This window comes from Falco peregrinus, chromosome 3 (assembly GCF_023634155.1).
Source record: "Falco peregrinus isolate bFalPer1 chromosome 3, bFalPer1.pri, whole genome shotgun sequence".
Taxonomy (NCBI): domain Eukaryota; kingdom Metazoa; phylum Chordata; class Aves; order Falconiformes; family Falconidae; genus Falco; species Falco peregrinus.
In genome coordinates, this window is record NC_073723.1 from 33,887,276 (window position 1) to 34,031,454 (window position 144,179).

The following is a 144,179-nucleotide window of genomic DNA, read 5'->3' on the forward strand; positions in this document are numbered from 1 at the left end:
AGGTTTGACTGAAGCAGGACTCATGCTAGTTCCCAGCAAAGTCTTCACGCTATTTAGCAAAGTAGCAGAATATAGGAAATAGTCTCCTGTACAGATCTTCCTGTATAACAGCAAAAGGAGAAGAATTTTTTATTGATCGTGTAAAGAATTTACTGCTGTTAAATCCAGGCAGTGATGAAAACAATTTGAGGATATGCCCAGTGTCTGTTGCCATGGTCTAACCGTTTCCCTCATTTATAGCTTCTGCTATTTTGTTGCCCCACTGTCACCAGTGTCACTTCATCCTTATACTACCATCTCCCCTTTCTGGGACCACCACTGCTGCTTTGGCCCTGAACTGGTGGCCCAAAAAGCTTAAGCTGAGAAGCCTAGCTGTTTAAGCATGACTGCTCTGTCACTTAGGCATTTGTATAGGTCACATTTTGAGGGTGCACATAATCCGACCAAAAGCCAGTATGAGCTAAGGTCTGGGAGGGCTTCCATGCTGGCTGAGGGCATCAGAGCTGTAACAAACTGACTTCTTACAGAGGGGTGGCCATTTTCAGTTGGAAAATCCTGTATTATAATATGTAACAAATCCTTATGGTGAATCCTCTAGCCGAGAGGAATTCAGAATGACTTCCTAAGAACGGAAAGATTTAATTTATGCAATAATTAAAAAAGGGAGGTTCTTCGCATTCTGGCATTCTGCTTTAGCATGGTTAAGTATTTAAAGGCTAATCCTACTGCAATAATAAAACTTCATGGCATCAAAAATATAAGAATGGGTATTTTAGTAGCTCATGTCTATAAAGTCTGAAAAGCAAGACATAAAAGCTTCCTGACATGAAGGAAGGTCCCTGCTGTCTTGGTCTCCGTGGACTGTGACAAGCAGAAAGAGCTACTGCTCTCTGGAAATCAGAGATCCAGACAGGCATCAACATGCCATTGTGCTCCAGAGGCTGCAGCAGGCTAAACGAAACAGCTGCAAACACTTGTCTGTGCCTTGTGTCAGCAAGTGATCTCTACTACAGAACTTCAGAACCCTGTTTTCATGCAGGCCCTGCTCTCCCTTAGGGACTCCTTCAATAAATGGAGGAAAATTTTCCTCTCAGAGAAAAAGCATAATGCCTTGAGAGCACAGACAGGCATAACAGCTCTAAATCCTCTGCAGTTTTGTTTATGTCCCAGCTGCATGCCCAAAGAACAGAAAAGAACTTGCAGACTGACACCTGAGAAATTAAAACAATAAATACCATATACACGTAATTCCCAATAGCTCATTTTTTAGTCAAGCCACTGCCAGAAGTCATACAGAAAAGTGAAGGAAGAAGGAACAGCTTGATAGTAGTTGAAAACCAGAGTTGAAATCAAAAACAATTCTTGCATAAATTAGTGCAGGACTGGTTTGGCAGGGCAGGATTTTCTCAGACGCTGCCCATCCTTCAGGGATCTACAGCCTCATGAGTGATTGCCTCCTCCTTGAGGAGGTAATTAACTTTTGCCAAATGATTAAGCAAGGCTTGGTCGGGGTTTATGGAAGTGTGACATCTTATGAACTGCTCCGTAGACTTATTGAGGGACCAAGCTGCCTCTATTTGTTAGGACATTTTGAAATTCTCAGTTTTTCATTCAAGAAGAACCAGTAAATAAATCAGAGAATCTCTCTCAGAGACCAAATATTGTTCCCTTCAGCAGATTCCCTTGGAAACTGAGGGCATTTAGAAAGTCATCTCCTATCAAAGATGTTGGAACATGCTGGACATTGAATTTACTCCTTAATATTATTTCAGATAATTTCATGGACTTTTCTTTAGGTGATTGTGGCAGTGAGTTTCTACTGCCACATATAGCAAAGTAAAACCAGACAATAAAAATGATAAACCCCTAATGTTTTCTAGTTTCAGTTAGAAAATTAATGACATTAAAGATTATATTTAAAACCAAAATCTAGCATATTTTAATTATGTATTAGAAATCAATATAAGTGTAGAAACTAATTTTAAAAGTCACAAGCAATCTCTTATTTTCTCCAAGTACACTCCCTGGGGAATTTTCTCCTGCAGGTAGCAAATTGACCGAAATACCCCCCAAAACCCAACCATATACAACCATATAATAGTTACTGGAACATGAAATCATATGAGCCAGCAGTTTTCAACATGATCAAAAATGTGTATATCAAACCTCAAAACACCATTGCTGAGCATGAGTGTTGTCAGGTCTTAAAGGGAGTATTCATGGCAGATTATACTGTTGAACATTTTCCAGTGAGAGAGATCAAGCAAACAAAACAAAATCATGCATTATGAAGGATCAGCATAAAACACTCTTATCAATAATAATAAAATAACCAAACAACAACAACAAATCCACTTTGATCTCCTCTGAAGAAAACATATCCTCCTTAGTAGGAAATGAGCATTTTTTCTTTTAGAAAGATCAAGCAAACAAAGCAAGATTATGCATTATGAAGGAACAGCATAAAACAAAACACTCTTAGCAATAATAATAAAATAACGAAACAACAACAACAACTCCACTTTGATCTCCTCTGAAGAAAACATATCCCACTCAGTAGGAAACAAGCATATTTCCTTTTGGTGTTTAAACTTTATGTTTTTAAAGGTGTTCATTCAATTAATGCTTTGCATGCTCCAATTGCAGTACCGTGGTCAGAGGCTCGTTTTCCCATAGGAGGGACTTGCTCCACACCCAGCACTCCATTCCCACCCTAAGGGAAATCATAAAGGATATTTGAAAGAGAAGCCACTGTAGTCCAAATCTAAGAAAGGTATTAAAAAGAGAAGGTAGCAGCTTACCAGAGGGTAGGTGGATCTTTGCTTCATTTAGCAGAAAGGCTGCTGTAATTGAATAGTGACTCTCTAGCTGCTGCTCTAAATAAGCATACACCTGTTTCACCAGGACGGGTAGGTTAACACTAAAATGAATATCCTCTACTCTTATTCTTGGTTTAGCCTTGCCTTTAGCTGCTACTTTTATTGCAGTAGCATGAATATTAAAATCAATGAAAGCTTTCAGGAAAGAAGATCCCAGAGTCTCCTGGAATGTGGTTTGTTCAATCAACCTCAGCTGAGGTCATTAGCAGGCAGAAGCAGGCAGCTTACATAGCAGCTGCTCTCTGTTCCTTAGAAAGTTGTGATAGCATAAGACAAAAGGAAGGTTGGGAAATCAAAACCAAATCCTTCATCCATGTGTCACTGAAATCAACAACACCACTTTCCCAGATGTTAATGTGAAAAAAATGCAGTCTAACTCCTTCTTGTTAATTTAGAAAGCCACAATGAGACTTTACTAACACTGTACACAAGGAAGACCTTTATACTTCTGGCATAACCTGCCAAACCAGAAAGATTTTTAGAGTGGCTAAATTTGAAAAGAGTGGTAGTTAACTGAAAATCCTAGGTATTATTTCATTTCAAACAATCTAATATTTTTTCAGTTTCCTTTTTTTTTTTTGATATATTTTCTTTTAAATACTCACTATTAAATATTTATCAACTCAGTTATTTTTATTAACCAGAGAATTATATATCTGTGGCTTTTCTAATAATTTGTGACATGACACATACACAAAACAGGCTGATCTGATCTGTGTATAAATATAAATTTGGTATATTTGTATAAATTGTATATAAATATAAAATATGTGTAAAAATAAGGTCTTATTTTAACTAAATAAGCTTTAAAAAATACTTCTAAGACAAAAAAGAAGCAAAGAAAGAAATTACTTACCCAATGTATTCTGCTTTGTCTTCTGAAACAATATGTTGCCCCGTCTATAAAGTACTTTTAGAAAGGCAGTGTGGTATACAGCAAAATAGCTACCAAAACAGGTAAATATCCAGAAAATAAAGTCCTCTGGGCAGAGCAAAAAGTTAACAAATGCAAGAAAATTAACGTGGGATTTCTGTTTTTCATGAACAAGGCCAATAGTAAGGCAAAAATTTGTATTGGTATGTCAAAGGGCATGTGGAAGGAGCTGATAACAGCAGATCAAGAGTCCTAAGACACTGGACTGAGTTGAAGGCGTCAGGTAACAGGACTTCGTCAGAATGGGCTACTAATCCAGGAAAGTGGATTGACAGGAAAGAGAAATCATTGAATTCAAACACAGATACCCTTCCAATCAGCCTCAGCATTCCAACTGGAAAACAAGCAGGAGGGTTGCATCATGTTGTACGTTCCATGCTGTAACCCACAGTGACCCAAAGCAATAATAAAAACAATTCAAACCTTTCTGTTGTCAGTGCTCCTCCTATTTCTTCCTTTTAAAGTAACATCTTGTAAAAACATGCTTTTTGTGATAAAGGCAGGTCTACAATTAATGTTTACACAGAAATGGCTGTGCTTTTTAAAAACACTATTCAAAGCAAGTATATGACAAGTATTTGGAATAAATAGCCTCCGAGTTGCTTTACTTTTATCTATGAAGGATGATTATTTATCCCTGAGAGCTCTCAAAGTCCTCCTGAAAAGATTGCACAATTCCAGCGGCCTGCTAGTCTGTGGTTACATACATTATAATACATAAAGAAACATTTTGGCAACAGAATTGCTTTGCAGGAATGTGTTCTCTGCTGGAAGAGCAGAGACTGAGCACCATGTTGCTTAATCAGGGCTGTGGGAAAATTACTTTGACAGGGCAATTAGAGAAACCTGGGACCTAATAGAGGCATAGTATTACAGAAGGCTTTTTTTTAGGGTAAAATACAGCTATCACTTTCAGGATGGTTGGCATACATGGAATCTACTTTACCGCGGCTCCCTAAGCAGCACACCCTGCCAGCCCAGCACATGCTGATAGGGGTAACGGAGGGTGGAGTGGAGCAGAGACACTGTGGCCAGGGTCTTTGTACTCCCTGCTGGAATGGGAACTTAATGGAACTATGCAGCCGATGAGATGTCCACTGCTAAGTCAACGTTTGTGGTGAAATTGTGTTCCTCTGATGCGATAATCTCACTGTAATACCAATGCACGCCTCCATCCCAAAATTACCTGCCTCCAAGGTACTACCACACGTCACTGGGCACGTGTACCAATCAGTACCAAAAATATGTATGACCAGTGTCACTCAAGCTCCACCTAAACCTAAAGAAAATGAACTGGTCCTGGACTGAAATAAATCCAAAAGGGGGGAATTGCTGTCTAAACTCCCAAATTACCAAACTCTGATTTAGTGTTTATATGTTAAACGTTTCTGTGCACAAAGATAAGGTCAAGCTGACACCCTCTAAAGTCATCAAAAACAATGAATGAAAGGACTTCTAATCAAGGGAGTCAACCTTAGGAAACAAGTAATAGATTGGGGAAAAGAACACTGTTATCTAAATTATGGAGAAAGAAGCCTCCAAGTGAGAAAGTTCTGGCCAAGCTGATAAGGTGTTGCAATCCACAGAAAATTAGTTGAAAACAGGACAAAGGTTATTGTGGCACTGGGAAATCATGACATCCAACTCAAATAGCCCCCTCAAAAAGAGCGCAAAATCCTGCTTGAGCAGCATGCATAGTTAGTAAGAACTTTAGTGGTGCTGTCTGTGGATGTGTACTAATTTGTGTTAGAAGCGAGAAACTTTTAACCAATCCTGCATATGATGATGAATATGCAATGTACTGTGAAGTATAAAAAGTAAGCAAAGGAGGGGAGAAGTTAGGGAAAGCTCCATCGTAACTTCTGGGATCAGTTGATGGGCTGAACCTGTCTTCTCCCCCATAGGGACACCTGACAGGTAAGAACTTTATTCTATGACTGACTCATGCCAGCTGTTATTAGTGTGTTGTTTTAAGCTTGCTGCTTGCTTTGCAGTCAGGGTATTATCACCGGCAAACTTGGAACCTTATTCTGTCACAAACTTGCATTTTGTATAACAAAAATCTTCAGCTGAAGTTCATTTTTTATGAATCTCCAGGGATTTGAGTAGTTGTTATAAGGGATTTTACTCAGTGATGCTGTCAGCAGGGGTCCCTGAAAAGGTTACTCAAATCACTCTCCAATACAGTGGGCTGTCAAGACACAGGTGGTGGACAGGCTGGTCGGACACAAGGGTCTCATCTTCCTTGGGAAACTGACAGGCTGATCAAATAGAAGGGATTGGAGGAAAACCCCCTTCTTAACATGACAATAGGTATAAAGAGAAAATGTGTAAAACGGGAAACATTTATTTGTCATGTATAAACAAAATACTTCTATGAATTGAGGCAACAAGTGTCAGGTGTTTGGCTTTATGACTGCACTCCAACTGAATAATTGGTAACTCACCAAATGCAGTCTAGACGAACTCAGTGTCATTTCTGAGACTCAGCAAAGGCACAATAAAGACAAAGCAGTACAGATATAAAACTACTATACAGAAACACGAATTGTGTTGTAAGAAAAATATTCACATGGTTTCATATAGAAAGAATAAATTTAAAGATGCAGTCTTAGAGAATTAGATACATCTGGATAAGGTTGAAGTCCTAGCTGTTTGTTATCTTTCAACTTTTGTATTATAATTCTGGCAAATTCCTCTCCTTGGCTATCTGAGGTATCAAGCAGTTGTCGTACTTTTGATGTCCTTGTAGGTTTGGTGCTTATAAGTTCATAGTCTTCTTTCATGAGTAAAAATCTTGAAAGAAGAGCATCCAGTGACTGATTCAAACATGCTTCAGTCATCTGATCGATAATTTCCTCTCTTTTACTTTGGATCCATTGATGAGCTACATTCTGTTGTATGGTTTCCAAAACAAAATCTGAGATTGAAGAGGATTGAAAAAAAAAAAAAGTATTGTAAATTTCTGTCAACAGATAGTGCCATAGAACAAAGAACAAGCTGAGAAAGAGCTGTTTAAAACTTGTTCGGAAAAAAAGTTGGTCAGAAATACACTAGACTACTAAACATGCTTTTAAGATTTCACTATTATATTCCACATTTTAAATGTTCCAGTTTCTCAGATTTGGTGGTTAGTGTTTGTTTTATCATAGAATCACAGAATAATTTAGGTTGGAAGGAAGCCTCAAGGAGGTCATCTGGTATAATGGCCTCAGATAAATGACAAAGGTGGGGCAACTTCAATGATAACTCTGGTTGCTCAGGGCCCTGACCAGCTGAACCTTGAGTGTCTCCAAATGATGGGACTTCTACAGCCTCTGTGGGCAACCTGTTCCAGGGTTCAGCCCAACCTGGTACTAAAAAGACAGAGGTGGTAACTTCACTTTCCAAGTGCACTTTTATTCAATTTTACTGAAAATAACACTAGTTTCCTGTGTGTTTTCCTCAAGTTGAGGATTCACACAGTGAAAAGGTGCCCCACTTTATGTTGGTTTTACTTTGTAATATAAGGCTACAAGGACAGAATTACCTGCATTCTTAATTTGTAAAATGCTTTGTTTCCATTTTACAGATGAACAACAGTACCAGTTTGCATTTCATACAAACATTTATTTGACATTAGGACACTTATTGTGGGTCTTGGAATTAAATCAGTGTTTGCTGTACCTGAAGAAACTGGTGATGTCCGCAGCATATGTGATGCAGAATTTGAGGCATCTGAAATACTCTTTTCTGGCAAGGGAAAATAATCGTATGGATGCACAAGAAGTTTGGCACTCTGAGTTACAGAGATATTTTCATCTGTGCTCTGACGGCTGAGAGACTGTAGACCTTCAGAATTTCCATCTTAAAACAAAAAAAAAAGGGGGGGGGGAAGGGGAGAGTGAGCTGTATTAATTCTATGTTGAAATAAAATACAGCCATCGGAGACTATTTAGAGGAACTCTATAAAACAAGTAATAAACAACTTAAATTCACATCAGATACAACACATTATTCCTTACACTCAGGTTCTGAGTACATTCATGTCCCTTATCTTTTAACCAGGCCCTGACCATGGGTTTGGGCATATTTTTTTTTTGTTTTAAAAGAACATTGAGAGGATAAATCTGGTAGATGTGACCTTTAAAAAAATAGCTCTGACAGAAAATTTTTGCAGGGACTGGAAGAACAAAACTCCTTCAAGTTTTTGGAGAGGCAGCTAGGAGTCAGCATGAAAGCAGACTGATGAAGTTTGGCAGTGTAATCAAGGTGGAAATATTTCTTTTATTTTCAGGTGGAGGGAAAGAACATGAAAAGCAACTGTAACATTCAGTGGGAGGCCAGTGGAAGCTTTTGGTAGTCTGTCAAAACTGCAGATGACTTCAAGAAAGCTTCACGTAAACTTGTGCAAAGGAAGGGAGAAAAACTTAATAGTTTCTATTTTTAGGATTTTTTTTATATAGCAGAAAAAGATGATGGATATGAAAACAGCAGTAGGAATTACTTAAGGAGGAGATGACAAATAGCTGATAAGCAACAAACTGCAGGACATATGCCTAATTCTGCATACAGTTTTCGTTACAGACTTTCACAGTGTCATTTGATAAAGAGCTTCAGAGTTAACTAAAAACCAGAGATGCAAATGTATGAATCCAGATGAACATCTAAAGACACAATAAGAAGAGGTAACTCTATGGACAACTTGGGATTTACAGGTACCTGTCCAATGGGGGAACCTGAAGGTGTATTCCTAGATCAGTGTTGACCTGTAGAAGAATATGGCTATAAGTACATGGATCAGGAATAGGATAACGTGAATGAAATGACACTCTCATTATTTAAAAAACAGTGCACTAGAACTCATAGTAACTAGTACTTTATTTCACGAAAGGGAGAGAAAGCTGGGCAGAACTTTCTCTGTAGTGTGAAGCAGCGTATGTTATCTACTGCATGAATGAGAAAGGATTAGGAGACAACCACTGAGTGAAAGATCATTTCAGAAAAGGATTTTAAACAGCTCTGCTGGGATAGATCGTTGTAGATCTCTAGGCACACGCAGATTTTTAATAACATTACAGACAAAACTACTGGGATTATACTAGTATGGTAGAATGACCTTGATCAGAGACCATAGCATAAAAAGTACTATCATAGAATCACAGAATCTTTTACGTTTGAAAAGACCTTTAAGATCATCAAGTCCAACCGTAAACCTAAGACTGCCAATTCCACCACTAAACAACATCCCTAAGTGCCACATCTACACATCTTTTAAATACCTCCAGGGATGGCGACTCAAACACTTCCCTGGCAGCCTGTTCCAATGCTTGACAACCCTTTTGTTGAAGGAATTTTTCCTAATATCCAATCTAAAACTTCCCTGGCACAACTTGAGCTGTTTCCTCTCATCCTACCGCTTGTTACATGGGAGAAGACTCCAACACACACTTTGCTACAGCCCCCTTTCAGGTAGTTGTAGAGAACGATAAGGTCTCCCCTGAGCCTCCTTTTCTCCAGATTAAACAACTCCAGCTCCCTCAAACAGAAACATGCTAATTAGATTTGCAGATGTTATTCAGAAAGAACAGGTTGATCCGATCCAAGTTACTCAGAAAGAACCTAGTTGAAGTGGAAATTCAGTAGCAAAAATATGAGATCCAGACTTTCTGCTTCAAGCTGGGGCTAATCGTTTGGAATTGAGATAAGGAAAAAAACCCTAGGTAGTTTATTATGTAATGAAGGATCTTGTGAGAAAGGAGAAATAAAATTCTAAGGTATATAAAGTACAGGGGTTTCTGAGACAGAAAACTTTTGTCACCATTCTTTCAGGATACTAAGTACAGAGGTCTGGTAACGGTTCAATGACTTCAGTTAGAACATGCACAAGGAGTAGTAGGATACCAGGAGAATGAAGAAGCTTATTTAAGAAATGGACTTCAAAAGAGTGTGTCCTGTTTGTCTAGCAAGACAAAGTGTATTAAAGAATTACTCTCTATATCAGAAAAAAAATAATGGGAGAAGAGGGGAAAGATCTATTTAAACCTTAAAAAAATGCCCAAGCAAAGTGCATGTATAAGCTTGCTAGGGAAGAGGAAAGGAAAAAAAAAAAAGAGGAAAAGGGAGGCTGGAAGTTAGAAGAAAAGTCTTAACTCTGGAGGAGCAAGTTTCTGAAAAAAATTTCTAATTGGATTGGTGGAAAAAACAACTAAACTAAAATCTATAGTATTAACTCCTGCCTTGGTGCCATGCCAAATGCATCTCTTACCAACAGCTACCTGGGAACAGATTTTCACCTGAAACAATTGCATCTGATTTTGAAAAGTAAGAGGAATGTCGGTTTTGCTTTCTGTTATATAACTACCCGACATAGATATTGGCAAAGAAATAACAAACACTTCTTCTGTAGTAGTATATACTACATATAGTGTATATATATAGATAGACAGACATAAAATAGTGTAGGCACTTTTTTCACAAGCTTTACATTATCTATACACACATACAACAAAGTCTAAGCAGTGACTCCACACAAAGATCACTAACTGATCAGTCAGATAGTTGTACCACCACAATGTCATCAATGACTTCCACAGGTAAACACGACAATTTTTAATAGGAACCAGCAGCAAGAAGGGCTAATATTTATCATTATCTTATCTCATTACACTTAGAGACCATGCTCATTTTCAAGCCAATATTACATTTTCTAAAATTCATCACAACATTCCTATTAAGCTTGGTAGCCAAAAGTTATTCTTCATCTTTAAGATTTTTATGCTATAAATGCTTGGGTTGAGGTACAGCTGAAGTACACTGCACTTGCTTTCTGCCATTTTCCCCAGTAACTCAAATTCCTTAAGCTTCGTAAATACAGCAGGAATTCCAAGGAAGAAAAATTACATATCTCTCTAGTACATTGAGTACAAGTCCAGAATTGTGGACATGTTCAAACAGGGGCTAGAAAAAAACCTGCCTGCAGCACCTCAGCACACTTTTTGATGCCCTACTTACAGCAGAAGTCAAGTGCCTTGTCTGCTTTCACACCACTGCTCCCTGCAAAGTCAAAGGATATCCATTCTTTTGAAATATACGTTTGTGTTCTTTCAAGAGAAGAAACTTAAGTGCAGTTTTAGTTTCACAATGTATTGCTATTCCAGCTGGGTCTCATTGCATTTTTCTGTCTTCTGATGTCAGCAACACCTTAAAATGGCGTTTTGTCTCAGAATTTTCCCAACTTTTGTTCAGAAAAGGTGACAGCTATGAAAGGTCTGTGCAGGTATTTTTGCAAGGAATCTAATTATTAAAGCATTTTTTAAAATGGAATTAAAAATGATTGAGAGGCTGGGCTGCATTAAAAACTTTCAGTTTATGTATCTTTAAGAGTGCCTCAAAATGTTTTAGCCTTTTTATCTTTATAATTAATTCACAAATGGTTAACTAAACTGCCTGAAGTCTGAAGGGACAAGTAAATGCTATCTCTGCACTCATGACCATGAATGGGAAAACTGAAGCTGTGAGCTGTGGGGATTGCTCAAGTGACAGAAACAGAAAATCAGAGCTCAAATACTCTAGTTTTTTACCCAGAGCACTATGTTTACAAAACACATCTCTCTTCTGACATACGGAGATCCAACTTTCTACTATGCAAATGCCATGACACAGCGGGAGGGTAAAGTTGCAATTGCAACTTAAACTCATGAGTATCTCTACCTGATGACAGGATATTGCACTTGGGAACCGACTTGAATCTTGATATATCTGGAGAGATGCTTCGAAGGGGAAGTGCATCACACTGTATGGAGCCAGAATGTGTTTCCTGGAATGATTCCAGTTGTATATTGAAAAGGCACATTAAATAAATACAAAGTTGCAGGTTTTTTACAGAGTACTTTCCCATCACTGTTTTCCCTGCTCAATAGACAGCACAATTAAAATGCAGTAAAGCAGAAGAAATCGTGTAATCCTAATACTTGTGTTATTCCATAGCTGACAGCAATTTCATATACGAGTTTAACCATTAGTAAGAACCAAAATCAGAAGCACTAAGAATTGAAATATAAAAGCAAATCTATATGACCCTATGTAATCAAGCTCCGCAGAGGTGTAAGGGAGCAGAAGACAATCTCTTACAAGTTGCAGACATTGTGTGCTGCATTCCTTCTCAAAGCGCTGGCTTTCCCACATCTAGAGAATATACCAAACACGCCCTTCTTATTTCTGCTTACCCACCCCTTACTATTTTAACCTATATAGCTATGCATTTGTTACATCCCAGCTCAACTAATGCACTTTATGCCTTTCCTGACTGCACAGGAAAGTAAACTGCAGAACGATTCCTCCTTACTAAGTTAACCCTCCCTTAAGCTCTCAGGATCTTTAATGATGCTGACATACTGAATGCAATACGTAAAATATTTACCTCTTGGGGATTCAGAGGTATATTTAGAGATACCTGCTCCACATCTGCTTGCTTTCCACTCTTGTAAATACATCGTGATTCATACAGTGACTGGAAGAGATATATTTACTTGTATTAAATTTCTGCTATAAGACAAGATGATAGCTTTATACAAACACATGCTTCAGCCAGATACAAGACTGAATAAATGACAAAGGAGAGTACATTTCTTTTAGCAAACAAATATTACCAATTTATTTGACCAACTCATGACTGTAACAAAAGCCACTTACCTTTGATCTTTTTAACAGAATTACTGCTTCCAACATAGCTATTTCATCAAATGTTCGCAGGACTGGCTCAAGGTCTATTAAACATTCTATTAAAAAAAAATAGTATTTTGCTGAATGATTTAAAGTGGAAATTAAGTTTTCATTTTGCTAAAGGTACTTTCTTACATTTACAAAAGTAATTTATCTGTTGATACACATCAAACCACTTATGCTGCTAAACAGAAGTTTCTTGCTTTCACCTGTTAGAGCAGTTTCACATCACCAAAATAAACCCTGTGCTGATCTGGCCACCTCGGCACTCTGTATCACAAGAGATCTGGGACTGTGCCAGACAGCAAGTCTTACATTGCTGTAATGGATAGATTGGTGGGTTTGCCATGTTTCAAGGTAGACCCAACAAGCTTGATTAGCTAAATGGGACCAAGCAGCACAATACCTCAGTGTGGGTCACGGTCTTCCCACTCCACCAGAGGTATTAAAGATCTACATGAGAAAAATAAACAAACAAACCCTTACCACAGCAATATCCAGAACAGATGCTGTGAGGCAGGGCCAGAGAAGATGGGACAGTCAAGGCACTGACCTATCACATCCAATGAATCCAAATGATACTGTCCTTGTTTTCACCAAAGGCAGCAATTCAGAGAAGCTAAAATCATCTGCTCACATAGGGAAGCACATGACAGTCCAAGAAGTAAGTTACAACCTGTGCTATGCTCCCTTGCTTTCCAATGTTTAAAGGTTTATAAAGATAAATATTTCAAATGTTGAGATGACTGTGTTATAAAAATGTTTTCTTTGAAACTGTGCTCAGATACAACAAAACCTCAAGAAAGGGTAATGGCATAGCTCAATTCTATTGCATTTCTATGGATTCTGCTGATTCATCAAAACCTGTTAACCATGCTAGCATTCTGTCACACTGCATCCTTATTAACATATTTTTATTTTTTACTACAATTTTACCTCTCTTCTCCTGTATTAACTTTTTTCCACTAGCATCTTCAAGATATACATTCAATACTGGAATTCTTATTTTCTTGACTAAAACAGAGTTTTACAGGTTTGGCAATCCATTTTCCACACTGAAATACTAGCACTGCTAATTCTTGTTGATTATAATTAAACTGTAGGTACATATTCCAAGTACATGCAGAAACATGGTGATAAGTAGTTGTTATCTCTTCTTTATAAGGAGAACAGACAGGTTAACCGAGGTTTTCCATTTAAAGTTTATTTAACAAAAGGGGAGGTCTGGTGTTTTGGTTTTCTCTGCCCTGTACTACGGTAATTGCAAAATTTCCCAGTGAGCTTTACTTCCCTTAATTTGCAACAGTTCTGCAACTTCCTCTTTCTTTTTGTGATAGTAAAGTAGAGGAGAAAGCAATGCATGTTTTCTTCAAAGACATCTTACTACAGACACAGCACTAGTAACAGAACCCAAGTTAGCTCACATCCCGGGTAATTAGCCCTTCAACATGACCACAGACTTTGATTGCTATTTTGCTTTGCTTAACTGTCAAAAGAAAATGAGAATACATAAATAAATATTATGATGTGTCTATCCTTTGTCATTTTAGAAAAATATTATAAATGGTTATATTTCCTTGTTTGGGAAAAAAATAATCCACAACTTAAAATCACACAAACCGGACTCACACAAACATAACCTGACATTTCAAAATGTTCTTAATGCAGAAATAAGAACGCCTCAAAAAAGGTCATGTAAATCATTTTGGACTGTAAACGCAACATGAAGATGCTGTATGTGTTTAGATGTGCCTCCATTTTGTCTTTTGCCAAACTGATCCCAAAAAATGGAGTCAAAAACATTTCTAAGCTATCTGAACAGCAGTTTTCTAACACTTTCCCACTCAAAGGAGTATGCCTATAAAGGCTTTCAAAATAGTAAACAAATTTCTGTTCACCAAAGCTACAGATGTAACTTTAAGATTGTGGACCTCTCTACTCATAACATCAAAAAATCCAAAATCAAAATAAACCATAAACCCACAAGAACCAACAAACCCTGATATTTCAGGTTTGGGTCATTGCATCTTCAACCTAACCAGTGAGAAATTTAAAAGACAGAATTGTTTAAGCCAGAGCAATTTGTACTGTTCTAAATTTGAATACTTTCCGTCTACATTTTTGCCTCTCCAGGGTGATCCAGTTTTCCCTACAGAATTAGGTTCACGTTTTCTAAAGGAGAAGGAAGGAAGATTTTAAAGCACATGCAAATTAAACAAGCACAGCAATGCAGGTGGAGGAACCACTGTTGGCTTCACTACACTGATATATGTGATGATAGCAACACTTGCAAGAGCAAATTTCACAGTTTAATCGTTTTCTGCCAATATTGATGGAATTACCTTTATGCAATGGCCAAAGAAGAACCAAAAGTAACCACAGAATTAAGCATTTTGAGGAGAAATTGTTACACAGGATAAATTTGGACTCAACACACACCAAATATGTCAGTTAAGTGCAAGAAACACAGGTTTGCAAAAAGCAAAACAGAACTTTTCTAGTTCACACTACACTAATGTCTACAAGCTCACACTTCAGTCTTATTCTCTAAATTCTGCAATCCACTGTAAAAATGGTTGGAAGTATCTATATTTGGTCTCATGGACAAAAAGCTGAACAAAGGAAAGATGGAAAGAGAAAGTTAAGTGGGTTCATCCAGTACCTGTTCAATCTGGACAGTGGAGCAATCAAATATAAACTCTCAGTGAAAAAGATCTATACCAAGATGCAAACACAGGATGAAGTCAGTATAGTTTATCTGATATGCAATGTTTTGTTGGTGTGTTTGCCAGCTTGCTTACAAATCTCACAGTACTCATTCTACACTTCCCTTCTTAAAAAAAAAAAAAAAAGTTCCCTTCAACAATAAACAAAAAACCCCCAAGTCCAAGTAATTAAAAAAAGCATGCTGCTTTTGTACAGGTAAATTAGCTGGAGTCTTTTGCATTTGTCATCTCTAACAACTTGGTTTTACGGCACACACATAGTTCCATTCATAAAAGTTTGTTTCTAGATGTGGTGGAAGCAGACAAGCACCTTATCATATGCAAAACTGAGCACATACTATCTCTTGACACTTTTAACATTCCCTTTTGTGACTGTAATCTTGCTCTGTAAGTACCATGTTCAACAGAAATCTGGCAATTTACAAATATTTTCTTATTATGAAATGTAAACTCACTTAAGAACGATGGTCTTTCATCTGGGTTTTGTGCCCATCCACTTTCTATCAATCTGATGATGAGCACTCGATGAGGAATGTCCATTGACAAACTTTCTTCACTTAAGTCTAGTCGCTGTCCTTGTGACACACTATACATTATCTGCAAGGGGTTTATAACTTCTGTCAAAATAGACATCATACAGTCATTAGAAATATATGCAATATAAATAGCTTACTATAGGAGGAATAATTTAGTTTGCAGACATAGTATTTATACATCGCCAAAATAAGACTATACTTTTTTATTTAAAAAAATTATTTTAATTTATTGAACAACACTAATTTAAAAAAAAATACAGAAAAACTCTCATTTGAAAAGTAACTCAAAGTGTTCTTCAACAAGCTTACAAGTTGAATCATTAGAATTAACCCCTAAAATGAAGTTCCCAGGTACCAGGTCTCAGGTTTAGCCTGTAAGTAAAGCTGGAAAAATAAATTAAAGGAAGACATGACCTTACCTTCAAATGGCTGTTTCCTTGACATCACTTCCCACATAATAATTGCATAACTGTTTAAAGTATAAAAAGTGTAGAAGTTGTTATTTCAGATTAAACTGAAAGAGGGTAGATTTAGATTCGATATTAGGAAGAAATTCTGAACTGTGAGGGCGGTGAGCCCCTGGCAGGGGTTGTCCAGAGCAGCTGTGGATGCCCCATCCCTGGAAGTGCTCCAGGCCAGGCTGGATGGGGCTTTGGGCAGCCTGGTCTGGTGGAAGGTGTCCCTGCCCATGGCAAGGGGTTGGAACTAGATGATCTTTAAAAGTCCCTTCCAACCCAAACTACTCTACGATTTTGATTACTCACACTTAACACAGTTTGCCCAGCTTTACATTTTACTAAAAACATTTTGCTAAAATGATCCTGCATACATGCATAGAACTGACTATAGCTAACTACAATGACGACCTGAATATATGGAAACTAGCAGGAATTTTAACCAGTGGCTTCAACTATAAGTAATTAATAATATTAAGTACAGAAAAAGTACATGGCATGTAAATTCCTATTCCAAATCTGTATTAGCTCTGCTCTATTAATACATTGTGAATTACGTATATGCAGTTTAAATGTCAGTATGCAAATTAAAGTGTGCTCCAGAGTCCCGGCTGCTCTGTCCTAACTGCAATACTGTGGCATCTCCCCAGTCCAGATGGACACTCTGACATTCCCACGGGAAGCAGGGTACCAGCAGGGAGGATGGCTTTCACCCACACTTCTACCCCAACACAAAGTCAGTCAGGTAAGATAAAGACTTGCACTCGGGAAGCACCCTCCACCTTCCCCCACAGATATACATGCTTTCAACATATGCAATCTTCTCTATAAGGAGAGATGTCACTTACACACAGCATTCACTTCACAAAAAAGACTTTCAAGAACACCACCCTGAACTACAGCTAGGAGACTGAACGCACATCTCCTTACTCAAACCAGTGACATTTTTTTCCATTCACCTCAACATGAATGGGAACTGGTTCAGTGAAAACAAACCTGCTCCACCTTTAGTAGACTAGTCACTCTCTTCAGTCATCAGGATATGTAAAAAAAACCTGTAAGTTTAAGCAACTTTGTAATTTAAATAAGATCAGATTATTTCATTTAAATAGAATCATAGAATCATTTAGGTTGGAAAAGACCTTTGAGATCATCAAGTCCAACCATTAACCCAGGACTGCCGAGCATTGAATTTGTTTATAAAAAAAAAATCAATGTAGTTAAGATAAATAAAAAGAAATACAGTGATGTAAAACCTTCAAATCTGGCTTTCCTATTTAAGAATAGGAATTTGGTGTCAGGAATAACACCAGTAGTTCTAAAACTAAAATGAGAGCGCAAAAATATTTCACTGTATAAGAACCTAATTTCCAATGTCAAACATACCCTTGTAAACTTACCTCTACTCCCTTATTGTTTCCAGTAAATCAATTTTAAAATGGATTTAAAAGTTTTAAACATTTTACTTGAAAAAAATTGAAATCCAATTTGCACAGAAGCAATACAAATGAAATTATGCAAAGAATTATTTTTTTGCTAAAGAATTAGCACTTATCAGAATAAATGTTTGCTGAACTACTCAAATAACTGCACAAAGATAGTGTTTTCCTGCACCACTAAGAAGTACAAAATTTTGCATATAGGTTACATGTAACTGCCTCTAAGCATGATATCATCCAACAGCTACCAATTAGGAAGAATCAAAACAATTAAGGAAGAATAAAGTAAGTGATGCTTAAACTTAATCATATAAATTGAGCTTTCCTAACTACTTATTCCATTCATATTTTAACATCCACCCCTGATAAAATTTATTCAGGTAACTTCTAATAAAAGCAGTCCTCCTTGTTAGAAAGCCTGCTTTTGATGCATTCCTGAGAATTCATGCAGACTGATTTTTTTGGCAGTAAAAGTTGATGCTGCTTGACTGTTGTGTGAACAATTTTTTTCTTTAAGAAAGATCCTTCCTCACAGATTAACTTTGATATCTCAACAACATTCAGCTGCATCTGCTGTGGACAATTAATCAGACACCCAACCTTTAATTCAGTTTAGAATCTCTCTACAACTAAAGACTGTCTTCTTAATTCTACAACACTGCAGCATACCAACTCCTGCTGATTTTCTATTTGTGTTTTCCCTTCTTATTTCTGCTTCATAGCATCTCCTTATGATCCGGAGCACAGATCTTCCTGCGTGACCTTTCTGGTGGTCGTTTCCTTCACGTCTTCCTGCCTTGAACTGCCTTCCCTCTTTATGATGTCTCAGTTTCTTTCTTCTCAGATAATCTCTTTTCTTCCTAATTCATCAGTTTTCTAAGCCCTTCTACTGATCTTTTCTCTCTTGTTTTCTTTCATTTGGTTGCTATTCTTCTGCACACATTTTTTTTTTCTTTAAACATTTGTCTTCCTCATCTCCACTCAGTCATTAAGCCACCAGCCATACTTTCTGTATGTTACACAATATACGCTACTCCTTTTCAATGTCTTCCTAGTCCAGATTTTCTCATCAAAGGGTGAGGAAAGCAGGTATGCTACCATCTCTATTCTTTAGACAGGAAAGTCCAGGAACTTTGTGTGACCCTTAAGAGTAAGGGATAATTAAAGAGAAATAGTGGTCTCCCTGGAAGTCAGGAAGACACTCTGAAACTGATACATCTCTCACCAAAATACAACCCTGTCAAAGCTGAAGGTAAAGGTGGTAGAGTGCAATAGAGAGATGGACTTTGTCACAGAGATATGCCTCTTCATGCCTCCTTAATCTCCTTTTACACAGGTGTCCTGGTTTCAGCTGGGATAGTTAATTTTCTTCTTAGTAGCTGGTGCAGTGCTGTGTTTTTGCTGTGGTGTGGGAACAATGTTGATGGTACACTGATGTTTTTAGTTGTTGCTGGGTGATGTTCAAATTGAATCCAGGACTTTTTCAGTTCCTTGGGCCCTGCCAGCATGAGGGCTGGAGGGACACAGGAAATTTGGGGGGTACACAGCCAGGACAGGTGACCCAAGCTAGCCCAAAAGGTATTCCATACCATATGGCGTCATGCTGAGTATATAAACTGGGGGAAGAAAAAGGAAGGGGGGGACATTTGGCATGATGGTGTTTGTCTTCCTGAGTAACCGTTACGTGTGATGGAGCCCGGCTTTCCTGAGGATGGCTGAACACCTGCCTGCCCATGGGAAGCAGTGAATGAATTCCTTGGTTTACTTTGCTTGTGTGCGCAGCTTTTTGTTTACCTGTTAAATTGTTCTTATCTCAACCCTGGAAGTTTTACATTCCTTTCCGATCCTTCTTCCAATCCTTCTTCCCATCCCTCTGGGTGGGGGGAAGTGAGCAAGCGGCTGTGTGGTGCTTGGTTGCCGGACGGGGTTAAACCACAACAACAGGACAGTTACCTCCATGATTGTTCAAATAATCCTTGAGCTCTCGAAGCCTTTTCAGATTAACTAATTGTAACTAATATCCTAAGAGCAATTGACGTTTTGTTGGATGGGTCTCCACCACTCTACTCCTTCCTGTTCTGTTACTTCTACTACTCAGAACTGACACAGATCTACCTCAACTTTCATAAAGTAAATTATTCCTTAAGGAGATCTCTGTAAATACTTCCTCCAACCCCATTACCCTGTTTTTTTCCTAACTTCTTCCCAAAACTATGTTTTTTTCTTTCCCCCAAGTATATTCTGCAATTTATATTAACTGATCTGCACAAATTACAAGGGTATGTGCATCAAGCTGTGTGAAGAGCTTTTTTCCTTCCCTACACTGTCTGTATGTGTACACTCATTTATAGAAACCAGCCTCCTCTGTTTCTGTAGTTCTAACTTAATTTCTGGAGCATTACACTTGTCATGGTGTTTCCTAAAGAAATGAGTCATTAAATCCAGCTACCAATTAATTCTTTTTTTTCCCCAATTCATTTTGTTTATGCACCTATGATAGTGCTACTACCAAAAATAATAAAATTGCTGAGAATATGTTAAAATCTAAGTTCAGTAAATCAAATATGAATTCAAATTGCAAAGATCACTTGAGAACACCACGAGTTACCTGTAGATATCGTGTTTCACACTTGCACGGGTTTTCTGACTGGGATTGTAATTTTCAGGTGGCATGTAGATAATTGTCCCTCCTTCTGGCAAAGAAGTTTCACTTCGTGATTGCGACATGGAAATGACACGCCATTTTGACATGCCAAAATCTGCAATCTGGAAAGGACAAATCAGTTGTTCTGAGAAGAAAAACTGGAATTATTGGCTGACCATTGTTAGAAATTCCAGAAATATGCCCAAAAGAACGGGTCACTTAAAGTCCTTAACCTAACACACAAAAAGTATGTGGGTCGTCCTAGCAACAGTAAATACTGGCTTCAGTCCAGAAAGCATTCCAGGTCATGACTCATGCTATCCCTATAGCCCTGCCCTATCCTGTTGTTCTTTTGAGGAAGGACTCATATATCATATGGCTGGGGAATCTGCTATGAAAGTCTGTTCTGTATAAAGAAAATAACTTTCCTTTGTTAAAAAAAGCAAACAAAAAAAATCATTGAGTACTTCTAGCTCCCTTGTTGTGAAGAAAGCACAAATTCAGTATAAATCATAATAGCTCTATGTAACTTAGGTTGCAGGTATTCCAAGACAGTTGCTTTCACAAGAAGACTTTGGGGTACTCCACCTCACCCCCAAATCAATGAAATATTAATCTTCCATTAATTCATTTGATATTCTGAAATTCTGTGCTGAATATTTTCTTTATCGTGCACTCTGGGGCCTTGTCCTTTCCTATAGAGTTTACAGTTCCTCCACATAAAGAATTAATTGACTGCAGTTTACATTCTCAGACATCTACAAGCCAGGGTGCAAGATGTCAAACTAGGTTACTAGTAGGGAGACACACAGCCATAACTCACCTTCTGGCTGAGTTGCAGTGTCTGGCATACAAGGGAGACAGATAAGCAGCTAACTACGAGCTCTGCACTTGTTCAACATTTGTGTGACAGTGAAAACATTTTCAACAAAGATGGCTCTGCAAGCATTGTGGCAACTAAGATAACAGAAATAAGCTTTCAGGAAAACATACAGTCGACATCCACAGTGAAAAATAACCTTTTTTACTCTACAACTCATTCTCATCAAGCCTTCCTCACTGTAGGAAGTCACATTATCTTGCTCGTTCAGTAGCTGGGACAGCCAGAAGCACCCTATGAATGGTATCACTTTTATACCAATGCAATAATTGTTCTATTTGGCATGCATGATGACCTTCTTGTGTTTCCTGACAGTTGTCCTAATTTAGACAATCTTGCTTCACCCCCAAAAAACCCACTTGAACCCTCTAAAGACAGTCTTCCAGAGACTCTTTACAGGAGGCAGGGCAGATACGCAAGAGTTAACCTCTTCCCTTCAGTTGCTCCATCAAAGCAGCTGTTTAGATGTGGTCAGGCAGAGCACGGGACCACACTAATGCTCTTTGGGATTAAAAAGAGAATGGATAAAAAAATTACTTGGACCAGTTCGCCAGTCAGGTTTATCAGGAAGCTTGAGAGATGGCAATACCAGCACAAGCGAGTGGGAGGAGGTATGACCTGCTAAGGGTGTGAGTGGAGACAAAGCTACGTAAGGCACCGTGCTGCCAAGAAAAATGTGCTTGCAATGGAGAAAAAGGAAATCAGCTCTGGATCTCTGATCTTTGCTCAAAGGACTCACAAATAGATTCATATCTCAGTAAGAACCGAAGCATTTGCCATTCAAATATAAACTAAGTGTAAAATATCTCTTATTTCTTATTTACTTGAACAGTATATTCTAGCCTATCAATTTTAAAAATAGAGGATCTTTTACAAAAAGTCCCTGTGACTCTTGCAATTACGGAAGCACCTAACCATTCTGTTAGATGCACTTTTAGTGCCTTTTTCATATCATGGAAGTGCTATTTTAAAAGGCAGAATTAAAGTTTTAAACTAATGTTACTTCTCCATGTATGTTTGCTCTTTGGTGCTTCACAAAAGCCATCTGCCAACATGTTACAGATTTCAGTTAAGTTTTACATGTTCTCATACTATGCTAACAGAACATATATGTACATATTGCATGATAAATATAAAATGGGGTATTAACATTTGAATTTGACCTACTGTCCCCCAGAACTAACTTGTCTGAGTACCTCAGACAGGAACACTTTCTATTTTCTTCTCACGAAAGGGCCAGATGGAGCTACCCTTGGAAGGTTGTCATATGAGAGTGTCACTGCTACTGAGTATCACCTACTGCTATAGCAGAAACAGCCTGAATTCTGGCTTTCCCATCGTTTCAGATGGATAGAATCCACATTTGAGCAAAGGAGAATTTTCAAAAGAAAAACTCAAAAGTTCTGTCTGCAAGGATAGAAGAAAACATCTGGCATACAATTACAACCCCTCTGTATGGCTGCATCCTCACTCTTCTTCCTCTACAATAATTCAAACACTTTTGCTCATTCTGGATGCTGAAGAATATAAGAATTAAATAACTCTACCTTGACATGAAACTCATCATCCAGCAAAATATTCTGGGTTTTCAAGTCATGGTGCAGCAGTGGAGGATTCATGTTGTGTAAATAGTTTACTCCCAATGCAATTTCATAAAGAATGCGGAATCTCAGGCACCAGGGAATGTTAGGATATAGATCTTTCTGCCAAGATAAAACCACAAAACCAGAATATAATCCTCCATCCTTATCTAACAACACAACACAAAGACTTTTATAATACTAAGAAAGTAACTTGGACAAGCAGTAAACTTTTAAAACATACATTATATGAACTCCTTAAAAAATTGTAACTAAGCATTAAGACCGGTTAGCTGTTAAAACAAATACATAAATGTTAATCATGCAGTGTTATGTTTCCATTCCCTAGCATTCATGTAATAGTTCATAACTGCTATAGATGATGTATTACACTTACTACATTACTCATTCATATGAAAGTATGATTTGCAGATGAACTCCTGTATGAAACTTGCAACCCACAGATTATGAATACTACACAAAGGACGGTAAGAATCATATCTTCGACTGACACTGGGGGAAAAAAAGAGGCTGTGGTGAAACTAAGTGCAAAATACTACCTTTATAAATATTAATACAGCAAGGAAAAAAACCCACAACTACCTTTGTAAATATTAATACACCAAGAAAAAGGCAGTAAAACTCAACTGGCATCTTAAAAGTTACATTGACACCAATGCCTTTATGAAAAACACAGCTGAGCTCTCTAAGGCATAAAACATGTACTGATTAAAGGTACAAAAGAGACTGCAGTGCTGTTGAGACACAAATGCAGTAGCTTTACAGTAGCAACACTGGATGCTCAGACCAAGTTAATTGGAGCAGCTGAGAGTTCAGCACAGGAGAACTTACTCCTGAGAGTATCATCTGGTAGAAATAGCCATATCTGTCTTCATTTTATTTTAATAAAGATTCATATTCAGGGAAAAAATACTTATCTTTGTGTGATGTTTACATTGGCAATAATTCTGAAACCCAGGTTGAAGTAAGCATAAGTATTTAAGCTTCTAATTTGAGAACAGCAGAGGTTTGAAAAGTGATTGTATATAATAATTCAACATGAAGCCAGTTATAGGTTATGACATTAAAAGGAAAAGTGTAATAGAACTAAAGTCTGCTGAGTTTTGTTGTCTTTTTGGGGTACAGAAAATCCATCTGAGCACCAAAAACTACTAGCGATAATGACTGTCCTTTGATTTGAAATATTATTAATAATACACTTTACTATATTACTTCAAGTATGGAAATCACAATCTATTCAAAACAACCAGGCATTGTATTTAAGACTGTAAGTACACTTACCCCATGTAAAAGCTGGTTTAATGACCCATTTGTCATATATTCTGTTACTATCCCCAGAAATTCAGGCTCGTTGCAAATTCCCAAAATTGGCAGAATGTAACTAAACCTGGCTTTGTGTAATATCTCTGCTTCTTTCAGAAGGTGGCTTCTATCACTTAAAAGCAAGCAAACAAACAAAAAACATTACCATACCTGTACTAGGAAACTCAGAACAAATTTTGGTTTCACTATGTTATCTTTAAAAAATTATGTACCTATACGCAGTACCACCACCTTTCACCATTTTATTCTTACTATGCTGTTTTGATTACAGGATACTGTAAGGCAAATTAGAATCTGCAAATGCAAATACAAGATAGCTTCCCCAGTTTTTTTTTACCACACAAATATCTCTACTTCCATCACACATTTAATCCATGTTTCCACTAAATAAGGAAAAAGTCAGAACTCCAACTTCCACCACCCTGTGTAACCGTAACAGTAATAACCAGCCATACTTGTCCTATTTTACTGGCCATCTTCAAATCCCAAGTTTTCGCTGAGGCTCAATATTAATCTTCTACTGAGCGGAGATTTTAATACTCCCAACTCTACAACCATTTAAATTGTGCACTAAAATAATATGGGCTAAAGAAATGTACCTTCAGTTTCTGAAGGAAAAGGAACTACCAATTATGTTTTGTTTTCACATAAATTTTTCCTTCAAATTGGGCCCCTGCTTTGAATCATCATCTGGAAAAAAACATCCCCTGGTTGCACAGGAAGCAGGAAGGGACCAGCCTCTTGTTTGGATGTCTGAATGTGGCTGTGTGAACGCTTTCTGTTACATCAAACCTCCTCATAAAAGTGAGTTAGATGCATCTTTACAAATTCAGACCTTGTAGCATGTGGATTTGAGAAGCCCAAGTTTTAGTGAAGATTGATTATGGTTCTATCCCTAAAAATGATAAACTATTTGGAATGCCTTATATCTCAAATGTTCTTGAAAAAAAATAGGATTGCTGACAGTGAGGATACTTGGACCATGAATATGTTAATTCTAAGAAAAAAAGATTTAATTTTATACCAATGGAGATCGGTATAGGTGCAAGTACAGGACTTTTACAACACATCTAAGATTGATCCTTTGAATATGAGCCCGTCTGATTTAAAAGCAATACAGCTGTGCTTAGGGCATGGTTGCATACAAACCAGAGCTGTGCCAATCGTGATTTGCTAAGTACAGTGCCATGTTAATGTGCTTATACACCTCCTGGGTGAGAGCTGGCATGCATCCATCAAGCCAGGGCAGACACCAAAGAGTTCACGTCAGTCTGGACCCATCAACGTAGATCTAGCCCTCACAAAGAAAAGGCCATCAGGGCACATGGGGAAACGAGGAAGCCTGGAGAACTAAAGCCTGCTGCTTTTAGGACAGGAAAACGTTGAACTTAGAAGGATGTGAAATCAAGGGCAATTGTTAGTCCTTATCTATGTGATGGAAAAAGGCTTCTGTTACAGGAAACTCTAGGAAATGGTCAAAGTGAAAAGGCAGCCTTCAAGAAAAGCATGGGGCAAAGACATAACTCCTTCCCTTCTTCCTGTCCAGAAAAGACTAGGTTTGAGACAGCTAGGGGTTTTCCCAGACTGTGAGGCATATCTGCATGGGATTCAGCTGTAGCCAGGAAAAGAGTTGCAACATGGTGAGGTCTATTCCCGTGTCTGTAAGTCACTTCACCTTTGTCTGCTCTATACCAGGAGGGCATTGAGTAATGCCTAAATCAGTACAAGCCTACAACAGCTTCCCAACCAGCTTTGCTTTTTTGGCTGGTCACACACCAGGTTCTGGGATAACACAATGCAGGCTTCCTGTTTAAGGAATTAACTGCACCACAGACTCTTCCCGGTTCTTGACAGCATTTACAGGGTGGCATTTTATATTGCCTACTATGTAACCGACAAATCACTTGCTGCAGACACACCAGTATAACGGATTTCTTACAGGTTTTGGTCTTCTTAGAGCACTTCCAAGCTTTGCATGGTGTACGGTAGGTGTCTAAATTATTTTGATTACCTCAGTTGCCCTTTTCATCATAATTTCATGGGTTAGATGTTGCTAACCTAAATTCTTGCAAGGCTAAAAATAATATTTGTTGTTTTCTCCCATCTGAGTTGGGAGGATAAACATTGTTCTGATTAGCAGGGATTTAAGCTGGCATTTAAATTAAAGAAAAAACCCATCAATAAACTTATCAGAGAACATTGTATTCCTGCTTAAAAACATAACTGAGATTCCATTTCATTTTGGCAAGATTTCAAAGATAAAGCTTGTGTATACAGACCTGGGGAATAAGAGGTGAAATAGCTTAAAACAAGTTATCTTATATTCTAGCACGCTAGGTCACAAGACTAGAAGCCTTGTTATTTTGAGTGAAGCTATTCTGCCTAAATAGCTAATACTAGATCAAAGAAACCTGAGGCAGTAAAGATTAAAGACAGCTAGATAAGATGTAAGAGGCAGGCTTCAGATAGCCTTAAGAAGAGGCAAGTTTGCATTGGTAAGATAAAAAAATTGGCACTATAGGAAGTGAATGAGACAGAGATGGATGAAAAATTATTACCTGCTTCCCCCTTACATGGAGTGACAGCACCTGTAATAAACTTGTCACTTGAGCCCCAGGAAAATTGGGAACACAAGGATTAATAGTTGAAGAACTAATGGAAAGTATCAGTTGTATGTGGGAGCCTACAAGCCTATTATTTTAAATTAACTTCTCTCAGTACTGTGAGAACCGGGACAAAAAAGACCAACCAAAGAAACAAAAAAAGGAAACTATCATGTATTGTCTCAGAGAAGCTTGTTCTAGGAGCTAGATGCAATCTCTAGTGGGTACAGTAATACATTCCTTGTCTTCTCTCTGTAAAGAACGAATCTACAGTAACCACTGTATTTTAGTATCCTGGTGATAATTCAGCAAAACGTTTAGCCACCAACAGACCCAGAACGAAGCCGAACTGTGCAAATCCCACCCTGAGGGGGAAGCAAGGCGCACGTTGCAGAAGAAAAAAACCTTCAAAAGCGGCAACTTGCTTAGTGTCTGCCACGCTGGGCCTGAAGCCACCCATTTTCAATAACCGAAAGTGAGGAAGCTCCGGGGCTGGTACGTGCTTTCTCGTGGCTCAAGCTAAATCACCCACCGCGGGACGTCCTTTACCCCTGGATTTAAAGCAACGCTGCCTGCCAAGACACCCCGTCCGTGAGCCACCAACGGGAGAAACCCACGGCGGCACCTCCGCCGCGGCAGCTCGGCCCATGCCCGCACAGCCCGGGCTCCACCACCCGTGGCTGCGTTACCCACCGACGGGACGCCCTCACCGAGTGACCTGGGCAGTGTAGGAGCGGGGGACCCCCTGCTTGGTTTAGGGGAGAGGTGTACTCTGCTCGGTCCCTGGCCACCACCCCGGCGGTGTCCGCCCCGCCCGTTACCTGTCTAGCAGCGGCCCCTGCAGGCATTTGAGGGCCACCGGGACCCTCCAGTCGGCATGGCGGGCGGCGGACACGGTGCCGTAAGCGCCGCGGCTGATAAAACGCAGATCCGGGAGTTTGTTGGAGGGGATGGAGGGCAGGGCGTAGCTGATGGCGCCCGCCCGGCCTCCGCCATCCCCGCCGCTCATCCTCGCACTCCGCCGCCGGGGCGGTCGCGCCGTCTCTCCGCCGGGCGCAGCGGAGCCCGCAGCGCCTCTACTGCCGCCCCGCTTCCCCGCCCCGGCGCGCCTCCTCCCCAGCCCGACGGCAGCCCCCTCCTCCCTCGGCACCGCCGGGGAGCCGCGGCCCTTCCCCACGGAGAGCGGCGTCCCGCGGGTGCCCGCCTCGGGGAGGGCGGAGCGCCGCGATGAGTCGGGCGGGGGGGGAGGGGGGGAGCCGCAGGTCCCTCGGGAGCGCAGGGCCGGGGCAGCAGCCTGCTCCTTCGGGGGAGCGGGGGCGTCGTGCCGGCAGGTATCCCCCGGGGGAGAGGAGGGGGAGAGGGGGGAACCTCCCCCTCCGTCCGGGCGGCGGGCGGGGATGTGCCATTTCTCTTCCCGAAAAACGATGCGGGACGCCAGGGCCGGGCCCGGCAGGGAGCGCCGCCCTCCGGAGCTGTGGCTTGTGCCGCTCCGGGTGGGGTGTTCATCGCTCAGGTGAAGGGAGAGGAGACTTCGCACTTGCACTCGCTTGTCTTCTCTGTGGCTGTCCTAGGAAGATTTTTCATGATAGCGGCATTTCAAAAAGGTAATTTCGAAATTTCCAGAAAGCGCAAGTTCACCCTTGCCCTGGCTCAGAGCCAGCTGCCTGATCAGCTGATGAGTTTGCAATAGCTTTACGTGAGGGTTACAAAGGAAGGTTTTGCAAGGCCTGTTCACCAAGTCAAGTTCTCGTAGACTAAAAAAATGCCTTAATTTAATAGCCTGTAGCTTTTGACAAGGAGTGACAGTTAAGCAGGATGAAATAGAGGTAAATGGAACAAATCCCTCACCTTCCCATGTGTATGGATCTTGGGCTAAAAGTCCGGGACTTCTCACCTCTCCTCTTTTCTCCCTGTAGTGGATATAGACCAGAGAATGAGGGAAAGGGGCTAAGTTCTCAGGCTAGGATACCGTGCAGTATTTCGCAGCACGCGCTTCAAGGCATGGCAATTATTTTTCAGTTCTCTCTAGGTCCTAGTATTTTAGACAGCTTTGCTATGTTTTTCCAATTTTTTACATCTTGAACAGTTTATATCTTCCAAATGATGCAGCACTACTAACATACTCTGCGTGAAGCAAGTACTGACTTACTCTGTTTTCAGTTTTCATTTTGCCTGCGTCCTTTGGACACACTAGGTGGTTTCCCAGACGTGTAATTGTGATGCAGTGTTTGCAATACACAGGTTTTGGGTATCTGTTTATGCATATCCTTCTCTCTATTTACCATGTCAGTAGTACTATTTATCATACTATTTCAACTTTGATACATAAGAAAGATTTTGTTTCCTAAAGAAAATAATATGTAATGGACACACACTGTAGGCATGTACTACAAAGCCACTGTGCAAATACATACTTACGGTATTTCCCTCCCATGAGATTCTGAATGTCACTATACTAAAAAGTTCAAGATAAAAAAAAAAAAAAAATTGCTCATCTGCTTGCCTTGTACTGGTTGATTTCACTTTTATTTGTAGTTCTAAGTGTATTCACTTAGGAAAATATTGTGATTATAAAGGGTAACAGTGCCAAGAGTATTGCCACGTATTGTTACAATGTATATATTCTAAAGTATACTGTTTTGTATTGGCTAAAGGGCCGGTCAGTTTCGGCTTATGTCAGTGGGTTTTGCACCATGCTAAGACAGCACGGGGTCAGTTTCTGTGAGTTGAGTGGAAGCGGTATTGACATTTTCACCACAGTAAAGGAATACAGGGTGAATAACAGGAATAAGTGGTTAGTTACTTCTTTCTGCAGATCTTTAGGAATTTTGTAAGGGCAGTAAGGGCAGAAGAATGCTCCATTTGAGATGAGTTCTGTGGCTGTAGTACTGTGATGTTTTGACACATCAAACCAGAAGTTCCAAAAATACAAAGTTGTGACTTGGAGCTCCCAAGACAAAGAGGGGCTTCTGAGGGTAAAACTAGAGTAAATAATTACTGCTTCTGGAAACCCCTCTTTATTTTCATTAGTATATTAAAAGGCATTCTCTCAAATTCCATAAGTGACATCACAGCAGGCTTAAAGGTTTCATTGTTGAAGTTATGTGGCATAAACTGCAGCAGAAATACAAAGTAATTTCAGTGCAAATTAAAGCTTTAAAATATTGTTGAGATTGTGTTGACACTGTTAACTTGTAAAACTAAAATACGATGTGATGTCAATTGAAGTATTATATGTGGTGTTCTGATTTTTAGATTAACTATATAATTGACTTTAAAACAATATTGTAATGGTGTTTGGCAAAGCGATGTAACAATACCTGTTGACTTTCTATTTCCAACTAGAAATTGGGTCGTAGCCTCATATCTGGGAGACCACCTGCATTACACTCACTACTCATTACATGCAATTGATTTTAATCACTTTATATTTCTCAATCAGTGTAAGACTTGTTTCAGCAGATCATCACATATAAAACGTTATACATTATAGGATAAACATTATTGTTTTCATTGTTACTGATTTTTATTTTAAATCCCTTTGGTATCTCTAACTGTAAGCAGGATCCGTTCTTGTAATGTGTGCAAAGTGACCTGCAGGAAGAATCAATGGCAGATTTAAGGATAGTCAGTGGCTAAATGGTACACTCTGCTTAGTTTTTTATGCTTTCAGTATGCTGAAGATTGAGAAAATAAGCATTTTCTTGTAAAACTACATCTGTCTGCTTATCCAACCGTAGTGGCAGCTCAAACTTCAGTCACAGAGGAAGTGCAGCTCCCTCGCCAGTGAAGAGTATGTGATGGACTCCTCAAAGGTGCAGTCATTACAAGAAAAGAAGGGTGATGGAGACAATGCGTAGTGAAGCTGCTTGTGCTAGTGCTAATTTGCGTGTTCCTGTCTGGTGGTGGTGCTTAGAATGCTTAGAAGAAACATGAGCTTATCTGTATCTCAAAGCACTGGCATTTTCCACCCCAGTTTTCTGGAATTGCATTGCAGAGTTAAATCTGTGATAAATTCTAAAGCAGTGAGCAAGTAGATTTTCTGGATAAATTAACTTGATTATTTCTGTCTGAATAATCCTGGGATAAAGAAAGAATGCGGATCAGAAAGTCAGAATCTAGGTCCCAGAGCCTGAGCATGGGACAGGGGAAGAAGTAGGTTTGTGTTTTTGTCCTGTTCCTGGGGCTGGCTTGTCAGACCATGTCAGAAAGCTTTGCTTGTTGTTGCAGAGGGCTTTAGCAAAGCACAGCTCCTAACGGACTGTAATTTGAAATGTGCAGTTGACAGTAGAGAAGATGCATAGTATACTAATAAAAGGAAGTGGTAGATTATCTGATAATCACCTTTTAATATGTTATTTATGCAATAAACTGTATTTGGGCCTAATTAAGGCTACACTGTTTCTAGCAATGCTGCTGCTACATTTGAAGGAGCAGGTGATGTAATCTTTAATTTGTCCTCTGTCTCGTTATGTCAGGTGATAAATGACCTGGTACAGCAAGCTGTGACTTTCACATTACTTGTTATCTAATGGACATAAAAATAAAAAAGTACTTTTCATATTCAAAGTTCTTCCTTATGATTGTAGACAGCTGCCTCTTGGTTCCTTCTTTGAATTTTTGACTTGTGGAAGATTATCAAAACCAGTGGGCTGTATCAAACACTTAGGGTATGACTGGGTGTTGGGCTTAAGGATGGATCTCAGTCTGGATATGTCAGCTAGCTGTGACCTATCTGAAAAAGAGCTGGGAAGAGATCTAACTGTGCATCATATTCTTCCACCTCAGCTGTGCTGTGCTTCCCATATGAAGTGATGCACTATTCAGAGAGGACAGCTACTAATAGCTCCCACCAAACAGTGGTACCAGGACTGTGATGGTCACCATCTGTCCTGCCTCATAACTACAACTATACTTTGGCGTGTTTTGGCATGTCAGGGCCCTTCCTTGTTTTTTTTAGATTTTTTTTTCTCCCCTTCTTTTGGGTGATATTTACAGGTATTCTGCAAGTAGGATTGTTTTTATGGCAGGTTTTTAAATGACAGGCTCAGCAAAATGGAATTATTATCTTGCCCACAAAATTTGGGGAGGGTTGTAAAGCAAGCTGCCGTATTTTTAGCAAGGTAGTAAAAAAGTAAATGCTAAGTGAGTAAAATCAAATATTGAAAGTGGTTATGTATTGTAAAGATAACTGAACATTTGTCCAGGTCACAAATATAATTTCTTGTGAACATGTAACATTTAATATCCATCATCAAGATTTACTGGATATGACCCACCTGAGGACAGGAAAATGCTAATCTTAAATACACTAATCTGTATCACCTAGATAAAATTATTTACATGATCATATGAAGTAATATAAAAACATTGCAATAGTCAGAACATGGACTCACACATTTAGCCGTTATATCTCTCATACAACTTTAGTATATTTTTACTCTTGGACTTAAACACGACACACCCTGTTACTTATTAAATATTCTGAAACATTTGGGGAAAAGACATTATTTTTCTTTTAACTCTTGATAGTCCCTGAATTTTATTTGTATATTTAGGATTGTATAAAGGACCTTGGTTTAGAAAATAAGTGATCAGATTCAGTAATCACAGTGCCTTTGTCCTTGTTTTTTTGGTGGATTTTCCAAGCTTTATATGAAAAGAGAATGGGTATTTGGTTTGCAATAGCTTTTTTAAACAGAACATTTTGTCTGCATTTTTTGTGCTATCTACATTACAGGACTGAAGGAGTGTGGTAGTAACTTTTTCAATTGTTCTTACCAGTGAGAAATCATTTCTGGTCCTGATATTTTCTGAAACAAAATATTAGGTGTTTAGATTCTGGCTGAGATCCTGTTTTGCCTGCTGCCACCCTGGTAATACAATGGTACACTTGCTCAGATCTATTAATAATGAGGGCTACAACAGTTGAGCACCATGGGAGCCAACACCCTTTGCAATCATCTGTGTAGTCTCCTACCAGCCTTGGCCAACCCCTCCTTGTTAACATGTGCCACACACTAGCTGGGCTGTTCCTGGACATCTGAATTCTTTTGAAAATTATTACCTCTTGTTTTAGATGACTGCTGACACAATTTTGCATTAAGAGATCTGCATGAGGGTACTTGTATCCAGCTATTGCAATATGGGGACACTACCCAGCTTGACTGAATCAAGGGGCAGAAAATGCTAGGAGCTTTTCTAGACATTTGGAGGGAGGGAGGGAGCGCTTGGGAGTACGATACTTGTGAGTCACCAGGGATTTTAGTTCCGTGTTGTGCTACTGCTGGTGATGGCATGTCATAAGTATAATGTCAGGATAAACTGGCGCTTTTGTGAAGATAAATGATACTTCATTTCAGCACTAGCAGTTTAACAAAGCCACCTCACGCTAGAGTCATTTTGCTGTTTATTGGCTGTTTTCACCGAGCTTCCTCTTTTCTCCTCTTGCTTGTGGGACATAGGCAATTTTATGATGCCAGTCCTCTTCCTAGCGACTTGCTTTGCATGAAGCCAGTGAAGCTATCTGTGTGGAAGTAATGCAGAGACAAATGCTCAGTAAAGAAGGAGGAAGGGAAAGAGTGGGAGATTTTGATGGATTCTGCTTGCCCACAGTAACATTGTGGTGCTTTTCTGTACCTTTCTCAACACATGCTGCCTTGGATTTTCTGGGGCCACATGCAGCCCGGGTGCGTCCTAGGTGCTGAATCCATGCTAATAAATTAAACATGTACTGGACCATTTCTTAGCAATGAGGCCAGTTAGCAGGGGATGACTGTTAATCATCCAAAACAGAGAATCTGCATCAGAAATGCCTGTTCATAATAGTTACTGGGTCCAATTCCTGAAGCTTACAGACTGTTTAGAAAAGTGATATTTCTCATAAACCCAAAGGGATTATTCTCCCAAGGGATTAGACTTCTAACAAAACTATCTTCTGGCAGCAGATTTGAGTGCCAGGGCCTGGGAGGATTCCCTGACACCTTTTAATTTATTAGCACAGGTAGTATCAGGTATTCAGTTGTCTGCTATGTTCAGGATCAGGCTATGTTAAGTTTTTTAGGCTGGGGTATTTCCTCAAATGCTTCAGCTTCTCCCTTCCCCCTACTTCTAAGTTTTAACTTTTATTTTCATTTTCAGTCTAAAATGCTGATGTTCTTGGTGTTTCCTCCAGAATTATTTCAGCTGAGAGCAAGCTGAAAAATTTACTTTCAGCAGTGCATTAGAGCAAAATTTATTTTTCTCCCTTTATCTTTTTAAATTTAAACTGTTATACAACCGTGGCAGATTTGATGCAAAGCACCACCTAGAGTGTCAAAAATCTCTCAGGTCTGTAATTACAGTTCCCAGAAGTACATAATCTGCTGGAAATCTGCCCTGTTGCTTGAATCACTACAATTCTCTCCAAATAGCTGCTAAACTTTCAGTCATGCCAGTCATGCAAGATAACATTCATTGCTTTACTACAAGACTACAAGGAGAGGTCTAGATAATCAAATGGATGCATAGAACCAGGTGGTCAGGTGGGGGCTGAAGATGTCAAACATTAGTGTTTTGTTTTGTTTTGGTTTTTTTTGCTGGCACTTCAATAAGGGTAAAAAGTTGGCGTGTTTATTTGATAACACCTAAGTGTCTTGGAATCAAATTAAGATGCAGCCTAAATGAGAAGCTACAACTTGTAGGAACTGAGCATACTTAGTACGCTACAAGACTGAATTCTCCATAGAAGCAATAGCCCTAGTTTCCAGCTCTGGGTTTGAAATCCTTCAGGCTTGAACAAAGTCAAGTCTTGCCCAAATTCTGTGACTCTGAACCATCTCCAACAGATACGCTTTCATTTAATGAAAGGTAATTTTTCTTGTATAAAACTAATGGTTATGGTAATACTTTTTTTTTATTCCAAAGAGAGAAATAAATCCTCCCTAGTGCTTGTGGACTACAACATTCAACCCCATTCACTGATGTTCCGAACCTTAGTCATTTTGTTAGTAAGTGCAACTCATTTGGGAGCAGGTAATTCCTGATGAGTGTTCTGTTGAAGGTCTATGGCTTTTAGCAACAGTACTTATGTCTTGAGGAATTTATAGTAAGCCAAAATCAAACAACCCTCTTAACCATTTCCTCAGTTTTAGAGCATAAACACATTGCCTTCTCTTCCTGTTTATATACGTAATTAGCATGTGTCATCTGGGAATAACGTAAGGCATATTTTTAGCACAAATGTAACAGTTTAGGAGAGGGTAAATTCTGGAAAAAATCTTTAAAAAATAACCCAGCAATGAAGGTGGAATATTTTAATGAAAAATATATATATAAAGCAGGTATTAAATGAGGACCCTGTATACCAGCCTGCATGCACAAGGTACCAAACACCAGTCGTACAGGTTCAGATTGTCTGAATGCCTGTAGGACCATTTCCCAAGTCTCCAGGCAGGAACACATGGGCCTCTTCTGTGGGGTCTTCCATCATTGACACTTGGTCAATATATGAAATGCCTCTAAAGATTTACAGGCCTGGAGTTACCACAGCTAACCATCAAACAGGGGAAAATAGCACAGACAGGCTGAGATGGTAGTTTGGATGGGGCAGAAAGACATTTTTTGGGTTTGGGAATGCATTTGAAGTGACCTGCAGAATGAAGTGTCTGTATTGGAATGCCCTAATGTACTTTTAAACTAGAAAGAACAGTCCCTCCTTGTTAATAAAAGGCTTGTGCACCTTATTCCTTTTCCAGTGCAAAGAGCTTGGACTGAAAAAGACAAAATCCCACAAAAAATTTAGATTGCTTCTTAAAACTGTTTGACTTTTCAGGTAATAGCCATCCAGTAGAACTGCATACTAGTTTTCTACTGTATTCTTTAAATAATGTTTACTGTATGTTTCACATGCCACCTTGTGGTCTTCAATTAAAAAGAGAAATTTTGTTTGATTTGGTAAACAGCAAATATGTTTCTGTGTAAATATTTCCAATAAGTAAATCTCTAGTATAGATTCATATCTCAGAAAATTTATCAAAACCAAATTTTCAAAACTTTTGTAAAGAATAGGTTTAAAGAGCATCAAATACAAATTAGTTTAGAACATGACCTTCAAACTGACAGTATTTATATTGTAGTAATTGTGCTGTATATATTCAAAATAAAGATAAAATATCGGAAGAAATATGCAGGATGTGAATCCTTTTTGTCCCCAGAACCTGCAGGATGATGGACTGTTTGCCTGTTACTGTTTCTTCCATCTCACTTGTGGGGTCCTCGGCAAAAAGGCAGGACCCAGGACTGTCCTCTGCCCAAGCTGGCTCCGAAGGGCTCTGAAACTGATTCTGCAGTTTTCTGTCACCTGGGCTCAAAACAGTGGCATGGTGCCCTTGTGCTCCCTTTTTACTTCTGCTTGAGTACTTTCTGCCATTTCACTCGTGGCTTTCAGTTTGTGCTGTGCATCTTCTCATTGGGTTTGAAGAGAGCTGAAGGATTGGATGACAGAATTTCTCTTCTCTGCCACTTGCAGTAGTTGCCCCTTCAGGTCAGCATTTTCATCTTGCAACCTTTCTGCCCAGCACATCTGCTTGTGGAGGGGAGAATTTTCTTCAGCCAGCCTGGTGTTTTCATCTGTTATCTCTGTGAGCTGCTTGGTAAGTCCTCACACCTTTGGCTGAGGGTGCTCACAGAACAGAGTCCTCTGTCTGCAGCCAGTTGGGTGTGAAGGTCCTCAGCTGCCTTCTATGAGGAGACCTCACTGCGCTAGTTCTGTGCCAGCAAAGCTCCAGCAGGCTCTCTCCTCTCCTCAGTCCTCTGTTGAGGAAACTATTTCATGCCTAGTTCCTCAGCAGAGCTTTGGATAGGCAGTAGCACTGGAGTATTCATCAGGTGCTTGATGGTGTCCTGCAAACCTGCGTCTTTCTCTCAGCTGCTCAGTGAGGGCAGCTAGCTTGGCATTTTTCTGCTGGAGCCTCTCTGCCTCCTTGCACACTTCTGGAGACCTTGTCTTTCTCAGGAGGCAGCTCTCTGTCTCAAGGGCACTGAGCTGGTTCTCCAGGTCTTCCAGGGCATGCTGCAGGTGGCCACTCTGCTCCAGCAGCCAGCTGCAGGCACTACCAGGAAGCACCAAGTCTTCCCCCGCAGGCTCTGGCACCTGGAGCAGAGCACCCACCACAGTGTGGCATGTCACCTTGCTGCCCAGCGCTGTGGCTTTTGGTGGGGGGGTGTCTCTTGTAGTGCCAACCAGGAAGACTGAGCCTTGACCTGGTGGCTGGCTGCTGCCAGGGCCTGGGGCCCATTTCTCTGAGGGGAGCTCCTGCTTTCGCTTAGCTTTTATTGCTGAGCACAACACCATTTGGTATGACATATCTTTTTGGTCAGCTTGGGTCAGCTGTTCTGGCTATGTCCCCTCTCAACATCTTGCCCAGCCCCAGCCTACTGGCCTTTGGGTGTGGTGGGTTTGGAGAGGTGGCCTTGACGCTCAGCAGTAGCTAAAATGGTGGTTTGTTATCAATATCTTTCTAGCTAAAAAATACAAAGCAAGTACTATGAGGACTTCTATGAGAAAGTTGACTGCATTCCAGCCATACTTACTACAATCTCCATTTTTATTCCATACCATTGGTGTCATCCTCAGGTCCACATAATTAAATACATTTTTATATCTTCTAACCATTGTTTTGTATCTAATTCTCATTACTGAAATCCCTTCTTAGCAATCCAGCTTATACTAGTGATACTGAAAAACCAGCACAAAGGAAACCCTCTAGACTTTTCCAAGTTTAGAAGGCAGGCATTCTTTATTGCAGTGCTGGGTGCATGGAGATTAGTATCTCAGATCATACACACCTATCTGACCAGCGTCCTCACTTTACAACAAAACACACATTCATCATATTTCACCAAAATCTAATACATATTATAGCTACTTCCCAAAAATGATTTACATATGCATAAGACACTTGCACATGCACACTTAGCTCCTGGGGTTTTATCCTGGAGTCTGTTGAGACTCCTGGTGGCTGGCAAGTTGGTGAACTTCAACTGAACTTTCTTGGGGAACATGTGCACTACTTGTTCTTATATAACTTCATTTGTTCCCTGTGGTATATGGTTTGACCATAATGCTCTGTTATCCCACTTCTCTTGCCTATTATTATATCCCAGGTGTCTCAGAAAGCTTGTTACATCTCAGTGAGCTTATTTAATAGGTTGAGTTAATCATTGCTTTAGTTGCAGCCTCTGTTATTGATTCTTTATATCTTAATTATATCACTATGTACCGAAGATACAGATTTATACATTCTCATTAACTGTCCCGTAACAGATAGATATTATTCTCCTATTCCATGGGCTTCCTCCACTCCTTCAAATGTTTGTAAAAACAGGCTATGATTTGGCCCTCATCTGTCAAGGTGAATTCTCAGGACAGTAGCAGCAGCATGTTCAATTGTTGGACCCCAACAGTGGCTTGGTTTTGGTCATTGTTGCACTCACCCAGGTCCTTTTGAATCTCACCCTTTGTTGGTTGAGATCGTTCCTGCTACATGACTCCCTACAACATACAACTCGCACCATGGATTATTTTTTCTCCAAGGAAGCACAAAGATGATGGTGTCCCCATCCTTCTGCATTACCTACTAAGCACATCCAGGTCCTTGAGCAAAGATAATCCCACAAATGGGTTTGCCTTTCCCAGGGGAGGAGTAAACCACACTGCCTTCCTCAGCCACTTCTGTGTGCACTATGGGGACCTTATCTCCTCCCCCAGCATGTTGGGAGTTTGTTTGCAGGATCAGGATGGTTAGCAGATCCTCTGGTGTTAACCAGCCATGTTGCTTTTGCTAAATCTATATCCTGGTGTTTCCATGACCCAATGTCCAACTTTCTCAACATAGTTTTAGCAGTCCATTGTATCTCTCAGTGTTTCCAGATGCTTGTGGGTGATAGAGGATGTGATACACCCACTCAATGCTGTGTTTCTTCGTCCAGAAGTTTACAAGGTTATTTTGGAAATTACTCCCATTTGTCCATTTCTCCATGGTGGAGCACCTACCCAGTCTGCAGCTCATGGAGGACCGCACACTGCAGCATGTGGATGCATCCAAGGGAGGCTGTGGCTCCATGGGAGCCTATGCTAGAGGAGGCTCCTGACAGGACCTGTGGGCCCTGTGGAGAGGGACCCAGGCTGGAGCAGCTTTTTCTGGCAGGACTTATGGCCCTGTGCGGAACCCACACTGGAGCAGTCTGTTCCTGAAAGACTGCACTCTATGGAAGGGACCCACGCTGGAGCAGTTTATGAAGAACTGCAGCCCATGGGAAGGACTCACGTTGGAGAAGTTGTGGAGGACTGTCTTCTGTGGAGGGGACAGTATGAGGTGGAAGGAGTGGCACAAAGAATGTGTAATGAACTGAAACCCCCATTCCCCATCCACCTGCATAGGTCGGGGGGAGGAGATAAAGAAGCCAGGGGTGAAGTTAAGCCTGGGAAGAAGGAAGTGGCACAGAAAAGGTGGTTTAAGATTTCCTTTTATTTCTCATTATCATAGTCTCATTTGATTGGTAATAAATGAAATTCATTTTCCCCAAGTAGAGTCTGTTTCGCTCCTGACAGTATGTGCTAAGTTATGTCCCTTTTCTTTATCTTGACCCAAGGTCAAGAAAAACATCTTTCATCATGTTTTTTCTCACCTTTCCAGTTGAGGAGAGGGAGTGACAGATTGGCATTTGGCATTTGGCCAAGGTCAATCCACCACAAAAGGCAAGCTTGTACATCCTTTGGCAGCTTCAGAGCCATCTTCCCTCTTTCCTGTGCTAGTTACCTCTGTCAGTCCCCTGGGATGCTCCAGGACACTGTTGCAGGTCCATGCAAGAATCATCCCAGTTGCAGGACATCCGATAGCCTGGCTTGTTGTGTACGTACCAAAGCCCACCAGTGTTTTTTGCCTGCTTAAGCTCCCTTGCAAATATCCATTAGTGTAATGGTCTTAATTAGTATTCTCACAGGAATGCTACGGAAATTGTTTCTTTCCAATATAGCACATCCGTGAATAATGACTTGGGGACATCATAATAAGAAAACAACAAATGAACCAGGACATTTTGTGCACACCATGTGCCTTTGAGAAAAGAGTTGCTTTATCCACATGGGCTGTTATTACAACTATATAAAAAGAAATTCCTTTCCTGCATTGTTCTTCAAATTCCTCTAAAGTCTCACACCACATGCAGAAGTTGCTGCACATTTTACAGACAAAATACCACTCACTCCTTCCTTGAAATCTGAAGATCAAAGTCTTTGCATTGGACTCAGCATGTTCATTCAACATAGCTCTAGATACTGAGGAGAGCCTTCTGTTAAAGTCATGGCCTGCAGATGCAGGGCATGATATGGTTGTATGTTTGAACAGAGAGTATATAATTATCTGAGATGTGCTCTGGGTGAGAGCTATGCATGTGCACCCAAACCTTTGAAAAGCTCCAGTGGTTTCTGCCAGGTTGTCACTGCCAGGAGATGTCTGCCTTCATAGATAAGGCTACACCCTTAACATGTAAGCAGCAAAGGCAGTAAGGAGGAGTGCTTTTAAATGTAGAAATAAAACTATTAAAAAGAAGTAACAGAGCATTGAAAAATATGAAGAATTTTAGTAGAATTTCTATCATACTGTGGCCATGGGCATTGGAAAGGGGGTGAAGAAAGAAGCAACAGATCAGGAACATAATGTGGATTCAATAAGCACCAAAAAAGACAACATAAGCATTCATTTTATCCCTGATCTTTGTCCTCCTGATGTCTGGTGAAGCCCTCTTTGCCATGCAAAATGCCAAGCATATGGCTCCAGCCAGTTGAATGCTTATGTGCATGATTAATTATGCAGCTAGTCTCAGTGACTTCATCGGCTGCACCAAAGTTGGCTTCTGAGGCATGGGAGCACTCACCACTATGCTGGTTCTCAGATTATCTGAGCAAGGGGACTGGTTGGGGTGTGTGCTCTGGCACCCATCTAGCCTCCACACACAAATGGTTTTGCACAGGTATAAAGTATTCGAAGAGCAAGGGCATGTGGGCGTGAGTGGGTCTCCTGTCAGCTTAGGGGCTGAACAGGGCCAAAGCAAGCACCAGGACCAAGTGGTGAGGGAGCACTTCTGGAGACAGAAATTAGCCACAGAATTTGGTGCTGGTCACACCCCTGACGTTATGCACATGTGTGAATGCTTGTATGGTTTGGGCCATATTCTTCAGGCTTTTGATGCCAACCTTTTAAGGGTGCAGCCCATCCTGTGGCAGATGCTCTGCCTTTGTATTCTGCTTGTGCTTTTGTCAGTATATTATGGGCTCTGCTACATTGTACACAGGATTATGTTTAGAACGCTTGACTATGAATTTAAACTGCACATCGACAATGTATAACGAATTCACCTTTGTAGTTGCTGTACGAACAGTACTAGTTGATTTAGCACTGCACACTATTTGAAGTCAACACATTGGCATTACCATTATAACGGGTTTCATGGCAGAACACAGCAGCAGTTAGTGGTGATGGCCACTCGATGTCACTATAGTCATTCAAATTCATGCTTGAAAAATCCTTGTTAGCTGTGTTTTGATACTGGTGAGAACGTGAATGTGACATTTCAGATAAGCAGTATGACACATCTTTTCAAACAACTGTATAAATAATCGGCTTTATTAAAACACTCTCGGGGATAGATTTTTCTTCTGCATGTTCTCCAAGTACTCACAGAATATAAAGATAATAAAATGTTGTGATCTGCATTTCTTATTTTTCATAGAATCCCTTTAAAATATGAGCTAGCTAATTTAAGGTGCCATCTGCATTACAGATACATGGGCAGAAGTTTTTATATATCAGTATATTTTTAGGGATTATCTCTCATACACAAGCACATTTCAAGGCATCTTTCAGTATTTTACTTTTCACAGAGCTGTTTATTTGATGCAGTTTGAGGTTTTCATGTATATCTTACAGTGACAGAGGAGAGCACCTATCAGTTTGGTAGAGCAGCTGGACAAAGTTACTGTTAGCTTAGGTAATTTAGCCAAAAATTGTTATTAAAAATTGTACTTGTGCTTAGAAGATGTGGAAAGTATTTAAAATAATTGCTCAGATATTATTTCTTTTGTGGTGTATTATCTGATTTGCATTTGTTTATGAAAGGAAAATCAAAGTAAATGCTGATGGATGCAGCTTTTGCATTACTTGGGTCATATGCCATATTTCTTAATGTCAGGCCAACACAGACAGCTTAAGGGGGCCAGAAAGAGATTTAAGAGAAGTCTTCTTCAGTGTACTTATGTAGGTGAAACCCTGCAAACCTGGGGAGCAAGTGTCTGAAAGGCAGGGTCATTTAGGTATGATTGCCTAAACCCCTGAAAATGCATGGGTTACAAAGGGTGAAGAGATTTCAGACATATATACATTTTTCTGAGTCAGGTATTTATTTTATGGCCTCTTCAGAAAATGCATGAAGTCTTGAAGACTAGTTGCTTGTCAGCACAGTTTGTTCTCTGCCAGCATAGCTTGAGCTCCTAGGAACCTTGTTTAGCTTTGGAAAAAATGGGTCTGTATTTCTCTTCCCCTTAATGCCAAGGCTTATATGAGAAAGTTTGTGCTGCCTTTGCCAAAGAAGACATATCCTGAAGAGTGGGATTTTTTTTCTGGATTTTCCATTTTACTTGATCACTGGCAGAACAGCTTGGAAGCCACAGAGGCTTGCAAAACAGGAACAGTGATCGAGGGAAAGGTGTTAAGTACTGTGGTGGTTTGATGAAACACATCTCTTCAAGGACAAGACTTCCTGAAGAGCTACATGGTAAAAATCTGTTTGCTGGCTCTCCATGTGCCTGGAAAAGATGAATGCTTTAAGTTCAGAAGTCAGATGAGGACCCTTTGAAATTCAGGCAGACCTGAGTCTTACGGCAAAGTACGAATGTTAGTGGCTGTATTCTGTAGCTCTGCTGTCGCAGCACGATCCAAACCAGCCAGCTGCAACAAGGCTTCTGGTATGTGCTGGTAAAAGCCTTGTTGCAGCCAGCTAGTTTGGATAGTGCTGCAACACTGCCTCCATTATTCTTGTACTACCTTCTCCTGTACACCTTGCATAGCCACCATACTTGTCTTACAGCAATCTTCACATAAGCAAGCATGCAGCTGGTAGGACCTTTTCTGCTCCAACCCATTTACTCAGAATGAACAAAGCAGGCTGAGGATCTTGTCCAAGGGCTGTCACATGGGTGGACTGTGATAAGGCAGTCCTGAAAAGCTGAATTATTGTGGCTTTTCTGGTATAAAACTAATTTAGAGTACGGTTTGTAGATATCTTCAGGAGACATCTGCGTCTGAAGGCTCATACATCATGTAGGTGGCAGATCCAGTTCTGGAGCAGTGATTTCTTGCAATTTGTTTCCAACAAATGAGCCACTTCTTTTTCATCGCTCGCTCCTCGCTCTCTGGCTGGTGAGTCACAGCTCATCCCTGATGTCTCGTATGAGGAGATCTTGCTTGTATTTGGAAAGCTGGGCTTCTCTTCCCTAGTCATATACCACATACAGAGGTTTCATTAATCACTGCCCTTCTATGAAATGAAAAAGAAAGTCACCATGAACCAGCAAGACCTGACAATTCTTATTAATATACATTTGTCTCAGGATACTTTGCGACAGCTCTACCGTTAATGCACTTTGCCAACAGAAAAGTGCTGGGCAAGCTTATACTGCAACAGTGTCTTAGTGTTACACACTATTCCACATCTGTCGGGCAGAAGAACATAACTAAGCTACTGACACAATGCTCAGGCAAGCAACTTTTTACAAGTGAAGCACTGATGATGATTTAGTATGGAGTTATATTCCTTGCTTTGAAGCTCTGTCTTTGTGTATAAAAATCACACTTAAATTATGTCATGCTGTTCCAGGTGAACATCAGAATATACTTGTGGAAGCCAATTTTTAAATGAGATCTCAATTTTTTAATTTATCCTGCATGCCAATAAAGCAGCAGAATTCCCTGAATATTTTGAGTAAGTGCTACTGTGAGTTAAATGCTGAATCTACCATTTTGGAAACCATGACTCTGGCCTGATTTTAAAGACATTTTTAATAGAAATAGATGAAAGTTTGCTTTTGTTGATAAAAAACAACAAATTTGTTGATAGTTTTATGAGGTACCAGATTTTCCAAGGGGCTGAAAAGGGTTTGATCATGTAAATCAGTTAGATTCCCCTTCTCTGCAAAGGAAATGTCTCTGTTCATAGCAGACTTTCTTCCAGTGATGTTATAGCATCAAAAACGTTAATGCACTGGAAGTAGGCCCTCAAAAGTAATACTCTAAGAAATGGTTCTTTTGGGAATCACATATATGCTAACCATATAATGAATTCAGGAGTATTTTTAGGAGTTGCTATCACATGAGCAGTTATTGCCATGACAGCATGTTCTTAAATATTTTAAAATTGTGTAGATTATAAAAATATTAATGATTTCTTATTACCTCTTCAGCAGCCAAACTGTCTCAGGAGGGTCAATCGAATTTGTACAGAGGCTAAGCTGGTAAATAACTTATACCTAGAATCCGGACACATAAATTTTTCAGTTCAGACTGGGGCCTGCAAGCAATCGGCTTAATTTTTCTGTTTACATGCAAAAAGGATTTTAAAATGAAATGGATATACATATATAAAATAATATTTTGGCAAACCATATAACGTGATACAAAATACCTGTAGGCAGAAAGTGTTCATGTCATAAAATTAAAGAACTTGAAGACTGGGAGAGACTTTTTCTTTTTTTTTTTCAGTAATATGAAGGAAGGTGTTACTGAAAGGGACATAGTGGCACTTCTGTATTTCCAGTTTCAGTCTCACTGCTACCTGCAGCAGTGGAGGAAAAGGCTGATGTGTTGGGGCACAGCTCTGTGCTGATGCAGTTACAGAGCTGGGCAAATATAAATGCATCCACGAGTCCACTGCAGCATGCTCCCCTTTCTGGCACAGCCACACTGCAAGCCTGCGAGCTCATGCGTATGCATTAGCAAAGCGGCTGAGCAAGCAGTCAGTAACCCTGTGACGAACATGTCAGAAGAAGAAGAACAGGACATGTTTCTAGCTTGGCAGGATTTGGCTGCTGCGGCAAGTGGCAGGGCTGGGAGCTGCTTACCTTGCACTGGACAAGACTCAGCCTGTCAGCTGTCCCCACTGCAGTGACGCTCCCAATTAGGTGGTATTTCACTGCGGCTATCTCACGCTGGAGTGAGTTCCTGCCAGTCAGCAAAGCTGCATAACCCAAAGTGACACTTTTGATGGAGCACCACACAGACTCGGAGTGCAGGTACATCTGAAAGGGAGAAGGGCGGTAAGGGATGTTTTGTGACAGCCATAAGCTCCATTATAAAGTAAACTTTATAGGTAACAGGATTTATAAATACAGATTCACAGATAGATTAATTCCTTTGCTAACAATTTATACTTCACAGTTATTGCTATTTAATGACATTGAAGTTAAATATATCCTGCTAGAAAAATTACGCGTGATTGATAGGTATATCTAGCTTTACAGGTAATCTCTTTTATTAAAATAAAACTTAGTAATTATACCTTGAAATTGTTAGTCATAAAGTTTATTTATAAAGGAAAAAATAATGCAAACAAGCAAACATACAGACACAAACCTGCATGCTGCTTTCTCAGAAAATGCTGCAATAACTAGATATAAACTAAAAATTCTTATAGATAACTTTTTAATCAACATTGAAATATATAGACTTCTATAAAAAGACTAGAAAGAGAGCTTTTTCTGGGTTCCCTTGATCACTGAATAACACCAAGGAGAGCCTCAGACAGAGGCATCTCCTGGCCTGCAAGTGAACCTGACAGTACTGACCATGCCCCACCAGGAGGGTCCGTGGCAGGATTATAAAACTAATTATATCATCCTTTTGAGAAAACCTGGTCTATTAAAACAGAAACTACTTCCTGCTACCATTTCAGATTTTGTTTTATTTTTGTTGCATCTCAGAAAACATTGTCTTCCACATGATTTCAAATACTAACATCTTCTGTACTTTAAATAAGTTGGGAAAATACATAGTCTCTCAATCTTTTTGTGAAATACTTTGACCTCTTTATCACAAATGCCTTCTTCTTGGGCTTTATAGTTTTTTTGCACAATAACTCCCATCTCCATGTTTTAATAACAGTCCTGTGGATCCTCTTCTTACCTCTTCAAGTATTATAATTTATTATAAAGTTTTAGTACTGCACAGTAAAGTCTTCTGATTTATATTTGTATCACATTTCAGCCACAGTTTTTAGTTGTCTCTCTGAACCATACACACCTAGGAGAGTTGATCACATATGCTTTCATCATTTAGTGTCCCTTTTAAAATGTTTGTTCTTTTGTTTAAACCCAGCAGTTTGTTCTTATTTTGTAAAAGTGGTTTTCTTATTTATAGATACAATATCAAACTTCAGTTCAAATGGCTTGTATCCAAAGCCCTTTTTCCAGATGGAGTTTTTTTGTCAGATGTATCATGGGATCACTAAAATTGCAACTGCAATTAGCAAAAAGCTAATGTTGATACCCCCCTCACTTCCTCTGTCTGTCCTGGAGAAGCAGTGGCTTGCTTTATAGCGCTGTATTTAAATGAAGCATAAACCCTAAGGCACACTCTGAAGGAGGGAGAGGATCACTTATTAATGTGGTATCATATTTTTATCAAGGTGTTCAGTTGTTCCGAAAGAAAATGTGGTCATATTGTCCTATGTGCATGCAAATGTAGGAAAAGAGGATTTGTGCTCTGAAAAGTACAGTTCCTGTAGCAATTCGTTTACAAATCTAGATGGCCTCTGTGCACTTTTCTCATGTGTATTTTCCATAGTTGATTCTAGGGAATAATGCAATCTAAACTATCACTTTTTCAAATAAACCTCCCCCACCCCCCCACCCCCTCGCCAAACAACAAGAAAAAAAGAAACATGTCTTACCATAACCTCAGTTTAGGCACACATATATGAATTCAGTAATAAAGTTAAAAAAGGGAACAGTTAATGTAAGCTATTATAAAAAAAAGTAAGAAATACAAGCAAAGAAAGTTAAACTAACAAAAGTTGGGTCCACTGGGGCCTTTTGCTTTGCTATTATGTATTTTTCCACAATATATCACAGTGGAAAAAATGCAGTATGTATTCAGAGCAGAGGCATAAGGAATAAAGGCTATGCCATGCTTTTTCTGAAAATTATATAATTTCTGCCTGACTGGTAGTCGTGCTGTGAAGATTAATTAAAGTTTATGAAGCACATCAAGATCTTTGGAGAAAAGGCATAGTGCTATGACTAAAATACAAATGCTTTTGTCTTGACATGCCATCTTTGGTTTGGCTTGCATTAATTCTGTATTGAATTTATCCACAAGGAAATACAAAGGGGCTTGTGATTTTTTTGTTTTATTACCATTCATGTGAGAGAATATTTGTAGTGATATGGAAGGTATTGGTCATCTGATATGCCACAGTAAACTTTTCTTTGAGTTTAAGATAAGAATATACTCCATAATTTATTTCATTCTTTTTTCTTATCCCCTTCAAAGTGTGTGATTGAAGTAGTCACTATCATTATTCAACAAAAGTTCATATTAGGCTGCAGCAAGTTCTCAGATGTAATTTTTCAGCTCATTTTAAATATTCTCATTTTCTTTTCTGGATATATTTTCAAAGGCTTGTGCAGCAGGGAATTTGCAAGAATTACACAAGACCGTGACTGAAGCCATGTTTGTCTATGTTTTTATAAACAAATTATACAACAGAGAGTGTAAGCAGGGAGTCCCATGTACATTTGTCTGGCTGTGCAAACTCAGCACATAGAAAAAGTTTGATGTGGTCAAGAATCATGGAGCTGAGCACTAATTTTATATGACTCACCCCTATGCAAACTTGTAAATGCTTAGCCTTGGAAATCACTCTGTTAGGTTAATCCCATGTTTCATTATTGTTTCTAGGGACAAAATCTATTGTGATTTTAGTTTTTAAGTATTGACAGATTGTATTGCACAGTATCTGGCTGCTTAAGGCAACCTGTACAGGGTTGAAATCACTGCAATTTGGTGTTACATGCATCTCTAATTATAGATAAACCTTTTCTATATAGAGGCTAAATCAATGGTAAAGATAAAATCTCTGAATGCATAACTTTGGTGGAGACAAAATTTATAAAAATCAGTAAAATAAGGTTGAATTTTCAGTAATCTCTTGACTTTTTAGCTGATGACTTCATGGTATTATAATCCCTGACTGTGATGATACAACCTACAAACAAATTTCTCTTGGTGGCTTGTTGATTCAGGAAGCAACTATGTTACTGAAAATCTTTGTACGAAAAAAATTCTGTAAATTTTAGGAAAATCAACTATCATTGTAGTCTTCTTACTTGTAGTTGCCTTTCTTATTTAAATATCATAATTTTAATGTTTCTTTTGTCTTGATGACAGTTTTACTGTTTTATTCACGTTTATAGCTATGATGTAGTAAGTCAGCCTTCATGAATCACAAATCTAGAACCTATCACTGGTTCTTGTTTATATATTATTTGTTTTAGTTGTGTAATTTTCTATATATTCTAAATTAATATTTACTCTTAGTTGCATTTTAAATATAATTTTAAATATACATGATAAACTTAGTCATTTTAGGGTACATAGTTTGCAAAAAACCTAAATGAGAAAGTGGTGCCTCCCACATTGTGTCTGTTCTATGGGTTTACAAATTCTGCTTGCCCTGTTGTGAGTGTGACCCAAAAGCATGTCTGGGTTGCTGAACAGAGGGTGTTGGATCCCAAGGCATACAGTTGGAAGTGTCACCACGGGGGTATACAGGACAGATGATTCTACAGAACTTCAGAATCGTTCTTGTCATTGGTAATTTTGCCTTTGAAGGTCTGGTTAATCATGCATGGTTCCCATATTTCTTGGGAATGACTAGGAATAATAGCTAGAATCAGCCCAGTGTGTGGTCCAATAGGAAAGTAATATAAATAAGCAACTAACTTGGCTTTAAGCTAATCTTTCCATTTCTTTGTTACTTTGAAGAAATTTGATTTTAGACCTTCTGTCATCTCTAATGTACAGAGAACCACATTTTCAACTGATGAAACCTTTAAACAGAACATCTCTTTCATTTCAGAAATAGCCACTATCCTTTGTAATATTTTTCTCCCTGTTGTTTAAACTGTAAAAACATTTTTTTGTCTATTAAATTACAGCTAGACTTGGTGTAACTCAACATCTTCAGGTTGTTCTGTCTTTACTCTTCAAGCTGTAGTGTCTTATTAAATAAATTTAAAGTATATTCCAAGTTTGTTCTCCGTTCTGTTTTAAATATGATCATAAATCACACTGAAGCAAAAATTTGGAATCCTATCGTACCTGCTTCTCTGGGTAAGACCTGTTTGCCAGTAATATGGAATCAGTCATGATATTTCTCCGCTTAAAGTGTGACCCCATATTCAAAATGTATGGTTTGTTTTTCATTTTGTTTGTTTAATTTGAAAATTCCTGTTACTATTGAAACAATTTATATTTTATATTGAGTCCTCTGCCCTCTAACCTGAAACTTTTTTAAAAGTCCCAGAAAAGCTAGTAAGGTAAATATCCTGGTAAATATCACATTTCAACTGACAAATTATATTGACAAGAAACCAAAACTGCTTGTAAAATAGAGTAAAAGGGCAAAAAGATACATTTCTTTGCAGGCTACACTTAGCAGTTGATTCTTACATATACTCAGTTTTTGGATGATTACTTCACTTAGACGATGGTCTTCACTTGAAGGCTCTTTGAAAATATGAAGCAACAATGTAAAATATTTTTAATGCAAGTGAAAAAAAATCTGTATTTCCAGTTCCTAGTCTGTTCCATCAGACACGTCTATACATTTTTAGGTTTATGCCTATATATAAAGCTACACAGACGCATAACTGCAGCATTAAGATAGAGGGAACCTGTTCTCAGAATGCTTCATGATTGTCCTCTAAAATCAACTGGGCTCTACAATGCTGCCAACTTTTATTTAAAGGATGGAATTTATGCCATTAATATCCCATGATTAGTTGTACTGAAGTCAGGCAAGACTATGAGAGCTGGGAAAGCTAATTTCTACCTTTTCCTTGAGATGTCCAGTATTCTCATGTTAGTATATTAGTTTCACACTAGTAATCTTTTTCATAGCAGTGTTGGCGTAGCTAGTTTTAAGCCTTTTCAGTTTTGTTGTATCTTCCCTTGGTTCTGTGTAAAGTCAATGCAGTCTCCAGTCACACGTGACTCCGAGGAGATGCCTGACAAAGATGCCTTAGGTTAGGCTGAGTAAATAATGCTTTTAATTACAAATCTGTTTCTTCCCTAGACCTTGCCCCCTTAGCAGATGTCACACTCAGAAGTTCTCTTACAGTGACAGAACCTCAATGTGAGTTTCCTAACTAATACAAATCAGAAGCCCATCTACCTGCACTGATAATATATCTCATCTGAGTCTGTGGCCTTTCATCTTTATTTTTATGCTGCCTTCTATTTTTTTTCTGAAGAATCAATAAATGAACTTGGAGAAATTTCTGCCTTGCTTAGCAAGTGTAGTTTCTGCGGCTTATTAAGATTACTCAAGGTGTAAATTAAAGACTGAATGACCACATTTAAAACAATGGCCAAAGATCTTAAAAATGTTCCACAGTCCTGGAAACAGTATCTGCATGTACTTATATGCCAGGAAACAAAGAGAGTAGAATATAGTGAAGTTACACAAAAAACAGTGGACAGAGTCAGAGTCCATAAATGACAATTCTGATGCTTAGAGGTTCAAGCCTCTAAGTGAATCTTTTGATCTCTTATTTTGTACTTCGCCTTAATTTAGCATTTTCCCTAGAGCTTCGCTTGTTTCAGTATTTTTGTTCTACCCTTTCAAAATTCCTTAGGATCAATGATACCATTAGTTCTGTGTTTGTTTTAATTCTCTTCTTTTATTGTGTTTTCTTCACAGTATCTGTCTTCTTTCATTATTTGCCATTTCCAGCATTTGCCTTGTTTCACTATCAGTTGCTTATTAGGCAGTTTGTATTTCCAGTACTTGTCATTTCCCTTTGCATTTAATTTCAAAATTTGTGTCATGCCTTTTCTTCTTCACATGACTCATAACTCATTTGCTCCCAGTGTTTCTCCAAATGGCTACAGGATAGATTCCTGGGTAATGTGGAAGATCGCAGAGTCCAGAGAGATGACCCACTATCCTTATCAACATACATCTTCTTGATTTTAACTGAAAGGCAGAGGGTAACAGAATAATTTAATGCATTAGATAATGCAGCTTTCTGACTTTGACTAGCATTAAATTATTGTCTTTGGACAATATTTCTTGATGTATTTCTCAGTCATTTTGGAAAGACCTAGTAAGTATTTGATATCTGAATATATTCAGTACTGATTTTTAAAATACTTATATACCATTATTCTGCATTATTAAGAAAAGGACATATTTTAAAATACTTTCTCCATTGTGCATATTGCCAAATAGAGTGTAATTAAAGTATATAAGATTTTCTTTTGCTTGACAAATAAAACGAGGGGGATCCTTATGTATAAATAACTTTTGAGTGTGTTACTATACATCATGTTGCTTCAAAATCATGTTTTGTGATGCTGCAGAAGTTTAATGTATCTTATAGGCTTCTTGTTATGAATTTACAGTTAAATCCAAAAAGAACAAAACATTTAAAGAGAATTTACAATGAAAGATACCTATCTGAGTGTCTTATACAAATCCTTAGCTCCTATATAGTATTTTTTAGGTGCCCACTATCTCTTTGAAAGGTAGAGGCAGAACAAGGACTGTGTTAGCGAAGAGCAGGAAGATGTAAACATCCCCAATGGCATCAAGAATCCAATTGAGGGGATGGGCACACACAAAGAAAACAGGAGATGTGGTTTAGATGCTCAAGGGTGATCTGTGCAGGGTTTCAGTTTTTTAGCTTACCACTGTACTAGTTTCACTCTATTTGTGTTTCATTTCAATGCCTCAGGATGGGAGATGTCTGACAGCTCTAGGCATTAGCCTATCTCTACCTCTGCCTCTGCCTCTACCTCTACCTCTACCTTTACCTCTACCTCTACCTCTACCTCTACCTCTACCTCTACCTCTACCTCTACCTCTACCTCTACCTCTACCTCTACCTCTACCTCTACCTCTACCTCTACCTCTACCTCTACCTCTACCAGTGATGCTGCTTCTGTAGACCCCTCTGCATTCTTAAATTCTTCCCTCTTTTTTTCCCACAGGAAAAGTTGCAGTCTTTTCCCTTCTTTTCATTCACTCTGGAATAGAAAGTGAGCAACAAGCTGCTCCCCTGCTTCCCATGTATCAGGTAATCAGGTTTCTTTGCCTTTTAAAACACTGCTGAACCTGGGCTCCTCCACTTGGACCATTTCTTCTTACATCAAGAAACATGAGCAAGCCTGAAGTCCTTGGGAGGATACATGCCTGAACCCTGGAATGTCTGGGGTTTTTTGGCTCTCCTACTTAGAAATAAAAAGTCAAGCTGCTAGGCCCCATACCTAGTGTCTTTTTGACATGTTTATTCTCACTTCATATTCAGAATTTTTTCTGACTACCAGCAGATGTCACTGCAGTCAAAAGAAAGTTCCGAGGTGATTTTTGCTATGAATAAAATTGCTTTCCTAACAAAATACAAATGATAAACCATTGTTATTTCTAGTGCTACTCCCAGTTGTTTGTTTTTTTTTATGTGGCAGATCAAATCCTTGAGAGGATGAAATATGCCTTCAGGAAGGAATTCAGGTTTTAAGTCCAGGTTATTAACTTATTCTGAAAGTCAAGTGCTTAGAAATTTCTCAGCAAAATGTTTTTTCATTGGAAAAAAGGAATTTGTTGAAATAGTTTGCTGAAATGTGATGCTCTAATGAAAAAACTGTTAATAAAAAACCCCACCCAAATATATCCTGTGTACAGTAGAGCCTGTTCAGCATTAGGAAAGGAGATCCAAGGTTAAAATACTTCATATTGCTTTGATTAGGGATACACTTTAAAAACAGAGGACTAGATGATCTGGGTAATTCTCCCTTGCTTCACAGGCAGTACTTGAACCCATCTCATGTAACAGGAGAAAAGGAGAAACCTCAACGTAGATGAGGTGAAAGAGCATCTTTCCATTCAACTCTGACTGTGATACCTTTGGAAGGAAGAATACTTTATGGAGAAGGATAATGTCATAGGTAAGGCTGAGGGCTATATATACAGGTTCTTTCTGTGGTTCTGCCAATGACCTTTTATCTGATATGGAGAACCTACTACCTCTATACTACATTTTTCTCATCTTCAAAAAGAGGAAAATACCTACCTCAAGGAATCCACAGATATGAGTTTATTAACTTTTTTAAAGGAATATGAGATCTCAAAGGATTATGTGAGTGCACAACATTACTGATTGTCCCACTCCTGTGTTACAGAAAACTGTTATGCAAGAACACAATGAAAAACTATTTTCCTTTTCCCTTTCTGATTTCTTGTGCCGATTTTATATTTTGGGGTGTGTGTATAGATATTATACTTAGAAATTACATTAGGTCATTTCCAGGTTGCTAGTAGAAGGTGGCAGACCTATCTATCCCATATTATGAAGTATCTTGAGAGCTGGCATATTGGAAATCTAGATCTCTGAACATGCCAAAGAATTTTAACTTCAGTCTTTTTTTCTGTCTACATTTCACTTGACATGTTTACCTTTTTGTAGGATATTACTGAAAGGTGTTTGAATCCTGGAGGGGTAGATTTTAACCAAACATCTGAAACATGTTATTGAGTAAATCTCCGTGCTTCTCTCAGTCATTCGTATTGGACATACTCCACTTCACATGGTTAACTGCATTATCTGTTTGGAGAGAGCATAAGGGAAGATGACTTAATAGTCCAGAAAGCAGAAAACCTGCTGGGTGTGTGGGAGTGTGAGGTTCAGATCCATGGACTGAAATAAGCAAAGCAAGAACGTCATGGTTGGATTCTTACTCCCACGTGCCTGCCTGAAACTCTTTTAAGGTCAGTGAACATCTGTCTTCCGTCTGAATTTGACCAGATAAGCCTTGTCCTTTACAAGTAGTGTGAGTGCTTCTCAGTCATACTTTTCTATTTGGACAGATCAACAGTTTCTGACAAACAACTATCTTATCACAAAATTTTCTGTCAGTTTTACTTCAAACAAACCTACTCTGCAATAAAAAAGCTCAGTGGTAGAACACACAGGGAGTGACTTGCTGAACAAAAAAAGCCCCATTTGTTTAACCAATTCTCTCTGTTGCCCAACATCATCTAGGTTAGAAGTTCCTGGTATGTGGGCTGGGGGTCATCATGGGATCATACTAAATATTAAAACCAAAGAATGCATCATTTTTGCCTGACAGTGTATTTTTATGAGCAGCAGCCACTTTCCTCCAGGGACCTGCTTTTCAGTCAGAGGATATGAACCATACCTGCTGCAGCAGAGAAACTGCTGAGTGAAAAGGAATATGTTCCATGGACAGAGATGTGGCTTTTGCTGGCGGTACTTTACTGTGTTACATGCCTCACGATGTAATGATGTAAAAATTTGGACACAGAGGGAAGAAAAGCATTAGACAGACCAACATGAGGCATGGAGTAACGGTGAGTTTCACACAGGTGAATATTTGACTCTTCATTAAATTTCAATGGTATTTGTACTGGCTATGAAATTAGACTTTTGCCAGACTTGGGCTAATAAAGGGCAATACCAAACACACCTAGTCATGGAAATATGAAAAAAGATGTTACTGTGGAGAAAAGTAGATATAATAACTGATCCTGTTCCTATGGTCAGACTTTGCTGCAGCAGGTGCCAAGGTGTTGGTGTTGGAAGGTGTTGGAAAAGTGCTGGAACTACAGAAACTGCAGCTGGCTCTATACCATCTCCTGGCTTCTGAGCAGAAGGAATCTTTGCTCCTGCCAATATAAAATAGGTCCAGCAGTGGTTCTGAGACAAAGCAGCGCTACTGAATAACAATCAAATTCACTTGAAAATCCAACTCAAAGCACTTGAATGAGCAGTTTACCTGGGGGCTGTTCCACAATTGCTTGAAGTCACCAAAAGGACTTTCACAGAGTTCAGCAGGTGCTGAATCAGGCAAGTTCTTAGCAGAAAGGAAGACACGACTGTTTTATGGGCTTCAAGAAAACCACAGCCAACGAAATGTAAGAGCTACTGTGTTATAATACCTTAATAATGGTATCTTACTTTGCAATTGAAGGAGACTGGGAATGTAGTCTCACAGATGTGAATGCCCAAAAGATACATCTGGATAAACACTATGGACATGAGGTAGACACATCAATGGACTTATTTTTCTAGTTTGGATCAAAAGAGAGTTTGTCAATTCCTTGCTGTCTCAGAGTTCACCCTATGAATTGGTCTTGGAGCATGCAGACTGGATTTTTATTTTTTTTTTCAATAAAACTAATCTGGTAGAAATGCTGCAGGAAGATACCTGCACTCCCACTGCTAATGGGTGTTGAACAAGTGGGATCAGACTAGATCTAGTTTTCAGCAAGAACTTTAAACTGAATGTGGACATCACATCCTTGTGGTCAACTCTTCTACCTCCCAGATTCTCTCCTTGTGAAATACTATCTGCTGAGGTTAGATATAGCTTAAATGAATTAAATTCAATAATTTGTCTCTGATTGAAGAGATCTGACCTGAACATCTACGCATGCATTAAGGTCTGTGAGAAGTTAACCTTCATTGCAACTTACCCTTCCCTTTTGTATTTATGTATCTTGTCTCTGTTTGTGGCATGTGGAAGCAAACATTGCTTATCACCTTCTATTTTTCTCTGTGCTTAATTACGTTGCAATAAATGTTAACCCTTTATAATTCTTTAGAATGAGCAGAAGCAGATGCTGCTACAACCTAGATGGTGTTTTTTGTCATGTCATTTCTATGCTTTGTGTGAGTACATCCTGCCACTTCCCTCATTGTCTGGTGAGTACTACTTTCGGTGTTGTGAGATTCATTCATTAAGAACAATTTTAATGACTAACACCTACTAACTTCAGGGATTCATTGTCAGTTGTTTTCCATAAGTCTGCCTTCCAGAAACTGGCCTTTAGTTCCCTAGACTGATGCATGCAACCAGTTGCTGGCAAAGCAGTAAGGCCTGGGATGTAGGTCTGAGGAAAGTGGTACCCTGAAATCAAAATTTGAGGACAACTGTAGCACTAGAGAAAATAAGACTTGTGAGATGATCATGCCTGTGCAAGTAGCCTGCTACTCAGTGTTCTGCCAAATGGAATAAGAAATGTCCATTCTTTTTTAAAAAAATCATTATTGATTTTGATTTTTTACTAATGGACAAAAGAAATTTGCCACATATGATATCTAATACGGTTATAACAATATTTAATTCCAAGCAGTTAATTCAAGGGTATTTTTTTTTAACGTTTCAAAGATTTTTTTGCTTTGTATTTGATTTTGGTTTACACAATGTCAGATCTTAAGTTACAGTTTGTTTTCTTTGACCAGTTTTCAAACTCAAGCTATAAAAGTCCAACTTCACCAAAACATGGGGGTCAGTGCAAGTCTTTCTACTGACTTTAATTGGTGTTAGAACAATATGAGCCATACCACTGCCCTTCTTTTACCTATGTTTCTAGTAGTTAACCTTCTGGATGGTAGTAGGAGAGTAATAATCAGGTAAGCACTACTTTGGGATTCACAGGCTGGACCTCCCTGGGGAAGGAAAGAGGAGAAAGACAATTCAGGTTGTGGAAAAACGAAAATGAACTAACAGGAACAAATATACTACCTATGATCTGACCCCTGTTTTCCCAGATACGAGAAAGGAAGAATACCTCCAAAAAGTTTATTTCTATCTCCAGCCTGTGTTTATCGAACTCCCTTGTTTGTTTCTGTATTCCTGAAGGGAAGGGAACTCTTCTGTTGGACCTCTTTTCACCAGAACATGGTGCAAAGCAGACCTGATAGCAGTGCTTTGGTGCACTGAATGCACAAGAAAGCCAATTACATTGAATCTGCAATTAGGTACGGTTTTGTGGACCTGTTACATTCTCAGGAGATACAAAGTTGTTTTTTCTGGAGAGGATATGTAATAACAAAAGCTCTACTTAGAAACAACGCTAAAGACAAGCTCTTTGATCATGTCTTGTAAAACTGATGTAACTATCATGAAGAAAATAGGAGGTGTCACCAGTTTCCTTGAAGAGGCACCAAAGCATACAAATATGCAATGAATCCATAAAAGATGAGATGTAAGCTTTGTTAACAGAAATGTTACCAGTCCTTTGCTAAGACAAAGCTAAAAGAACTTCTGAAATAAAGTATATTGTCCTTCCACCCATACCACTGTCTGATTGAATGTGACTTTAGGGGATGTCACTTGCCTGGGAGTGAATGCAGTGGCTCTTACACTTTTGGAAGAGAGCTTGGATGTTAGGTGCCTGATTGCTAAGCTGACATTGCTTCAGTAAGCCTGGGTTACATGCTGTACCTGCTGTTCTTCCCTTGGGAACTGCGAGCAGGAACAGACGGTGACTTAACAGGCTTTTCAAGATACTGTTCACAGTAACACTGCATGACATAAGAAAACAGCAATAAAATAATCCACACTGGATATGTTGTAATCTTCCTACATACAGCTCAGCACTGTCCAGTTGTTAGCCATCCACAGCTGTCTTCAGACTCCCTCTGCCCTGCCTCTCTGCATCATAGGAAGTTATGATAGTTTTATGGCTGAAAGTTAATTCCGAGCTCTGTCATCAACATAACTACTGACATACTAAATTTTTATCCAGATTTAGCATGTCAATGACCAAAAAGTCCAGACATGTGGATTCAGTCAGGGTCTAGATCTCAACTTGGCACCAGAAGGTAAGCAGCTGAGGTCTCTTGGACCTCAGTGAGCACTTCTAGCCCATTTCAGGGCAAGGTCAAAGAGAGCTTTCAGCTACCCCTGAACAAGGCTTAAAACACAGATGAGCAGGGGGAAACATTTGTACCTGTGTACACTTGTTTCAGCTCCAGCAGCCTCTATTCCCAGTTACAGGGCAATAATCTAAAATATGAGAAGTGACAGCTAGTGTAATTCCAGCTTCCTTTAATATATTCCTACATTCTGTGATTGTAGCTAGTCTGTTGATTTTGGCCTGGTTCACATGCAGTCAGCTACCAGGTCCCAGGTGGGAGCTGTGACTAATGACAGAGATACAGGAAAAGATAGCTACAGCTCTCTGCACCAGGATCGCTATCTGGTTCATCACACCCAGATGAGGATGATGGTGGATCAGCATCATGGCTTACGTGCTGGCTCACTTTTCCTGGCAAACCCAAGCCCATCCTAAACTGGGGCATTTCCCATAAGGGTGCTCTGACTCAGCATCTCATTCCTGTGACAACTCAGATTCACATTCAGTCTCCTCCTGACACAGATGCTGTCTCAGGAAGTAGCTTTGTCTTTCTGCTTCCAGAGTCTCCTCTCTTGAAGGGAGTTTTGAACTCAAAGGGCCAAGATCTTGACATCCCAGTTTTCATTTTCCTGGGAAAATGTAGTCAGGTATACATTTTCCCATTCATCTCCCAGATATTAAGTATGTTGAAAGTTTTTTTGCAGAAACATTGTATCTCTAAATGTTTTATTTCTTGGTTTTTAATTCTACCTCGCCGTTTAGACTTATCTCCTCCATAATCACATATGAGCCTCTGGTAAAACAACCAGGTGGCACATGCAATGCTCACAGCTTAATATAGTATAGGTTACATTCTCTGTGCATACAGCTATTTTATAGTTGTGTGGACACTTTCAAATATGCAACTGTGGCAATGCACCTTCCTGAGAATTTTTCAAGTATACCCAGTATGTATGTGACTTCTATTAAAAAAGAAATAATATAAAAAAATAATCATTGAGGTGTTTCCTGCAAAGAAGCAGTCCACAACAAAGACACTGAACATCTAAAATAAAATAACAATTATTTATTCTGTTACATGGAGAAAGATGTCCAGGAGTGAGCTAATAAGTGTAAAAAAATGTACTGCTAGAATTCACAGAAAATTCAGGGCAGCCTAATGCAAGTTCTCCCAGCATTCAGTATTGATTGTGATTGATTATACATATATGGACATAAAAATAGGAGCATATGGCTGGGAAAGACAGTTTAGGTCATGATCTGTACAGTCCGGTTCATCCAGGTCAGAACACCCAGAACTGTGGGCAACCGAGGAAAAATCTCAGGTTCAAAAGGCTGCAGAGATTCCACATGTACCTAACACTCTAGACTGCAAAGCATGTCCAGCACCCTGTACTGAATTTATAGTCTTATGCAGGCTGTGTCACAGCTGTGCCAAGGGAAGTGTAAGCAAGAAACGAAGAACATCTCCAGTCTTTGGACTAGCACAGTATCTGTTAAACAAAATGTCCTCAAAGACCAACTACTTTCTATACAGAAAGGCAAGAGAAAAAAGACCCTTTAAACCAAACTGGGCAGAAAAACCTCTCTCTTGATCAGTATTTTCTTTAACCCTTAGCAACAGCCTGAAGCAATGTGACCCTCAAATGTATCTTGTAAACTTCCTCCCTCAGCTATGGTGAACATTTTCAGCTTCAAAGCTGAAAGCAAAATCTGCCTCCCCTAGAAACTAGAACATTCACATGTGGAAATCCTCCCTGGCCTCCAAATGTGACAAGTAAAAAGCCCTGAGAACACATTATAGATGCAATACAAGCTCATAAAGATCCAGGTACTTAGGATAAGTCTCTGCCTACGTAACACATGACATATCTGAAGTCTGATTGCCCATGCTCACAGCCTGATTCAGAAGCTTACACATGGTCGCCTAATGCCATTTGAGATGCTGTATCTTAGATAAAAAAATCTGCACGTCTGGCAAATACTACTTAGATCTTGTAGAAGAACTTCCCTGAGCTGGCAGCTGGAGGCTGGGAGCAGTGTCCGAGGACATGGCACTAGTTGCCTCTGTCTAGAGGACTGAAGTGAGCCACCAGCTTCCTAGGCCCAGACATTTTCTCTGTTATACAGCTCTTTCTTTTCTGAAGTTCATCTTAAAACAAATTTAGCTTCACTTTCTCCCATAGCTTATGTGGCTACTCTTAAAAGTTTGCTGTTCAAATATCAGGAATTTCCAGAATAGATTTATTCATAACCAGTTTACAGTAATTTGATTTTATGTTAGTGCTTCTATTTAGCTTGAGATATACTTTTTCTCCTTGATATTCATCCAAAGACATATTTCTAGAGTCCTTGTATCCTCTTCCATCTCTTGTTTTTCTTGGCTAAACAATGGAAACTCTGCAAGGCCTCATTGTATGGTTTTCTCTTTACTTAATCAATTCCATAGGTTCTGCTTCTCTTCCAGTTCAATTTTTTCTTTCTTGAGCATAGATGACCAGCCTAGTACATGATATTTCAAACAAGACCTTTACCAACACCTCGTTGCTATGGCACTTCTGCATTCCCCATCTTGTGTTAGTGTCATGCTGTGGGCCTGTTAGCATACATGACCCCTCAATTCTGGAAGCATTTTGTAAGTTTTAGTCACTTAAAAATTATAAATCTGAGGGTTAAACTATTTATCTTGCAATTTCCATAGAGATAGGAAGGTCGATGCCGGGATTTTTATGCAAGCAGGAAGTTTTACATGGACTGTTTCTTTTGTCTTTTGTTCACTTCCCCATTTCCTCACATGCTGCCAAAGTGATTTTCCATCAGCATTTTGCCATATCGCTGCAAACAGCCTTTTGGTTTCTCAGGTTCTCTGTATATCGGTAATCAAGGACACTTTTTACCACTTTCTTCTGTTAGCAAGAAAGGAAGATTTATGTTTCATGTATGTTTTTTCCTTATTTACAGTCAACATAATTTGCTGGTAGGTGTCCCATGTAGGTCAAATGCCTGAAGGCACTCATGTCAAGGTCTAAAACCATTATCAAACGACCAGCGGACTCTGGAGAGAAAAAGCTGTCACAGTATGCCATAAACCTACGCAACTTTAAATGATGCATTCATACATGGTATGTGATTTTTGTTACAATGTCGCAGAGACAGAAATCCCTCTTTGCAAAATATAATCAAGATATTGCACATGAAAACACAATGCTTCACCATGCACTTTCAGGAAATAGAGTTCATCTTTATAAAACAGAGATGTCCATAGTTAAAGGATATCATAGATGAAATTTTAGATTTAGTTAAGATGACGGGCTAGGACAGGAATACAAACAAACTTTCCTATCACTAAATGTTTATGAAATCACAACTCATCATCTGAACAGCAATTGGCTCACTTCTTACACTATCTGTGTAGACATTTAGGTCCTGGAATGTGAGATGGTTTTGCATTTCAAGTTAAACAAGATACTTGCAGAGCGGATATAGCAGGAGTAAGTTCAAGCTAGTATAAACTGGTGTCACCTATCTTTTGAAGCACACGAACATGAAGCAGGGGAAAACATGGAGGAGTGCTAAACAGGAAATGTAGGTAAACTCCTTATTATCATGCTGTGCTCCACCCCAGCACAAGAGTATCACTGTTGTGCACAGAACATTGGTGAAAGCTTTTACTGTTTTCTCCTGCTTTGCTTCTATAGATACACAATTCCCTATTACTCCATTCAGTGCCCATAAACTCTATAATTTTTACTTTTCTTTATTGGCACTGCTCTTGTTCTGGACTCAGTTATCTTCTTTTCTTGACCAGCTCTGCAGTCTTCTATTATCATCTGTCCCACATTAACCTGTGTGAGACTTTACTGGGATAAGAGCACCTGAAGGGGCTTTGGCTTCTGTGTTGTCTTACCACTCACTGCTACAACATAGGAATATACATGAAGACTCCTTCTTTTTACACAGGTAAAGACAAAACTCCCAAAAAAGTAATATTTATACTTTTTGCATTACAGTGACGCATCTCAGATTCTCTTAAACAGAAAATGTGAATGTTTTTGTGGGAGTGACAAATCTGCTATTCAGCCCAAGAAATGAAACAGTAAAGCTAGTACTAACAAAACTGTTTCATGATGGTGACATAACACATAAGCAACCCATGAATAATTTATTTTTGTGGGCCTGATAATCCAGGTGCTGACAAATTGTCTCCAGTATTTCTGTCACTTAACAGTATCCTTAGACTGCTTTTAATTATAGACTTCATCACCTACCATGGAAGTACAAGGGGCTGAAGCATATCTCCTTCATTCCCTAATTTCTGCTTCTGACATCCTTGTGGAAGTTGCTTCTCGAAAACCTTCTCTTCTGTATTTGGCTGTTATAAGACTTGTGTGTGGACATTAACCTCCATCCCTGACGCCTTGTGAATTTGGGTCCCGTCTGGAATCCTGGCAGCCGGCTACCTGTCAGCGATTTAATGGAAGGATCTTGACGTCATCAGTTTCAAGCTCTCTGAGCAGGAAAATGAGATGGGGGTTTCATATTTCAAAGAACAACAGAGCTCAGGGATGGTTTTTTAAATCGAAATTCTGGCTGCAGGAGTCATTAAATATAGTTCTGCTTCTCTTCTAGACTGTGAGATCAAACAGCACAGGCAATAGCAGGAATATTTGCTCACTTACATGTGCAATTTTTGCAGATTGGTTGGCTTCACTCTGAAACTTACTATAAAAAGGACATAAAAATATCTTTCACATGTCTGGATTTGTGCTGAAAAAATCCCGTACTAAAACGTTTTTTTTTTTCCTCCAAAGTGTTTGAACTTTTTCTTCGTTGATATTCAAGTTTAAAACTTGTTTTTCTGGAGTCTGTTGATAGCTGATTGGAGAAAGTACATAGTTTGAAATTAACTCACTTTTGACTAGGTGAACAGTATTTGATTTGAAGGATCTGGTATGAAAATCATTAATTTTCACCATAATCCAGCCTTGTAATGCTGAAAGAACTCATAAAATGTCATGGCTAATTTAGTTGCCTCCAAGACTATAATCCAGAAATCTTGTCTCCATGCTCACCATGCTCACTATAGAAGCAAAATTTTCACTAAATTCATCAAACTAGGGAACAATGTCTTTCACCTTAGGATTGAGATCATATAGCAAAAATAAGTGCCCTATTCATGACCTATAAAAGGGACAGGGTTTATATCCAATTTATCACATCTCAGATTCACAAACCCCAAAATATGGAATCAGCCAGTTTAATGCAGTAGGGTACTGAAACAGAAATTCAAGTTGTGGTGTGTTGGGTTTTTTTTAGGGTGCTTAACCAGGAGTATATGTGCATGTGTAATCTCCAGTTATTGTGTCTGGACAATGCTGATTTGTTGCAGTAAGAAATGTGGAGTATTTGGAAACAATTTCATTAATTAAACAAAAGGCTGTCTTAATGTAGGTTAATGTATTACATTTAAGGAGTTTATTTCAAAATCATACTCTTTACATGTATTGAGTAGCCAAAGTAAGAAAGAAATAGAATTGTTTATTAATATAAAATACCAAATTAATTTCTTTTACTTCCTGGGAGTTTTAAAGTAATAAATTCAGAATGTTTCTGAATAATCAGGATTTATACATGTTTACACCATTATTTCTTCACTTTAAGACATTATTTATTGTGTTTTCAATAAAAAGAAACCTCCAAGCTAATGGAACGCTGAATTTTTTCTCTGTAGATGACAGAAATAATCTGAACATGAATGTGGAAATATTAAAAAATGCAAGATATGCATCACTTGCATAAAATATATCAAAAGAATCTGCAAATTTTTGAGACACAGGACTCTCAAATCTGAAGGACAACTTTGGGATATACCAAAATAGAAGACTTATAATAAATATGTATGGGATCCAGTCAGAAACATGCAGAATCATGTCATCACAGTACAGACCCTGAAAGGCTGCCTACTGTACTGCACAAAGCAAATTTCTGGATCATAAGAATTCATCAGCACATTGGGGAGTCTCACTGAATCCTTTGGAACAGGCAATTGCAAGGACCCTTGCAATGAAGGCTCATGGAACTGTTTATTCTAGGACTGACTGTCCTTTTTCAGAGGTTTGATTCTCCATGTGAGTCCTACTCCATGAAAAGTCCCCATGGTTTTTTTTTCTAGGCAACATTGCGTGTTTGAGCAACAGCTGACATCTAGAAAAAGAGAGTATATTAAATCCTAGTGTAAGTACTTCTAACAAAGTTGTGTTGCTCTTTAGGTGAAGCTGGTATTTTGGTATTGCTAGTCCTTTGCGCCTTTTCACAAATAAATGGAATCATAGAAACAAAGAATCATAGAATCATAGATTGGGTTGGGTTGGAAGGGATGATCCATGAGCAGGGACATCTTCAACTAGACCAGGTTGCTCAAAGCCCTAGCCAACCTGACCTTGAACACTTCCAGGGACTGGGCACCCACAGCTTCTCTGGGCATCTAGTTCCAGTGCTTCACCACTGTCATTGTAAAGAATTTATTCCTTATATCCAATCCAAATTTACCCTCTTTCAGTTTAAAACCATTGCCCCTTGTGCTGTCACTACAGGATCTGGCAAGAAGTCTTTCTTCATCTTATAAGCCCCCTCTAAATATTGAAAGGCTGTGTTAAGGTCTCCCCAGAGCCTTCTTTTCTTCAGGCTAAACTTAGAGGCTTAAATACCCTCTAGAAAGTTCAAAAAAGTCCTCCTACTATATTTCAGCATAGAAATGATAGAAAACCTTGGCTTGCTGCACTGCACAGAACTGTGGGATGAGCTTCCTAGAAATAAGAGACATACATGGCCAAGGACAGCAGATCCAAGTCACTTGAATCTCAGATGCCTCCTCACCCTCACAGCATGACTCATTCGAGGTTAGGCTAGCTTTAGAGGAGCAATTCAAGTGAGAAGTTAAGCCTCTGCAACGGAAATGTACATGTAGAAAAACTCCTAAAGAAAATCGCAAAGTTCAATGATTTCAAGAACTACCCATAAGAAAACCAGTATTTCTACAGTGTCAGAATTTTCTATTAAAAATCTAGAGTTTAATAAATCCTAAACCTGATTTCTGATGTGAGCCCTCACATTCTTTTGAGCTCAAGGTTCACTGAACCATTTGTGTGAAGAGGGGGGGGGGGGGGCAGAGCTGAGTTTTGCCAACTCTAAGCCTTTAAAAATGGGCTTCTAAAAGTGCTGAACGACCTGCTAGGGAGTAGTTAGCAGGTCCTATTGTTCTTTGTAGTCCTTTGGAATTAATGCATAATAAAAACTCTCTTTCTGAGATTGTGTGTAGCAGCTGGATAGAAGATGAGAGCTGCTACTGGAGCAAGGCCATCTATACAGTGTGAGAAAGTAGACTTGGCAAAGGGCTCTGGCTGTACCAAGTGGGTCCCACTGGCAGATGAAACTTTAGGAAGCTGTCTGAGTTATCTTATTATGCATCTGTTCTAGTTTATCAAGGCACTCAGGGCATTGGTTGATCTGACAGACCTCTTGGATTCAAGCTAAATTACACCCCATGCCAGCACTGTATATGCTGAAATAATAGTTCTTCTATTATGAGATTATTATGAGATTTAAATTTATACATTATTAGAATTTGTTTTTCAGATAATGTTGCTGTTTTAATGGGTTCACTGAGTACTTCTCATTTACTTTTCTAGTCTTAAACATAATTATACAGCACAAACAATAAGAATGGCATTGATAATGAAAGCTTTGCAGTACTTACTGTCCAAACATTTTTACATTTTGAGAAGGTACTGCTTCTAATGAAATTTTTACAGCGTGATTTATTTTTTTTTAATGTTCTCGCTGTATTTTAAAGCTTAATAGGTTTATTTTCTGAGTCAATAATCCACTTTTGCACTTCCTGTGGGGTCGTGTACTAAGTAAACCTATTTGCATTAAAGATGGTGACATTTTAACAGTGATTGGCTGCAAGATTTGTTCAGTACTTTTGCCAAGCAGCAGTATGCGCAGCTAGAAGAATTCTTGAAAATACCTTGTAAAATTTTTCTTTTGGTGCCATGGGCACCTCTCCAGATATTCTTTCCACTGTTCTCTTGCAGCCTGAAGCAACTCTATTGGTTTGTAGCCTAGCCTTGTTTGTTTGTCAAGACATCCTTGCAGCTATAGAATGATTGCAGAGGTGAAGTTTGCATGCCTGGACACTGCTACTCCTCCTACCAGCCTAATTCTTCGCCATAGCAGTTACATCCCTCAAGACTGATTATAGAGCACTGGAACCCCCTCAGTCCATCTAAATACATACCTTTGCTGTGGCCTTTCGGACCCTGAATCCCCTGGGCTGTTCCCTGCTAAGTGAGTAGTTCCAGTTGTTCTAATGCACATCACTGTGCGGCCCAATGTACAGGGCATTTTCAAAACATCAACTCATGCGTGTTGCACAGTGTTAGAAAGAGCCAAGGGTCAATTACACTCCTGGCTGCTCTGTATATTGTTTTGGCTGTGGCCAGGATCATTTCTGGCCTCACTGTTTCCTGGGAGTGAAAGGGATTCACCAATATGCATGTCAGGGTGAGCTGCCAAAAGAACATTAACGGGTGTTGAAGCAGTGCCAGGGAGCATGGACATGAGCCAGGGGGTCAGCTGGCAAGGACAGGACCCCCCACGTACAGTGTATAAGGACTTCCATGTGCAAGCCTGAAAAGAGAGCAGGAAGAGGTGAAGGAGACATTCATCAAACCAAGAACAGGCGACAGTACTCAGGAAAAATAGCATCAGCAAAAGGGAGCAGTGCTCACTAGACTTAAGTTTTTGTCAGAAAGGTCAGGAAGCAGCTGGTAGCTGAAAAGGAACAAACCACCTCCAGCACAACCCGGATGCATGGCAGGGTGTGCTTGCAAAGCAGTTATAGAGTGATGGGCATCCAAGGATGGGTAATATGACCTTTTTCCCTAACATGACCTAAGTTAATATGACCTATTACTTATTTCCTAGGGATTGTCAGGAAAATAGGTCAGCGATTTGTGGGGATGATGAATTGTCCTCTTTGGCTGCAGATAGATATGCATAGAAAGAGCTCTATTTGATGACATGAATTAATCATCAAAATTTATGGGTTTTGACAGGACATTGAAACCATAAGTACCATGAATTTGATATTTTAAAGACCGAAAATATAGGCAAGGAGAGATATTATATATGTGGATTTCTTAGAGAAGATTCATAAGTGAGTATGCAACAGACTTGGGTCTGTGGATCTTTCTTTGAACAGTGACAGGCTGACATGCATGAGATCTGTTCAAAACTAGCAGAAAGACCAGCTAGATGGGGTGAGTATTGTTAGGGAATTATTAGGGAATCTAAGACTAGGGCCAGTGGGCAATGCAAAGAAGGTGGCAGTGGAGGATAAGCCATCTGTTGGTGAGCTGGTGCATGCATTTTGTCAGATGTTACTACATATCTCAATTGGTTGTGTGGCCAGGAGTTGTTTTCTGACTGCTGAGGAAGTATCATGGCAGCTGGCAGCTGGGGTGTGAATGAACATCTGAAGATTTGTGAAGTCAGTTGCATTGAAAAGATCAAGGAGTAGCAACTGGAGACTTGAAATCTTGTTGTGTAAAAAGGACAAAAAACTGTGTGGAATTTATACTCTGAACTCTGGGGAAAATTTTAGGATAGGGCTCTGGATCTCACTGGTTTAATAAAAAGCACAAAACAAATCACACGAATAAGTATACACCCCACCAGGAAAAGGAAAAAGTCCTGCTCAGCAATGCAATCATGTTTAGAAGATCAAGACGTATGGGGATAATGAGACATGCCAAAAGTCAGTCTAGCCAGACTTTGTAAAGGAAATTAAACAAATAGCAAAAGGATATTCAGCTGTATAAATAAAAAGAACACAGGAAAGCATAAGTGAGTTCACTACACAATAATGACAGGGCAGAGACTAAAGCTAATCTAGCCATGTCCCCAAAAGTAAATGAACACAAATACAAACTGATGTCCTTGGAGCTTAATAAGAGGAGTTTCTTCTGTAGGCTGGAGTTCATTAGTTGTCATTGGTAGAAGAGTAAAACTACCTTATACTATGGTCCACAATAGTTAATAGAAGTCTTGCATGAACTCCAATGAGGTTGTCACGTTAAGAAGGGGGGATTCCTCGAACCCTTTATATTTGATCAGCCTGTCAGTTTCCCAAGAAAGATGAGACCCTTATCTCTGGCCAGCCTGTCCACTACCTGTGTCTTGACAGCCCACTGTATTGGAGAGTGATTTGAGTAACCTTTTCAGGGACCCCTGCTGACAGCATCACTGAGTCAAAACCCTTATAACAGCTACCCAAATTCCTGGACATTTATACAAAATGAACTTCAGCTAAAGATCTTTAATTATACAAAATGCAAGTTTGTGACAGAATAAGGTTCCAAGTTTGCCGGTGATAATACCCTGACTGCAAAGCAAGCAGCAAGCTTAAAACAACACACTAATAACAGCTGGCATGAGTCAGTCATAGAATAAAGTTCTTACCTGTCAGGTGTCCCTATGGGGGAGAAGACAGGTTCAGCCCATCAACTGATCCCAGAAGTTACGATGGAGCTTTCCCTAACTTCTCCCCTCCTTTGCTTACTTTTTATACTTCACAGTACATTGCATATTCATCAGACACAGGATAGTTTCTTGCTTCTAACACAAATTAGTACGCATCCTCAAATAGCACTACTAAAGTTCTTCACTAACTGTGCATGCTCTCCGAGCAGGGTTTTGGTGTCTTTTGCGGGGAGCTATTTGACTTGGAGGTCACAATTTGCCACTGCCACAATTACCTTTGTCCTATTTTCCACTAATTTTCTGTTGATGTCAGTGGATTGCAACACCTTTTCAGCTGGTCTCCTCTTATAGCTAGACTTGAAGGCTTCTTTCTGTGTAACTTAGATAACGGTGTTCTTTTCACTATGTTCTTTGTCTCTCATCCTTCTAGGGCTGACTCCCTTGGTTAGGTCCCTTCATTCGTAACAGCTTTAGAGAGTGCGCCAGCTTGACCTAACTTTATTCACAGATTTGTATATATTTAAACATGAAATCAGCATTTGGTAATTCGGGAGTTTAGACAACAATTCCCCCCCCTCTGGATTTATTTCAGTCCAGGACCAGTTCATTTTCTTTACATGTAGGTGGAACTTGAGCGACTCTAGTCATACATATTGTTGTTACTGACTGGTATCACCTGCCCAGTGACGTGTGGTAGAACCTTGGAGGCAGGTAACTTTGAGATGGAGGTAAGCATTGGTATTACAATGAGATTATTTCACCTGAGGAAAGTAATTTTGCCACAGTGGTTGGCTGAGCAGCAAACATCTCATAGATTCTTCACATGACAATGTGCAGCTTCACTATGCAGCTTATCTATGCAGCTCATCAGCTGTGGTGCCATCAAGTTCCCGTTCCAGCAGGGAGTACAACAGACCCTGGCCACAGTCTGCTCCACTCCACCCTCCGTTACCCCTATCAGCATGTGCTGGGCTGGCAGGGTGTGCTGCTTAGGGAGCCGCGGTAAAGTAGATTCCATGTGTGCCAACCATCCTGAAAGTGATAGCTGTATTTTACCCTAAAAAAAGCCTTCTGTAATACTATGCCTCTATTAGGTCCCAGTTTTCCCAAATTGCCCCCCCAAGTAATTTTCCCACAGAGGTGAGTGTCAATCATTCATAACTAATTTTTCAGCAGCACACATATAGAGCTGAGTGATATTGATATGAAAAGCCATCATCAGGTCTACAGATAAATGGCTCAATTGCAATTGTGTGAAAAGAATAGAAGCAGTGGGATTGAGGGGTGTTGATTCCGTGTGTATTGCAGCTTTGATATATCATGTGAACTACAGCTATTTAGGCAGTGGATGAACAAATTACCAGTAGCAATGTACGTAACATGTACATCCTGGGCTTGGATCTCTACTTTCACCTCTGGTTGCCGTTATCTGACAATGCTGTTGCATGGCATATAGAGATGCGAGGATAGACAAAGGGTTCTTATTTACCAAATTTGTACTATTTTACAGGGGGTGACAGTAATGAGTTTTCCAATATCCAGAGACAAATAGGTCTGAAATATTAGATATTTCGCTTAGACTGTGCTTGCTAATTCCCTCCTGCAGTTTTTCAATTGCATATACTGAACTGACACAGTCAAGTTTGATCTCTTGTAGCACACTTTTTGCAGCAGCAGTTTTCAATGCTGAATCACTTCCCTTTCCTGTAGGTAGTTTGAACTGAGCATTGCAAAAATTGACGTGGTGGTTCCTCTTTCCTGGGCTTAGGGAAACTGCCGTATTGTTATAGGGAAGAGAAGGTAAACAATACTTTGAAAATTTTTGTAATACCTCTTTATGAAGATGATTTACTACCTTCAATACATAAGCTCCTACACATTGAATCAATGCACAGGTCCCAATGTACTGGACTGTTTCCTCACACAAAAAAGCCTGTGTCTCAAACCCTGATCTAAAAACTGTTAATTAGGAAATTTCTTCCATATATACTAGCTGATTTTTTTTTTTTGTCTTACAAGAGCTTGGAATGAATCAGACATATAAAGTGTGGGGAATTAAAAATATAATTTCCAGTTCTCAGATGGATTTATTGGAATATAAAGTGTTTAAATAATTGCCTGAGGCTGCACTAGTCGATTTGTTCCACCGGGAAGAGTTTGTGTCCAGCCCAGGATCCTAGGCCCACAAGCACATCCCTTCACTCAAAGTGGTGTTTTTAATTCAGAATAGTTGACTCTGGTAGTATAGGTTAATCACAAATAAAGCACCAACACAAGCACCAAAATGTCACTTTAAAGCCTGCAGTCTTCTGTTAGTATCCAGCTGTTCCAACAGTGGATTATAGGAAGGACAAAGAAAGACTCTCACAATTCTTTGGAAAACAATCCTTAGAGTACTTCAGCTTAATACTGTGCAAAGGTACTCCCTCAGTTGCCTGAGTGCAATGAAAATAAAGATGGTATAAATGAAGCCACAGCAGCTTGAATATGATTTCAAAGCCTGGGTAGCTCTCATTCGAGGAAGTCTAACTTGAAACAGGTAAACTAAATAGCTCTGGTAAATCTTCAATACAGATTTATGCACCTGAGAATCTGAAGATTGAACTCAGATATTTTGAGACTCAACTGCAATACTTTATCCATAAGAAATATCCCTTTCTTTCCAATAATGGAAAATTCTAGTCTTGGATAGGGAAGGACTTACGTGATAAGATGTCTAGCTGAGTGTTTGCAGTAAAATTTACACATCTAGCATAAACAAAATATTTATCATGATTTAAAATTTTAATTGCATTATATATAAAATATTGAGTCCTAAGACATATTGATGTCTTAAGAAAAACAGAACATACAATAATACTAGAAAGTAAGATCATTCCAAAGATGTCCTTTTTTTGTGTGTTTTTAAGGTGGTTAATATTAATTTGAATTTATTTAGGTGGGTTTTTTGGGTAGTCAGACACTTTTTCTCTGAATATTGAAAGTTTCTGACAATAAAAAACAAAATTAAAAGCTTTGGTAAAATTAAGATTGTTATGTAATGGCCATTATGGTGTACGCTGTTTGTCCTAAAATGTGATCAAATATTGCTTACAGCTATGAATAATTTTTAAAAAAACGGTTGTTGTTAACTTGAATAAAAAACTTGTTGATTTAAGACAGTCAGACCAACATTGACTTGATGAGTCCTGTCAGTGCTTTTGGAGATAAATTTCCTTCCAGTGGTGTACAAAATTTATAAACTTTTTTTCTAGTACTAAAATGTTGTCTAGATTATATGGACCTAGCACTTAATTTTTTTTACATTTACGAGGGTCACTTTGTACTGCTGCTTCATGCAGATTGTTCCTACTTAGCTTAATGGTCTCTTTCTTTTTTCACTCCTGACCTCTTGAGTCTACTGCTGTTTGTAAAATCTTTTCTGTAATCACCATTTAGCAACCATTATTTAGTGACCATTTTTATTGATTTTTTATAACTGTGTATATCACTGGAAGAAATGTTTAATGAAATAAAATTAATTCCTATCTTAGGGCAGTGTTAACAGAGAGAACTTTCACAGGAATGTATTTCACTTTGAAAAAAATAAAGGTTTAATAGCCTATCTGAACACCACCTCCCCCCCAATAAAATGCTCTTCTACTTATAATCCCCCTTGATTCTTTGATCTGTTAACTCTTTTGTGTTGTTTTTATTTAAAAGTCAAGACTAGTGCTGAGACAAATATTTGTAAGTCAAAAATAAGGCTAGGGCTGGTTAAAAGGGCTGTTTTTTTCCTCATTTGTGGAGGAATGGGACGACTGAAACCTGCAGCAGTGTATGTTAATTTCTGCATTTCATCTTGCATTTTTAGTGCAGAGCAAGGGACAAAGGTAGGTTCGTCTCTGCTCTCTTTCACAGAAATCCTCATTAAAGTCTGTGTTTTCAGACAGTGAAACCCCTGGCCACGTGAAACCATAACCTTCATTCTTTCTGTTGAATGTTGACCTGTCCACCTTGGGCAGATGAACTATATCTACCTCACAGCTTGTATAACTTTCTGTCCATTTTTGTCATACTTCAGCAAACTCTGCACCTGTGCTTCTGTGTTGTACTTTCTAGTTCAATATACGCTGAGTGTAACAGAACCATAACAGGGATTTAAACTGAAAAGTTTGCAAGGAATGGTAACATCATATTTTCTATTCCTCAGCAATGAATGGGGAGAGGCTAAACACGAATAATGGTTTATAGTATAAAACACCTGTTAGCAGCTGGTGCTCTGCCTTGAATCTGCAGCCTGGCAATGCTGACAGATTACCTTTTTGTGTTGCTTGGTGCCCATCAACTTGCTGCAACTAGCTGTACTTCAGGCACCGTGCGTGTTTACACTGAGAAATAAATACTTTAACACCTGCATGTTAGAAATATAGAGACACATTCATCTTCATTTTGTGACGTGATTGCCTTTTGTGTTAAGAAATCAAATACCTATAGCTATGTTTCAAGAAGAGGAATTGGAAGTACCTCCAACTCACACACTTATCTCACTTTCATGATTTGCTGTCACTGTAGAGACAAGCATTGCTTCAAACAAGTGATCCACCTGCCAGAGTATAACACTTTGTATAGCTAAAATTTCACCTCTAGATGACAGACTGTAAGTACATTCCCAGGGTGAGGTCATAACTGGTCAGTGGTGGGGAGGTCCACGTTCTACCCCAGCCATGGTACAGTGGCATCTCTCATCCCCTGATGTCCAACCCCGGTACTTTCTTGCACTGTTTAGCTTCTTTCAGCCACTAGCTTGAATTTTACTTAAGGCACTACTCAAACCTTTATGTAGTGTAGTTTAGTTCTTTTCGTAGTTGTTTTTTCCCCTATTTTTATTCTTCAACATTTAAATTTACTTCCTTTTCTGGGACTCTTTTTACTCATACAGCTTCTACAGCTATGCCATCTGGCTTAATGTCATTTTTCACCTGAGGTGATGCTTCAGATTAGTTCAAGAAAAGTACTTTGAGAAACTTCAAAACTTCATCTTTAGCTCTGTACTAGAAATTTGAATTCAAGTGCTTAGTTTTTTACTTTGGCTCCACAGCCTTCAAAGAAGAACCCATTCAACTTGTGATTTGTACTGGGTTTGCATGGCAATGTTTTGGTAGTGGGGGGGCTACAGGAGTGGCTGCTGTGAGAAGCTGCCAGAAGCTTCCCTGTGTTCGACAGAGCCAATGCCAGCCGGCTACAGGACAGTCCTGCCACTGGCCAAGGCTGAGCCCATCAGTGATGGTGGTAGCGCCTTATGGGATAACATATTTAAGAATGGGGGCAAAACCCTGTGCAACACCAGCAGCAGCCAGAGGAGAGAGGAGTGACACCCAGGTCAGTGCAGGAGGGGCAGGGGGTGCTCCAGGGGCTGGAGCAGTTTTCTGATAAGCCATACATCAAGCCTTGGAAAGGATTGTACTTCTACAGCTAATGTCTTGGTTAAATATGTGGAAATAAGCACTCACTGAATTGACACATAATTCACCTTGTCTATATTTATACACCTTTTGGTTGATTCTTCTCTGGACAATTAGATGACCATTTTTATTTCCACAGATGACTATTTTTATTTGTTTCCTAATTTTCTTTGGCAATACTTATTTCCCCAGTGCAAATGAAAACACACATTGTAATGTTACTTGTCAAAAGATTTCTTGAATGCAGATGTTGGCAACATCCTGCAGAAAAGGCTAATTGAATAAAGTTGTATTGAACCGCTGTGAGAAAGAAAATCGTGTAAATACATAAATGAGAATATATTACACCACTAATATTCAGGTACCACAAAAATATTTAATGTTGTAGCAAAGTATTTGAAATACGTCATGGGACACTTACCAAAAGTTTGCTTGGCAATGAACAAGCACAAAGACAGACAATTAAACTTGCATGCTCATTCAAATGGTTATAAAATTAGGTCTTCTGAATGTTCAACTGTGGAAACATACTTTATATTTCACTACAGATAATACGAAATTAATCTTAAGAGACACACCAAAGTTATATGGATGCACGTGATCTGTTTGGACGAAATAATGACTTGATAGTGAAGAATACATGTATGGGTTATACTCCTGATTCTGGAACAACTATGCATGTTATTCTACCATTTCCTCCCCTCCCCACCCCCCACCCCCCCCTTGCCCATAATTCCCTGGATTTCAATGGAATGACTTGCAGAAAAAAAAGTTTTCACTGAACCTGAGGAACTATATCAGATGTTGGGTTGGAATTTCTCTTAGCTTCAGACTGTTAGACTTTAAAATAGTAATAACTTTCTTCCTTATTTTTGTTAAGATAGAACACAACTTTTTAAAGTGATAAATTCTTTCAGAATTACTGGTTTTATGCAATACCATACCAAAAGGTGCAAATTGTTTAGATAGTACTTGTAAAAATAGACTGTATGTTATGTAAAGATTCATATATGACTTTTAAGTGAGGTTTTGGTTTTCTTTTGCTTGGCAGATTATCCCAGCTCTGAAGAATATCTAGAGCTTCTGGTTTTGTAGCATTCAGACAATCAGCGAGCCAGACTCGTCTCACTTTACCAAAAGATGTTTTGATCAATTTCTGTACGAACATTTGTCTTCATATAACTTGAGTATGGCATGAACACCACCACATGACTGGAACAAAATAAGGAATACTTACAAACTAGCTTATGTGAATTATATATAGGAAAAAAAAAAAGAGTAAAGGTATTGTGATAAAGAGAGAGGAGGTGGAGGATAATGACAACAGTCCTGGAAGTCTTTGCACAAAAAGAGGCCCCTGTATCCAACTTGGCTAGCAAAAAAATGAGAAGCACTAGAGATGAGTCATCCAGCTTTCTCTACAGGCTTGGCTTCTGCACATGCGTAGGCATGAGTGCGCGTTTGTGACACATGCAGAACAATCTACCTCACACTGTGGGTCTGACTATGACAGCAGCCGCTGAATGTGCTCCAAGACTGAACATCAGCGAAGAAAAGTTATTTTATCTGGTCTATATGTAAGGCTCATAGTGACATCCTGAAAGGTGTTAAACAATGTGAAAGCTGTCAATGGTAAGCCCATCAAACCCAGAATGAGTTATAAATTTTTCAGTGAAATAGAAGTGTTCCATTTTTTTATTTCTGTCAAGTCTGGGGCAAGAGTATACTGGTTTGGGGGACGTCTTCAGTGAAATGAATGTAGTTGTTAAAAATCTGATGCTTTCCTTTTGAATCAAATCTTTACAAACAGACATATTTTACTTTATTAGTAATCTTGTAGTAGAAAAATAGATCAAGCTTGTAACAAGGGTCTTAAGACAGATTCTTTTTTCACTGTACTTCAGCTAAAATGTTAAGCCGTGTGTCTTTTTATAGGTTTTATAGCTGCTAGTTAAAAATACATATGCCACTCCCTGTAAACATAAGTGAGAAAAAGGAACAGTCTAAAAAGTGCTTTATGGCTACAGATCCTTAAATAAGTGACATTTAACACTACCAAAAAAAAAAAAAAGAAAAAAAAAAGAGAAAAAAGAACAAAGAAGAGGGCCAATTTCAGCTCACAGGACTGCAAAGGAAACTTGAGAAACTGCCAGACTGCTGCACAGAGAAGAGGCAAGGGGAGGACTTACAGAGACAACACTCACCTGTGCAGAGTGTTGCACTTCAATCACCTTGCACGTAAGATCAAACACAGTCTGAGCTGAGTTCCTGGTAAGCCTCCTCCCCTGGGGGAGGGAGATCCAGTTCTTACACTTGCACTTTCAGGGGAGGAACTTGAGGAACAAGACTTTGTTACAGTCTCTAGGTAGTGGGAGTCTAACGCCAGTGGAAGGCTTGTACTTTGGCTTGGCAAGCTGGTGTGCTGAGCGATCGTGGGTAAAGAGCCAGTCTGAAACTTTTAGCCATGTGGTTCTGACCATTTCAGGAAGAGCTTTCCTTAGAGGCATGAAAGCTTTGTTTTTATTCCATGCCATTCCGAAGTTCTCATCTACCTCACTGCAAAAGTACATACAAATTATACAGACATAAACCCAAATATATTTGGCTGAAAATAATTATTCACAGCAAATTAATTGCCATTAGAGCCATTTGGTCCAAGAAACACTTTTAAGGTTCAACAACTTTTTACATCTGGTGTGCTTACTGTCTTGAAATATTAAATAACTGATATTCATTATAATGCTACCCATAAAATGAGAACTTCACATTCCTTGTTCCCAAGGAGTTTATTTATCTAAACAAAGTGTCTGGCCACCCCTGGAAGCAGCTGGTTTCCATTCTTCATTCCACATATTCTTACAGTAAATAATTAAAGTGTAGGAGAGATGTTGTCCTCCTTCTACAGGTGAAAAACTAGGGTTCAGGGAGAGCAAATAATTAACTGAAGTAACAGATTCTGTTGCAAAACAGAGGCTTGAACTATACTCCACAGGGTCTAAAGTCTACATACTGAATTAACCATAAAATAACACATTTGTCTCTAATGAGGATAAATATATTATCATGCTATTGCCAGCTGGTACCACAATCTAAAAAAAAAAAAAAAAGCAGCAAGCTAACAATTCCAGGATAAGATGTTCTGCTGAATGATTAATTTTATATTTGTACTGCTTTATCACTAGCATTTGGGTGATTTGGGTGTATATTTATTATGTGGCATTTTTAACACATCACAACTTGGTCTGAAAGGGTTTTAGCAGATTTCACAATCTCCATGAGCCAAAGAAGAGTTAATTGCATTTGTGTTATCTCTAGATAAACATTCACATCAGACTTTCAGTAGTGCAAATCTCACATTTCCAGTAACTTATTCTGGTGCTTTACTACCATTACATTACAAAGGTTTTCCAGGTATCTAACCTGAACCTTCATGCTGTCTTTTAAGATTCTCCTGTTTACTGTGAACATGAAGAGTATTTTATTCTGTCTCTTACTATAGATTATTGTAGTGATATGCATACATGCTCTCCCTCCAGACTCCTTTTCTTTAGGCTAAGCAACCCAAATTCATTAAATCTTTAACACCTACACACCTAACCATTCCTGCTGATCTGCTGAGGACTTCCTGCTTTTGTCCCACATCCTTCCTGAATATACTCCAGGGGACATCTCAGTGGAGACAGGTAAAGAGGAAGGACCTCACATGCGGATCAAAAGAAACTGCTCACTACAGGAGGCAATCTGTCTATCTGTCTAGCTAGCTACCTTTTTTTCCTGCCTAATATTTTTGCTGTTTTGAAAGCTAACCTGTAAATGCTGGTGCATGACAGAAAAAACTGGGGGGAGATGGGGGTTTGTGAGGGGAAAAAACTCTCTTGTGTATAATTCCCTTACAGGGCTGGGTGGGTCCTGCTCACATTTTTTATTGGCACTTAAGTCAGTGTTTGCAAAAATGCATCTTTGTTTCCAAGGCCTCAAGCAATTTGAAATTAGCCTCTGTGACTGCTAGGTCTGGAAACTAACCAAGAAAATGGTTCTTTTTAAAAATCTAATAATGAAATGGAACCTAGAGTGCCAGGAATGTTTTATACATGATACTCTGCCCTGCCGTGCTATTTATCTTCATGGCTACTATACATCACTCTTAAGTTATACCTCTCAATGTTGCAGAGATAAACGCCTCATCACAACAGTTCATTATGTATTCTCTCTCTAGGTATACCTTCCATGAAATAGAGACGCATTACCCAAACATTGCTGATGCAAGACAATTTGGGAACAGTTGCCCGTTTTGTTAGAAAACAGCAGGCAGCAGTGGCAGAGGACATTTAGGACCAAAACCCACAGGGCCAGAGCTGAAGGCTAGAAACATCCTTACTCTAAAGGAGCTCAAACACTTGGCTCCTGCAACTTAATAATGGTCAAATAAGCCAAGGTGGGATCCTGAGCTTCACTGCTTGCTTGAAATTTTCCTCATCTCTGGTATACTGTCTGAGTCTTAGGGCTGGATTTTTTCCATGGTCTGATTAGCGTTGTCTTTTTTAATGGAGAACAATGTCAAGGAAGATACCAAGTATGTAGCAGCAGCTCTTTGATGCTCCACCACAAGCTTAAAGTGTTGGGAATGGAGAGAATGAGTGATAGGTCAGAGAGCTGCAGAGACCAGACGTCTCCTGGAAGACGCGGTGTAGCTAACTCCATCAGTGATATGCGGACGGAGTCAAGAAGAAGATGGACACAAGATATGGAGGATAACAAGCAGAAAGTGCAGCAATCAACTATCTTCAGACAGCAGAGCTGAAAGTTTGTCAAGGTATAAGTATATATATGCATATCACGTTACTTATAAAGGTGAACAAAGCTTTTAAATTCACATGATGGTGCTTGCAGATCTCCATTTTTGTTTTAGAACAAAGATATAGTCATGATGGACCAGTAAATGTTTTTTTTCTACATTTTGTAGAAAATTAATTTTGTAGAACCTCTGATCAACCTGGATATGTATGGGATTTTAAGTGCTTGTAATCAAGTTATTACTATCTAATGGGTTCATTTTCAGGCAGCTAATCCTACAGTTTCTACATTAAGACAAAAAGGAAGTGCTTTAGCTTCAAAAATTTCAGCATATTCTAATTCCTTGAGAAAAAAAATAAAAAAACTAAGATAGTAAACAGACCTTAGTTTGGAGGGTAAAACTGTGCATTTAGACAATCTCACTAATTATATAGAATAGTTGTTCACTTTTATTTTAAAGGAAAAAGTACACCTGTGTTTCCATGGTATACTCAGTATAGCTCTGAGGATTTTATTTTCTATTAGCTAAAATCACTCTCCTTATTTGTAATCTGCATCAGGTTTGCCTTCTGAATTAGTACATTCACCTAACATAATTTTCACCAAATAAGGAATACATGTAATATATGATACTTAGCCATTCTGCAAGCTTTTATTTTTTTTCAGATTACAGCACTGTAACAGCTGCCAACAACTGAGCAGAAAAAGCAGAAAAAGAATGTTCATGTCAAGTATAATATGAGAAATGTTTAAAATCAAGAAGAATGTTTGAAAATGCAAAATTTTGTTGTAATCTTATTTGAATACTGTATTGCGTATGGGAGCAGCACAGAGGACTGAGAATTTCTGTGGCAAAATGTCATCATTACTGGAGTTTATTAATATTTTTTAAATATATTTTATTGACTTTTGGTTTTTTTTTGTGATAGTGCTTTTTTTCCTGGGGATCTCAACATACTTCACAGAAACTAGTTTAGTGCTTACTTAGTACAACAATAATTTTTAAAAAAATTATTAAATGCATTTGAATCCAAGATAACTAATAAGTGAAACTTACACTGAAGGGAAATGAAAGTGGAATCCTGAACCATGTCTTACCTACAGTCCAATTCCAGTCTGTCAGATGAAAGTGTTGTCAAGACACTTGTGTTTGACTCTGTCTCCCTCTCTAGTTAGACAAAAATTACTATGGCTTTTAAAGAATAATCATTTCAAATAAAGTAACCTTTTCAGTAAATTACAAAGTGATAAGTTAATACAAACTCTTCCACTGCACAAATACGTTTGCCTTTCCTGATATCTTATTTGGAACTTTTGCCAGCATGTTCAAGATTAAGCAGAGATGATTTTTTGCTGGGTCAAAGCCTTAGAGATTATTGTGCCAGGAAAGGTCTCACTGTTTTGCTCTCTCTTTCATTTCCTATTTCTTGCTATTTTTGATAGCAGCTTCTAAATTAGTAAATATCTCACTTTAGGGAGCAAGCTATATGACCTGAAATGTATTAGGCTTTTCCAAACTGAAAATGCTGAAGTGCAGAAAGGAAAAATATTTTATTTGAAAAGCACTATCTCAGCTCTTATCAAAGTGTAAAACCAGCAGGAAAGGTTGATATTTACAATTTACTGCCCATTTTACCACTGATCACTTTGATGCCATACTACAGGGCTCCAGCAACGGGACTAGACTGCCTAAAGAGTCAGACAGCTCTAACAGTGTGATTGCAGACCACATCAGTTCATAGGATCAAAATCTTAACACATATTGCTTTTCCTCTCACACTTCATATATCTTCATTCCCTGCAACTCCATTACAGTACTTGGAACACTTTTATCTTTCTGGTTAGAGCATCTTCTTGAGCTTAGCAGCTACTAACAGTGCAAGTAGAGCTGCTAGTCATGCTTAGCGTATGAGGATACCCCAGGCACATACATATGCCCATAGCAGACAATGCTTGATTAAATCTTTGGATAATTGGAAGGGTTTTTAGGAATCTGTACAATGTATGTCTTTTTTAAGAATGTTTCTACAATTTCATTTTTTTCCCCATTTCCATTCTCTGCATGCAGCCAACAGGAAAACAGTCCTCTTCCAAGGCAAAGAAATGCTTTGTGATGGGAACAGTTAGTAAAGATGATGCTTCCCTTTTAAATGTAGTTCATGGCATTTCTTAGTTTTCTTAATGAATTCTGCTGTGGGAAACAGCCAGAAGAAGCAGCAAAGAGAAGGGGAGAAATCTTCCTGATCACAGATCCTTAACAAGATGGAACAACACCTGAGAAGGGTTTTACAATTTCTAGCACATTTCAAATACTGTGACTCTGACATGCTTGACATCATACCATCATGGTGATTTGCTTCTGTAACTGCATGAAGAATAGGGAAGACATATTGATTTTGTCCAAATCGGATCTGCTTAATGACGTTCACTATTTTACTGCTGCATTTACCCCTGATATTCCAGCTTCTGAGTAGTTGCAATGAACTCATATTAAAACCAATGAAATGTCACAGCACTCTCCAAACTAGCCAGCTACAACAAGGTCTTTTACCACCTCATACCAGCATACATGACACTCTTCATGTCAGTCCCTCTGCTGCCTTCTCCTCATCTCACCTCTTCCAGGGAATGTGTTCTCTCTCTTTTCTCTGCTTCTTCCTCTCTCCCCTTCTTCCTCAGCTGCTCTCCCTTCACTGGCTCTCAACCACTTAACAGAACCAGCCACACCTGCACCTTACCTACATCGGCCAACTTGACAACCATGAAGCCAACCCACAGCTGTATATTATCAATGCTAATTAGCCCAGCCTCATTCCTCTACAATGAAATGTTTTCCCCCATTGCCAACTAAAAAAACCCAAACAACTACCCACAATAAAAGCAACAACAATAAAAATAATTTCTCAAAAATAAGCCACCTTCTCTTCTTTTAGAAAATGTTGTTTTCACTTTCCTTAAGTACAGATTTTTTAACCAAAATCTTACTGACCTGAAGTCAGTATAGGTGATAGTCTGCCTCAGAACAGTGAATACTTTGAAGGTCTGCATCTTGCTAACCACTGGGATTTAAAGTATTTCATTCCAATAAAGCAGGTTCATAACTGGATTATGTATGGCAAATCTATTTCTGGTTTCCTGTCTTAACAGAGATGATAATATAGAGATATTGGCAGGATAGCAGAGTTTCCATAGTGGAGAAATAGTTGAGGGCAATGGTTGACAAATATGAAAATACATCACCTAACATAATTTGATTTGATTGCTACTATCACGTTGTTGTTATTATTTAAGTTACATTCACAGATAACAGTAACCTAGATCAATGAAATTGAAATAAGTATAAAAATTAAATTTGCTTTAAACTCTTTTCTATTTCTTATGTTTTATTCAGCTTGGCCACAGGAAATAAATGGGTTGGTTTTTTTTTTTGTTCGTTTGGTTTTGTGTTTTTTTTTTTTTAGTTAACACTGTGGAGGTATAATATACAGCATTTATTGGAAGGAAATCTTGTGAGATAACCTAAAACTTGTACAGTTACCACCTGTAGGTATCATTAGATGCCAGGCTCAAAGTTGTAACATATTTTATAGCATATTAGCAGGTTCTTTGTTTCCTACATGTGTATCACACATATAATAAATAACTATTACTGTTTTGTGGAGAGGAAGCTCCACAAGTGGCCTGTGAGCATAGGGTGCTGTAGCAGTCCCTTCTGTGGTTACCCATGTACGTTGGTAGAGATATAAGTACTGAACAAAAGCAGGACAAAGAGTGGAAGGGTAACCAGCTGAGGAATGTGTGACTGTCCCAGGAACTGGTGAGCTCCAGAGGCCAACAGTCCTGCTGGATCTGCAAGAACAGAGAAGCTCGGGACACCAAGGGCCGGACCAAAAGTGTGGAAAGCCACCAGCACGTATGGGCACCAGCAAGGAGCTGCATGATTTGGACCTTGTGTGGGAAGGTGGAGACTGTTGTTTGCAAAGAAAGACTACAGGGTGATGTTCATGTCTGGTGGGATGAGGGAGTCTTGGGATCTTTCTGAAGACCAGCCCAGAAGCCACTGGCACATCTGGATGAGCTGTTGCTTCTGCAGCTGGGGTTCATGCCTTAACTCCAACCAGATAATTGAGGAAATCCAAGTACTTGGAGAGTGAACTGCATAAGAAGTAAGTGAATGCACTGGGTAGAGAGATGTTTGCTATTAATAATAATGGTTTAATTATGTTAACGGTTACAGCTTAATTAATGAAAGGTGTTTTAATAGACAGTGGTTGTTATCTGTGCTTCTCCCTGACTCAATCAAGGAAATCAAGGAAAAGGAAATCTACAGCTAGTGTATATAGTAAGGTTATATAGAAGAAAGATTGGATCTAATTAGGGTAAGAATACTGAAACTCAGAGTTTTTCCTCAAGAGTTACATAGAATTCCTTCTCACAAAAGCCAAAACTGATTTTGCTGTCATTTTTGTGTGACCAAGATTTCACTTTATGCAGTCTTTTGCTATAAACAATTCTTTATCCTAAAAAAGTATAGAAATTAGATATTCAGAATTCATGAATCGTCTTAGTTCTGATCTGCTAAAAAAAACCCAACCAATAACACTGTGCCTTTTTAAAAAAATGGGATTTACCTGGCAGGGGAGAAGATGGAAAGAACGGAAAGGGGAGTAGGGATTTTTCACAAACAAGCATGAGACTAAATCAACTGTCTTGTGTAATCTGGAGATGACCCAGAAATATTATATTCTAGACGGACAGGAATTATTTAAATAATTATATCAAAATCAAGAATAATAATCTGAGACTATCAATGTTTTAAAAAATTGCCACATGACAATGCAGTTTTACCCTGGCAGCTTGTGTCTGAGGTTAGGGGTTAAAAATGAACAATTTGTTTAAGCCAACAGAATGTTACATTAGTGCCTCCATTTAAATATAATTATGGACAATTCGAGAAACTGTTTTTATTGATGAAATATAGTAAAGTAATAAAATATATACAAAAAGCAAAACTTTATTCAAACTTTTTATCTGAGATTTTGAAAAGTCATTAGAATTTTTTTGTTCTTTTGTCCTCTTGTCCTGGCAGGATAGAAATGTCTATTCATCCTGCAGATCAGCCTGGTTTGTGAAACATTTTAATAATAACAATCTGATAGAATGCTCCTCCAAATCAGTGGAAAAATAACCCTAATTTACTATTTGCTGTTGAGTGTACCCTCAGTTATGGGAACAAGAAAATGGCAATAGCTGTATGAAGTCATAGTGATATTGCATTGTAACTCACATTTTCAAAGACTGGTGTTTGGTAGGCTGGTGTCACACTTGTTTTTCTGGGGCAAAGCATAACCTGTATTCCTGCAACCTGCAGAGTCCTGGAGACTGAGTAAAAATCCAGTGTCTTGAGAAGATATGCAAAGTCCTGTGTGGGTGCAGGTAAGAACATGCATACAACAGTGGTTTTGGAAAATTTCCAGGCTGTCAACATGTTTAGGAGCCTGTTCTGTCTGACTGTTTAGGGTTATTTTCTACATTATTAATAACTACCTAAACAACATAATTCTTCTAATGTTTCTTATCCCAGAATCACCAAAAACTGAGTGAAAAGTGTGCCTGCTACTTTTACTTAAAATCAGGAAATGGTATTTATTATGACACCTACTGACGGTGGTCAGTTTGTGTGGTCAATTAAGATCATTGCACACCTACAGGAACATGCACTAATATCTCCCTTAAAAATATTTACATTTTTTCACACCTTCATCCCCTTTTATATGCACATGCTTCATACTTATACCTGCAGGATTTGGAGGAAATTTAGTCTTCTACATATAAAAATAAAATACATATGTATAAAAACTTGGTAATACCAATGTGAAATAATGCATCCATTTCTGAAGCAGTGTTTAATTATATTTCATCTAACACACACACATACACATTAATTTAGAAATATCATTATGAAGCACAATAATCAGGAGAAAATCTCAAGACGTCATCACCTTAATATGGATGATCTTCTGATTGCTTTGTTTTCAGTTCTGATATGCTACCCTGTTGAAAATATTTATGAAGTAAGCATTATTTAATGAGAAAACTTCTAATTGTTGTGAGATGATCATAAAATATGAATAAATGCCAGAACATTAATTGCATTTGTTCTGCAGATAGGAAACTAATAGTAAATGAATTAATAGCAAAATTAGGCCATCACAGATAAGCATACACAGAGAATAATTATTTTGAAATGTGAATGCAGCTGTGTAGATCTGCAATATCCATTTCACACTCAATCTGGAGGTTTTGAAATTTCTGGTTTGCTCTGGCTTGGAAGAAAAAGAAAATACTTCTGGATTTTCTATGAAATATCTCTCAAAATTTTGCAGCTCAAGTAGAAGTTGCATGGTAATTTTGAAAATTGTATTTAGAACGGTAAAATAGACAATTTCTTAAACAAGTATAATTTCAAAGAAAGAAAAAATATGTTCTCCATATATAAATATTTAAAAGATTATTGAAACTCTTCATACCTCTTCCTCAGTATGTTTTGTTTAAAATAGCTATATTTTTAGGATAGCTTTATTTTAATGCTGTAAAGCTTTTGAAATATTTCCAGCTCTCATGAGCACACCTCCAGGGTGCCTCTGAATGCTGATTGCAGTCTTTAACTGCAAGGTCTTTACAATTCATTTTCCCACTGGAACTATACATCTTCAGCCTTTGTTACTCATCATTTCTGCCTTCTGATTTTCTGACCTTAATTTGCTTTTTGATAGCATGGTTACATAGAGGCCAGGAAAACAAAGGAAGCCTATTTGGACTTGTTGGCAGCAGCACAGAATTCCAATTTTGGGTTGATAAGTTCCAGGAGAGAACAATCTGAAGCTGACAGATCATTTTCATGGACCCCAAATTTTTGTGGTCAGTGGATTACTGTAAGCCATCAAAACTTCTCACCATCCACTCAGTATGCATCTTCACCTTTGAATCAGAGGTGAAAGCACTGCAGTAGGGACATTGTTCCAGGGACCAGCTATGTCTGGTCTTATGCGCTTGAGTCTCTTGAGGCACTAGAAGTTTGCAGACCATGATTTGTTTCCACGATTTCCACCTATGGGTATGAGCATATTAGAGACATCCGTACCTAAGGACTAGTGACAGAAAATGCCAACCAACCTCTGAGGCTGGACTTCTCTTGCTCAGATATTGTCACACACTGGAAGAAAAGGGTCATGCTTTCTTAAACCAGGGAACACTGTTTGATAAATAAACCATGGTAAATGGGTAAAGGGGCAAGCTCAAACCTCTGCACCCCCCCAAAAAAATATATCAGCAAGTATTCTGCTAGGGAGGGTGTGTTTTAAATCTCTGGTTTGTGTTTTTCTTCTCCCTGAAGCCCTCCAAGAGCTATACTTCATCACTGTGATGGGTTTGCATGGCAAGGTTTTGGTAGCGGAAGGACTACAGGGGTGGCTTCTTTGAGAGGCTGCTAGAAACTTCCCCTATGTAATGAATGCCAGCTGTCTCCAAGATGGACCCACTTCTGGCCAAGGCCAAGCCTATCAGCAATGGTGGTAGTGTCTCTAGGAAAATGAATTTAAGGGGGAAAAAAAGTAATTGTGTAACAAATTGCAGCCAGAAAAGTGAGAATATGTGAGCATACACCAAGATCAGTGCAGAAGCAGAGGCAGGAGGTGCCCCAGGTGCTGGAGCAGAGACTTCCTTGCAGCCCATGATGAAGCCCACGGTGAGGCAGGCTGTCCCCCTGCAGCCCGTGGAGGTCCATGGTGGAGCAGATATCCACCTGCAGCCTGCGGAGGACCCCACACCAGAGCAGGTGGATGCCCAAAGGAGGCTGTGCCCCCACGGGCAGCCTGCACTGGAGCAGGTTTGCTGACAGGGCCTGTGGCCCCATGGAGAGGAGCCCAGGCTGGGGCAGGGCTGCTGGCCGGGCTGTGACCCCGTGGGGGACCCACGCTGGAGCTGGCTGTGCCTGAAGGACGGCACCTGGTGGGGGGGACCCGTGGTGGAGTAGTGTGTAAAGAACTGCAGCCTGTGGGAAGGACCCACATTGGAGAAGTTAATGGAGGACTGTCTGCTATGGGTGGGACACCATGCTGGAGCAGGGGAAGAGTGTGAGGAGTCCTCACCCTGAGGAGGAAGAAGGAGCAACAGAGACAGCGTGTGATTGACTGACTGTAACCTCCATTCCCTGTCCCCTGCACCACTGGATAGGGAGGAGGTAGAGAAAACCAGGAATGAAGCTGAGCTCAGGAAGAAGGGAGGGGTAGGGTAAGGTTGTATTTAAGTTTTGGTTTTATTTCTTATCATCCTGCTCTGATCTGGATGGTAATGAATTAAACTATTTCCCCCAAGACAAGCCCGTTTTACCTGTGATGGTAATTGGTGAGTGATCTCCTTGTCCTTATCTTGACCCACAAGCCTTTTTTTTTATTTTCTCTTTTCTGTCCAGCTGAGTGTGGGGGGGGAGTGATAGAGCAGCTTTGGTGGGCACCTGACATCCAGCCAGGGTCAACTCACCACAATCGCTCCCCACAGCTCGAAGGTGAAGTCCTGCCCCACCTTTCCCCACCTGCAGTGGGGCAGGCTGAGGGGCTGACTGCAGAAAGGGACATCGTAGGTGGTGTGAGTGGAGAAGCAACCATGGCAGGAATGTAGTACATGGGATTGCTCTTTTTTTTCTTCTCTTGTGTCTGTCTGTGGCTGTAGCTGTGATTTTTTACCCTTGTCCAGCTCTTTCTGTGGCTTTTGGGGGGAAAAAAACCCCAAACAGCTGGACTGCATTAGTAGTTTGCTGAAGACCAAGTGGGAAGGTGTCCTAATTTACTTGCAAAGGGCCAAATGAAGAGATTCATGGTCTGAATCTAATGAGGAAGACAAGATGGGAGAGAAAAATTGTGTAGCACCTTTGTGAACCTGATAGGGCCACAGACCATGTAGATGGTGCAGTAATTATTTTGCATTACTTTGCTTCCTTTTTGCTTTCTACTGGTCTGAAAGCATAAAAGTTATCACATTTTGTCTTATCAAACTATCCAATTTCTGATAACAGGGACAGCTCAGAGGAAAATATAAAGAGCATGATAAACACTGTCATCTGAGTAATCTTTTTTCTTGCATATCTTCCTGTATTTCAGTAATCAGTAGTTAAAGCCCTCTTACCAGGAGTTTCAAGAAGAGTCTCACATTTAATTTTTAAGTAAGATCCTGCTATGTTTAGAGAAGTAGAAATAAAGCATTTATTAGATGCAGTGAAAACCCCTTTTAATGAATAAATACAGTCCCACCACTTGAGGCTGCTTTGTGACACCTATCTCCAAGAGTTTATAAATAAAGTTTGTTCTGAGTGGAGCTGGACAGCCTCTCCCTTCCTCCCTGCCTGCTGAAAGCAGGATGTGTTTTCTCTTTCTGTCTATTATGGCCTTCTACATAACTGCAGAGTATTCTGTCTTTTCCTTCTCTTTTAAAGGTAACAACCAAAGATTGTAAATCTGAAACAATACTTTTTCTGTCATCTTTCGCCTCCATCCCTTCTACTTGCTTGCTTCTGTGGTTTTATATATTGGGACCTACTGGTGTCTGGCATGTCTATCTTTTGTGTTTGTTGTATTTTCTGATGAAGGCACTGAGAAGGCCAAGAGCAGAATTCTCTTCTACTTACAAATCAAAGATGAAAGCAACCTGACCTTGTGATTTTCCAGCTGAATGGGAGTCAGAAAGTTGAAATACTGCTTACTAAGCACAGGAACTATTATTTTGCTAACAAGCTTGTCTAAATTAACTGGAGGAAAAGAGTATAAAATGAAGCTTAAAATGTTTAGGTTTGATTTTTTTCTTTGAAGAGGAGGTGAAAGCTGCATAATTTTTCATTATTACTATTTGCTCCCCCAGAGGTAAGGTTAGGTCAGCATTTGCAGTTTAAACCCCTCTTTCCAGAGGTTAACAACTCAGCTGTAACACTTCAGTCTCAGTTTAACATTTGGCAGAGTTGCTGCCTTGAAATAATACCTCTGGTACATATATATAATACCTTCTCCCAAAGGGTCTTGGAGCACTTTAACACACGAACTGTGTAATGGCTTATTTCATCCATTGTTAAAATTCAGCCACTTTTGAGGTAGAATATAGTCTCAGAATGCAGAGATCTATGCAACAGTTTAGATAAGGAAAGAATGATCATGCTGAACTGAAACTACAAGAGGAATTATTATATTCTCATACGTGCAAAATTCAGAACATTTTGGTTTTCCTGGTATTTTAAGTGAGTGACATTTTTCATTTACCTAGAAATTTTGTAGTCAGAGCAATGACAAGATTTGAGATCAAATTAAAAGGACAAAGATTTTCTTATTACTTTGAATTCTTCCAATCATTCCTGCTTGCAAAACCTTGTCTAGTACCTTTCTATTCAATGAGATTATGGTCTTAGTTATCTAACTGCTGCTTAAGCACAATGGAACATTTTTAAAAGTACAATAAAATTTAAATCTCAGATTAAGCTAATAAATGTTAAACATGGCTATAATTAGCTCAGTACTTTCTAGTAAAGAATCAGCATTCTGGCACTGACTTGAAAGAAAGAGGACTATTTGTCAGTTTGCTAGTTCAGCAGGATGAAGTAATAACATTATTGTCAAGAACTTGTCAAGACAGACAGTGGTTGTCAAAATATCCAAATCCATGTGCTTGAAGTTATGTTCGGGTTCACTGTTTAGTCACTGAAATAAAAATCAGGTGATTTTCAAACCTGCTGACCATAAAGGGAATAAGTGAAGGAGCTTGAGCTATCCGATTATGGACTGGAATTAACATGGGTACCTTTATGAAAAAAAATCCTTGAGAGGGACCTGTGGAGTTAACATGTCAGAAAATCAGGACATGATTACAATATTGAAATACAAAACTGAATTAAAAAGTGTGCATTGAAAAACTAAGCACTTACCTCTCTGCCCCCTTGCAGTGCTGTCTAAGGCTGTATCTATACCACTTAAGAAGGGGCACTTGCTTGCAGTCAAGTGGGCTGTTTAATTATTAACATGCTCTTTGGAAGAGTTTTTTTCCCTTGCCAGAGGAATAGCATTCATCAGGAACAGTGTCCAAGAGACAATTTAGACATCGACTTCCCATTCTGGGAAGTGAAAGGGAGGATTTGGGCTTTTGGGTGTACCTTGTCCAAAGACTGAACATTGACCCTGGCTTGCTCTGTAGCCCGGGTATGGACATGGCCCTGGGCGTCTCCGGTGCTGACTGTCCAGACCTTGGTGAAGTGTAAGCAAGGGCAAAGGACCAAGTCACTGCATCTAGGGCAGTTCTGAGGAAAAAGTAGGAAACATTTAGTCTAAGGAGGGAAGCCCTAGAGACTCTCAGAGCTCTTCAGAGCCTTAGTTGGTGGAAAAAATTGCTGTATGAGGTGTTTAAATTCAGCCTAAATCTTGCTTTAGGCCTGTAGGTCAAAAGAGTTTTAATATGGGGACATAGCATGTCTAAACATATGTTAAAAGTGATGGCAAATGAGCTCTGGATTGAAGCAGTACCTCAGCACTAACCCTGTGTTTATCTGCTTGCTACCACTAATCAATTTATAAGACTGTGCCAGCAGACTCAAAGTGCGAGCAGAATCATTTTGAATCTGTCCATGATATATTATTTACAGGTACCGAGAGGCTGTGTTCTGATCTTGTTTTTCATGGAATGAATCCCAAACAATGTCAAATGAATTTTTTCAAATCAAGATTAAGCCAATAACAACATTAAAATACCTGTTGGTTAGGTTAGTTTATAGATACCTTAGAACCAAGATAAAGCTTATGCTTTGATGGTATTCTTCGAGAAAACATTAAGGTAACAAACATAGGTCTTGACACCTAAAAATGCCTTTGTGACAGTCAATTCAAAGGAGCTTTGCAGACTTTGTAGCCCTGAAGCTGCTGATTCTGAGTGACAGTTAAATCAGATCTGGCTCTTCTCTTACAGCTTAATCTCTCTTAGCTTGGGAAAAATGTAAAAGGGCCATAGATCAAGGAGAGGTCTAAGCTGGCAAAGAGAAAAGACAGGGAAAAGATTACCTAAATTTTCAAAGTGACTGATGATTTTGGATACTTCAGTTTTGGGGCTCCTGATTTTAGACAGCTTAATGAATCTTTATAATCAGAGTGCAGTTGCTCAGCACATTATGTTTGAATCCCCAAGGAAAGTCTTAAAAACACTTTTAAATCCAGACTAAAGCCAGAGAATTTCAGTGGAAGGTGAAATATTGCAATGCTCCCAGGTTTTTAGAAAGAGGTCAGTAACAGCTGGGGTTTCCAGATGTCTTGCAACAAGAATATTTTCCCTTCTCTTTTTATTCTTTTCTTCAACAGGCATCCAGTTCAAAGCCCTCTAATCCTCTCTGCTTGAAGTTCCTTGGTCTCTGGGAGCAGTGCGGTTTGGCTACCCCCACTCTACAAGCATGGTATGAGCGTTATCTCCTCCAGTGACAACACTGAGCTGTTTCTTCCTGGTTGCTTTTTGTTTTATATAGAAATGCTCTCAAGCTTTCCAGTATATACATATGAATTACACCTCACCTCTTTGATCCACTGCCATTTGGATGGGACAGAGGGTTCTTCCTCCCATGGAGCTCCTGTCCATGTCCTCCTGAAGCCATTCAGTTAGTTCTTTTGTGCCAATAGCATACCCTGTTTTCTCCTGCTGCTGCCTCATCTCCTGGGTTTTCTGTCAGGCCAGTGCATGCCTCCAAGGCTTTCTCTTCCCTCCAGAAGCTAAGATAGTGTCCCAGCAGCCTTGCCCTCAAGGGATGAGCTGCCAGAAGGGGGTCTGGCTCCAGCTCAACATATGGAGGCTCATTTCCACCTTACCTGCTCAGGCTCAGACCAGGAAGTCCCTGTGTTTCCATAAAGAAGAACAGCTCCTCTTGGCTTCCATGTTGTGCCCATGACCCTGACCCACGACTTCACAGCCCCTCCTCCCAGCCTGACGTCAGCCAACACTCTATACTCTGTGCATCGGCAGCACTCAGGGAGCATCACATGTTTGCTTGCTACTGAGATCACTGCAGACCACTGCACACTTTCCACTGCAGACCACCGCACGCTTTCCAAGCTTTAGACTCCCCAGGTAATCCACACGGTAAGGTAAGTAAGGTTTGGAAAACAAAACCATTTTATCTGGCACTTCTGCCTAATTAAAAAAGCTCCCCTCTGCCCTGCTAAGCTGGCGTGCTGCACAACACTCCCGGGATAGCAGAGGAGCTACGCAGTATTTGCGTGTGTTTCACAAATGGACACAAACTGATTTTTTTTTTTCACAATTTAACTTCTGCAAGATAAAAAAAAAAAGAAAGTAAACCCCCAAATTATATGTATTTGGGACATGTTGTATGGTAGGAACTTCCACGTTTTAAATTTTCCTATTTTCTTTCCCACAAAAAAACCCAAACAAAACAAAACAAAGCAGAAAAATGAAGAAAAAAACCCCAAATACAAAACAACTAAAACCCCCAAAAAACAAACCCCAATTTTCCAGAAAAATCCAAAAAAGTGTAAGACTTGCCCTGGGGATTTTGGAAATTCTGTCTTCAAAAAGCCATCAAAAGTCTAGTGCAATGGCTTGGGAGTGAATGGTGTGGGTTTACTTTCAAGTTACAAACTCTGGAAGCATTGGGATTCTTGTCAGCCCTATGGTGATTCTGCAGGCAAACTTGGAGGGCTCCAGCTCTTACTTGTTTATGCATCAGTGAAATGCTTGATGACTGAGATCTTGCTATAAGAGACAATTTTTTACATACTTTATTTTTTCATTAAGAAAGTCAACACAAAGTATACAAACAGTTCTGATGCTAAACCAAGAAATCATTTTCTAAAATTGTGACTATTAGCAAGGCACAGTGGATGGACACCATTAAGCTCCCCTGCTACATGCCTTGCATTGAAACTGAACTCAAGGCTGGTTTTTTTTCAGGCTTTTTGTGCCAGTTTATGCTAAGAAGAGTGCTTGATTGCTTAAATCCAGATGGAACCACCTTTCATGGATTACAGAGTATGTGAACACTAGAATTATTTTTTTGCTAGATCAGCGACATCCACTGATTCTGTCCTTAACACACTCTTGTATTATGAAAAATTACATTTGTCTCTGGAAACTGTATGATTCCATATGGGATACAATGTCTGGGCTTAATGAGGTGCTTTATGGACACAATTCAACATTAACTTTGAATTTCCTGGCTTTTGTTGATTTTTGTCACAACCTTTACATTTTTAAAACATAGAATCATTACATTAACAAAAATAATCTGTATTTTAACCAAGATTTATTATACCCCAGTGAGATAATCCTTGTTTTCACATTTCAGTAATAAAACAATTTATTTCCATGCAGCTGAACAGTACAAAAAAAAAAAAAAAAAAAAAAAGGTGCCATAGATCTGAATGAAAAATAATAGTTCCTAACAATCACAACAAAAAAGTAGACCTTTACAGGAACTTAAAAGAAATCTTAATCAGCCCCAAAAATGAATATATAAAATCTCTCATTCTGACAGGTTTGTGATATACTTTGCTTATTCTTAAGTACAATGTAATACAAAAACATTGATCTGACCTGCTCTTTTAAAAATTTTCTGGAAGATCTAGGATCTGACATCCCTCCATGTATTCAGCTGCTGGGCAGACTCAGAATGAGTGACACTGAGTGGTCAGCTACCACGAGCTCCTTAGAGGGAGTTACTGTTGTATCACTTACTATTTTGCCATCTCTCATCTTTGTGCAGATACCCAGATGACAGGAGTATGGCAAGGCATGTGTATCCTAAGCACCACTGGTGGCACATGACTTGTAAGGCCCTCTAACTGATATATATATATATATATATAAAGTGTATCAACATTCTTCTTCCACTGGGTCCCAGGTGACCTATTTTGATATAACTAGAAGCAGATCAGAGCTGGGACGCTTCATTCACTTGAAAGGGAGGGGGGTGATCTTCAACTACTGACAAGAAGAGAAAGTAGAAAGGCAAGATCCCAGACAAGGTTTATTACTACGTGTTTGTTCCCCCATACATCTAGATGAAGCCCGTATAAATACATAAACCCACCCTCATCCAGTCAGTCCTAGGCGTGGCAGAGTCCTAGTTTGCAGCAAGTAGCCCTTCCAAGCCTTTTGGATAGCAAATATTTTCCTCTTGCTTATTCTTCTGTTTGCCACATTTCATCCTCAGGAGTAAATCTGACAGAGCAGTCACCTTTATCCACCTGGAAAGAGATCGCGATTTATCCCTTTATCAAATGCTTTAAGACCTGTCCTAATCCTCAACCCATTAGTGAGGCTCTGTATCTCCCATGAATACGTACCTATTCAGCTTTCTCATTTCAAAGTTTTCAAAAAATGTTTCTCTGTGTTCATTGATTGCCATACCATAATTCTGCATGTTTTCTTGTCCCGCTTACTGACTCCCCTGTGCTTCTCTGAGTGTACATGCAAAGATAGAGAGGATTGAGACCAAGATCTTGCTTTCCCATTGCTTTTTCCAGTCTGAAGTCCAGTGTCCAGTGTTGCATATCAATACCAGGGAACTCCCCCCACTCCCCCCCACCCCTTTAGTCTCTTTCTCCTTTATGGGGGGAGTCTGTTCCCTTAGTGGCTTGTTTGGACTATTATAGTCCAGCAATTCCCATTTTTGGGACTGAAAATATCATGCTTTCAGGACTCCCACCTTTTGGATTCATGATCTCAAATTTCTTAACTACTTTTCTAGTGTATTTCCATAGAGATCACCTTTTCAGATGGTCATACCTGCTGCTTTTGTACTGGTATCCATTCCTAACATGATAGGACTCTATGGACTTAGATCATCTTCCACAGTAAGACTCCAAGCTTTCTGAATCCCCTCACCAATTTTTGCATGATTTAATTGATGTTATATGTACTCTCAATGCCTCAGTTCTGTCAACCACAGCAAACAATGAAATGGATTGAGACATGATGAAGACAACAAATACTGACTCAAACATTTCCCTATATGTTAGTAACTTGCTCTGTTGATTTTTCATGTACAAGATACAAGATCATGCATCCACACATGGTACAGGATACTGCAGATGCAAGATAACTACTCGCCCAGAGCCCATAAATTGCAAGAGACTCTAGTTAAACATCTCTGCAGGATAAAAGTCTGAGTCAAACCCCTTGAGTGTCTGAGCTTGCTACCAAAGGAAGCACAGACATATCAGACTTCTAATGTAGTGGCTGATTACACTACCCAAGGAAGCCTCCAACTCTGACTTGTCCTTGGAAACCTGCAGCTCCATTGACTTTGAAGACAGCCTCAAAAGATGAGCCTTAGTAAACTAAAGTTAGTTTCTGTGAGAATCCCTGGGATCTATTCAGCCATCTCCAGCAGTTGGATAAAGTTCTAGCAAACTACAAAGACTTACATTATTTAAATATAGATTGAAATTACTTATTGAAAGGATTATGTATAAAGAGATCACAGTAGAGTTTTAATGAACTGAAAAATCCATTTGTATGTTTTCAAAGAAATTTTCCTGGGATAATTACGTATTTTCCTAAATCAGTCTGAGAGTCAGACAACTCAAATTGCTGGCAAACCAATGAATAGGAGATGACTAATTCCCACATAACATTGTCACCTAGGCACTACTATGAATAATGCATTGCAAAGCATAAAATAGAAAGCACCTGAATTAAACCATGTGTCTGAGAATGTCTGAAGGCAAAGAGGGTGAATGAGGAAGGGAAATGTATATGAATAACTACAGAGACTTCTCAATCAACAGATTGAGTCGATTTGGCCACTTCATGGAACTTTTTTAGACTGCATGCTCTGGATGAACAAACTATATCAGGTAGCATAAAAGCAAACAAAGGGCAAAGAAAAACAACACAGGCAAGAAGAGCCAGTCTTTATTTTTTATTCTTTTTTGAGGGTAAACTTCAACTGCCGAGTTTCTCTGTGGAGCCTGGTGTGAATATACTTCTTTTATTTGCATTATACAATGGTTGTCTTCACTTGAAAAACAGAAACAGAATGCACGCTAACAGCAACTTGCACAGCCACCAGCAAAATACAATTAATTTTCTCAGACCCTGTTACAAAAAGTCAGATGCCAGCAACAAAACCCCTGCTGAAAGGGGCATCTTCTCTTTCTCCTCTCTTCTTTGCTGCCTCACTCCTAGACATGTAGTCCTGCTACTCATTTTGTATCAGCTCCAACATGCTGAAGCTGCAGAAAGCAAAACTAGGAAGCTAGTTGTTTTTGTTCCTTGCAAATGAATTTGAATAACTTAGAAAGGACCTGACAGAAGCCAAAGCTGGTCAAAGAGAGGGGACAGGGCTGCAAAGCCAGGGAGAAGAGATAAGAGGATAGGATATATTTTTATTGGGGAAGAAGGAATATGCAAGGGAGAATGGAGCTGTGAAGCAGAAGACCTAGAAAATCTTCCACCTCAGTACAGGTCTGAGGTGTCACTGCACCATGTTACCTTTTTGGAAAATAAAATCTAGTATCCAAAGCAGCCTGCACAACCTCAGCAAAAAGATTGACCGGGGCAGAAAGCTGCTGGTTATGCTTGCCAGGAAGAACCAGAAGCAGAGAAAAGATCATTCCCATTTTGCTCAGACTGAGCTGTATGGGCAGCTACTTGGTAATATTAATGGATGTGTGCCTGTATTCTAGATGACTTTTCCCTTTGATTATATTCTGAACACACTCTGATGTCTGATGAATAGACAGAGCAAAGCTAAAGTAACACCATCTACATTGTCCTTGAATGGTGAGTCTGTGGTTTTCTGGTTGTCCTTTTGGATGGTTTCTCCATAAGCAAACCTCATTGCCAGGCAAATGAACCATAAACCTTATCTGTATTCTTCCACTCCTTTACCTTCCATAGCAGGTTGGCTGCATGTGGGCCACCTATTGGGAATGGTCCCCTGCTAATGCTATTTTCTCCATTACGGCCAGGAATAATTTGGGAGTGTGCAAGTTGGAAGAGGTCAAAAACATGCCAAGGTCTGTTCTGAAAGCAATCTGGTGTCTGGCACTGTATAATTTACTTTACAGATGTAGCTCTGGTCTGGTTTACATGTTACAAATCTATAATTCTCTGCCTGAAGTTTCATCTTGGGTACAATAATTATTCTCCAGTGGTAACTGCTATCATTCCTCCATGAACCCGTAGAAAACTAATAGAAAGATTTCAGCCTATTCCTTGAAGATTCTATGAAAATATGATAGAAACACAGAGAAATTTACCTTGGAACAACTCTATGGAGCTCATCTGGGCTGATCTTCTGCTAAAAGCAGAGATAGCATCAAAGTTACCAGTACCTCCAGTTCCTTTTCTGCAAAGCTGTTTTCTAGTCTTTGGCATCCAGGATCACAGCACCACAGAGTCATCAGATGGCTGAGGTTGGAAGGGACTTCTGGAGGTCACCTGGTCCTAAATCTGTGCTCAAGCAGGGCCACTTAGAGCCAGTTATCCAGAACCATATACAGGTGACTTTTGATCTCCAAGACTGATGACTCTACAATCTCCCTGGAAAACCTGTGCCAGTGCTCAGTCATCCTCACAGTGAAAAACTGTGTCCTGATGTTCAGGGGGAACATCCTGTGTTTCAGCTTGTGCCTGTTCACACCTGAAAAATGTCAAGGTCTACACACAGTCTCCTTGAAAGAAATAATGCAGACTATTGGAACAGCTAGTGAGTTAAAACATGAATAATAGGTTAATCTAGATGAAGTCTGGAAGTTCTTTCCAACCCAAATTATTCTATGATTGAAACTAATATATGTGATTTTACTAATATGATAAAGAAATTCTGGGGTCATGTAATACTTAAGCAATTATAAAGCAGAAACTGACTCATAGTTGCGTGAAATATAATTGAAGGCAGCATCAGCATGAATTGATTATTTTCACTGACTTCTCAAAGATGTCTACTGTATTAATTTAAATACTTGTCTTGTCCAAAAACCTAAATCTAAATTTAAGATAGTCTGCAGAATAAAAGTCAAACTTGCTTAATTATGATTAAAATAATTTTACATCGTGTTTAACACAGCACTTACACAGACATAAAGGGTCAAAGTGTCTAGAATTTAAAAAACTGAGAATGTTTCAGAGACAGAAAGCAAAAGAATTATTATAAATTATATATTTGATAATATATATATATTTATCATAATATATATGATATATCTCTTTACAGGCAGCTCTGTTCCTTCCTATTTCTCCTTCTAATCACTCCAGTTCACTCAGGAAAATACATTTCTCCTTGACCTTTTATTTCCAGCTATGTTGAACAATTTATTCCAATTAAGCTACTACTGGATCTTGTCTCATAAAATGGCATCATATAATTTTGAAACCATGTCACCAATACATTACTTACCAGTCTTCCTGATATATCAGCTTTTCACTAATCCTTTTTTGTGGGTCTGTGATTGAAGAAAGAAGTTGTATTTAATTCAGGCCCCTCTGGAATACTCATCCAGATGACTAACTTTCTCCTGGACCTGTTTGAATACTTAACAGTGGTCCACAATATCTGGGCTAACAGAAGTGGAGGTTTCAATTCAGCCTTTCTTTATGTAAATCAAAAGCATTATTTATGTTCAGATCAGTACCCAAACCATGGAAAGAGAAAGATGCAAATGAGATGACCTATATAACTTAGACAAAGACTAGGTTCAGATTGCTTGGTTGCCTTGTGAGGGCACATGGTTATTGAGCCATGCTGATGTAAGTACAGCTGCTGGTTAAAAGCACAGCACGTCCAATATTAGACATTCTGGGAAGACGATGAGTGTTACTTTCTGACTTACAAATTTATAGCTGGGGAACCCAGTCCAGTTGAGATTGTTACGTCTGAAAAATCCCACTCTCCAGATGCCACTTCATGAGTATAGCTAATTCATACCTGTGTCAGTCAGCGTATGTATACACCTACAAAAAGGACAGGGGGAAAGAGCAGCTTCTCGCTGTGTTCATAGGAAAATTCTGAGCTTACCAGATTCTCATTCCCATTATTTTGGGGACATTTTGTTTTTGTCTCTGAGCATCTACAGACATTTTTTACATTGTGAAAAGCATGAGAGGAATCTGACCAACAAAACTAATACAAATGAATTATGTTGTTAATCAGTACGTGTCTCAGGACAGTTTGAGCCTCCTGTATATATTCTACCTTATTACTTCTCTTCACAGGGCGAGAGAGACCAGAAGTCTCTCCCTTACCTATGCTTTCCTCTATCCATGTGGGATTTTATATTTTTGTACACAGCAGTTGTTGTGCATAAATGGCCTGAATCAAATGAGCAGACAGATCATTTGCAGCAAGTGAATCTTGTTTCTCTAAGGATTATATGTTTTCTAATACCGCTTCTAATCTTCAGGCAATAAAATGAGAGAGAAAATGGGAAATTGTCTTTCCTGACAAAAATATGAATGACCTTCTTTAGGAGCCACAGCAAGTTCTTCCTGCAACACTGAGCCACATTTTGATAATTCTCCTGTGATTTTATCATGATGCGTAAACAGGTAATGTCCCAAAAATCTTGGATTGTAAATACTCCAAGATACTGGCAGATATCATCTGTCAGAATTCATCCTTAAAGTTCATGCCCATCTCATTCCCACCAATGTTGGGTGGGATAAGGTTTTGCCCCCAGTTTCTCTGTTTTCCAGAAAAAAGTGTGGAAGTTTTAAAGAGGTTCTCATTCTCTTTCTTGTTTTGTGATTAGAGGGAAAAAAGAAAGAAAAAAATCCCATTTCTGAAATATGATTCTGGGCATAATACTCATTTTAGCATTTGTAACAACTGAACCAGGATAAGGAGAAAGGTGCATGCAAATTTTGACCTTATCAAGTATAGGAATTCAACAAACCCAACTTGTTAATGTGAAAGGAGAAATAGTAATGGTAGTGAAAAATGATTCATTGATGATTCATCCCTATACAAAACACAGGGTAAAGGATGAGAGGGTTATTGAACGAAAGGGAAGAGTGCTGGTGAAGACAATGAAAAGAAAAAGTAACTTGACATAGAAGCTTTGAAAAAATAGTATCACAGAACTATGATCTAAAAGGATAATCAGTGCTAACTGATTTTGAGTTAGGCTCAGAACAAAACCTGCTTCTAGAGCTCAGCAAGCCCAATATAATATAGGGACACAAAATACTGGGATGCCACCACATACTGCAATTTGATTGAATATTTTGAGTACAGTGTCTCTCCTCACTGGATGAACCAGATGATATGGAGAATAGGAGCAATGTCTACTATAAATAACAAACATGTTGCTGCAAGGAGCTGAGTAAGATGGGGCTCTTAACAGAGACACACAAAATTTGGCCAGTCATGAAGATGCATTAGTTCCTCAGTAAATCTAGCCTGAAACTGCTTGGGTCACACCCACATCCATCTCCTTAAAACTTCCAGCTAAGGTGGAGGAAAGTCTTTCTTAGATCAGGCTCATTGCACAGCAAGTTTGATATCACTGTAAACTGCATTTTTCAGCAAAACCCTGTAAGCTTCAAGTTTAACAGGTTTAATTTTTTCAGTGTAAAGAAAATACTTCAATGGCAATCAACATTCTGAAAATATGCAATCATGAAGGCAGTTTTTGTTGATAGAGACTTTGTAATCACTATTATCTCACAGTCCACCCTTTACACCTCATGTTCTTTTTTTTGGCCAAACTCAGTGTTTACTTTTAAAGGGCAACTGTATATGTGCTGCTGAAAAGGTAAGGAATGAGAAATGCTAGTGGAAGGTGTGAAAATGAATAATGAGAAGGAAAAATGGAACTATTTATGGTCACAAAGAAGGTTGTCTTGACTGGAAGCTCCTGTGTGATAGTGTATAAGTAGAGACTGAAATGACATACTTTTGCCTCTCTGGGTGGGCCCATCAGATATGCAAAGGCTAGAGTGAGGGCAAGGATGAGGAAGAGAGGAGAGGAGAGGAGAGGAGAGGAGAGGAGGAGAGGAGAGAGGCAAGATGAAGTTCTTGTACTTCTAGAGAAGAGAAGCTTTGCAGGGTCCTGACTTCAAAGAAATCTTGAAAAGTAACAGCACCAACATATGATTGTGCCCCCCCCTTTTCTTTTGTTGTTGTTGTTTTGGTTTGGTTTTTTTGTTTTGTTTTGTTTTGGTCTTTTATTCTTGTTTTTTGTTCTTTTGTTCACAACCATTGGGAAAAATGAGTTTATTGATTCAATTCATGGTTTGCTCCTCAGGATGTTTTTTATTTCCAGAATAGACTCAAAACCCTTTGTTCTGAAAGGAATTTGTTTTATCTTTGAGCATGATTTCCATAGGGAATCATCACTTTCCTGAAAAGTACTTTCACAGTTTCGGTGTACCACATTTGTGCTGAGAATTGTGGTTGGGAAAGGAGAAAAAATAATTTTCTTTCTTGGAGCATCTGAGGTTCCCAGTACTCAGAATTTCAAAATCTTCTTTAAGATCATATTGGAACAAAGTTACAAAATACTGAAGCTCTTTTCATTTTTCTGTGAGGGAGTTTCTTTTAGGATTGGATGATTTAGTGAGCATAAACCTCTAAGGTATTTTGGTTTTGTTTTCTTTCAATATAAAGTGACACAGACAATATGTCAGTGTCATTTTTTTTTTAAAGAAAATGCTTTTCTGAAAATATTAAAATAGAATCATTCAGCACACTTCTCACATTACTTACTTCCCAATGTTCAATTTGAAAAACTCACTGTCTGTTCCTGAAATTTTGATTTTGATGGAAAAGTTTCCACTAGACTTTACCCAACCAGCTCTATAGACCACCATGAAAAGGATGGTGCAGCTCACCTCTTGCAATTCATAAATGAAATATAAATGGTTTAAGTATGTGCCTCAGGCAAGCAAAAGCTCATCTACTGCCAATTTTGAAAAGGCACCTTTTCCCTTGCAGTAATGTGTTTCTGCTCAAAACTGCCAGATGTCTCTCAGAGTGTGCAGTGATTTGTTCATACTATCAGTTATTACAATATGGATGAGCATATTGATAAAGCAGACTCATTTAGTAGTCGAGTTTAATAATGAAATTGTTTATTTAAGACTAGGATCTGAATCAAAACCTTGACACCAAATGCCCCCTGACTTGCAAAAGGAACTTTACAGTCCAAATCATAAAACTCATGCTTATCCCTAATTTTACTGCACTGAACCAAAATTATCAGTGATACTTCACTTATTTTTAAGCAGTTCATTAGTTTGATTTACTCTGGTGATTGCCTAAGAGATACTGTAAGTAGGCAAAAAGTTACCAGGAATTATGTGTTATTCTGCAGCTTTGTCAAGCGTGGTTATATTAGGGGTTAGCTGGAAAGTGGGCCCCATTTATTTCAGCCACCGCTAGAACCATTGTGGCATGTGAGGATGTTTTTTAACCTAGAAAATAGGTTAAAAACCCCCAGCAAAACAACAATTTTTGTTTCCATTTTATTTTATCAAAATGGGGTCATTTATGGAGATGGGGGCTACTCCAGGTAAAATAATGATCCACAGGGTACTTAGCACAAAAGAGTGAAGGAAACAACCTCAAATTTCGTTTTGGAAGTGCATCATATCATATTAGAAATTCAGATAAACTTCTAGCATTCTCACTCAAAGCCAGTGGAAAAAGTTTGGTAATAATTTGTCAAATGTTTGAACCACTTACATGAGATCAAAATTATTAACCTGATGAGTGGGTCTTGTGAAGCACATTCCTAAATGAGAGATTGGAGCCATGGAGTGCATTTTTGTGAACTTACTGTAGATCCTTGTAAGGCCAGAGATCTTTAAAATCTTGGTCTCTTTTCTCTTTCCCCTAAATCAGTATGTTTAAGATTAGAAATTAATACAACTGTAATGTAATGCATTGCAATTATAGCATCTTCCATTTGACATTTTAAAAGCTTTTCAGTATGACAGCCATATTTAACCTCTTTTTTTTTTTTTTTTTTTTTTTTTTTACAAGGAAGGAAACTGAGGCTTAAACTGCAGGAGGGCTGGGATGATGTGTTAGATGCAAGTGGCTTGTATTTCAACAGGTGAGTGAGAAGGTGACTGCTGCACAATCTCTGGGGCCAGGTGGCAGCTGCAGTCCTTAACCATACCCCATCCTATTGCTACACCAAGAGCACAGAGAGAGGAGGGGCACCAGGGAAAAACACAGTCATGCAGAAAACAGGCAGGGTGGGAAGAGAGAGAGAGATTAGCAGGAGTTATGCGTGTTTGGAAACAAAAGGATAGAGGATTAATCCATTTATGGTTCAAAATGTATGGGTACCGTCTTTCGCAGTGTAGGTGACAAGTATTTTCAGACTCTGCAGCAGGGTTAGGCAAAATTCCCTGGAATTGTCTTTGTCACCAAGGAGTTGCTGTGTTTCTTAAGCTGGAAAGCTCTTCAAGGTTTAAGCAATATACATTCTCTAGGGTGGGATTCAGTCTGCCTAATTTATGGGTGGGATTCAACCTGCCTAAATCTACCCAAGCTTAGTCATAAGCACCTAAGCTCCCCTAACTCCTAGGAAGCCACTCAGCATGTCTATTTTCCAGGACAATCCCAGTTAATGATTAAGCTGGACTGAAGCTGTCCCTTGCAGCTCTCCGTGGAGCTTTCATATCCCTGACATTGCTGGCATGGTGGAGCAGCTTCAGCTAAAGGACTGAAGCGTGCTTCCTTCCCTCGTGCAGATTACAGTGTTTGTATGGGATGCTTGAGATGCAGAGTACAGCCCAGGGCTCCTGTCTCCTGGTAGGATGCTCACAGGAAAGTGGGCAGTATCTTTAATTCTCCTGCATATGGATTTAGCTGTAGGCCTTGCCATGGGAAATGGGCTTGAACACTGGTGGCCCTTTGCTTTTGCTTAGATGGTTGTAGGTAAAAGAAAGATACCTATTTTCCCAGTGTACTTTGGGTATAAGAGTCTGGGAAACTTTTAGGCTAAATAGGAAGGTACTTTAGGTACTGTAAACAGATCTAAAAGTAGCCTACAGACTATACTGTATGCAGCTTATGAGGGTTGTAGCTGTCTATACCCAGCTTCAATCAAGATCATAAGCTTTCATCTATTTTAAAATTTCTTGTGTACACTGGTGCCTCATCAGAACTGGGAACCAAAATACATCCTCCCTCCTCTTCCTCTTTTCTAACCATGAGTCCAGTACTGCTTACACAAGGTCTTTTTTTTCCATTCCTTTTTCCTCTTGTTCCCTTTATATATTTATACACACACACACACACACACACCCCCATCCTTTAACAAATCATTTATCAAGGAAAAATATATTTTTACCCTTCAGTTCTGATCTGCTTAAGCTGACAGGTACTATTATTATGGTGATTGACTGTGCATTGACATAAGTTGTTCTGTTTTCTTTTTCAGAAAGAAAATGCTATAGGTTAAAGCATTTTTTCTTTTTTTGTTCTACTGTTGAAAGAACATAATTTCAAGAAGAATAACAACCCTCTGTGGTGGACTGACCTTGGGCTGGTGCCCACCATAGCTGCCCTATCATTCCGCTCCTTAGCTGCACAGGGGAGTGAAAGTATAAAGAAAAGCTTGTGGGCTGAGATAAGGACAGGGAGAGATCACTCACCAAATACTGTCATGGGCAAACCAGACTCAGCTTGGGGAAAAAATATAATTTAATTTATTCACAATCAAATCAGAGTAGGATAATGAGAAATAAAACCAAATTAAAAAAAACAAAAACCATCCAACACACTTTTCCCCCACCCCTCCCTTCTTCCCAGGCTTAGCTTCGCTCCTGATTTTCTCCTCCTCCTTCCTCCAGCAGCACAGGGGACAGGGAATGGGGCTGGGGTCAGTCCCTCACACGCTGTCCCTGCTGCTCCCACCCTCAGGGAGAGGCTCCTCACTCTCTGCCCCTGCTCCAGCCTGGGGTCCCTCCCACAGGAGACAGTTCTGCATGATCTTCTCCAATGTGGGTCCTTCCCACGGGCTGCAGTTCTTCATGAACTGCTCCAGTGTGGGTTCCCACCATGGGGTGCTGTCCTTCAGGCACAGCCAGCTCCAGTGTGGGTCCCTGTGGGGTCACAGCCCGGCCAGCAGCCCTGCCCCAGCCTGGGCTCCTCTCCATGGGGCCACAGGCCCTGCCAGGAGCTGCTCCAGTGCGGGCTGCCCGTGGGGGCACAGCCTCCTTTGGGCACCCACCTGCTCTGGTGTGGGTCCTCCACAGGCTGCAGGTGGATATTTGCTCCACCATGGACCTCCACGGGCTGCAGGGGCACAGCCTGCCTCACTATGGACTTCATCATGGGCTGCAGGGGAACCTCTGCTCTGGCTCCTTGAGCACCCCCTGCCCTCCTGCACTGACCTGGGTGTCTGCAGGGCTGTTGCTCTCACACAGTCTCTCTCCTCTGGCTGCTGCTGGTGTTGCACAGGGTTTTCCCCTCATTCTTAAATATATTATCCCATAAGGCGCTACCACCATCACTGATGGGCTCAGCCTTGGCCGGCAGTGGGTCTGTCTTGGAGCTGGCTGGCATTGGCTCTGTTGGACACAGGGGAAGCTTCTAGCAGCTTCTCACTGAAGTCACCCCTGTAGCCCCCCACTACCAAAACCTTGCCATGCAAACCTGATACAATGATCATGTGCTATAAAGTTTTCTAATTTATTAAAATAAAAATATTATTCAAGAGAATGTATACATACACGTAGAAGCATTCTGGAAGAGTTTAGACTTAAACACACTAGTACCACTTGTCAAGGTATACCTCTTTTATGAATAATAACAATATCATTTCAAATGTGTGTGATGATCACTGAAGAATGGGACAGTTATTAAATCTGGACCCAAGCTTTTTAAGCAAATAGTTAAATCTCACTGATGTTAGTAGGGCAACATAACTCACCCCAGGTAAAGGCAAATATAAAAATAAAAAGACAGAATGGTGAGTTGTAGAGAAGATGAGAAGATTACACCAGATTCCATGATGTTAAAAAAAGCAGTATTTTTTCTGTGCGATAATTTTCCCTTTCTGTTTAAAACTTATCAAGAGATAAAGTTTTGTTTTATTTTTGATAGTCATGTGACCCAAATGAATGATTTCAAAGGTATCTTCAGCAGCTGTGATTTGATCAAATTTGAACTAACACTGATGGAAGAGGTAAGAGCCCCATCCTCAATACTAGGGAAACCCACAGCTGAATTCCAAGTCCTTGCTTCAAGCACTAATTTTATTGTAACACAACTGGGAAGAGTTCCAGCCAGGGAACACTTTTTCACTTTTTCTACCTCCATTCTTGCAAACTGATGAGCTGAAACTTTCCAAACATTACAGCCAGAGGCAGATCACTAAACTAGCAAGATTCAGCTTAAATTACTAAAACTATAAGCAACTACAAAGTTCTTATAGTATGGTGATAATCATACATGTTGTGACATGTGTCTATTCTGCTGGAATAAATATCATATAAAGTTTTACTGCTATCTTTGCCACTATTGTAGTAATAAATGGCAGAAATCCCCACCCAAGCTTCAAAAGCTCTCTTTACAAAATTCTCCACTGGAGAACTGCTGGAAACTTCTGCTTGTGTTAATAATGAATATACTTCCTATCGAATGGTTCCAATTAATCAAGTAGTTTCACGCCTATTTTAGGCATCACTTAAAGCAAATAGTCTGTCATTTCTTGTGATAAAGCAGCCAGTGCTGCTTAACAAGATCATTTTTAACCAAATCAAAAGATATTATTTAACTTTTAATTTATCCCCAGTCAAGTAGGACATTGCCTAAACATGTCTCTCAAGGTAGCTTTCAATTTGGATTTTTGACTTGAGGGCTAAAGTGCTGACAAAGAGCTTGCACAAGGCTGTGCACCATCTAAGGCTTATATTGAAATGATAAACTGTGATATTTTCTTCCTGGTTTTCATCATAGAAGTGAATTCCAGCTTCATTAGGGACTTGACCCAGAGTAGTGCATAGAAGTCGTCAAAGCTGAACTCTGTACATAAGAATAATTTATTATGGAATTAAACATGCAAAAGTAGAGCTCAGAATGAAGATTATTTTACAAGTGAAATGTCACCAAAACAATGAAATAAATAGACTACATTGGCTTCTTAATCCCAGTATGTTTTACAAATATGGGAGTGAGCATCTCCTGTGCCCCTCTATGGATTAACAAGAAGGTGACTGCAGTGTAGGCACCCCCCTAAAACCACAGTCAAACTGTGATTCATCCAGTCTCGTACCTTCTGTCCAGCAAGGCCAGTACCTACTGCAGCAGGGGAAGGAAAAACTTGCGGAGTGTTTAATGACGATCCTAGTGAGGTTTCATCTATAATAGCTGCCAGCAAAATAGAACACGCTCAAACCCAAAAAAACCTGTAATAGTGCTCTTAATGAAGACAAGGGGAGGGAGGTTTTGTGTTTAATTTCTCTGTTAGAAATGTTTTCCACTTCAGAACATTTGTATGAGTCTTTGACCAGACTACAGAAGTCATTTAATTGTATCTACTCCTTGTACTTTTGCATTCCTGCTCCTCTTCGGTGTCTTCATCTGCAGTGTCACTGCTATGAAATTGAAGCAAAACGGCAATGAAGCACTTACATGCAAAGTTCAGGAATCAAAGCTTCGGGCTGATGGAAGTGATTCAGCTGGCTGCCTCTCATTAAATGCTCAGAGAAAGACTGTAGCTGGATTGCATGGCAAGGTTTTGGTAATGGGGAGTGCTTACAGGGGCAGCTTCCCTGGTGTCTGATAGACTCAATGCCAGCCAGCTCCAAGACAGAGCAGTTTGTGAAGAACTGCAGCCCGTGGGAAGGACTCACGTTGGAGAAGATCATGCAGAACTGTCTCCTGTGGGAGGGACCCCAGGCTGGTGCAGGGGCAGAGAGTGAGGAGCCTCCCCCTGAGGGTGGGAGCAGCAGGGACAGCGTGTGAGGGACTGACCCCAGCCCCATTCCCTGTCCCCTGCGCTGCTGGAGGGAGGAGGGAGAGAAAATCAGGAGTGAAGCTAAGCCTGGGAAGAAGGGAGGGGTGGGGTTGGATGTTTTTTTTTTAATTATTATTTTTGGATTTGGTTTTATTTCTCATTATCCTACTCTGATGCGATTGTGAATAAATTAAATTATATTTTTTTCCCTGGGTCAAGTCTGTTTTGCCTGTGATGGTAATTGGTGAGTGATCTCTCCCTGTCTTTATCTCAGCCCACAAGCCTTTCGTTATATTTTTTCTTCCCTGTGCAGCTGAGGAGGGGAGTGATAGGGCAGCTATGGTGGGCACCTGGTGCCCAGCCAGGGTCAACCCACCATGATCATTTAGAAATAGAAATTGCCTGCAGGTGCATTATATTAAATAAATATCTTTTTAAAGTATATTTATTTTAGTCATATATCAAAATTATGGTAACTGTAATGTCACAGTACACAAATATTACCTGATCTCCAGCTTGCATATTTTACGACTAGCAGTTATTACTATGAATACTGCACTGAATACACAGAGCTCTGTCCTTTCTGATAAGTTGCATTAGCTCTAACATGTAGGAAAATTATGCAATATGTTTATATTTTATGAGTGTATCTGATTTTAAGCTGCACTTAGGTACTGACTCTAAGCATTTTTTAGTAGGAGGTGGTATGTGCTATAAAGCTTTATTAGGATGTAAAATACTTCATTAAGCATTATCTAACATGTCTAAAACAAAACGTGGCTAAAGATGTGGTACTTTGGATGTTATTATAATTTCCCCGAGCATCATATGTATAATTACAATCCCAAATGATTAATTTCCACACTTAAATGTAAGCAGAAAATGAAGTTCTTAGTTTGAATTCAGAATATAAATATACTGCAGTGACTGATTCTGATGTCCTCATGTACTTTTTTGCAGGTGTTTCGAGCCCTGTTAACTTTAGTAGGGTCCACGTGGGAGAACAGGTCTACTCAGGCAAACTGCAGTAGTAGTGCTGACTTCAGACACTGCTAAACCCGCTGGTGTTCAGAGCCTGGGGAGTGCCTTTGTCACTACTGTATACTTCTTCAGGGGTAAGGAATAGTTTTAAAGACAGTATTTCAAGATTTGATGGTTTTCAGGCACGTGACAAGCCAACTACCCCTGACAAGACTTGCATTTTATAGAGATTATTTTCCAACGGTTTTTGCCATTTTTCTTTCTCATTGCTGGAGGAATGTGAGTGAATGACAACACTGCCTTGTAAGTGATAAAATGAGTAGACATAATGAGTTATCCAGATCATCAAAAATAAACCTGAAAGTTGTGGGGTTTTTTCTTTCTTGATGCTTTGGCTCTATGCTACGAGGTGCTTAAAACCGGGACTAATCCCTTTCCCTGCATAGGCACAATCTTAAGTGTTTCCAGATTTTTTTTTGCAATCATTACAAAACTCAGCACCCATTCAAAATGTTTCTTAGATCTTTCCTGTCTTGATAATTATACAGCAGGTACCAATGCTTGCTAATACCAGTCTGTTGCATATGAGTGTGAGGCTGCTACAAATGAAAGGAGAAATAGACACCTGGAGGATAGCAGCTGTGAGACCAGCCTTCTAACACTGATCCATGAATGTCAAGAAATATACAAAATGTTAAAAGTATGCTTTAATCCTTAGAGCAGTGAGCTTTCAAAACTCAACATTAGTTCTAATCATCTCAGTATAAGAAAACTGCTGATACTCTTTTTTAACTTGTTCCAGGGAGAGGATGTCTGAGCTTTTGCTGCGTAAAGGGAGATGCAAGACAGAGTACATGCACCCACACCTCACACCACACAAATACAGGAATCCAGACTGTGTGACCCATGTTGCCTATCTGTGTATGTCTTCTCTTTTCTGTTCTTCCCCAAGATATTTTTTCCTTAGAGGGAAGCTATTTCATACTCCTTTTTCTGTAGTATTCGGTAGCATCTGTTTAGGATTTGTATAGTATTTAGTCCTCAACCTGATATCAGCTTGAGACCTTCAGAAGCTGCTTAGGAAGACAAAAATTATTACAGATGTTGACTGAAAAGTGGTGAGGTGGAATTTAAATGGACATGCAAAATACACTGATCTAAAGTAGAGGTGGGGATGAAACTGGATGGAAATTGACTTAATAGGTCAATACAAGTCACATATGCTTTTTTGGTTAGAGGTCTGTATAACAGCCAATTGTACAAATAGTGCAAATTGTCAGTTGCCAAGAGGCCAATTGTTCAAAACTGGAGAACAGCTAACAACTGAGCCATACAAGAGTGTTAATAGCAGTAAATTAATGCATGATGAAGAATTTTGAGATAGATGATCTTGGTTCCTACAGTTATGGCTAAGACTGTTACTTAATAAAGATTCAACCTGACTTTTACTCTTTGCATGTGTGAATATTCTCGTGTACTTAAACTTCTGGATAACCAAGTTATTACTTTTCACAAAGTTGACAGCTTATTTAGGAGAATTTTATGCTGAGGATTCCTGTTTGTATTTCTGAAGGAGTAGTGTACTTGCACAGGAGAAATCATTAGAATACCCATGCACTCCTCTGTTAGACAACTCCAGGAGCTCTCTTCTGGATCCCTTGTGGCTCTAGGAATGGTTGCCTCAGACAGAATCTAGTCCTGTGTCTAGACAGGAATGCAAAGTGATTTTGGCTGAGCTGATCAGCACAAGTGTGTTCGCTCCAAACATTTTATAAAAATGGGAAAAAAGTAGTTTCCTTGCATAAAGGTGATGACAGTCAGGAGGGTGGAAATAATTTCTGTCCATTTTATTTTGTGGCAATTCTGAGGGGAAAGAAGTAATCTGGGATAATGTGAAACAAAAGAGTTTTGTACATATTAAATTAATATACCACAGATGATGTAAATCCCCACACACACCTTAGTTCCAGTGGAATTTGCAATGCATTTGTTGGTTTAAATAGAACTAGAGCTATGAACAAAGGGGGAGGTTCAGCAATAGCCCTGTGGAGCCAGTGACAAAGGTGAAGAAGGACAGCTTTGCTGGGAGGCTAAGGAGCATGACCGAGGTGTAGCAGGTACAGCTTCACATTTCTTCTTTGAGTTGGAATAACAACTTGAACTGATCTTCTTGTCTCCAGAGAAGAACACAGGGTACTAGCTGCAGGGAAATAGGAAATTTAGGACTTCCTCAACATCTCTGGTTGAAATCATTCCATGCACTGAAATATTGTCCTGTCACTGCTCAGACAAATCACCTACCATCCTCAATACTCAACATCCCAGTCAACACTCAACAAACAGCAGATGCTCTACCATTGATACAATTTTATCATCTTCAGAATGAAAAGATAAGAACACGCTACCCCAGGCTACCCGGTTGTTCAGAGAACCGAGTCCACCTCTATTAGACAAAACATGGTCTTGAACCCAGGTTCCCCACACCTGATATGAGTGCTTAGCTGTGATGTGCAGTGGAGGATCACTGCTAGGCTTTGTGCCTGGCACCCAAGCTCATTTGTAAACCTCATTCCCTAGAAGCAGGGAAATGTGGGAGAATACATTTATACATTTATCATTTCCCTCCTCATGCCCACTATCTTCTCTTTGACTCCAGACCCTTCTGTTTTTCTTTCAGCAGGGGTAACACAATAGATGGGCACAAGCGCACAGGTCATTTAAGTTGTTAGAAACTTGCATTCCTGGCCACAAAATCTTTCTGTACTTCTTCTGTGAATGGGAGTAGATATTGCATTATACTTCCCTACAACTGCCGTGTTTGTTCTGTCTTAATTCCTGATATACAGCTTTTATTTTTAATATATCCTTCTTAAATATATCTCAGAAGTATTTCTGAGTTTTCTTTGGCAGAGCTGAATTCTTTCAGGCTACTTTTAATTTATAAATGCTCATTCAGAGTCTGATTTTACTAAAATAAATTTGCTACTTATCTTTTTACAGCCTTATTGGCATTTCAGATTGGGTATTGCACTAATTATTGTACTATTCTCCCCAGATTTGACTGTATTCATCATATCTGCTTTATTTCTAGTCACTATATCCACATTACCCTTTTCCTGTGCAGGAAGCAATCTTGTATTACTTTCATAATCATGCTTCCTTCCTACTTTCCCCCACTAATATTTTCCTAGGAAATGTCTAGGCAACTGAACTCCTAACATGATCATTGCACCAAGCCTGATACAGACTTCCTTCATCTGTAAAAACATTTCCTGATATGCTTTCTCATTCTCTTCTGAAAGTGTCTGGCAAGATCCAAGGACTTTTTCCATATCTCATTCTTCAGTTTACTTCAAATACTCCCTGTTGCTTCAGCCAAAATCCTAGTGTCATTTATTTCTGTTTATTCAGTATTCTCCCTATACGCAAATTGCTCCCTCCCTCGTTACTTTTGTTTTACCTCACCCATCTGCAGACTTTATATGTTGGTAATTTTATCACCCAGTTGATAGCTTGATTTAACCAAGTCTTTGTCGTTCCAATGTAATCATAATTTTCCCTCAACATATGTTTCTAATACAACAGTCTTGTTACATATGTTTCTAGCATTTGTAAAACACATTTATCCTGTTCTTTGTCCTTTCTGTTCACTTTAAAAAAAATGGATAGTAAGAAAAGGTTTCTACACTGACTTCATTTACAAACCCAGAACCTCTTTCTCTAACTGTCCTTACCTGTTTTGTCTGTATGAACTCTGGCTGTTAACCCATAAAAAAAAAAAAAAAAAATTAAGACTCTTTCAATTACTCTTTTCATCCCAATCTAAAACTATTTCTGCACAGTCAGTCTCTTGTGATACTAAAGGTTGTTAACCCTTGTCTTTAGGTAAGAGACCTTGAACTATTTCTTCTCTTCATGGAATATTTCAAACCCATATATCAGTTTTTAGCCTACAAGATAATCCATTGCCTTCTTGATTCAAAGGTTGCCCTGGAAAGATATTTAAATGGTAGACCCATATGATTTGTTCTTTCCTTATGAAGCAGTCACCCATGCTGTCAATCCTCTCTGGGTGCTAATATCTTCAGCCTGCTCTAAAATTGCCTGGCTGCAAATTAGAATATTTGATTATTTGTCTGGGTTGCATATATCACAGGTACCTTTTTTTTTCCCTTCCCATCAGTCAACTTCATTGCTTTCCCTTTCTGACAGAGCTAGGATGATACAGAAGGGTTTGGATGCTTGTCAATCAAAGATCAATCTGGTTTTGAAAATGGGGAAAAAAGAAGAAAACCAAAACCAAAAATAAATCACTTTTTTGCCTGTTAATGGCTGAAAGCAGCTGTGTCACTATCCTGCAGCTGCCTGTGGAAAGTAAAAGCCTGGGCTCAGAGGACTGGAATAATTACAGGCTGTCCCTGTTCTGGTTTGAACCAATCTAATCTTCTGCTGTTTCTCCAGCTGCTTTTGTGTAAACACAGGGCAGCACCTTAACTATCCAAATGGATGATAAGATTATAGATTTACCACTTTTCCTAGTATGAAAAAGGCACAGTGCACCTCCCATTCAACAAGATACAAGTTTGCTACTTGAATAAGACCTGAAGAAAAACTGATTCTGCTGTAACTCATCAGATTTATAGCTTCCCTCTTCCTCTCCTTTTTCACTTTCATTGTCTATGTTCTGTTGTCAGCTGTTCCCTCCAGTTGCCTTATTTTACAACAGCTACTGCTTCACACTTCTTTTGACATATTTACCTATAAGCCATGTCTACATCTGCGTACCAACCTTCTCCTGTCTAGCTAACCTGAGACATATTTCACTGCTGTTCTGGTAGCTGCATTAGCAGCTATGATTCTGCTAGCTGAACTCTGATGATGATTGACCTGGCATAGAGGGGATGAAAAACTGGAATGTCTTTTCACTCTTCCTGTTAGCAAAACACCTGCTTCTAAGGCTTCCAGTAAGGGAGGAGGGAGGGGGAAGAAAAAAAAAAATCAAACATACTACAGTAAAATTGCAGAGTGCAGGGAGATTGATTTAGGCAGTATGTGTTTATTCAGATTGGAATATGCTTTGAAGTCTAAGGATTGGGGCCATATTCTTCAAAGAGCTGTAAGGATTTATGGGACAGATTGTAAGTCTGGGAGTGCCATGCGAACCAGCCAGTGTGGACACAGAGCAAGGAATCTGGATGTGAGTGTCTGGTACATGAACCAATGCATGAAACACAAATAACATTGGTCCTTGCCTGTAGGAGATGGGCCTCTGACAATAGAGTTATCCAGATTTTGCTGTATCATGTGGTGGAGAGCATGGGATGGAGTGCATTGCTCATCAGCAGTTCAGGAGTCTCTGATACCAGATAGGGTGGACCCCGCTAACTTTTGTGTAATCTACTTGCTACTTGGAGAACTCCCTTCTGTGGTGAGATTTACCTGCCTTCAAACTAAGTGGGACCTAATTATTTGTGGGCTGAAATAAGAGCAAGTCAGGACAGAGAAGAGGCTATGTCCAGATCAGCAGATCAATGAATAAAAGTACATCATGATGTAGAGAGAGAGAAATGTATCACAGCATGAGGGAGAAGGTAAGTCAGAATGCAAGTGACTAAACATAGGAGAATGAACAAAATAAAGATATATACAACTGTGTTGTAGAAATGGATTAAGGATACAGACATAAAAGACCCATAATAGAGTGAAAATACAATTACACAAAGAAAACAGTGTTTAAAAACATGCATTTACCTAATTTACTACTTTAACTTGAAAATTAACATGGCATCATTGCCAAAAATTACTTTACAACTGTTAGATTGTGTAGCACTAAAAACATAATCATGTCAATTGCTTATTTGCGTGATTTTTCATATATCCAAGAGTTGAAATGAAAATTATCCATTATGTATCTGTGCAATTTTTTAACACTTGAGAACAGACGCTGTGGCTTATCCTTCAGAAAAGAACCTCCAGGGTAATAGTATGATGTATTTTACTTTACCTTATCAAAGCAGAGGATTGGGGGTAAGCTGATATTTTTGAGGGTGTGTTTATTTTTAATATATCAGATGACTAATGATTGTATGCGTGAAATGTTATATGCACCCTTTTAAACTTGATACAAGCTGATTATAAGGAGCCATATGATCTCATCTCTCAAAATCTAAGTGATCTTGAATGTGACAGGATCACATGTTTGGTTAAAATCTCCTGTCACCCCATTGAACTATATGGTAACAGAGGGAGCTTAGCACCTTCTGTAAGAGTCTTGTGTCGTTAACAGGATCAAGAGAAGAATGAGCAGGACGTGAATCAGGAATGAGGTGTTGCCGTGAACCAGGAAACATCAATGGCTGTCTGTCTTGTTCTGTACACAGCTTTTCAGAATAAGCTTGTACACATCTAGATGGCAATATGAGGCAAAAATTGACTTAAAGTCTGATTGTATGGCTACATATTGCTGTCAGAGCTGCACCAGTTTCCCCATGGGGAGAAGTTAGCTAGTAATGCCCTGACTTAATGATAACTCCGACACTCACTTTGGAATATTCAAATGTTCTGCAAGCACTGGTATAGGCATTCAGAGCAAATAGAGCTTTTCTTCAAGGTTTAGTTAATATTCCATATAGGCTGCTTGCCATGATGACTAATGTACTGCAACCTTGCTGTTCTGCATTAAACATCATGAAAATGTACATCTGCACTGGATTTTTTTCTTTCCTTTGTTTCTAAAATGCTGAGTTCTGCTAAAAAAATTGGATAGAAATCAAATATGAGAAGCTTAGCCAACTTTAGTGAAATGATACCAGAGTTATATTATCCCTTAATGAAACAAGTATAGAGGGTTGATTGATTTATAGAGCAATTTTTTGCACCATTACCTAACTTGATTGTGTACAAATAGTTTTCTGTATTCACAACCATCATGTCTCTGCATTTCTTTTAGTATGTACATTTCAAAAGCTGATGTCTTTTTATACAGGACTGAAAGATCTGAAGGTTTTCAGCTGAACAGTGTTGATGTCATGCAAAGTTGTTTATTGAACTTTTATACATTTTAACACTTCTTTCTAAGGATGACAGACAAATAGATTCCTTTTTCCTGCTCTGATTAATATCTCTGTGGAACAGAGGGAAACTTCAGTGTCTAAGTATGTTGTTGCACAGTCGTGGTGTGATATCCCCTCTTACCCATAAAAGTGTTGTGTCTTCATTTAAATAGACTAAATGTTGTTCTGCCCAAACTTTTAGCTAATCTCCATCCTTAAACACTGTAAACTGCAATTTCAAGAAGTTGTTTTAAACAGCATTTTACCTGGCTCCTCCTGATTCCTTTACCTCTGGTTTTAGGCCTGAATCTTGTTAAAAGAAAATATTGATTTTCACAGGGATTCACATGGAAAGGCAGTGTTTTTTCTCTTAGGGGAGCACTGTGGAATGATGACTGTGGGACTGTCACTTAGTTAAGTGTCAGACATTCAGTCTCATGCACTACCTGCAAAACGTGTGCCTGGCTCCTGATTTACCTCCCTCAATCGGGATTCATATCAGGAATGCTTGGTCATCTACTTTCTCTGCAACTGCAACCACCTCCGGCATGGTGGGTAAGGGTACACAAGGAAAGACATGGTCTTGCTTTTCAAATAGAAGAAACCTGTGCTCAGGAGGGTCTGAGCCATGGCAAACCCCATGACTTGAGTGCTTCTTTGTTCCAGTACTCAGGTGACCAGCAAGCATTTTATAGACATGTGACTTAACCAATAGTACAGAAAAAAACCAACAAAAAAACCCCAAGCAACCAAAAAAACCCTCAGGGGTTAGAACCTGGAAATGTAGGGATTAGTTACCTCCATCAGCATATACAAAACCTTAGGATGCTCTTTGGCTTTAACTCTGTTGTGGATTCATGGCGGGTCCTGTTTTCTTGGGAGTATAACAACATAAGGCAAAGAAGCTTTTTGAGGGAAAAACTCCTATGGGCTGCTATGCATGACTGAATATAAAATTTCTGCTCTCAAGAAATTATTTTCAAGCCATTTAATTATGACACATCCTGTGATTTCGGTGGAAGCTTTCTAATGCAGGCAGATGTTTGAAATAAATGGATTTTCATGTGTTTTTCCATTTTCTGTATTCCAAGAAATCTAATTTGGAAAAGGAACCCCCTACACTGGCTGATTTCCTCTCTGTGGGAGCCCAAGTGTAATTGATACTGTACTCCAGTACAATGACAATCAGGCTGTTTTCAGCCTCGGATCTTTTATATCTAAGTGAAAGAAGGAAATATTTAAATGAGGGGGATGGAGACTATGTTCACATAAATATTTAAATATAATAGTCCAAATTAATTTCTGGTATAATTACATGGGTATTACATTGGTTACATCTATAATTCAGAAATTAATCTGGTAAGTACTAGTCTCAGCTGAGCTAAAGCAGAAATTATCCAGTGTTAGAAAACGCTGAAGTAAACACAATCTGATTTGCATATTAGAGAACAGTGAAGTAGATGTTTCTGCTCTGAAGCCTTAGACCAGTTTAGACATGGTGAAAAGCAGGTGAAAAACATGGCAGGGCTAGAACACTAAGTGTGAATGAGAGAGTAAATCAGCACATCTTCCAGCCCAGGCACGTCACCTTCACAGCGCTTTTCCTGCTCGCAAGTTCCTTTTGACATAAGTGACTCCATGGGGAGAGCTGGGCTTCCCGCTTCCGGATGCTGGTGGAGTGTCCTCCCGGTCTTTGCAATGGATAAAGCCAACTCAGAGCCTCAGAAGTACAGTTTTTGTGCTATTTGTTGCTAAAACCCAAACACACAAAGCAACCACTCTGACACAACCACCAGCAACAGGTTCACAGGAAGCAGTCTGAAGCCCTGTCTCCTCTCCACAGGGAGAATCTGGAACACTTGTGTCTTTTCTTCCACAAAGACAGACACAGCTGAGACTGTGTGCTACAAAACCTGGTGGCAAGGGGCTCTTTCAACACCAGCTTAATGACCTATTTTGCACCTTTCAAAGAAAAAAAAAATATTCTGTTGACACTTTTCCACCTAGTAAAAGCCAAAAAAACCATAGAAGATCTGCAGAGGTGGAAGTTTCTCAGAGACTGCACCTGGCAACAGGGACAACCAGGAAGATTTCCCTAGAGAACTGTTTTGAAGAGTTGCCAGTGAAAAGTGCCATGAATGATTATCAGCGACCTAAACAGTTGCCAGTTGAAAGGAATCCAGCCATTTCCAAATGTATCTTCCCACTGCCTTGAAAGCAGGTTTCTCAGTTCCCCAGAAAAGGGTTCTCAGTGCAGCTGCTTTGCTAAACCAATCCGCTCCTGTTGGGCCAGACACCTTCATAATGCAGCCCTAGTCAAAGGTACCAGGTCACACTTCAGACCGCCTCCAGAATCTCCGAGCAGTATTTTTTAGACCTTCAAAGTATTAGCACCAAGGCTGATATATTCAGGTGAGTCTTTGGGGCTGAAGTGTTAATAGTGTGGTGTTCCACACCTGGTGACTTATCAGAAAGTATTTTCCATGCTTGAGTGAAACAAAGGAAGGTAGCACCCTGAGGCAGAATGGTATCTGGGGACAAGAAGCCAGACCAGGAGCTGGAAATCAGTGAATGGCTGAAAACTAACATGAAGACCTGGGAAAGATAGTATGGTTTTCAAGTGCTCATATATCACCAGAGCATTCTCTTTATACAACAGAAATCCCTAGCAAGGTAGGAATGTGTTGCAGCTTTAAGGACAAGAAGAGTCATTCGGGACTATAAATGGAGCCAGACAGCTTTAGGAATTTATGTAATAAAAGTTACCATAATCAATCTTGGAAGAAATAAAGGTCTCACAATAGGATCTCTACATTGGTAGTATCAGCTTCTAAATAAGGATAGGACTTCTGGGATTTAATGAGAGGATGCACTGTATATTGTCTTAGAAAACAAGCAGATGCAGAGCTGTCTGGTCTTGAAATAATGTGTTAATAGAAGTGAAGATAGATTGTCAGTAGAAATTCTGAGGAGATATGATTAAAATATCTTATTTTCCAAAATGTAACAGCTCAAAGTTTTATAACCCGGCATGAGAAAATGATGTCAAAAGATCCAAGTGAAGAACAAGGTTGCTTATGCGTTTCAGTGGGTATTGAAACCAGCATAACATTTTGAAAGGACAATAATGATCTTGGAGCCAGACCTCAGATATTAAATAGGTTCATAGTGCCTAATAACAGTTTACTGAAATATGAATAAATGGCATCAAAATTATAAGACTCTAGATGTTCTGATTTTCTCTCATATACATATGGCTTTTAGTTCCTGTTGGGTCTTCCACAACGTTATTATGTTGCTGTCTGCAGGAGTAGGGCAGGTCAGACAACAGATACTAGATAAAGGTTTCATTATGTCAGGCATGAAAATAAGTTTTTGGTCTTCAGGCTTTTGCAAGCTTTATTGTTCCAAAATTATTCTCTTTCTGCTGAGGAACCAGCAATCACCTTTCAAGCCATTTGAGCTGAAATGAGCCCTCACGTGGGATTACATTTCCAAGGCGGCTCAAGATGATTCATTGATGTTCATGTCCTCATCCTATTATGTGTTTCTCAGAGTGCTTTCTAAAGGCAGAATTTTTGGTTTACCTTCTCTGTTCTAGCATTTTCTTTTGAATCTATCAAACATAATAATAGTGTAGACAGCAAATTTTAGCTACTTTTCTTTTGAATGTATATAATGCTTTAAAGGCATTTCTTAAGATACACACTAAGCTCTATTTTGACCAAATAAAAAGCTGTTAAAAAACCCCCAGACTAAACTCTTACCTTATATATTTTCTTTCAATGACTCTTATTTATCATTGAAAAATAATTAATATAAATGCTATAATTAAGTCCAAAGTCAAATCAGCTCCCCATCACAACAGTTCATCCTGTTGCATAGGTCACCTTGAGATGTTGCAGTCTGAGAAAGTACTGACATTGCTGATGCTCTTATGGCCATCTCTTATCTACTATGCTGGAGATTATTTACTTCACAGGTTGTTTTTACCAACTTGTCAGCTTTCAGTCGTCCTCAGTTTTTCTTCAAAGAGCCTCTGCTGTTCCATCTCAAATGTTGTATCTATTTCATTTTACCAATAATCATCACTTCTCACCTTCTGTTCTCTTCTTTCAGATTGCCAAACTCTGAACTCAAAGTTCAGAGTTTCAGTTCTTCAAGACAAATTCCTGTCCTTAGTTAAAATCAGTAGTGTTATAGAGACATGTTTAAGATTTTTTTATTCTTTTTTATCAGGTCTCTTTTTCAGTTTATCTTTCCTAACCAATTTACCAGACAGGAGCTGTCTGGGGCTAATAAATATTCCTTGATTAATGTAGCCCCTTTGTTTTCAACACAGTCACATTTTGACCTATTTTGGAGACTCTCAAGTCTCTGACGTTGTTTACTTAGCATTTCAAAATGTGCATGGCTGTGAAGCCCCTCTCTGTGAGTGCTACAGCTTGAGCAGCAGACAGAGTAGCATGTGAAATCCCGGGTCAGTACTGCCAATTCCTAAGGACAGACCTATGCAACACTCATGTTTTTTAAGATTGCATCTTAGTGGTTTGTCTGCTTGTGCAGATACTGCTTCAGATGTTCCTTGTCAGCACAAATATATGACTTTATTGACCCTTGTCTGTGGAACAGCCCTCCAGCTTCTTGTTCCCTCTAACCATTGTCATACTAAAAGTCCCTTGCATACTTAATGACTGAATTAGGGGCTTTTTGTATTTTCTAATCCATATATGGAAGATGAAAATAATTTCCTTCATTTGGTCATCATTACAATGGTCATATAATATCCAGGGTTGTCCATTCTGTTACTCAATAGTAAATTTTGGTTTGGATTTTGTTAGCACAATGATGACTGCTGAAAAAAACAGTGGATGTGACTAATCACTAATTGGACATGCTTGGCTCCATGTATTTATCTTAATCATTTTCCTGGTGCATTGAAAATTCAGGTATCAAATGTATATAAATACCCTTCTCTCCTACCAGAACGTCTGCCAACTAGAAGGGATCAGAATAGTGTTCCTTGCTACATGACATAAAACCATTCCCAAATAATCTGCTCTCTCTAGCTGTTCTTTCATTGCTTTGTTATTTTACTTATTCCACTATTATTGCATCACATTTTTCATCTGTCAAATAATCCTGTGGGACAGACCCTGCTTACACTTCTATTACATGCAGCCAGCAAATTAAAGATGTAAAAAGCAATTTCCAAGGACTTGGAATGCTCAGTATTCTGGTAGCTGGGAATTTACAAGTATCTGAGGCTTTGTTTGTTCACTTCAATTCACTTAATTAAACTAAAAAAGAAGGAAAGAATAAAGTAAAACAAACTACAGGATGCAGCAGGGGGTAAAGATGTGAAGCAAAGCATAACAAAACAAAACAAAACCCTGCTCAGAAGCAGGAATACAGTTCCCAGAAACACTGACAACAGTAGATGCTTCTCTCTGCTGCCAGAAGCAGCAAATTTAGTCCCCTGTAGCTGGATGTTAATAACATCTACTGATGTTAATAACAACTATTAACAGTAATAGTTGCACAGAAGACTTCTTAAGATTAAATACAAAATTCAAACCTACATATTAACCCTTCAGGTATTTGATGAGTTATCTCTCTACATAAACACTTGTTTTGCTGGGACATATGTTGTAAGCAAACATATATATATGTTTTGCAAACATATATATGCTGAGGATATAAACATGTTTGCACACACTTCGCTTAAAAAGTTTTCAGACTTCATGAGCTTCGCTTAGGCCATGGAATGTATCAGTGGCAGTAAACTCAAGATATTTAACAGTGATGTTGGGGTCAAAACTCCCATCAACTTCACTAGATGCCATAGGGTTGCTTTCCCCAAGCTCCAGACAAGGGAGACCACTGCACAGAACTTGTGTGTCAAGGGACATCTTATCCCACTAATTCTGACGGGAGTAGAAAATCCATATTATATGTCTTGCTACTGAATTTAGAACTGCAGCAGGCTTCTTGTCAGAAAGAATATATGGAATGTCTCAGGTCTTCTTTTCTATGAACTTTTCTGAGGAATTGTAGGAGGACTTGACTTGGACGAGATCCTGTGCACACTTGTAAGGGCTTTATGGTTTAAAATATCTCTGAGTTTAAGGTCCTGCTTCTCAGTACACAGTGGGAGATTTTAATTTTGATAGTTATAAATTCTAGATTGATTTAGCATTCCAAATTATACTTCATAACCTCTATAAAGATTACAGATGAATGAAAGAAACCATTTCCAAATGACCGCATTATGTAAATGAAGGAACTGAAATATGTTTGTGTTCTGATATGTATTTCTATCAAGTAAGAAAGAAAAACCAGTACATTTTCTGCATTCTGGATTGCCCAGGAATCCTAAATGTGTAATTTGGAAGGTAGTCCACAGACTACCTGAAGATCTGCTCAAAGAATTCTCTGGTCTATGCCTGTCTACACATGTATTTTTTGGTATGTTTAGGTACATACAGTGTCATTATAATAATTTTTCCCTAAAGGAAGCTCCCAGCTCTGATGGCATCCATTTATTCCTAGGGTATTCTTTTTAAAAGAGCACCTTAACATGAGGCAAGTGTCATTGGCTCCTGTTAGCTGCCTAAGGGAATTGCATATTCTCTGTAATAGTATCAGAGCTGGGAAGAGGAACCAGACTGATTTTGGTGCACCTGCACTGGAAAGATTAAAAAATATGTGAATAGCTTGGATGTGCGTGTTAATACCTGATGTATGAATGTTAATTAAGGATGTGCTTGAAATGAAAATTTTGACTCTACAACATTTTCTACTCTCCATAAATGCACCATGCATTTCCTGAATTATTTTCCTGGCTTGCAGGCAGGATACAGATTTCTTCTGTTACTGACAGCAGGCATCTGAAAATATCATGACAGCCCACTGATTTATAATATTACAGTGAGTCACAGAGGCTATTGGGCATCTTTCAGACCCTGACAGGGAAAGGGAGAGGCTCATGACTTCCACTCTGAAAACTTTCTCCACCCCTTATTGTGTAAGAAAATGAAGACCTGGCTCAGGAACTGCCTCAGATACAAGTAATTAAAGTACCGAGTTCTTTTACAGAAACTTCCAGGTTTCCAAAACAGCACTGGTTCTCTACAGGCCTGTTTGAGGGAATGTCTTACTGGGATAGCAGAATGGATGGTTCATAAAGAGCATCAGGACCCAGTACAGGCTCTGCAAAGGCCATGATGCTCACGGACCCCCATGTTCAGATGACATGAAAAGGGGCAAATAGATATCCATCAATCTGATGTGGCAGTAATGTAAAGACAGACCTCCTCTCCTTTGCGCACAAACATGATATAGCTTTCTGGGAGGAAAAAAGGACTAAAACCCAGCAGTAGAGTCGTGGCCAAATTGTTGTCCTTAGCTGTGTGCTTTCGCATTCCCTTCTCTTGATTCAGGTTTAGTTGCAGAGAGAAGGGCATTGTAGGAATAAGAGAAATGCTCTTGCTACCCCATGGTCCAGTAATAGTGGTCATTGCTGCTCACAGCCCCCACCTTAGTAGGATGTTGGGACCATGACTAGTCAGACATGCTATCAGGCTGAGCTTGCAAGAGCTATTTGTGAGAACTGGAACCTGGAGGTGGACGTTCTCTGCTCTCCTGTGAAGCAGAACCTCCAAAAAACAGCACAGGAAAATGGAAATATAAACACAGTCTGCAAACAGGTTCACAGTCCTTGAAGAAATTCAGCTTGGAGAGCTGGGTAAAGCTGCTATAGGCATAACAATGAGAACACGGAAGAAGCAAGTTTGCACTATGGATAAGGTACCTGGTGGGGGCAGAGGGTGAAGGCTAAGAACTGGCCTCCAGATACCACTGTTGAACAAAAGGTAAGATTGTGCTGTCTCTGGATGGTTTTGCTACACATGCTGAATTAACGGTGGAAGCATATAATCTGCTTCATGAAACTCAACTACTTGAGGATATTTTGTCCAGCTTGGCCAGCAGCTCATCCAGAAGAGTATATTCTGTTTTGAGTGTGTTTGTATAGCTTAGTGCATAGTTTCCAAGAAGCACCTATAGCTGTGTGTTATGCATACGGGTGTACCTGGGTGTGTGCTTTCCTTACAAAGTTCTTCCCTCAAAATTTACTAGCACTTCTGGAAAAATTCTTATTGCAGGTAAATTGAATTTGACTACTGTGGTGAGTTGACCTTTGCTGAACACCAGGTGCTCACCAAGCCACTCTACCACTCCCCTTCTCAGCAGAATGGGGAGGCGAGAAAATAAGATGAAAAAAGACTTGTGGGTCAAGATAACAGCAGTTTAATGAAGCAACAGCAAAAGTCACATATGTGGAAGCAAAGGAAAGAAAAAGATGTTATTCTCTACTTCCTATCAGCAAGCGATGTTTGGCTACTTCCCAGGAAGCAGGCCTTCAGGATGTGTAGTGGTTGCTCCAGAAGACAAGCGTCATAAATTATGAATGCCACCCCCCCCCGCCCTCGCCCCCCCCCCCCCCCCCCCCCTTTCCTCTTCCTCCTCCTTTCTCCTAGCTTTTATATCTGAGCAGACACCATATGATATGGAATATCCCTTTGGACAGTTTGGGTCAGCTGTCCTGACTATGTCCCCTCCCATGATTTTGCCCACCACCAGCCTACTGAGGTGGGGGGGGGGGGGGGCTAGGAAGATGGAGAGGCAACCTTGATGCTGTGCGAGCACTGCTTAGCAGCAGCCAAAACACTGGCTTGCTATCATCACCTTTCTAGACACCAATACAAGCGCAGCGCTATGAGGGCTTCTATGGGGTTCAGCCAGACTCAATATAGCCAGTTACTACTTTGGGTAAAGTTAAGATGCTTTGTGATACCTGTAGTCTTTTGTACACTCATCTGTCTGGGAAAGTGGCATGTGGTCTATATTCAGCACTTTTCATAGCAAAAAAAGTCTTGTGGTAGATCCATTACAGAATTAAAAACTACCTTTAAACATCCACTGTATGATTAGTTGAAATCTGGGCAAAGATGTTGCCAGATATAATTTGAAAACTAAAAATCACTCCTGGCAGCAGTTGTCACTTTGAGAACCAGAGGAATTTTGCCATGTAATGAAAAACATATCTGAAGTCTAGACCAGTCTCCTTTCCCATAAGTTCACTGATTTGGTCATACCACACTATGACGGTCAGGTCCCCCTGGAAGCCGCTGACAAAGCTCCCATCAGTGTTACCATGTAGAGGCCTTTAGATACAATTAATCTTTTTTTCTACCCACTTTAAGCACGGGTCTAAACTACTCTGAACTAGTTTGCTGGGTTCCCTCTTTATGGGTCTCAGAGGCAGTTCAGCCCGTCCTAAGGTACAAGGGAGGTAAATGGCAATCTGGTGGTAGCTGAGTTGCTACAGATTGAGAGTAACTTTGAGTGAGCTGAAGACAGATGAGCTGTATCCCACTAACACACAGAAGTATCAGTTACTTAAAGTATTTAATTTGAACTTTTTCTTTAATATTCATTCATCACCATTTTGGTATGGCCTCTGGTTTTCTAGAAGATTAATGTAAATTTAGTTCTTTACCAACAAAGATTTTTTTTGTATTATTCAGTCATTTAGCAAGCATGATTTCCGAATGCCATCCAACTCAAGCACCACAATACGGGCCAGTGAAGTACTTTTTATCTGGTTTTGCAGTTAATCTGATTTATTTTTTTTAGTGTAGCACTGTTAGTGATATGATATTATGTGTTTTGGCATAATCCTCTAATTGAAATACAGTTTGGAGCCTCTTATGTTTTCTTTTTCCAAATTGTTGTATATTTTTATAGCAGCATTTTTGAAAGATGGATATTAAATGTATCATAGCTAAATATTCCTATTTTGCACATGGGAAAGGTAAATTAAGGGCTCATGCATTAATTCAAATCCTATAGTACAAGAGTGAATTTTAATCTGATTCTGAGATATGGAAACACAAAAATAAACTAGCAAATTACTACTTTTCCCTCATATGCTAGCAGAAAAATAGGTTCATTATGAAAACTTTGACAGACAATTGTATGGGTAGCAGAAATGTTAGCATTAAAATAATATATACCTTTTGATATATTAAGCCTCTACAGCAATTCCGGTAATGTCATTACAAGACTTTATGCTATGAGTACTACAATGCAATCATATTATTAGCCAAAGGAAGTGAAGAGACTGCTGACAAACTGTCTCCATTTTAAGCCTCTGCTTTCAGGTTGTGCATTTTTGAGCTGATATTTGACTCATTGGTCTCTACGGATTTTAAACAAACTGTTCAGGCAGTCTGGAATATATGGTCGGCTAATACAAGTCTAATGAAAAAAAAGAGAAAAAGTCATCTTCCAAGGATGAAGGATTTCAGTCCTGCTCTGAAATGTCTGGGGTCAGAAATCTGGCAGACAGACATGACTGCTGGACCAGAGGCTGTGGTTTCCTATTCCATGTGCAAGGGGTTTTATTCTCGTACACAAGGGTCTGTGTATAGCAGAGGGATGACTACCCTCAGGGAACAGTGGAAGGGAATTCTTCCCTCAGGTCCTTATAGTCCCTCCTAGATCTGAATGACCAGCAAAATACTTTTCCCCCTCTTCCCTGGTTCCAAATAGCCAGGCTGTCCTGCTTTGTGCCAGGTGGGACTAGCGAAGGAGCTGCTGCATATGTGCCAGTGGAGCACCACGGTCTGTCCTGTTGAAGGTTACAGCCTCAGTAATGACCAGGGGAGTAGGGCTGCCAGCCTCACATAGGAGAGCTCTGATGTGCAGGGAGTCTGGGAGGAAAGGAGCAGAGGGGAGAGGACCTGCAGTGGTCCTCTCTCATATATTAATGCTTATTGCTGAGGAGGATCCAGTTGCAGGATCAGGGTCCAAGCTGAGAAATTAAAGTGAGCATGGGACATACTGGGTCTTGGAGAAACTGAATGTAACACGACTAGAAAAAGAAATCATTGATATCTTGTGACACCTGGGCCACGTGAAAAGGTATGCAAACACATAATTATTTGCATCAGGATTTGACATCTCTGGTGCAAGGAAAGGAGTTAGCATCACAACTTTAAGGTACATGCTACATGCTTATTATTTAAATGCTCTGTTTTAAGAAGCCACATAGCCATCAGTACACAATTACATCTGTAAACATGGAACCAAGTTAAGAAAACATCTGGTTTCTTTTAGAACCACTGCCAGCTGGGAGTCATTCTGAGCCCTGCCTGTTGTTGGATGCCCTTGGAATTAGATACTAAAATATTAAGCTGTAATAGCTTTGCCTGGATATCTGGAATCCTGCAGATTGTATCTCTATTTTTCTGAAACAGCCATTTTCACTCACCTAGGTTCAAACTGAGGACAACAAAGCTTTACAGCAGCAGCAGCAAATGTAACATACCTTGATCTCAAGTTCCAAGTGCTGCCACACTGCTAATAGTTACAGCATCAGTGGAAAATAATTGTCAGATGAGAAGTCATTGTGGGGGAAAGTCAATTGTATCCTTTTAAAGTGAAACATTTCTTTGTAGTCTTTAAAAGAACTGCAGTTAGGTTATAGTCTATTTCTCAATGAAGAGTTTAAGAGCTGCAATTTATAAACTCATAAAATAAATTCCTTTTTTTTTTTTTTTAAAAGAATTTTCTATCCAGATGGAGAACATTTTATAAACTGCCTTTCAGTTCATATACTGTTTGTTGACTGGTTCAGCTGCTACATCCATCATACTGAGTACAACAAAAAACGTGTGGCTATTTAAAAAAAAATAAATTCATATTTCTGCAATGTATTGATTTAATTATTTATCTTACTTTGGGCACATCCCAGGTGTTGCTCTCTTTGTTCACTGCTATACATTTTGATCAGTGATTTATCAGTGCAAAGTGAGGTGCAAATTCCTATTAGGTTGTACGGGAGAGTGGAAAAGAGTCTGTCTTTTTTATGTGTTTTAACACAAAGAGCCCTGTAGAATGTCCCTCAGCAAGTCCACTTAGAGCTTTCAGTGATAATACTGGCTGCCTTTTAGCATGAACTACAAGAAAATTTCATCCAGCAAGCCAGTTAACATTGGAAATACACTAAAAAGTATGCAAGTCAATCAATTTCCATTAGCAAAGCTTCTAAGATTAAGTTCCCATTTTCTTAACCTTTGAGTAGAGCAGCTGCAGAGACAGATAGACAGAGGGGGTTGTGCTCAGCAGCTCTCTTCCCACCCACCCCCAGCTTAATTATGTCAATTTTACACAGCCAGCCAAAATCTTAAGGCACAAAGACAGTTAAAAAGGTGATATGCGAAGACAATTTGTGTGAAACCAAAGGACATGTCCCTGTGGAGCTCACCATTCTGTCTTTGCTCTCCATCCAGTGGGACTTTGGTGCCCTCACTTGTATCGAGACCTCACAGGGACCTGCCCACACAGTTAGATACTTAATCACCTTTGACAGTCTGATCATATGTACTTATATGTCTTCTAAACCAGAACACTCTAGTTCATATTCTTCCCTTTTTCCCCTAATAGTGCATTACCTGTTATCTGCAGGTGGGAGCTACCTGTCTTTTCTTCCTGTTAACCAATGGTCGCTCAGTGCAGGCCAGGAAAACTCTTACTTTAAAGCTTAAGTTAAAAAAAAAAAAAAAAAAAAAGTTAAAAGAAATCCTTGAAGTTTATAGCAAAAGCTAAGATGTGAATTTACATATCTACAAAAGTCATTGAGATAACCTCTTGCACATAAATTGAAATTCTGTGGCTTTTTTCTTGTCACTGTAAGATTTAACTCTGAGGCATACAAATGCACAGGATTAAAACCCACAACTCTACAATAAATAGTATATGACATTATCAATAAAAATGGATAACATGAGCAATGCCTTGTCCTCAGCAGAATGATAACTTGGAAATGCACAGTTTCTTCACTGCTGTTTACACATACAACTTGGAGGAGGCGGATAGCTTCCTTCCTAATGGACTTTTGCAGGCCATTAGTGTGGAATTAATGAAAGCTTGTCTGTGCAGCAATTAATTTCCTGTACTTCTGTAATAACAAAGAAAGGAAAGGAAGAGCCATTCTCCTCCCACAGCTGATAGCTCTGTTCCTGTCCTAAAGCACAGTCTTGGAGGACTGGGCTGTTTGGGTTCTGTTCCCACATCTTCCATAACATACTTCGTGACCTTGGAAAAATCATTTGATCTCTCTGTGTCTTAAATTCCCTTTTCACAAAAGAGAATTAATTACACTTCACTACTTCCAGAGAAGTGTCATTAGGCCTAATTAGTTAATGTCTGTAAAGTGCTTTGAGAGCAATCTTTTGACAGATGATATTCTAAGTGCAAAACATCACAGTAAAAATTTGTAGCAGTCTGGCTTAGTGTTATTTGTTTAGCAAAAACAATGCTCTTGGCAGTCTGAAAATGCTAATCTGATGTATTAGACAAAGATAAGTTAAAATTACATTTATTTGGGCTCTGATTCATCTAGATGCCCAATCACATGCCTTAATGTAAACACTAGACACTGAAAGTGTTCCATGCATTGTTATGCCTTTAATACCCTTGAACTGAAGCCTTACTAGTCGTTAGATTCCCTCAACCCAAATAATTTCCTGAGGACTTTTTAAAAGTAATGTTTTTAATTGGTGGGGTCATCAGGAAAAGTGGTATAGAACAGGGAAGAGCGATTAGAAAGAGACCAATCTTTGAAACTTCAGGGTGTGTGTTTAAAAGATAAGATCAGATTTATGCATAGGAAAGATCAGTTTGGCAGCATTTTGGAAAAAAAAAATCAGAGAAGAGATACTTGGAGGCTAGAGTAATCAAGGCAGAGACTCTAGGCTTGCACTGATTATTTAGACCATTACCCACACAAAAGATTGCATGTTTCACAGAAAGAAGTGGTAAGATTTGGATGCATCTTGGAAGTGGTAAAGAAGGAAAAAAGTCAAAGGTGACCTCTGATCCTGCAGATCTTAATGGCAAAGAAGATGATGCTTATGAAAAGAAATAAAAAAATTAAAGGACAACAGACAATAAACAAACTTGCAGATCAATGATACAGCAACACAGGTCACCAAAAGTTTTGTTCAGGAAAACACACTTTTGCAAGTCTGTCAAAACCACCTATAAAAACAATGAAGCTGTGCCTATTGCTGCAACTTGGAAACCAGAAAAAGTATGAGATGGAAAATACAAATACCAAACCAATTTTCAATCAATTCAATAAACTGAATTATTGAGACCTACACTGAGTAGGTATGAGGTGATTTGCTTCAACAACATATTGTAGGTTGATACTCCATAAGAAAGCAGGCACGCGTGCTATTGGAAGTCCACGCTGTACTGACCCACTCAGTCTTTGCCAGGCGGGAAGGTTAGTGCATCTCTGCAGAGTTTTTCATGGTATCATGACACAGAATAACATTTAGTCTTCTACATATTTTCCAATAAAAAACCAAATTAATTAGAATGACATTAGTACAATTTAGCAAAAAGAAAGTTACATTTCCCTATTGTGACCTGTTTACTTAACCTATTTATTACTTATCACATTTTTATTTATAAACCTATTAATTCAGTTAAAGAAATTGATTTCAGAGAATATCAGGAGTTAGCTTTAATTTATACCTTAAGCTTTTGAGCAATGGCATGTTGATGCTTCTAGTAGACATTTTTCTGGGTTGCTTAAAAGGCAAGGAAGTAAAAGACTGAGATCTTAAAGAACAGGTTAGGTGCTACAGGGCAGCTCTGGAAGATACTGCTCTGCCTATCTCATGTGACTTGGGGGAAAGAACTTGAGAAACAAAGTGGATCATCCAACCCCATGCTCTGAATGTATGCTTTCTGTCCCTATAGACTGACTCAGCTAATGAATTACTGGTGGCGTTAATGATCTAACTTGAGCCAAACTCTGTGACTACCTTGCTTCTCTTTTATGCAAGTGATCTGCCTGTGCAAGTTGATAGTTCAAGAAATGTACTTGTGTCTGTCTCCTATAACGTCTGTTGAAATGGATTTGGAAACAGGAGGAAGTTAGTTTCTGCTTTGGGTGTAAATCCAAGTTCAGATATCAAACACCCTATGCTTTTCCTAAAAAGACTTAAACACTGATGTAGGACCCAGGTTTTGATTCAAATCTGTCATGAATGATGCATATTAAAAACTCAACCAAACAACAAGAACAACAAAACCCCTGGTAACATTTAGTTCCATTACGAAGCAAAATCTCTACCCTTCAAAGCTGATGGAATTTTGGTCATCAGCTTAAGCCTGGATAGCTATTACAGCTATCACTGACTTCTACAGGGATAAAAGGAGTACATTGGAAAAGATCCAGGTTTTACTGAATTTCCATTAGCTGTGAAATCAAGACCTATTTAAAAATACCCATCCTAGCATAGTTTAAAACAGGGGTCCTCAAACTTTTTAACCAGGGGGCTGGCGTGCAGATGAAGTGGCAGGCAGTCATCTGCGGCTGCTTGGTTTCCCCCCCTGACCCCCGGCGGGGGTGGGGGTGGGGGGGCAGGGGGGTTCTGTAAATACCGGGGGCTGGATTGAGGACCCTTGGGGGCTGTATCCGGCTCATGGGCCGTAGTTTGAGGACCCCTGGTTTAAAATGTTCCAAATACAGAATATTCATGGGAAACAAACAAACAAACAAACAAACAAAACCACCCAGCTTGTTTGAAACAACTCAAAGTTCATTCAGATACATTTAACTTCATATTTTTCATCTGCTGCATTCATTGAACTTCCCCCCTGCCCCCCTGCCGCAGGTTATTTGTCCCCACTCTTGGTCAAAAATTGTCCAAAATATTAATAATACTTAATTTTCAGAAAATTAAGAACGCAATAGCCCCTAATCATGTCTGTCTGCTTTGTAAAGAGAAAGAAACTGATGCTAATAAGGTAAAGCAGAAACATTCATGGGCTGCTCACTCCATGCAGCTGCCCAATACTCCGTTTTGTCATTAAAGACATTTGTCTGAAAGCTGTTGGCAGATGCACCTTCTCTACTGAACCCCCCAGTTTTGGGTGCATACCTCCTTTAAGATCATAAATTACTCTTTCCATTTCTGTATTGTCCTTTAAATAGTTATCGCATGCAAGTATCACTCATGATTGGTGCTAAGGGAACACCAGCTCTGAAATGTACCTTGAAATGTTGACATGTGCCATGTCATTGTACATAAATTGCATATTAATACACATCTCTTCAGTTGTAGCTGGAGTGGTCTGGTTTTGGTCTGATTTACAGGTCTGGGTATCCAGATCCTCTCCCCAAAGTGGATATCTTTGATACTTGTTGCCTCCTTGTGGTTTACTGGCTGGGGAAGTACTCACAGTCATCAGGGTCTTTAGCCCATTTTAAGCTTGCCCAAAGAGAACTGAAAGTCCTAGAAGCCATGGAATATACATAAAGTAGCCACAAACTCCTCCAGTCTGCACTAGCATCCTAGATCTCAATAAATTTTAAGGCAGCTAGCTGCTGGTGCATTTTTATTGACTTCTCTCTAACCAGAGTCACAGAGCAACGGTACTTCACTGTTACATCTCTTGAATGGGGACAATATATTAAGCTATTCAGCACTAACTCTGACATCCTGTTTTGAATCTTTCTAGATTCCCAAGCAAGAAATACTGCTTACTTAACTTCCCATTACATTTTTGGATAGTTTCCTCTAAAGAGAGAGAGCAATTTACCATTTTTACTGCAACTTGCACTGGTAAAGCTTTGCACTGGTAATTTAATTCTATATTCATTTAGTTTGAATTACATGGGGAACATCTGCAACGATTCCTAACAATAACTACATTTCAGGACAATTACACAGTAATAACTAGAGCTGCAGGATGATGTCAAAGCCAGAAGAGGAAAAAGAGGCACATACAGACTTTTCGCATGAAATTAAATTTTGTTCTTAATTGGGAAAATGCAAGTTCATCAGAGAAGAGTCTTTGTAACACCACATGCATGTATTTAAAATATGTGTTTCTGTATGTACTGCAATATTTTCTATTGGCATCAGAGATTTACTCTCATTAGTGATTCAGAGAATCACTAATGAAATGAACCTCCTTATTTGGAGTACACAAATTTCCTTTTCTTCTTAGCCAAGTCTTATTAAGAATATGAAGACAATGAAATAAAAAGATTTTGCAGGATGTACCTTGCCAATCTTATGGAATTAAGGACTGTGAGATCCAGGGAGTCCATTCCACAGATTTTCCACTACAGCTTTCATGTATAGATCCACCACATCTTTAGTGAATGCACAATTACTTTCCTGTGCTATACTAATTAACTAATTCACTTGTGTGCAAGATCATATATTTTTGTCCGGAAAACCTAAATGATTGAGTAGACATGTGTAGTGAGTCCAGCGGCTCTGGGAGTAACAGATGTATGTGCATTGACAAATAGTCAGCATATGGAGATCAGTTCTGGTGAATTTGGAATGTATCGGGCTTGTCATACCTGTCCAGAAAGTAGAACACAAATTGTCTCCGTTGTGCAGTCAGCTGGACTCTATTCTTTTCAGGACCTTTGATGGCTGAGTTTACCTAAACTATGACAAAATTTTTGTTTGTTTGTTCAAATAATTTTTATGCTGCTATATGGTCATTGTAGATGTACAATGCTACATCTACAAGAGCATTGTAGACATCAGCATTCATATTTTATTTTTCCCTTTGAGAAGAGGAAATCCTATGTTATATATTGTAATTACAGTGCTATAATCGCTCCCTCAATCTATTCAGTGAAGATAGAAGGGGGAGGCCTGCTTTCCCCTCAAATCTTAAAAAAAATCTGCTCAGGATACTGTTAATATAAACCACAAAAGTTTTGATCTCCCTGTGTTATAGATCTTTCCACCTTTTCTAGTAACTGAGTAGATATACTTGCTGTCCTTTCAAAACTGTTATCTCCTCCAAGGAGCAATAATACTGTGGTAAATGGTTGATCTGCTAGTGTCAAACTAAGTCTTTCAACGCTCAGTCCTTGTCCCTTCTGAATCTATATCACAAAATCACTGACCCCCAGCTCTCTTCCCCATGCCCATCACTCGAGGTGTATGCTGCTAACTTCTGCTGCCTGGCAGGAAGCAGAAATGTGGTTTGCTGCAATTTTTCTCCAAGTCATCCTTTGTAAGTGAAGCAAAGACAAAGCATGGGAAAAATACAGAGCAATGATTTCAGTGTCATGATCAAGACTTCTCGTGGGCACAGCACTGTGAGTGAAAAGTCATTCAGAACTGAAATCTGGGGCTTAACACGGGATTACAGCAAAGATGAGATAAAAGTCAACACCATCAGTCATCCTGTAGTCCTAAAGGCAGAGTGTCATTTGGAGGGGAGGTTTGTCACCTACAAAGGACTCTCAGGTCAGAGAGTTGCAGCAAACTTTCTGAATGTTTTGATTCCTAAGACTTCAGAGGGGAAAAGGCCCACTTAGCTGTGTCTTTGGAACTTCAGTATTCTGGGTGTTTCTAATCCAAACCCCTTGCTCAGCCCCTTAATCTTTTCCTTCTTACAGCATCATGGCTGTGACCGCATTTCTTGTGCTTGAGTCTTACCTGAAAATCATTGTTTCTTCTGCTACCTCTTTTGTCAAATTATGGGGTTTTTTTCCTGTGAAAAACCCTTAAGTTTTTATGTGAAAAGTATGTACTTGCAGAAGATGATACTGAAGCAACACATATCCTAGTTTTTACTTTTCTGAATGAAGATCAGTAAACCAAAGTGTCAAGTTTGTCACGTTTCACTACACTAACCTCCAATATGTTTCAACATCAGTTTCAAGGAATGTTAAAGAACTTCAGAAACACATTTTGCAACATTATAAGAATGAGAAAGGGATATTTTCCACTTTGATAATTCTTCAGCTGCATAGACATACCTAGGAGGAATCACAACAAAATTTCTGAATTAGCAGCAGTAATACCTACTGCACTATTAGTGTGAAATTCAATTGTAAAAAGGGAGATTTGACAGCAAGGCTTTCACTATCAGTTTGATTGATTGTAGTAACAGTGTGTACTTTGTTGTAATTCATATTTTCAGATTGTTTATTAACATCACACTGCATCAGATGTTAGTGCTTAGCAGGAATATCATACAGCAAACATGACTACAACTTTGACAAATTCCCCAGGAAAATTAAATGAAAGAAAGATGTGTATCAGATTCTTTTTTTATATTTATATGATGACCTGGAGCTCCTCTGAGGAAGGGGATAGAGTTACTGTCATTTGTGAGATTCAGGGAAGTATGTAAAATCAGAACCTGTGACTTCAACTCCTTTTTAAAAATTGTAAATGGGAAGAAGCAATGGTTGGTTATTAAAAATGTGAGTCATGTTTAATATTACATCTTCTAAGCCTTTTGTTGTCATACATCTCATACCAGCATACTCTTTATGCCAGTCCCTCTGCTGCCTTCTCCTAGTCTCTCTTCACCCCGAGAGCACGCTCTCTCTCTCTCAATCAACCCACTACCTTAATTCCTCTACATTTTGTGACTAATCCAATCCTCTGTGTTTTTTCTAGGAACACTAACACCTTTCCCAGCTGCATGAGCACATGGCTGTTACAAGTGATGCTAGTCAACAGCAATCTAAACAAAATGCAGATGTAATGATTTCCTGTGGTAGGATTAATAAGGTAGTACATCAACCCTGTTATAGACATTTGTTTTACAGCTTTTCTATTTCAATCATGTCAGACCTGTGGGAAAGTGAGCAATGGGCTTGTCACTTTATGATGAGAGGTCATTTTCCAAAACTGTGCCTACTGTGTGATCTGACAATAGCTGGATTGGGGAACTTTGGGTTTGACTACCATGTTGCAGACATACTGCACATTTCAGGAACTGCCCTAGTGGTTGGAATTCTTCAGCATTTCTGGCTCCCCAGTCCTCTGTTTTAGTAGTTACATGCCCAAAATCTGAGGTGTGTGTACATCTGAAAATGTGAGGTTCGGTAAAGGAAAGCTGTAAGTCCAAAAGAGCCTTTGGCTTCCTTGAACTAACAGGATGTTGGTCAGGGCAGGTCATACGCTTCAGAAATGAAAGAACAAGAATGAAACGAAAGAAAAAAAACAAGGGGCTTTTTATCACTTATCCTGAGCTCAGAAGCACCTGCTAGCATTGCTGCTTAGTGATGCTACCATAAAATTAAGAGCCTGCCAGCATTTTATTATGAATGGGCATAAACTGGATCTTGCACATTCCATTCAGGCAGGATTTTCACAGACATTTGAGGTCCAAATACGTTTTTTGAGTCCCAAGTTCAGTGTACAAGTGTTTTACTGTAAATGGAATAAAAATCTTGCTTTTGTACTAGCTTTATGCAACTGCTGTGGCAGATTTTATTTTATTTTGTGATGATTTTGGCTTGCTTGTACCTATTTAGTGCAACACAGTGTGTAATTCGTTTAAGAGTGCTGTGGCTGGGGTGTTCCTTCTCTTTCTGGATGATTTTGCATAGATGGTGAATCTCTAGTGGTGATCTGTGGAACCAGGACTACTCTTAATCTACATTTGGATATTCATATAGGAAGAACTCTGGAGTCACTATGGGTTTTTGCCTCCTCCAGCCACTGAAATTCTCTCTGAAGCATGCATTGTTCTAAGCAGGAAGGAAAGTCTTTGCCAGCACACCCTTATGACAGAAAAAATAGAAGGGTCTGTCATAGGAAGAAGTCAGGGTGTTTCCTTAGGGAAAGCCTGAACATCTAACAGTTCCTCCAAAATTTGTGAATTTTGCAGACCTGAAGTCTGTGGTGATTTCTTCAGGAAAAATTATGGACAGGTTTGCAGAAAAAACTCTGGAGAATTTCTGTGTACAACAGGAGTAGACACACAGAAGAAAGAAAGTTTTCAAAAACTTAGATTGAAGTTCTTATTGCATATGATTTGCTAGCAGTACTGAGTTCTAAAAGTTACACAGCTTTGCTAGACTGCAGTCAAAAGCTGAAGTTACCTCAAACTCCAAGGGGAAAAAAAAAAAAAAAAAAATATTTAGTTTACTTTAATCTTTGAAAGTACCCAAGGCCTTAAATGTTTCTTTTACAAATGTTGTCTTCTATTGTAGGCATTAGTGTGGGAGTTACCTGCCAGACATGATGCTCATTTTTCAAGCAGAGCTAAAAAAATATGTAAACATTTTTTAAAACAACAAACAAACCTCCTTGAAATAAGAAGGCATTAGCGTAAGTAAACATTATGCAATTCTATCATGAAATCTACAAGAGACTTTTTCCTCTTGGAAAGATAACAACAGCTGTTAATGCTTTTTCAGACAGTTTCAGGTTTCCAGAGTGTCTGTGTCATTTTGAGAGTCACTAGCCTCCTTTTTAGCAATGTTTAAGATATGCATGTAAGTCCATCTGAAACCATGTTTTCAAAGATCTCAAAACTACCTAGAAAGTAAGATCCAAGCTGGAACTGGATTTTACAAGTGGCCTTCTTATATGCAGTGAGAAACTAAATAACAGCACTGTGGAGAATCTTGGATCCAAATTTTGGACTGCCTCATAGTCCTCTGAAGCCTGGAAATACACTCTTTGGTGTGAGTGAGCTTTGCAGTAAGTGCTTTTATTAGAAATCTGTGGCTCGGAACTGCAAAATAACACTATTTGTACATTATCTTTGCCTCCATAAAAATGCAGGCACTTCTGTGTTGGCGAACTCCAGATGCAGGATAACAGATGTTCTGGGCAGTCTGGGAGAAACCAGACAAATCTGATTGAGAAGACAAATCAGCTCAGCACTATTGCTGAAGCTTGCCTGACATAGGAACACCTACTGAGTGCAAATTACTGGATCAGAGCAATAGACATGAAAGGACCTTTTATTCCAGACAGAGTGTCGCTTCCTTAGAAATGAAAACAGTTATTTAAAAGAGGAGCCACAGTTAGAGACCTTAACTTCACTGCTGAGCAATTCTCTTTCCCCTTTAACTTATTATTTCTGCCTTAACACATAATAAAATAAATATGAATGACTGAATACAGAAAAGGCCACCAGTACGCTAATGTTTCTGCTATGTTGCCTGTTGGGACTAATTCAAAGGCATGTAGGAAGGTGACAAGCCTGCCTCACTGACTAGCAATGGGAACTGCACCAACAAGTCCCCTTTGTGCTTCTGGGATGTTTCTTCTGTCATTTAACCTTTCACAGGGATGTAGGAGCTCTCAGGTCTGGGTTGCATCAAACAGATCAGACTTCTCTGAACTCTGTACAGATATTCACATTTTCTTGACACTATTTTTTCTATTTATTTTTTCAGAACTTTCTTTCCCCAGAATATTCTCAGCTGGAAAGCCAATGTGAAAGCAAGAGCACCTGTCAAATATGAATGGACAGATGAGTGGATTTGTCATAAATCCAGTATAGTCTTTTTCCTAAAATGGAAAGGATGGAGTTTTCCATGACACTTAGAATTTTTTGGAGCAAATATTTTCATTTGTTTCCATCTCTTCAGTACTTCTGCATTTCCCTCCCATAAACAATTCTAGTGTAATGACTTTACAGCGGCAGAATACGTCACTCGTTGGAGAAGCAAACTCTCCCCTTTGAAGGAAAGATTTCGGAAGAGGCTGAAAACTTGGGAGTCTGTTCCTTTCTGTGGCTTATTCTCATAGAGAGGTGAATGACGTGCCTCTGGAAATTACTATTTCCAAACACAGGTTTACACAGCTATTCCTAAAATGCTTAATTTTCTTTGATCTATATGCTGCACTACTTCCAAACAGGATAATATCTAACTTGAATATTTTCTTATGGATTCCTTTACACCTTTATGTCCTTGCATTTTCTTTCTTGGTACCCTATTTGATGACCATTTTGTGTGTATAAACCTCTTGCTCACATCTTACCCATATTTCCTTTTTTTTTTTTTTTTTTTTTTTCCTTTTTCCAGAGTAGCTGTTCAGTTTTTCAGCTTATTTTACTGCCTCCACTTGTTGATATTTAGGTCTACAAACTTCTTAACTGTATCTTGGCCATGCTAGCCTTTGCTGCCCTTTAAAAGTCTGATGAATTTCCTAACTCCACTCTGTGAAATATGACTGAAAAATGACCTATTCCAAACTGCAAATACCCCACCCACCAGGACTTCAAATGGCTTGGCTGCAGAGAGGAAGGGAAGATGCAGAATGATCACTCAAACTTCTTCTCTGCCTTCCTTTGAAGGGTAATGATAACGACTGAGTAAAAAAGCCAAGCCACTTAAAAAAAAAGATTTGCTGCTGATAGTGGTGTTCCTATGCTAGGGTCTGTATAGCACACAGCCAGGTGTAATTCCTCCACCTCTTCAATCTCTAATTTACCTATTCCTTCCCTATACACACTCTGGGCATGTAAAAGTGACTTTCCTAAACAGACATTTTCCAAAATCTCACATCTGTGAATGACACTGTCCTCTCTCTACAACTTTATAGGTATCTGCTTGCACTTCACATAATTTCAGGGAATATTAGTCCCTTGATCATGTCGGTATCTCCAAAAAACAATTCACAGTATTTCTGTGCCCTTGCAGTGCCATTCCTAAAAAGTATTGTCTTGTACCTGAAATGTTCTGTTCCTGTTCAATGACTGCATGATACTTCCTGTTTATCAGTGGACAGTAATGGAATACATAATTAAAATAACACTGCTTAGTCACTAAACTCTCCAGCCATCTTTATATCATTGTTTTAATTGCATGAGGATGCAGCATGTCTGTTATTTGGAAATATTACAGCTGTTAATCTGGTGAGATGAGGATGAATGAGTGAATGTCTCTCCTTTGCTAAACTGAAGTGAGCATTCTCCTCAACTCCTTCACATGAACTAAATCTGAGTTTATGTAGGTCTCTTGTGTTCCGTTACAGGCAGCTTTTGACAGGGCTCACAGCAGAACAAAGCAGAACAGGATTGAGTCAACAATTGGATTTTACCGTGCCCTGCTGTTACTGTTATTTTAGATATTGCTCATGCAACTGCTCCAGGGATGCTAGGCTAAATCCATTTCTAGGAAATAGTAATTACTTACCAGAGTATTTTGCTCAGAACCTGCATGGCTGTTATTTACTCTCTAGTGACACAGGACTAAGTCAACCCACATTACTCTACAAAGTACTGAGCTGTTCAATCTGCTTCAGTACATTCCTTTGCTATCTTTTTCCTTTGCTGTATTTTCCCTTTACTACTTTTTTCCCTCCTCACTTCCATTTTTTAAGGAGATGCTCATATTCCTGAGCTTGGTTCTTCATGTTTATCATAGCATAGTATTACTATTATGCCTTTTTTCTCTGCTAATTTGCTAGTACTGTGACTCTAACTCACAAAATATACACTGAGTGATGCATGGCATAAAGCAGTAAGTACAACTTTGTGTTGCAAATCAGACTGCAGGCAAAAAGCCTGTGATAAAGCTCTTAAGGGGATACCCCTACCTCAAAGAAGGTGAAGAAAATCCAACAGCAGTAACTAATGTTGCAGACTATAGAAGGGTTAAAGGAACATTTTCTAAGGATTTGCAGCAAGTTTTCCTGTTTGTAGAAATTAAGGATGTAAGGAAACTCAAGATCCACATATCTGAAAATGTCAGCTCTGCACCAGGGCAGTATTTCATTATATTTCCACCAACAAGGCTCCAGAGAGGTTATAAACTTTCCAGTCACAGATAGTTAGGGCTTTAAAAGTGCTTAAGGTTTTTCTAATCATTTTTGTGGCCAATGTCCAAGGCTGCTAAGTGTGTATATATGAGGACAGAGGCTTAACAACCTTTTTCAGAAGTGATTTGGTGCTTTAAATGCCTCAAAACGCCGGTGTTCATTTTAATGCACATCAAAGGGCCTGACTTTCAAAAACCATTGAGCAGCTATTTTCTGAAAGATAGACTTTCACAGTGCAAACACTCAAAAATAAAGGATCCTAAAGTGTATTTCCAGTGCTGAAAACACTGATAGTGGCACAGCAGTTTCGCTTAATCTCTGTAGCTCTTTCTGTCTCTTCTTTCAAGGGGAACTCTGAATTAGACTGTTCTTGACATGCATTCCCTGTGCTCCCTGCCCTTCCTCCTCCCAGTGCTGGAAGCTCCATGGGAAGGGACACAGCCAGCTATGTCATCCCTGGGCTTTCCTGCCAGCACCATTAAGACAAAAAGAAAAGTCAGTAAATCCTTCTGTAAGGAAAAGATGGTATATTCCTCTGCTGAGTTCTCTAATCCCTAGAGTCTGCATCTGTATGTTTTTCAGCTGGTACCATAACCTGGAGCGTTCCTACCTCCCCATCTGGGAGTGGATATGCACCCACACTGGGCATATCTTGGATTCATTGGCTCACTTTGTGCTGCTGCTGGTTTTGTTCAAAGGTATCACAGATAGTCCTTATGCCCATAGGTGCTTCTCTATTGAAGTCTTGCAGATTTCTTCTTATCTTTAAAACACTGATATCTACTTGCTTGTATCGACACTATCATCTTCTCTGTTTAGTCCAGTATGTACTCATGACATCTGCTGTGTTAAGTTGCTTTTGTATACCTTTTTAAACTTTATCTGTTGCAAATGCTGCCAAAGGTACCAGCAAGGGTAAAGAGAAACCTCCTATCTCCTTTCAGAAGGTGTGAAATCCTACCACCATAATCTTGCACTATTTTTTAAAAGTTAGAAAGATATTTGAGATTACGTACTCTAATATAATTGTCTTGGTTTAACACCAGCTGAAAACTAAGTACCACACAGCCACTCATTCTCCCCCTCCCTCCTGCCAGAGGAATGAGGAGGAGAATTGGGAAATAGGTAAAACTTGAGGGCTGAGAGAAGAACAATCTAATAATTGAAATATTATAACAACAAAAACAACAACAGTAAAAATTGTAATGAAAGGGAAAGAGAAGGGGAGAGGAATAAAACCCAAAGAGAAAGGAAAATATCCCCAAGTGATGCACAATGCAACTGCTTACCACCTGCTGACAGATGCCCAGCCAGTCCCCAAGCAGCGATCAGCAGGCCCTGGCCACCTCCCTCCCTGTCTATTTACTCAACGTCACATTCTGTGGTATGCAATATCCCTTTGGCTAATTTGGGTCAGCACTCCTGGCTGTGTTCCCTTCTAATTTCTTGTGTCCCTCCAGCTTTCTCATTGGCAGGGCCCAAGAAAACTGAAAAGTCCTTGACATAGTTTAAACATCACCTTGCAACAACCAAAACCAGCGTGTTACCAACATTATTCTCACACCAAATCTAAAACATAACACTGCATCAGCTGCTAAGAAGAAAATTAATCTTATCCCAGCCAAAACCAGGACAATAATGTTACCTACTTACTCATTTTAACAGATTGCTCAGTGAAGTTTCACAGATTTTTTTTTTTGCTTTCAAACAGACGTCTCAGAAGTCCCTGCACTCTTCTGATCACTCCCTTGGTTTTCTTTATGACAGCAGTTCACTGTGTCACTAAATACACTTCTAAACATCAGTTCTCCTCTGTCTTTGACCCTTGACTTGTTGCTGTGGTGATGCTCAGCATAGTTACTGTTGGGAGAGCATTAGGAAATACTAGAGCACCCAAGGATGAGGGTCTTAAACTAATATAATATAAGGGGTCAAACTAGTTATCTGCTGTTCTTCTAGAGCAATTAAGATTGTTTTAAAAGGTTTATGCCATTATCAGTAATGGGTTTCTCCTATATTCAAGGTCTGTTTGCAGTTAATAGAATTTTTCTTGACTGCCACTACTCCATGCAGCATGGAGTAGGTTAAAGTGTCCTCTGAGTTATTAATTTTCTTTGTGTTTGAAATACTGAGGGCATTTTCTGCATTAGTGTGAAAGATTTCAGGCTGACAAAGTCTGAAGACAGGATGTAATGTAGCAAAGGTTCCAGTCCTATTAAGGACAGCAACCAAATTTCAGATGTCGTGAAGCACAGAAGAAATGGTGCAAACATTTGGTAAGGGTAAAGGGTGAGCATAGTTGAAAATGGGAATCATGGTACCTAGCTGAGATGGAAAACAAATATGAGACGTCATGAACTGAAAGTAGAAGAGTAGTTGGAAGTTAGACTTTCCCTCAAATAAATCAGGAGTAACTCATCAAAAGTTCAGTAGATTTTCTCCATCATGGATGAAATAAGCTCAGGCCATGAAGAAGAAAAATGAGAGAAACTATTGTGCAGAAATGGAGAGAGGGAAGAAGAAAGAAGCTGGTGGCCACAAATATTATGAATGCTCTTCCAGAATTATTTAGTTATATTGTAGTTTTGTACCTACATTATTGATTTGGATTTGATAAAAAATGATAAATTTGTGACAGCAAACATCTTTTAAAAAATGAAACATCTTAAAAATGCAAGCTTAGAGCTGTATATTCCTTCCCAGTTTCAAATACAAGGAAATACATCTCCCATAATTTCTGGTGGGATGGGAAAATGAGAAATCTGAGAATGGAGAGTAAGTGTGAGGGTAAGAATGGCTATTTTTCCTTATACTGCAGTACATATCAGTGCCTAGCTCCTTGAAGAGCAGTGCAGTTGCAGCAAGAAGAATGGTAACCACTTCAATATACTGTTAACAAACTAATTCACAGGTTATGCATCCCCGGAGCTTAATAGTCAGAAAGACTGAAACTTAGCTTGTTTTGAGTTATTCAGGCATTGCAAGACTTTCTTTGAAATTTGAAGAGGCCTATGCAAATTTTCTGTAGTATAGCTTTTATATAGGCTCTTGAAAGCCAATATTTTTGTAATTCAGGCATGCTAGTTTAAAACTACAGAACTGTAGCATACCTTATTTACTGGAGGAATTTTACATTCCTACGTTTTATAGCATTCAGCCTACTTCATAATCTGTATGATTCATGCAGGAAATTGTTCAAGTATGGAGGAAAACTCAAAGAATTACACAGCAAATTTGAGACCATAAAACAAAGAAAAAAAAAAGCAAACCACAAGGTTGAAAAGAAGGATGTACATGCACTTTCTGTAAAACTGGGAATGGATTCAAATATGTTAAGTGAAGAAAGTAGCCTGAAGAAGACTGTGGGACTTGAAAGAGTGACAAAAATAAGTTACTTATCAAGGATGCATGTAAATTATGTAATTATTTGCCCTAGTATTTCCAAATGGGGAAAAAGAACAGATGCCAAAAGCCATTATTAACTCCCAGATAAAGAAGCAGTAAGGAAAATGTAACTATTGCACCAAGACTTGGGAGGACAGATAGATATATCCAACAATGAGCAAAACTCTTCCCCAAAAACACCTGAATAATCAAGAAATAGGACACAATTTAAAATAGTTCTAATAAATTTTTGGACCATATCGCCCTGTTCACCTACCTTGAGAAGAGGTGTGAAGGCAAGCCTGTAAATTCTATGACCTTGGGAGAAGGAGGTACTATTCTCTTCCTCTGCCTCCCTGCCCCAGCTGAAAAGGGACAACTACACAGGGTATCACTGCGACCCTCCCTGCTGTGCTGTTGGTGTGAGAGTCTGAAGGTAACACCCATGCCGTGCTTTGTGGCGTGAGTGAGAGGGAGCAGCAAGGCAGAGAGGATGCCTGGCAGCTGAGGTCTCCATTTAGGCACTGGGTGGAAGTGATGGGGAGAAGGTCTGGAAGAGAGCAAATGGTGGTCAACACAGAAAGGTCTGACAAGCAGAGGCAGGTTGCTTCCAGCCAGATCTCACTGGAGACTCCTTGGCTGTATCTGGAAAACCTTTGGTGAGCAGAGCCTGCTT

At 39.2% G+C, this 144,179-nt stretch overlaps 1 protein-coding gene and 1 long non-coding RNA gene across 6 annotated transcripts; one reads left to right on the plus strand and one right to left on the minus strand.

The window, feature by feature from the left end:
• Nucleotides 1–6,140: 6,140 nt before the first annotated feature.
• On the minus strand, nucleotides 6,141–27,920 carry RIPK2 (receptor interacting serine/threonine kinase 2). Its single transcript, XM_027777756.2, has 11 exons — nucleotides 27,545–27,920; nucleotides 24,079–24,232; nucleotides 22,744–22,899; nucleotides 20,281–20,438; nucleotides 16,198–16,247; nucleotides 15,698–15,859; nucleotides 12,487–12,572; nucleotides 12,215–12,304; nucleotides 11,506–11,611; nucleotides 7,480–7,659; nucleotides 6,141–6,733 (listed from the first exon to the last, which is right to left on the minus strand). The coding sequence occupies exons 1-11, from the start codon at nucleotides 27,730–27,732 to the stop codon at nucleotides 6,411–6,413; spliced, it is 1,653 nt and encodes a 550-aa protein (XP_027633557.2). The 5' UTR covers nucleotides 27,733–27,920; the 3' UTR covers nucleotides 6,141–6,410.
• A 72-nt stretch (nucleotides 27,921–27,992) lies between these two features.
• Nucleotides 27,993–81,890, plus strand: LOC114010389 (uncharacterized). Of its 5 annotated transcripts, none has more exons than XR_008746609.1 (6): nucleotides 27,993–28,327; nucleotides 52,031–52,116; nucleotides 52,844–55,761; nucleotides 61,510–75,928; nucleotides 77,907–78,503; nucleotides 80,553–81,890. It is a non-coding gene; the product is annotated as an uncharacterized LOC114010389 (long non-coding RNA). The 5 variants fall into 5 exon arrangements; XR_008746611.1 differs by having other exon boundaries at nucleotides 52,844–55,499; nucleotides 55,662–55,761; nucleotides 77,907–81,890; XR_008746608.1 differs by having other exon boundaries at nucleotides 52,844–54,407; nucleotides 54,601–55,761; nucleotides 77,907–81,890.
• Nucleotides 81,891–144,179: the final 62,289 nt, after the last annotated feature.

Coding starts and splice junctions, on each gene's coding strand:
- RIPK2 (XM_027777756.2), bottom strand. CDS start 27,732: ATGAGCGGCGGGGATGGCGGAGGCCGGGCGGGCGCCATCAGCTACGCC. Junction 20,439..22,743: donor ATGATGAGTTTCATGTCAAG/GTAGAGTTATTT, acceptor TGTCCTTTCCAG/ATTGCAGATTTTGGCATGTC. Junction 12,573..15,697: donor TGAAAGACCATCGTTCTTAA/GTGAGTTTACAT, acceptor TTTTTTTAATAG/AATGTTTAATAGACCTTGAG.